The sequence below is a fragment of the Equus quagga genome, unplaced genomic scaffold (genome assembly GCF_021613505.1).
Source record: "Equus quagga isolate Etosha38 unplaced genomic scaffold, UCLA_HA_Equagga_1.0 203_RagTag, whole genome shotgun sequence".
Classification (NCBI taxonomy): Eukaryota; Metazoa; Chordata; class Mammalia; order Perissodactyla; family Equidae; genus Equus; species Equus quagga.
Genome location: NW_025798627.1, coordinates 7,881,937 through 8,006,583, shown reverse-complemented (window position 1 = coordinate 8,006,583; position 124,647 = coordinate 7,881,937). Strand labels below are relative to the sequence as shown.

Genomic DNA, 124,647 nt, shown 5'->3' with positions numbered 1-124,647 from the left:
ACACGTCTCTTCTGAGCTCCACACCCACTGTGCAGCCCTGCTTGCTTCTCCACTTGGATGTCTGGTAAGCTCTGCAAACTAGTTATGTTCAGAACCAGCTCACCATCTTCCTCCTCATACCTGCCCTTTTACTAGAAATGGCACATACCAGTAGAAGTCATCGTTGACATTGCCTTCTCACCCCCCACACCTGGTCCTCAAGCCTTGTTGATTCTTCCTCCCAAATATTTCTCAAGTCTCATCTCTTCTCGCACCATCTCTTATGCCATCCCCCCCTTTTCTCTCATTTGGAATATTGCAGGAGATTTCCAATGGCTGCCCCACTTCAGCTCTCAACTCCCTTTTAATCCATTCTCCACGCAGCAGTTTGAGTGATTTTTTTTTTTAATTCAAAGCAGATCGTGTATTTGCCAACTTAAAAATTCCTATGATGGGGGCCGGCCCGGTGGCGCAGTGGTTAAGTTTGCACGTTCCGCTTTGTCGGCCCAGGGTTCCCCAGTTCGGATCCTGGGTGCAGACATTGCACTGCTTCACAAACCATGCTGCGGCAGGCGTTCCACATGTAAAGGAGAGGAAGATAGGCATGCATGTTAGCTCAGGGCCAGTATTCCTCAGCAAAAAGAGGAGGATTGGCAGCAGATGTTAGCTCAGGGCTAATCTTCCTCAAAAACAAAACAAAACAAAATCCTATGATGGCTTTTCTTACAAAATCCAAATTTCTTAACAGAGCCCACAAAGCCCTGGTTCCCTATCACATTCTTTAAACCCTTCTTGTGCCACCCTTTCATTTCCTTACTTCAGCATTTTTGTTCTTCAAATAAGTCAAGCTCTTTCCCCAAACTCAAGGCCTTCTTACCAGCAGTTCTCCATTTGAAAAGCCCCTTGACCAACAATCCGCCTGCCCCAACTTCTTTGCTGGCTAACTCATCTTTTATGTTTTAGCCAAAATCTCAGCTTCAAGGTCGCTTCCTCAGGTAGGCATCCCTGAGGCCAGCCAAGACCAGATCTTCTTGGAATGTATAAAACCAGTTGGTTCCTTCCTGTAGGTGGAATTTGAAGCAAGCCTTGCATAGTAAGGTAACTTTGGGTAGGAAAAGGCTCTAAATAATTCCCCAGGGATATGCTTATATGAGTGTCTATTATAGTTTTTTCTCTTCCTATATCCATACACTCCTTCTTCTTGTCACATATGTACCCTCACAAAGCCAGTACTGAAGTGGTGATAGCAATGACTCTTGGTACCAAAGTAGCAGCCTTCTGTGGAAAGAGATGGGAGGCCACCAAAAAAGAGCCCTTCCCCTCCCACTCACCTGCACCCAGACGATGCTTGAGAAAAGCTGACTCCAGGAAGGGTAGATAATGTGTTACAACTATTTTTTTCTGATGCTGGAAAACTTGCACAGACACTAGCTTCAATACTGATGGGGGAATCAACATCTGCAAATAGTATGTTTCTCTTTGGCTCCCCACATCCTGATGGTCATCAAGTTCGGTGGACGCTCCCTTCCCTCTGCCTTGATCCTCCTGAGTTTTATCATCATCGACAACAGTGTACCATAGACCTTCGTCACTTCAGAACTGGAATGCTACAATAGACACCAGGTAGACTACCTCCTTCCTGTCCCTTTCCCCTCCGCTATATTTGCCAAATTAAATTCTCTAAAACACCGCATTTATATAGTCATTCCCTGCTCAAAAGCCTTGACAACTCTCATTGCATTTATGATAAACACAAACTTTGTCTGCTGGTCTGGATGCTCCACAGAACGTCCCTACCTTCCTTTCCAGCATTGTCTCCCCTTGTCCCATTACCCAACTAAACTCTGTCCCCCACTCTCCCCTCACGCTTTTAATTTTCCTGTTTCTGCCCCTTCACACATACTATTGGCAAGCATTGCACATATGAAATGGCAAGTCCTGCCTTCTACTCTGTTCATTTGTCAAATCCTTGCCCAACTTCTAAAACCAAGCCCAAATCCTGTAGTCTCCTTCTGGAACCACCTCAACCTGTGGTAATCAATCTGGTCTCTGATATTATATGATATATGTCTCTGTTTATGTTGACAATCACCACACACTCCCTTATATTGTGGCTTTTGAAGCGTCCAAATCTTATCCCTCCAGGATTCTAAGTTCCTAGAAGACAAACTATATATAAGTGTGACTATTTAACATACTGACTGCTTAAAGAGCAACCAAATCAAAAATCAAACCAAACCAAAAACTAGAGATCCAGAAATGACAGACCCAGATACATGATGATGCCTTTACAGCAGTCAGCTTTGGAAGCTATATCTCTATACCAACAAATGTCAACTTTGCAAAAGACACAAACCTAGGAAAAACAGCTAACACCATGTCTGGTAGATTGTATTATTTTCAGTTATTTTCTTTCCCTTCCCACCCCTTGCCATGGTTCACTAAGGGTGGAGTGTACCTCCCCATGCACTGCCTCTGGCCTTGGCCATGTGACTTGCTCTGACTGATGGAATGTGAGATGTGATGTACACTGCAGCTGACCTGAGAGTCTGCATGTTCTGTGTGATGGGCTGGTCCTTGAGAGCTCCTGCCTTGCATGAGGAGACGTGGGCTCAAGCAGCTGCTGCTCCTCCAGCCTGAGTCCTGGATGGAGAGATGTGTGGGGTCCCCTGAACCTGCCACCTGGGGCAGAACTGCCACACCCCACCCACATGCCCATGAGTGTTTGTTGTCATTGTTGTAAGTCACTGAGATTTTTTTTTTTTTGCCACTGAAATAGCTGATTAATTCATAGACGACAGAATCAAAATTCTAAATTATCTTAACAGGCTAGAATGCTGCTGGGCTGAAACCAAATGGATAAAACTTAAAACACTAAATGCAAAGACCTGTATTGGGTCTAAAAAAAAAAAAAGAAAGCAACAAATGAGAGGGTACTCTTTGTTGCCAGGGCCCAACTTCTGAATACTTCTCAACACTGCATCTAGTTATTCACTAGCAATCAATCAGAAAGGCAGGTAAAGTGAAACTTACTATTTGCCATCCTTTAACTGGTATATATGCAAAGGAGAATCAAGGATGGTGAGGAGTCTAGAAACCACATTAGATGAGTAATTGAAAGCACTGGAGTTATTCATAAATTCACATGATGTTACAGTGGAAAGACTCTTAGAAACCCAGACCTCCTATTTGGAGCAAATATATTTTTGCTGGGAGAAAGGAAGACAGTATCATTCCTATTCTTCATTCGTCCTTCTTTTATTGCCAATCACCCAGTTGTATTTAGTTACTTACATTTTTAATAACTAGAAATATAAAGAAAACAATGCAGCCTACAAGTCAAAGCAAAAAGATATTATCAGTGACATAATTCTCATTATAAGAAATTAGGAAGGATCTCCTGGTAGATTGTTTTCAATAACAGCCACATTATTTCCTTCCCTCTATTCACACTCTTTTGCAATGTGACTCTGTAGCTACTTCCAGGAAGAGATGGGGACTATTTCCCCACTCCTTGAATCCGCACTGGCTTGTGACTTGCTTTGACCAATATTATGCAGCATACATGACACTGTCATTCTGAGCAGAGGCCTCATGGAGCCTTGCATACCCCACTCCCAGAACTCTGCCCTGCCTCCATGGCAAGTCAGACAGCCTGCTGTAGGATGAGAGCAGAGACCACAGCTGAGTCATGGAGCTGCCAGGGCTTAGGCCTCAGACGTGTGAGAGCGCCCAGGCAAATCAGACGGCCTGACCCAGAGGAGCAGAACAGCCCAGCCCACCCTAGACTCACAGGCAATGATAAATGGTTATTGTCTTATCCGCCCCCCACCCCCCCGAGTTTTGGGGGTAGTTTGGTTTGTTATGTAGCAATAGATCACTGATACAGATCTCATGGGGGGAAGCAAAGCATCCCACTACTGCATCAAAAACAAAATTCCTCAAGTGGTCCAGGCTGCTTGGCCTCCCCCGACCACCAATATTTTCCTTGCGGTGGAGGATCTCTCCTCCCCGAGTAGTGCACGACCCTGTATGTCTTTACTACATCCCCATGAACAACTTACTAACTCTGTGTTCTTACTTTACGCCCTTGGTCTGCTTCAAAACGGCAGCTCAAATCTAATGAAAAAATTCATAGTAAATGTTTAAAGACTTTCCCTCTCCTCCCTGCACCCATCCTGCAGTTAAGAGATATTGTTCTAATGTTGGTAGTCATGTTGGTGACCTAAATATCCAGTAGGAGGAATTACACTTAGTGTAAGCCATAGTTGTTCATCTGGGATATATGGAATTGAAATAAAGGATTTCTAAAATTCCCTACAGTTCTCTGGATTTTTGATATTCATATGATAGAATATCAAAGTTATGCTTTCAAAGAATGTTTAGTGACATCAGAAAATACCCACTTATAAAATTAAATTAAAATGCAGGATAGAAAACAGACAGTATTATCCTGTTCCTGTAAGAATATAGAGAAATGGAAACACTAAATGGAAATACATTCAGACAAAGAAAAAGAGAAAGAGAGGCAGGAAGGAAAATATTTGAAAATGTTAATATTTCTGGGTGGTGGTTACTTCTTTATAATTTTCTTTTTCTTTTTTGTCCAAAAATGTCCATAACGAGAACCATTACATTCGTAGTGCCAACATCCTCAGGAAGGCCTTCTGAAGTCCTGTGCTTTCAGGAGAGCAGCGCAGGGCTGCGAAGGATGGGGACACTGCGGGAGCGGCGGGCGCTCAGCTGTTTGAATGGTTTCCAGAGCAGCCGGCTGGCGCGCGGCGGGAGGGACGCGACTGCTCAGAAGAGCCGTCCCACGTGCTTTCGGGGAAATAGCCGGAGAGCGAGAAGGAGAGGGCTTGAGAGGAAACCGAAAAGCGAAAGCAGAGCAGGAGGGAGCAGTGCGCAGGCGCGGTCCGGGGCTTTCCCCGCTGGCCGCCCGCCCAGCCGGCGGTTCCTTCTTGCGGCCTCCGGGAGGGCGGGGCCCGCGCGCTCAACCCGGGGCCGGCCAGCGCCTGACCCCCGCCTTCGCTGCGGGCCAGTCCAAGGTAGCGGCTGTGCACGAGATGAACGGCGGAGGCGGGGCTGGGTGCTCTTCACTTTAGAGGGAGGGAGGGAACATTTTCTAACTGCTTAAGGTGCTGGAAACCTTACCCATCCCGCTTCCATCTTTCCTTTCTTCCGTTGGCCTGGAGACATACCTTTTTTCTCCCTCACTTCTCTGTGTACACAGTCTGCACGCTAGCTCAGATCTTAGTGGTCTTTCAAGCTCTGACCCTCACCCTGCTGGGGTTGCTGCCCTTAAACCTGAGATGAAGGTGGGGAGCTGGCTGTTTCTTTAGCTGTCATTTTGCTAGATCTGCAAAGGGGGCTTTCCTCTTTCTCCCAGGGTCTTCATGCCCCCTGTCTTCTCTCTTACGGAGATGATAAGAACGAGGCCAGAGTCCAATAGGGGTTACCGTGACCACCTCAAGGCTGATCTACGGGCAGAAATAAAAAATTACATTTTAACTTTGACTGTCATCAGGTGGCTGGAGAACAATGCAGTAGTCTTGCCCTGCAGTTAGGACATTTGGAAGCCCCAGCACAAGATACACTGTAGCTGGAAAGGGCCACCAATCAGAACTGAAGTCAGCCTTAACTTTGCCCACTCTGTACCTTTTGTCTTTAAAAACAAGCCACCCCGAGACAGAGGGGGGGCTCACCTATCAACTTGCGGGTTGAGGTGAACTTCCCCGGTTTGCAAACCTTTAAGAAAGCTTCTCTTTTCTGTAAAACTTAGCTTTGCCTTGTAAAGCTGCTCATTTTGGTTAATGGTGATTATACCAGAGGGAGTGGAGAATAGTTTAGTCACTAGACGATGATTTCAAAAGTTGGGCAGGCCCAGAGAAAATAGTTTGGGCCCAGAAAAAATAGTTTGGGCCCTGCCTATGTGGGTGACTTATTGAGTGGTTCTGGGAGGCATGGACCGGGTTTCATCAGGCTCCGTTTAGCTACTCTTAGAGGGATCTACTTAGGGTGACCTAGGGACCAACCTAGGACCTCCAGTGTGTGAGGGGACCCACCTTACTGGACCACAGCCTCTGCTCTCCTGTGAGAGTGAGCACCAGCCTCCATGGCAGCAACAAACAGGCCTGCGAGTGTACTTTACATAATTCCCACAATGCTAACAGACCTTTATTTTCCCTTGGAAGGAGAGGACAGGACCCGCTATAGAATTTTCAGGGCCTAGCACAAAATGAAAATATGGGACCCCTTATTCAAAACTTACTAAGAATTTGGAAAATGCAACAGCACAACACTAAGCTCAGCGTGGACCCTTCTGAGAGCTCCGCCCTGTGGGACTACACAGGCTGCACAAGTCTGCAGGCTGCTGAAGTCCCCGTAGGGGAGTTTGGGGGAGGGGAAATTTCTTCTGTAGAAACCTTGTTACATATTTACTTAAAAGAAATGAAAACTTAGATATAATGAAGCAACAAATTATACCACCACCCCTTCCTAGGGCACTTCCAATAAAACCCAAAGACTTCAGCTTTCCCTCTCGAGCCCTGCATGATGAGGTCTTGCTTCCCCGTTAGCCACCTTGTCCTGCTCTCTCCAGGCTTCACTATGCTCTCCTCATGGCCTCTTTCTGCTACTCAAATACTCCAAGCTTTTACCAGCCTGGGGCCTATGCATATACTGTTCTTGGAGGATGCTGTTTTCCTGGCTGTGTTCATGGACTTGCTCCTTCTCATTCTTTAGGTCTTGGCTCGGATACTATCTCCTCTGAAAGACCTTCACTCATCACTTCTCCTAGTTGCTCTATATAACATTTATAGTCTTCATGGCACTTAGTAAAGCTATTATTTGCTTTCATCTCTCCTCACAACAGGAGAGACTTTGTGCTGTGTTACAGCTTCTGTCTCATCCCGGGTTCCACAAGTGAATTAAACCTCATGCCCCGAGGCATCTGTGATGAATTACCTTCTCTCTCATAGATTTAGAATGGCCCGAGGTACCGTCCTTGGGAGAACTGAGACAATAGTTCTGTGTCTTGTGGTTCAGATGGGAAGCCCTGATTGAGCAAGGCCACACCTGATACAGAGTAATCCTCAATAATATATTTGGAATGAGTGAATACCATCACTGACCAACACTGGGAACAGGAATCAGAGGTTAATTCAACCATTCAGACCTCAGCACCGCCTCTAGGCCTATTAAGCTAGAATTGAGGGGGAGGAGAATAAAGAGTATGGGGCATTCTGAAACTCCTCCCTAAAGCATTTTATTGGGAGCGCCACTCCCCCACACCCCTCCCACCTCTCTGGGTCTAGATCGCATCTAGGGTTCTCCCCATGGGAGGGAGTTGCTGAGGTGTCTATGTGGATGACTGTCAAGCCTAATGTAAGAGAGTGTTGTGTAGGACTTTTACCAGGGGCAGGAGTGTAATGAAGGGGGAGTTAAGGGGAAATTTCAGAACACTTGGTTCGTCTGCGGGTGGGCTGATGTCTGGGATGTTTCGCACACATGAGCTACCTAAAGGAAAGTTAGAGTGAGCTAATAATCAAACTATAATTCCAGAGCATTGCTACAGAGTCTGGAATTAAGAGTGAGGTAAAGTACATGGGAAGTCCTATGTTGTTTGAGCAATGGCAACCTTCTTTTGGGTAATCAGTCTGAAGTATGATACAGGGGACTGTCCCATGACTTTAGAGTTTGAAGGCATCATAAAGGGAATTCTAGCTTAGTCTTGCAGGCAGACCAAGGAGCAAAGGAAAGAAAGGAACTAATTACTGTCTTCTATGTGTTCAAATACCAGAGCATTACCAAATATTAAGGGGCAGATTGTGCTAGATTCTAGGGATGCGACTGTGAACAGAGCCTTCTTGGTCCCTGTACATACGGAGCTTGCTTAGAGTCTAATGAAGGAGACACATGACATGCGAATTTCCCACAAAGGTGATAAGAACTGTGCTGGGGGAGTTAGAGGATATGGGGGAGGCATGCTGTGACCTGAGCCATACATGTGTGCACGTGTTTGTGTGTGTAGGGGGGGGTGGGGGGGGGCAGGAAGGCTTTCCAGAGCCTGAAGGATGTGTGGACGTTATCCAGGTGAGAGGGGAGAGGGGATATGGTTGGAGAATTGAGGGCGGTGAGAGCGAGTATGGGTCATCAAAGCAACTGAAAGTAGTTCAGTCAGTCTTGTATGTGTGTGTATTGGGAGGATGAGAAGCCATTGTTGGGGAGAAGGGATGAGAGAGGAGATGAGAGACTAGTTGAAGACTAAGAAGAGACTACATAATGTGTGACTTTGGAAAGGTCTGTTGAGAACTATGGTCTTCATCCAGAGCTGGGATTCTTAACTATTTTTGTGCTATGGACCTCTTTGGCAGTCTGATGAAACCTATGAACTCCTTCAAAGAATAATGTTTTTAGCTGAATAAAATAAAATACATAAGATTAAAAAGGAAACCAGTTACACTGCAATGCAGATACAAAATATTAAAACCAGCTTTGTGACACAGTAATATAAGTGCTTCTTTATTAATGGCATTAAATGAAATAAGATCTAGCAGTCAGTCTGATGAATGCAATTTCAAAATTGTGGTTAGCATAAGCAATGTTTTGAGATAATGGTAACAACTGTAATGTGACAAAAATGGGGTGTAGGTTATGGTTTGTTGCCTTTATTCCTAACTGAAGGAAATTCTAAGTTTCAGTTAGAAATTTGTGGAAATAAAACTCTTAAGTTTTGCCATCCAAATTCATGAACCTCCAGAATTCTGTCCATACTCTCCAGGTAAGACCTAATCCAGAGCATCATGAACCATACAAAGAGTTTAGGGAGTGAAATTATCTAGTTTATTTTAAATAGAGCTCTGTGTCTACATAGGAAGTGGCATGGAATGGTTTATTGTATCTACTGTAAGGATGTTGCCGAGAATGTCCATCATCGTGTTTTTATAGTGTCTTCTTTGTGAGGTCTCTCGTGGAAATGTTCTGCGTCTTACAGTGGTGGTTGCATAACTGTATGGGTTTGTCCGAAAAGGGTGAATTTTACTGTATGTAAATTATACTTCAATAAGTCAGACTTTAAAAAATGCTATCGGTCAAATTAATTCAATGCTCACAGTGAATTTGAAAAAAGAAAAAGACTCTATGTCAGAAATTGGAGCATGTACACACAGAGGCCAGTTTGCTAAGTCTGGAATGCAATTATCTGCTGTGAGAGCACAGTGCTGGGATGGTTTGACCCTAATTCTGTTCCTTCTACCACAGGTAGCGCATGGATCTCCTGAACCACGAGAGGGAAAGAAAACTCCCTTGGGTTTGCCAGAGTTACGCTCATGTTCTATGGTTCTTTGGGGAACCTTCCTTGCTGCCTGAAGACTGAGGAAATCCACTGGCAGCTGCCTTCCTTTGTCATTTATTCCATATAAGGCATTGATATTCAGTACAATTGGTCAAAGTGATTCTTTATGTTAAACAGAATTTGAAAAGGGCTTAGCAAAATGGATGTCTGTTATTGGTCTGGGATGGGTGAGGGGAGAAGTGAAATATGATTAATATTTCGAAAATCTACGTTTTGTTTCATTAAATGCTACTTATTTGCTACAAGTTGGCAGAAAAAATATATTCTGGGATAGAGAGGATGAGACAGGATGGAATCACTCTAAGGGAGAAGGCAGGTTATATAAAAACCTCTTTTTCTCTGAACTCTTTTTCATCAAACGTTAGCCTCTCTGTTTGTCTTGCCTGGGGGATGGGAGATGGGTGGAAGAAATTAGAAAGGAGTCCTCATCTCCCAGACAGAGGGGACTGCCATCTCTGACTCTGCAATCAGGGCTCACCTTGGACACCAGCCTAAGGATTTTTCTGCAGTAGGTCACGGCAGATGCCTCGGTATTGTGACTTCCTTACCTGGCTCAGCAGCTTCCTTAGGGCCTCGCAGACATTAGAGAGCTCCCCAGGTCCTAGGCATTAGGGATCTCACACTATTACAAAGCACGGCAGCTGGGCAATGGCACCACTAAGTATTCAGTCAGGGCAAGGCAAGGATCATATTATCACCTAAACCACCACCCCTCCCTCATCACCAGAGAAAACTGAAGGGATGGAACTTCTCATCCTAAACTCCTGTCCCCAGGCTCAGGTTGGATTCATGCAACCAGAGAGTATTACTGCTGGAAAGAACCATAGGGCCTACCTAGTCCAACCTCTTCTAGAGATGAAGAACATGCAACACAGGGATGAAATCACTCGCCGCCAAGGCCCGTGTGGTTATTATCTTCCCAGTCCTCACTTTATGAGATTTTTACCCATGTATCTGCTTTCAATGCCCATAATATCAGTGTGATTTGGCCACGATACCACCAGGAATGACTCCGGATCCCTCCCTCTAATAAGAGGTGTCCCTGGCAGTGGTACCAGCAGCCTTGAACCCCGAAGTTGGGATCACATTGACATGGCAATCAAGAGGCTTCATAATTCACTCCTGGAAATCCTGTGAATTGCCATTGTTGATGCCCCCTCATTACTTCCATCTTGTGTCTAGCGTGATGACTCTTACCTCCTAGAACTTAGGACACTGGCTTATTTGGCTTTTCCTTCAGGCATTCCTGCTGGTTTTTGAGTAATGTAGGTATAACTTTGTTATTCCTGATCTATTCTGAAATCTTAACGCTTAAACCTTCTAGAGCCAAAATCGTAAGTAACACATGAGAAACAAAATCAGAAATGAAACCAATAAATACAAACAAGTCTTTTGTTAATATTATATTAACACTAATTTTTTAAAGTGTCTTATCTTGCAAGTTTATCTGAAGCTTTGGTTTTAACATTTCAGTCACAACACACCCAATTGGGAGTGTCATGCCAGTGAGAGCAGACCTTCAGACTTCAACCGTTTCCTGGAAATCCGTATATACAAAGATGAAGAATAAGAGATGACTGTTGGCAAAGATCAGTCCTTAAAGTTTTCCATTTGCTTCCATTTTTTGAGTGTCAAGAGGTCATCCTGTCATTCGGCAGAATATGGAGACTTCATCTAAAATTGAAAAATGAAAATGAACTTTGAGGAAACTTTTGTTTTGCTAATAAATCACTATTTCTTAGGTAAACATCCTCTTTTCTACTCAATACTCTATAATCTTTCTACCAATTAACCATTAAGTATTCGCAAAAGTAATTGGGGTTGATCAGTCTGAAAGAAAACGCACATTTTAAGTAGATGAAAATTGTTTTAAGGCCTATTCATCCCACCAAAAATGTAATGAGAAATGGGTGCAAAATCTAGCAAAAGTTCTCCTCTAATCTGTCAAATGATTTAAGGACAACTAACATTGGAATAAGCTGTCAGAGGGGAGTATGGATTTTCCATCCCTGGAAATCTTCAAGAGAAGGATGAAAACCACTTGAATTATAGCCAGATAGAAATCTCCTGGGGCTCAGGGTCCCTCCAAGATTCTATTATTCTGATGTATGTTTATCCTTATATAAATTTGGAGCTATTAACACCTTGATGGTATTGGGGAATAAAAACAGAATGCATCCTAAATCACATTATTGCATTTAAAATTATAACGCAGTTCTCAGAAGAGTAGTATTATGCTGCTATTGATTGTTATTCATACACAACTTGAAGAGGTTCCCAGGACTAGAAATGCAGGTAACAATTAATCAAGAAAAATTGGAATTTGTGGTGCTTGAACTGCTAAAATAAATATTAAACTAGGCTTATAAATATTGACTAATATGTGTTGTCTGCTAAAGTAGGAAGAATGGTGGGGAGTGCTGGGGCCAATGGTGGAAGTAGGGACGGTGTATTGGGCTACAGGAATATTTTGCCCTCTGGTGGCTTTTGATGGAAAGAACTGAAAGCAGTTCAGGTAAGTGAAGGTGTCTGCTTTCGATGTTTGTAATGTCAGCAACACACGGGACCATACAGATATCCCTTGCGTTGTATTTATTAACTTGTTCCAACAAATGTGTTTTCTCTCTGCCCAGGCAGAATGTCAGCCCCTTTGATTCACACACCACCTTCAAGGTCATTAGAAATGTCCTTGACCAGCAATGGAGAAGAAAGAGAAGGTACCGCAGTTTCGATGGTCGTGGGACTCAGGTTTTCTCTCAGCACTGCGTATACGCTTGGAGACATGGGAAGAAGGTCTGATGGAGACTGTGGCTCAGTGGAATCGCTTCGGCTTAAAGAGAGAACAAGGTAAATTGCGAAAAGGATTAACAATTGATAGGTTGTGGTGACTTACTATGTCAGGAACTCATTTCTACAGCTTCATCTATTTGTGATGCTGAGATCCCTAATTTATCATTTGCCATCAGAGCATTCAGCCTACTCTGGAATATGTGGCTTATGGAAGGGCCACTTTATTATTCCAGTCATGATAGACGATGGTGTGTCCTGAAGACTAGCTTTATACGTTAGAGGAAATGGGGCATTGAGCAGTAAAACTCTTTATTCTCAGTTATATGTACCCTGCAATACCCTTAAATTTCCTACAGGAAAGCTTTTTTTTTGATAAATTCAATAATATTTTACATGTGACTAAGATTACTTACATTGTTGAGATGGGGATAAAAACAGAAGGAACATAACCTTTGTCTCCTCTTTCTGTTGGTCTTGAAACTAGAAAAGATAGGCACGATGTTGGGGAAAAATGTTATCAATATTATTGATAAAATGAGAAAAAACTTTAGAAAAATATAAGTAATGCTAAAAAGAAGAGAAATAATATAATTGTTTAGTGATTCACAAAATTTTTTAGTTGAATAGATGAAACAGTATTTTAGATGAGCATAAAATATGCAAGAAGAGAAAAATAAATCTCTTGGTGGGCCTAATCCGACTTTACATATTAATGTCTCTAAAATGCATGAGAAAAATTAGGAATCAACTTTATTACCTGTCTTTTATGTTACGTTTAAGTTAATCATAAGGACTGATTTATTCATGTATTGGGGGATATATAGTAAGTCAGTTATTTTCATTAAAACTGACACCAATCATAATCTTATAATTACACATATTTTTGAAGCACAGACATCAGTGTTACTAAAAGGACTACTGTACTATAGTATCAGTAATGTGCCAACCTCATCTTGGAAACAGTCCCCAAATTTCTCTAATAAACTATGTTGACCTTGTGCTTGGTCCAATTGTAATTTTTCAACTGTAATTTGTTATTTCAAGTGGTCAGATGTAAAGACACTTAAAAGCCACCTTTTTTGCTGTTGTTTTTTGTTTGCTTGTTTTAGAGGGGGGCGAGGTAGGGTGGCAGCAACTCACCATCTGTGAGTGACAACTGTAGGACATTCCACAAGGCGGGGCTTATAGTTTAGTTGCAATAGATGAACATTTTAATGGATTGTATTTACTTTTATTAAAAAAATAGAATGGTGCACTTATATTACAATTATTTGGCTAATTTCATGAATGTTCTTCCACATATTCGACAAATATTTACTAAAAGCCTATTTTGGCCAAGTATTATTTTAAGCCCTTGGGATACAACCAGGGAAGACAGGCATGTGAAGACTTGTTACTGGTAGGCTAGGAGGTGGGGGATGTTGCACAGACCCCCTTGTCTCCTGTTTGGCAAATGAATAATACTGTCTGAGTTGTGAGACTACAATAAGGTAAAAAATATAAAGCTTATAAACCCTGGGCTTCTTTTGCAAAACATAGATTGCCTAACTTTTAACAGCTTTCTAATCATTACCTCCTGTTTCTTTTCCTTTCTTCCAGTTATAGAAGTGAAGTCAGAACCATGCCCATTTTAGGAAAGAGAAAACCAAAACTCTACAAGTGACTGTGAGAGGCCCCTGGTGATGCCTACTGATTCCTGAGGGCTCTGCTGGAGTCAGACAGCCCCAGCCCCCTTCTCAGGAACTGCTGACACATCACTTCATTTCTAAGGTTTTGACCTCCACATACCCCTTAGATCTTATAATGGTGACAGTCAAGGTAAAAAGAGGAACTTCATTTACTTTACTGCAATATGAAGTTATTTTCCTAAGTCTCGAAACAGAAAGCCAACAGAAAGCACCTAACCTTCGCACGGCTGGGAGCTGTAGTGTTTACCGAAGGCTTTGTCTTTGGGAATGTCAGGATATAGGTACTTCAGAGGGTTTTCAGGAATGTTTTCAGCCATAATAACCTTGTAGTCTCGAAGGATGTCAGCAAACGGCAAAGCAGACAAGCGGCCTTTATTGTAGGGCTCTACAGAGTGGAATCTCACTTCTCCTGGAGAAACAGAAAGTAGGGTAGTATTCAGTTTCCTGCAGGCATTCTCTGTGGCAATTCTTCCTGCCCACATTATTTATGTCACTGATTATAAAACAATGTCAGCCCTTCCCTGCAGTCTGGACAGCACAGACTGCCATGTGATAGAGGCCGCCCACAGGCTGAGAGAAGCTCATGGTACCTTCTTCTGGGACAACTGTAACAACTACTGTTCAAACCTACTGACCACGTGAAAAGCAGAAGCACACACCACACACTTCAGAACACTGAAATACCAATAACCAAACTCAATACTAACTTTACATGAATAAACAAGAGTGAGCATGTACCATTTTCAGAATGGTCCACCCAGGTGAAAGTTATTCCTCCAAGGTGGCTTTCACTGAATCTTAACAAAAAGGTTCCAGGCATTTTATCCTTTAGCAAGAGCCGTTCCTTCTCTTTGCTAACAAAGCCCATGACATACCTAAAAACAGAACAATGCATAGTTTTATCTGATCAAAGATTGTAATTTACCACATTTGCATGTATTTCATTCACAAAGAACAGACCTAAATTTGTTTTGAATCTAATCAAATGTCAATGGTGCCTGAAACACTCTTAGACAGATTAAATAGCAATACTCTATGAAGAATGTAAGAAACTGCAAGTATTTTCCCCCATGACACTAAACATGCTTAAAAAGAGAAGAAAAGAAACAGAAAGAAAAAAAACCAACAGCATAAAAACAAGAACCCAAAGAACTCATGTGGAAAATAGAGCCTGTAACTCACCCATCAATCCAAAGAGGAAGAATGTGTTTCTTGATCAGATCCAATATTGCTTCAAGCCATGTCCAAAAGGTAAATGATTTACCAGGTAAGTGTTCCTATCGGAATAAACAAACATGTAGGACAATGATGATTTTAACAGCCATGTTGACATAATTCAAGTTCTTTTCTTTAAACGAGACAACACTTTAGAGTTTCTTTTTAAAATAACCTTCTCCAGGAAATCATCAAAATCCCAGATGATGATATGGAGGCTTAAAAAGGAGCACTATTAAAACAAAACAAAACAAAATATCTAAATGATGTTTCCCTTCCCCTGTTTGTACCTTGCAGAACTTGGCCCAGGTGAGATGACCATCACTGTAGCTAGATTGGACTAAAATGAAAGAAAAGAATGAGATTTTTATTAAATAATTAGACTCTTCAATTTGGTGTTTAATTTAGATTCTTCCCTCCCCCCTTCTTTCAAGCATTTCTTAATCCACTCCATGAGTGGATAGGATACAAGTTGTCAGAGGATGAGGAAGAGGCCACTCCAGTAGCAAGAATAATGTGGGATAAGGTGTAGTGGACATGAACATGGGTTATACAGGGGACAGTAAGAGCAGCCTAATTGAATAAACATTGTAAAATAAATTTGTGGGAGTTAGATGTAGCCAGATTACCAGAAGTCTGGACTATTACCATGAAAGAATGGCCTAGAGATCCATTAGGCAATAAGGAGCCATTGACTGTTTTGACCCAGGGCAGTGAAAAGATACAAGAGTTTCTAACTTTTAAAGGAAATTATACTCAGAAGAATAATTTGATAAAGATCTGAAAGGATATGGCTGCTATCTCTACTACATATTTAAAAGCTTTATTTACTCATTAACAAATATTTATTGAATGCCTACCATTGTGGTTTATGAATTAAATAAGGATCAAAAAGGATATTTACCTTAAGTAAATTTTGTAACATTCCTCGAAGACCTGATTTATTTAAATGCCTATGAATCATAGGACAGTAGGTACAAGTGGCAAATCAGCATCACTTGTAAGTCAGACTTAACCAAATTACACACGATTCCACTAATCTGCTCAAATGCATCTTTGGCCCCATTTTAACTAGAAACATAAACAAATTGAATTTTAACTTTTTTGGTGTGAAACATGTTCACCTCAGACATCAAAATTTTGATATCTTTTTAAAATTCTTTTAGAAGAAGCTTATGTTACAGTCACTACATGGAGTACCAATGAATCTACTTCGCAAACTTTAGAAATATCAGTCAAAACTGAACTTTTCTTGATATGAAGCATTAAGTATTACTTGGATGGTTTTTAGTTTCTCTCAAATTTCCTAGTCCTGGAATCAGCTATTTTCCAATTGGTTAATGACCCTTGTGATAGTAATATGAAAGATCAAGTCACCATTAAGGCTTCACATTACATTCAGTGGAAATGGCACAAGAACACCCTAGAGCTGGAATGTGGAATGCAAAGGAAGGGGCTTTAGAACTGGACAGGCCTGGCCCGCATCTTGGCTCTGCTGTGCACTAGTCATGCAGCCATGGCAAGCCACTTAACCTCTAAACTTGAGTATCCTCATCTATAAAATGAATAGAATAATGAGTTATCCTCATGATTCTGCCTTAAAGAAATTTGTGAGAAAGATAATATAGCATTTAACCTTGTGCCTGGCAATATAGTAGGCACTCAATAAATTGTGATGATCGTTATTATTATTAAAATTAGTAATAATACCCTGGTTCCTTAAAACACTTGAGTATCAAAAACAGGGGCAAGTCCTCCATATCTACCAGCTCTCACCTGTAAGCTTTTCTGCCAACATATTGAGTTGATCTGAGTTAAGGCCACGCCCCACATATGATGAAAACTGCCAGCTCATCACTTCCAGGAGTTGACTCAAAGTCGCAGATGGAGGATTATTAAAGAAAACCAAGTTCTGAAATAGAGTTGTAATGATGACCATATTTATTAATCACATTGAACACACTGTAATTCAATATATAGGATTCCTAATTTAAACTCTTTAGGCCAACCTAAGTTAACAATACAGAATATTGTCTCATCTCTGTTGTGCTTAATTACTACTAATTTTGTCTTTTCCTAAAGAGTTCCTTGTTCCTTGAGCCCAATATTATATACAGCTCTATCTTATCCTTAAAAGAATCATTGGGCATCTCTTTAACTTTCCCCGGATGATGGACTATCGTCAACTCATACAAGTACTTAACACTGTCCAACAAATAATTGGACAGATACTCTTTTCTGAATAAGATTAATTTTAAATGAAACATATCGTGTTATTTATTTGGTTTATCATGGGTTGGTACAAGTTATACCTTGACCAGAAGAAGCATCCCAAAACACAAAACCAGTTAAGTCCCAGGCCGAGGAATGTGACCCTACAATATGAATCCAGATTGACCTGGGACTCCTGTTTTATGGATAGTATAGTAGTCTTTTCTTATTCTGTTCTAGATGAGAGAGTCTTCTGTATGGTCAGCCACAAATAAGATTGTTTGTACCAGAAACTGGGTCAACAATAGCGGAACAGAAGACTTTGTCTCAGATTACTGGAAAGCAAAAGGTGTGAAAGCCAAGAAAGATGTTCAAAGAAGAGCAGGAGGGGAAGCATTGAGAATCTAGAGCAGCACGGTGGGAAGGCCTGTGGCAAACATGGATGAAGCTGGGCAGCAAGAAAAGGAACCAATTCAAAGGATTTCAGAAGGTACACATAAAAGAGGACACAGCATACAACAAGGAGTGGGAGATAGGAAGGGGAGGAAAGGAGAGAAAGAATTTGTAGAGAGACAGTTTTTCTCGAACCTGAGAATTGTGTCTGCATAAATGACCAAAAAGCATAGAATATAATCAAGGTCTAGGAGCTTAAGTTTTGAGGCAGAATAGAATTAAGAAGAGAAACCAGAGTTAGTTGTTATGCTGGACTCTGTAAGTAGGCTATGCATCTATGTTTTAAGAGCTGTGTATGATCTACATCTCCAGACTCCTCATCCAGGAGCAGAGCAGAATCTGGGAGGGTTAGTGTGACAGCTTGGGTGGCTTGCTTATAGAAGAAGGATGCTGAAGAAAGCTAAGTGCGCAGCACTGCACTCTGAGGCTGGAGGAGAGAGAAGTAGCCCATCTTCCTTCCATCCTGGAGTTGGATGAAAAGCTCTGAACATGTGCAGCTCCTGATGGGGAAGGACGTTTAATCTCAGGAGTGCTGGCTGTTCTTGGCTTTAAAGACCAGATGACTTATCTACTGAGTTCTGTTCTCACTGCAGGCTGAGAGGAAGTGAGGCACAGCACACCCCATGCAGCCTTCCTTTCTGCAGTTAATCTGCTCAGATGCCAGGGTACCAGAGTATGAGAAGGAGCTGAGTCATTTTCCAGGGGGTTTCCTTATTAGGGACATTAAATAAAAGGGTAAGAACTTAGAACTGACTCACTATGTCTCTGTTCTTATTGCTAGGCCCTCAGGTAAAATAATTTTTCCCTTTGGAGGGAACATTTGCTTTGCATGAAGAAGAAATGTTATTTACATCTGACCTATTTTCTCTAGACCTTGGCGATTTCCAGGATAACGCTGAGGTTCTGTAAGAGGGAACAAGGGGAAGTGCTGACTCATCTTTTTTGCCACTCCCTTCTCTGGTCATTTTTTTTAAGAAGAGCATCTATTCTCTGCTTGCTTTGTAACTTGAGGCCAATTTTTGATCAATGTCTCAAATAACCACCAGATGGCATTAAAACTCAATTTGAGCCTAGCATGGATTAAATCTATAATCAAATGGATTAAATCTACAATCAACTGTCAATAATCAAATGGATTAAATCTATAATCAACTCAAAAATGTATACAGTCAGAATATAGTTAGGCAAGATTGATGAATATTCCAGCCACTTCTTTGGTTGGAAACCAATTCTCTACCTTTATAGAAGAGCCTGTGTGGAGAAGATGTAGCTAGAAGTAGTTGAGGGGGTAAATACAGCAGTCAGACATCAAACTCCCTGACAAGAAGTCTCCCCACAACCCAGTTAACAGAGCCACAGGATGACCCTAGGACTCTCTGTGATGCACACAGTTGGGAGCTGACCAGACCCTCAGAAGTAACAAATACCTGTCCGTCACTTTTTCTCTCTCTCTCAGGGTCGAAGTACATCAGAACATATTACTTTAAATATGACAAGAGAGAGGAATCATACAACTAACTTGGAATTATATATATCTTTCAATGAAGATGGGTTTTGTTAATAAAATAAGTCAAATAGAATTAAAGGAGGAGAAATAGGAATAGAGACACTACCTGGGAATCATTGGTTGACACATTGTACCAAATGATGGATGCCCAAGCATTAGGTAACTGACTGACATTGGAAATCATCACCACAGGCAAGGAGCTGGTCTGGTTTAAACAAACAAACAAACAAACAAAGCATACTTATTACAGGTAGTCGCAATTTATATTGATTTTACACTTGACCCTCTCCCCTAAAGGACCATCTCAAGCCAACCCTACTCCTCCAATCCTGGTGTCTACAGTGTCCTTATCACTGAAATGACTTGTGAAGACACTGGAACTTTCTGAGTATATATGAGTCAAGGAGGAAAGAAGCTATAAAAACAGGAGTCCTTTCAGAGTGCTCAGTCAGCTTCTCCAATATCTTCTCTGACGTTGTGTAAATATTTATACTTTCATATATCACTATATTCCTTAAAATGAAACTAGTTAGAACTGGAATTAATTCAGCAACTGTTACTTTGTTACATTAAATGTTATATTAAAAACTCTAATTTTAAATTTCTCTCTGGAGTGGATCAACATATTCAAATTATGATCTAACATCTAACTAATGTCAGTACCAGACATGGGAATTTTAATTGTAGAAGATGGAAAGTAAGCAATTTTGGAATACAAAGCATTACGGGAGATAAGAGCCGCCTGGTCTGTTGTTATAGAACTCGGCTTGGTACTATTGGTACTGCAGTTTGCCTTATAGAATAAACAGGCTTTCACACACTAGTCTGGGGACAACTTACATTAGTCTCTCCTCGATAACAGAGGTTGGACTGCTGTAGACAGGGAATTACCCCATTGAGTTACTTAATAGCTCATGGAAACAGAAATTCAGGAGAAAGAGATGAGGTAGGAATCTGTGGAAGCTTTTGTAAACAGGTTTGCATTCATTAAAATAAAAGAGCAAAGGCAGAACTCTAAAACAACACATCCCACAAATAGGATCATATTCAGGGTGTGTAAAATTGTGTTTGTTCATTCATGCACTCATCCATTCATTTATTCCACAAATGTTGAGCATCTGTCACATGCCAGGTATTGTGCTGGGCACTGGTAATGGAGGGGCAAATGAGGCATGATGTCCTGCCTTCACGGAGCTCATACTCAATCATGCTCAATTTAATCCCCAAAGTTTTATTATTCGTTCTTTGGGCTTAATGGCTTTTATAAGATGATCAAAACAATGTACTGTAGTCATCCTATCATTGTCTAAAGCTTCCTTCTAATGGCTTTTTATGTACAAGTTAAATGTTTGAAAATATATCACTACATGACATGGTTCAAGAATATTTGTTCTTCTTTGGGCTTTCCGCTGAGTATCCATGACTCAAGAAATCCCAGAAAACAAACAAGCAAACAAATATACAACCTGGATAACAAATTATTCAATATATATTGAATTCATAATGCCCGTGAGACTTTAATTTAGAAAATCAATATGTCAAATATTCACTAGTCAACATATACTGTTCTGGTTAAATATAAATAGTAAAGCAAAAATAATGCATAAGGAATGTACTAAAACCTAGAAAAGACTGCGTGTTCATCTACAAATGCTGACCAATTCTGGAAAATGTTCTTAGTAAATAGTGGATATTCCTTGAAACACCTACCTCCAAATCTATGGTCAGGCCGTAAAGGCAGATCTGTGTCTCAAAGGTTATGGAATGAAGCTCTTCAGTCACCATGTGGCAGCCCTAAGGGAAAAAGAAATCAACTGTTGTCTTACAAATGCATACTTGCTAACTATTACTAGGCCTGCTTCTACAAAAATTAACAAGTTCTTAAAGTAAACGCCCCCAAACATTCCCTATTATGGAACATTCCCTCTTATTTTAAAAGTTATTTAGAATATATACAGAGTCTGAGAAATCTTCGTTTCCACAAATAAAATTATTTTAAGCCTCCAAAACAATATAATTTCTGACTTTTAAGATTCCAGCATATTTTCATCAGCTGAAATTCAGACAAATAACATTCTTTATTTTTAATTTTTGGAAATTAGTCCTTTTGACTTACTAACCATTAATAGAAACAAGCCATATGTGTGCAGATATAACAGAACGAGTCAGTGTCATAATGAATTTGTTTAAAAAGAAAGCAAGATTTCCTTCTGGTTAAACATGGTAGGTGGGAAACATGGATTTTCCTCTGCTCCCTCCAGAAATGTCAACAAAGTGACAGCTAGAGTTTTATTTACTTTCCAATAAAGTCAAACCGTAATCTGGATCTGAGTGAGAGGTAGGGGAGTGTGGAGTGAGGGTGGCAATAAGGGGCAGTGTGTCTCAGACCCAGGAATTAGAAGCATTGAGCCCACCGAGGCTGGAGAGTGAAGCGGACTGAACAGGAGGAGCAGTTAGAAGCCCCAGCCCGTGCAGTGAGGTCCCCACCCCTCCGGGACCATGGCAGGGGACAGTAGGTTTACTCTCTGGAGCGGATGAACCAGAGGAACTATAAAGAGGCTCTCTGCACTGTGGATCCAAGGCCAAGCCGAAGGCAGGGGTGAGGTGCTGTGCTGAAGAGAGAAAGATCCTATAACAGTCAATGGGAAACCCGTGCCCCTTTCTCTGTTTGACATCTCCAGAAAAGATGTCTGGGAAGTGGACCAGACCAAGGCAGACAACTTAAGATACTGCCTTTGGGGGTCCCCCAATGAGACAGCCAGGTCTTAATAATCACCCTTCAGTTTGCAATTCCCACCACGCACACAGAACCTCTTGTTTTTTAGTGCCTTTCTCTTAAACATAAACAGCAAGCTAAAGATCATCAAACATTTGACAAAGCCTCTCACTTGAAATACAGATACAAAAATCAACAGCAAAAAACTCGGAGAAAAGAGATAATACAAAAAGCAAATGAAAAGTTAAAAAAAAACTATAATAAGAAAACATACATCAGGCTCAGCTTTACACATCAGCTCAACAAATAAATGGCATGAGAAAGAACAAATCAACCAATTGTAATGCGGGAACATTGCATGGATACTGATTTGCACAAACCAACTGTAAAAGGGTCTTTTGAGACAGTGGAGAAATTTGAACAAGTAATGGAATTTTATTAAGGAAAGATTTTTAAGAAATTGTTATGTTTGCTTTTTGTGATAAGTGTATTGTGGTTAGGTTTTTAAAAACTTGTCTTCCAGATAAGAGATCCTACAAAAGCACCAATGAATAAGACGGTCTACTACCTGGAATTTAAGAACTCTAGACAACATGTGTATGTGTGGGAAAATAGATGAAATACGCAAAATGTTAATCATTGTTGAAGCTGGGTGATGTATAAATGAGGGATCATTGTATTTCCCCTTCTACTTTTGTATCTATCTGTGTATATATATTTTGTTCATTAAAAAGTTCTGAATGATATTTAAAACACCTTATTAATATTTTTACAGATGTAACAAATATATTACATGAGTGAAACAAGAATAGGATGCTATCAAAAGGAACATTCAGAAAATAATAATGAACAACTAAAAATATAATAAGAGAAATAGACAAGTCAGTAGAAGGACTGGAAGTAGGATGGAGGAAATGTCCCAGAAAGTAAAGCAAAAAAACAAAGCAATAAAAAGTAATACAGAAAAGATAACAAATAAAGAATTAATTCACAAACTCTAACAACAAAATTACAGAAGTTCCTGAAAGAGAACAGAGAAAATGGAGTGGAGGAAATGACAGCATAATCCAATGGTAACTCTTCTACACTGCTGATGGAAATTGCTACAATCACCTCAGAGAATAATTTCTAAATATCTAATAAACTAGAAGATGCACATCCCAAATTCTTGTCATATATAGATAGGCCAAAGAATTTCTTGCACTCATGTAAAAAAAGACATGTAGGAAAATTTTAATTGGAGAAGAATGTTTACAGCAGCGTTGTTTAGAATGCTAAAATTGTTCAGCAATAGAATAGCTAAATATATTGTGTGTATTTACAGGGTAAAAAACTACATAGCAGTTGAAATTAGTGATCTAGAACTACATGAATTACAAGGAATTTGTACGAATTATAAAGAATTACAAAGAATTTCTGGAATCTACTGGAAGAGTCTCTCTAATAAAAAAGAGACAGTAAATAAGGAAAAGGAGGACATGAACCCAGCCAGGAGAAAGGGGAGGGACTCCCTAAGATGATGGTGAAAGGAAGTTTCAAAAAAAACCTCAAAACAGAAAACAATTGTGCAACGGGATCAGAGAGCAACCCTCCCAGATTGGGGCAAGAGACAGACGGTTCCTAGAGGGATGTTGCCAAAAAAAAATCCTCAGATTTACATGTTTGCCCATTTTACTAAGAGTTTTCTAGTTCTGGAGGAAAGTTTGAGGCTACATTAGTGACAGATAGATAAAATACATTGATCAAATTTTAAAAATTGAGGCAACTAATAAATCCAGCGAAAACTAAAAATAATACAAGAATGGCAATACAATAACACTATGCTATATAGCTCAGCTGTTAACAATTTTTATATAATCACAGTAATATAAACATTGAACATATTGATTAAACCAAATATGTTATACAAGGACATTGTGAAGATGGGGGAAATGTATATGTATATAGAGCTGGTATAAGAGAGCCATAGCTTAATCTTTCATAGAAAGAATTCAGAAGTTAAATGTATAAAATTTAAAAAAATCAAGAAATATCAATATTAGCCTGATATTTACAGCTCAAAAAGTGATCACCTCTTGGAGGTGGGTCTGGAGTGGGACAGAAATTGCTCTTTTTCTCTGATGAAATCTTACAGCACCTTGCTATGTGCCCAGTACCAGCAGCACTGTCATTATCTAAAAGCTTGTTAGAAAAAAGGAATCTCTGGCCCCATCTCAGGCCCACTGAATCAGATTTTGCATTTTAACAAGAACCCTGGGTGGAATTTGTGAGGTGATTATTCTCACTGTGGTATATGCATATTGTGTTTAGTCTCAAAGTGAGGTGGAAAATTTGGAGATTGTATAGAATGCTTAAATAATTAAAAAAATAAGCCCTGTGGGAACATGTGAACACAAGTGGAATTATCTAGAATAGAAAAGTCTGGGTGGGGTTGGGGGTGGCAGAGTTGGCTCCAGGAGAAAGAGAGATCTAATATGTGTTAACAACGGCTCAGAATCCATTTGTATTACATTTGAAAAAATAAAAATAGTTCTAATATGATGATATAAGTAACAAGTACATGAGGAAGACTTTATTGATAATGAGGAGTGTTTAACTTAGAATTTGTTACTGGGAAGAAAGTAGAGAATTAAAATCTCTGCTCTCTCCCTTGGGCTGGATCATGAAGTACCTCACATTGCCTGATGGTGGTGAGATTCGCTACAGTGGGATTGCTTCTTACTGGGTTAGTAGAAAGTCATCTTAATGAAAATGCCCTCAGACCACCCCTTAAATTACTCCCAGGACATCCAACACACCAAACGGCCAGTCATCCCCGTCTCCCCTATGTTGAAATGAATAAATAAATTGCTGTTTCTTTGGTTCAGCATGAGATGAAGCAGTTGGCTTGTGTTTAGGCACCAAGTTGAACAAAAAACACATTTTTTAAACAAAAGAAGAGCTCAGTGCCCTATCGGGTGCTTACACTATGCATAGCACTGAGACAAATGAAGAATTCACAATTTCACGTTCACTACTGGGTGCCTTTCACATTCTCACTGAATTCAATGGCAGACACGATGATACAAGCCTGTGTAGAACATCTGAGAGGCCGGAGGGAAGTGCACAGATGGAGACCCACATACCATATGTCTAAATATTTAACCATTATAAATCAAATTAACAAACTGTTAAAATGTGCTCTAGCCTCCTGCCTTGACATCTAAGCTTTCAGATGACCTAATTGGCCGGGTTTTAAGTCCTCAAAGTCCCACTGGAACATACTGGCCTGGGGAGAGCATGGCCATCCTGAACCATTGCCCACCCACCTCTCTTCCACCTCTGTGAGAGGCTCAAATGACCAGTGTGGCTCCCAGCCTCTGCTTGTGTGCAGAAATGTTTGCACTGATGGTGCCATCTGTGCCTGGGAGAGTAGACCTGGAGAAGAGGCCCACATGGGTCCTGGAAGTAGGCTTGAGGTCTTCTGCGGACCCGGACTCTGGGTGAGCACATTGCCTTGACACCACAGACATCTTTCTCTGTAGAGAGGCCCACAGCTGGAGGACAACCAAAGGGAGCCTTTTGAGTATGTGATCCCATCCGTCCCCCATTCTAGCCTCTATTGTTTAACTTATATGATTAAATGTAAATCTAATATGATCATTCATTATGGGTAATTTCCTCAGATCTTTGAGTTATGGCACCTGTGTGTTTACCATTCAAAGTGTGAGAATCCAGGACTCCACAGACAGAGCAATGATGCTCAGGGTTGTCCATTAACTTTGGAAAAAGATTTGTGCTTTAGATATTACTGTACTGAACTGGAATGTGGATGGCGAGAGGTTTACTCAGTGATTAAAACTAATTTCCAACATTTATTTAAAACCTCTGACACAACTGTGAGGCACATTTAGAACGAAATCCAGGAAGGAAGCTGACATATAATACACCTAACTGGAGAAAAGCATTTCTGACAAAAGGAAGCATCGTTAATTTTCAGAGCTTGCATGGCCATCAATCATAGTCTTTATTACTTTATCAGGGTAGTCCAAGCCAAGACACTATTCAATTTCACATTCCCAGGGTCCATTCCTTACAAACTGGGGAAATATCATAGATAACACGCACCATTAATGTCTGTATTAAAAACCATTCTCATCATCTGAGATGATTATGGATTTACAAATATCCACATTTATGATATTTATCTTATATGGCATTGAGTATTATAACTGGATTGACTATATTGTGCTGCTAAAGAAAAGTATCCATTGGATAATCTGCTAAGAAACTGGAAAACTGGCTGAACAACTTGACCAGGGCTCCACATGGAAAAAATACACAACCTAATGAAAAGTAGATATAGCTGTTACTAGGTTCTTTTTTGTGTCCTCTGCTCAGGGCCTAATAGTACACCTTGGAAACCTAGAATCTGTTAACAAATGGCTATGGCTTTTGACTTGAAAGGAAACTTCTGCTAAGAAAACATGGGTAAGGATGATTTTCATCTAAATTTCTTGCTTGTCTCTTTACAAGCGATAATCTATGATAATGTTGCACGTGGAAAGCTATGTGGAATAGAAAACAATTACAATAACCCATTCACTTAATGAATATTTATTGAGTACCTATCATGTGCAAGACACTGCATTAGATGCTGGGAAACAAGGATAAGAGGGGAAAGAATGGTACAATCACATGTGAGAAGACCTCACTCACAGAATCATAGGAAACAAATGTAAAATGACAACTAATTCTCAGCCCATAAAACAAAGGGACTGCACGGAGGGTGTTGCATAAAAAGCCTACGTTTGTAGTGTTACTCTTGCACCGATGTCTGTCTTTAAAAAGTATTGCAACTACTTAAAATAGTTCAGAAGAAAATCAACTTCCTGTGAAAATGCTTGGGCTGGTTGGCGTGTGACTAGCGTATCCGTGTTGAAAACGCTGAACCTTGAAAGAACATCTGTTTGGCTATTTTGTTAAATGAAACTCAAGCCACCCAAGCTTTACTAATAGCTTCTTTGTGCTTCATGACTTTCCACTGCATAAACAAAATTACCTAACACTTCAGTCTGTGGCTAAAACTGTCATTTATCAGTTAAAGCCCACCGACAGAGCAATCTCGAGAGACTGCAATTCCAGCTTCCCCGTTCAAACAGTCTCCACATTTCAACAGTTCCTCTCTAGCCAGCCTCCTGCCAGATAAGGACCCCCGGGAAAGGTTGCTTCCTGGGGATGTTTATTTTCCAGGGACAGTCTGATGCTTCAAAGTTTCGCCACTTGCTGGGTGCTGCAATCATTTCTTCATGGTGACTCTTCCAAGAAAAGAACAACGGTGCGAGAAAGAGGCAGTACTTACTAACCCTGATTTTATAACAGCATGTCTGCAGATTCCGCAAAAGGTGTTGTGAACTTCCAAAACAAATTCTTAAAATGAAATTCATTTAAAAAAATGTGAAGACCACACACTAGGTTGCACTTTTGAGGATTATAGAATCCTAGGAAAAGGAGATTCAGAGATTGTCTAGTCCAATGGTTTTCAAATGTCTTTTAACCTCAGAACATATTCTTGAAAGGAAATTTCCCACCTGGGTTCCAATTTGGAAAATGCATAGAATAGAGCAGTTTTGACTGAAACAGGGGTGGGGGACCCAGAGCTCAAACCCATAATCCAAAGATGGCTCTGAAGTCACCTCTTATGTCTTTCCGGGTCTTCTGGGAACAGCATGAGTCCAGTGCAACTTCCTCCCTTCACCCAATCCTACAGCTGGGAGTCCCTGCACATCCTGACACGTCTTCTCTTCTTGGATAATCTCAAACAGCCATGAGGTGCCGAAATTCTAAGGAGGTTTAGAGTGGCGACCTTAGGGAAACTATCATTCATGACATCTTGGTATGTTCTCGATCATTTAGTAAGTATCTAATCCAAGTTCTCACAAACACAAGAGCAGAAGTGAGGGACCCAAAGGTGTGTGTGTGTGTGTTTGTGTGTGTGTGTATGATGGGGATGGGAGTCAGTAAGGTGGTGGTAAGAACCCATGTTATCCCATAAAAGGGGCATGCGTACATAGTGCTCTGAGGTTCCAGGGACCGCCAGCCAGAAGAGGGATGTGATCAGGGGCCCCTGAAAGGGAACATCTCCAGCCAAGCACTTTGGCGGATGGGCAGAGAAGGATAAGGATCAGCAGTCTGTCCTAGTCAGGTCCCCACCTGTGTAAACACTGCCCTTTACAGACGGGGCAGCCTGGAGCGCTGATCAGGAAGAGCCGTAGCAGACACCTGCCCGGCACAGCGCAGTTGATTCTCACACGCACCATCTATCGCATTTGGTCCTCCCAACAACCCTGTGAAGCACGGGCTAACTTGATAACCCATTTTACAGGTGAGGAAATGGGGGTTAGTGAGGTGAAGTGGCTTGTGCAAGGTCAGCTGCCTGTAAGAGGCAGAGCCCAACAAGGTGCTATTTCCACCACCCCATGATGCAGGCAGGAGCTAAGGGAGGGGTCGATAACATTTTCTGAAGAAGCGTTACTTTAAATTCCTTCCAAACTTTGTAAGGATTCTGGTGGGAGGTAGCTGTGTGGTTTCTGAGCGGGTGGGTAAAGTGAGGACAGCAGCAGCAGCGGGAGCGGAGAGGAGAGGCTGAGAAGCTACCGCAAACCTGCAGAGATCTCCCTCACAGGAATCCCAGCAAATGGAAGGGCGTGATGAGATAAAGGGGTGCACGGGGCCAAAGAGGAGTGCCAACCAACGCGGCTCCTCCCAGGAAGGTTTTATGATCCCAGAGGCAGCATGGCATAGTGGTCAAGAGCATGGACACGGGAGCCGGACAGCCATGGTTTGAATTTTGACCCAACCACTCTGTGCCTCAAGTTCCCTAACTGAAATAAGTATGACACTAATAGTATCTACTTCAGAGCATTGTCCCAAGAGTTACATAAATGTCAGTGAAGCTGTTAGTGCCCAGTATACAATAAATGCCACACGAGGATTTGTTAAAAAAAAATTCTTATCAGGCTGTGAACTCCTGCCACAGGTGCCCAGAGATAAGAAACAGCAACTTTTTGAAATTTGAAAATGGAGTTATGACATCCTAGCTTGCTGTTTTCCTGAAACTTTGGTTACGACAGTTCCTGGCCCCAGGACTTTATGAAGCCACCTCATCGCCAGATCCCCCCAGCTCTTCCCTGACTTTCTTTCCATCACCCCTACTGTCTGGCCAAGCTCCTGATTGCTTGGCTTGTGTTCATGAGCCCACTTCACATATCCTGGGACTTCTCAATTGTTCCTATAGCACATAAAACAATGTCCAAGTCTATGGTCTGTTTTAAATGTACCTACAGTCATATCAAAATTCTATCAATAGGGGGAGCTCAAAAATAGCTTAAAATAAAATTATCCTGATTTAGCAAACTTGAAAAAAAGAGAAAAATAAAATCATTCTGATATGATTATATGATTTTGTTATTAACAAACAAGAGGAAATGAATTCAAAGTAATACAAGTAGGCAGTGTTAATAAGACATCGGTTAGGGTATTTTTACAGAAGAAGATGATTTACTTAGATTTCCATCTCTAGGGAAATCCAAGTAAAGATTTTGATTTTACATTCATAAAGATGACCATGTGCTGAAAAGCTGAGCTATTTAGATTTACTCCCGTTTGATTTGTTTTACTTAAGAAAAGTTCAGAAGCATTGTGCTCAGTCTATTCAGACATAGTAAATACTATTCAGGGATGTCACGCTGAATGAAATGTTTGCCACTCTGGCTAAAATTCCAGTGAGATGGTGAAATGGGCTTTTATTTATAATATGCTAATGTTTCCATTAGGAAATCTGGAAAACCTTTATGGAATTCTATAAGGTGGGAGAATATCTCCCACTTATTTGGTTTACCAGAGTATTCTTAACCGCTGCGCCACCGGGCCAGCCCCTTACTAGAGTATTCTTAAACTCAAAAGCTGTGCTCATGCGATATCTTGGGCTGAAGAGACCTGCTGGCAGCTCCACCCTAAGCCAAAGTCCTACCCTGGGAGGAGGGCTTAGGTCGTCTCTGGTGGGGCTGTGGTATTTGGCAAATGATCTTTAAGACACAATTAAAGGAATGAAGAATTCTTGGGAGGGAAAATGTAGGGCATTAAACTTGTTGTGATGGATCTTGGTGGGTTTTGGGGTGGGCTGGACTGATTGTAGTTGAATGCTGGACTTACAAAGGGCTTTTTCCTTTCAAATAACTCAGAGAGCTTTCTCCTAGGAGCTATGACTTCAAAGCCAGGAGATTGGATCCATACCAACCACACCAGAAATAAGCCTCACCGCTTTACAACTGCATCAGGCAGGCGGTTAACACACACAGCATCTCTGAGCAGGGAGCACTGGCATTACCACCCTGATCTCTGAGGGAAAACGTGCAATATTTCTCTATCAGATCATTTGTGAAGAACTGCATTTTCAGTCACTGTCAGAGCATGAACTCAAACGTAGGTTCTCTAATTCCAAATTTGCAGAGCATAGCCATATGCCCTGGGATCTAGGCCAACCAAAGACACGATCTCCAAGGTCACTTCCAACCCAGGATTTGACACCCTCTCATTTATCGACTCAAATGCGAACACTCAAACAGCATCAGTTTATTCTTTTAATCAGCTCATTCAGTGAAATATAAACCTTAGATATGAGAGCAAGGTAATTGATACCGTAAAGTAAAAGGACTGTTTTTCACTTCTGATTTTCACATAATGTGTCCTGATGTTTGAGACTTACTTATTATCCGTGGAAAATGAGTGATTTTAAGATATTTCATAATAGTAGAGGACTAACTAAAGAAATTATGGCACAATGCAACCACTTTAAAACATTCTCCAAGAGTATTTAAGGTTATGGAAAGCTGTTCACCTTATATTGCTAGCTGAAAAAAAAGCAGGTTATGAAACAATATGTATGTATATATTTTAAAGTAATATATACATAGATAAAAGTCTAGAATCATGTCCACCAAATGTTAATAGTCGTTTTCTTAGGAGGCTGTTATAACATGCAATTCCTATTTTCTCCTTTTTAAAACAAAATTTCTTATACTGTCTGCAAATATCAAGCTTCACATTCATTATCAGAGAAACATGAATTTGACTTTATATAAAAATGTAAAGGGCAGTTTAAGAGTTTTGTAAAACCAAGATGTTAGAGGATTATTTCCTACACAATTTCTCTTGGAGAAAACATTTCCTACCTCATTTCCTTTGTTTCCGGTGCTGGACTTCATTTCCTTGGGTTGCTTGTAAAAGAAAACAACAGTGTTTAGATGGAGAAGCATTATCAGCTATATAGCAGGTTGGCCGAACCTATTGTAGTGTTTTTCTTGGTCATAATTTTGACTTCTAACTCACTGAAACCTGACAAGCTGCCCAGATTCAACAGAAAGGAGCTTCTGGTTTCCCCTCGTGGGATGCTGCTTCAGGAACTTTCAATATGACAAGGGAGCAAGTGGGCATATCATGAAGACTGTGTTTTCTAGCCAACATTTTGGAAAGAGGAAATCACGCTGGGATGTTTTAGAATCTTGTATCTGGAAAGTGCCATCTGAGCTAAGCCATGATGAGGCCCAATGCCTGCGAAACCAAGTCTAGCACAGAGGACTGGATGGCAGTGTGCCACACGGCACAGTGAGCTACTAAACGGCATTAGAGCAGAAGGAGACTTGCTGACCCCAAAATGTTCATGATGTCGATCACTCAATGGGAAAAAAAGCTGGGAAACAAATTAGTGTGTAAAATCTGATCCCACTTTAAAAAAAACTGTATTAGAAAAAAGAATGAAAACATAAAAATAAGAATGTTAATAGTGTTACCTCAAAGTGGTGAGATAATAGGTACTTTTAAAATTTTGCTTCTCTGATTTCCTATATTTGCTTTTGTATTAAAAAGTGATTAAAGTTATTATGCGAAATGATAATATTTGTAAAAATGCTCTGCAACTACAAGAGCCCTGTAAGGCTAAGGTTTTACCATCACATAGACTACTGCTGCTGGAATAAAGACCTAAGCACTTTCGGCATGTTCCTTGCTTGTCCTTTCTTTTCCACATGACTTATTCGGGCGATAGTCATCTCTAAGTTAAGGACCTCTTATTGCTTCACTTATTACCAAACATTGCCCATTACTGAAAGTTCCTTAAGGATAGGAATTGAACCTAAGCAAAAAGAGTGCTAGTTATAAGGCTGTATAATACATGACTCCTCATCACATTTTATTTATTTAGCAGCCTCACACGGGAGGGATTCAGTTAAAAAGAAATGTACTCTTCAATATTGAAGACCAAACAAACAAAAAAATAAAATAAAAGAGTATAAATTTGTGTTTGCAGATATCTTTCTGTTAACTTAAATTTTATCTTTTAGAAAGACCTTTTGAGGCTGATTCACTGTTGCCCCAACATTCAGGTGAGACGCTTCCTAAATGCTAATAAACCAGATGAGTGACATGTTTCTGGGAAGAAAAGCAGTAGAGTCTTTGGGAATCTAAAAACTGCGCAAAGAATTAGAAAGAAAGCAGGAAGAGAACTCTAGGTTAAGAGGAAGTGGTAAAAACAAGAAACAACAGGATGAGGCTGGGTCAGAAACTTTCTAGACATGCTAAGGCAAACTGTGTGCAGCTGTCACACCCAGGAACAGCCTATATCCCCAAGCTAATCCTCTCAAAATGAAAGCGCCTTTAGCTAGGCATGTTATTGGGTGTCACTTCTTGGGGAGATTTAAAAAATGAAACCAAGAATGCCTATCCATTATAAGACGAATTATCTTTGTCATTATCATCAAGGTATATCCACCAATGACTACATATATCTAGGTACTATGTCACCATTGTTAAGAACTCAGACTCTCTGAGTTAAGGTTCAGTGTTCTTTCTACCATTTTTAATTCCTCGATGATGCATGGTTTATTTCTAAATATGGCCCTTAATCTCACATAAGGAACATTAAAGAATAAAATATATTGAATTATAAGACCTACTAATAAAGATGTGCCTGACTTGGGGGAAAAAAAAACTTGTGTAATTTCACTGCCAAACTCACCAAATGGCGAAATTCTACTGAGAGACTCCCATTGGAAGATTCTTCAATGGACATGGCTTTGACATGAGTGCCACAAAGAACAAATCTTCGATTGCTAGAGAGAAAAATCTTAGTTATTTACATGGTCTCAGGTAAAATATATTTATGAGAATAGCAAAAAAATTCTAAAGTAAATGTCTTACCTTAGAGTTGAAACATTCCTGTAAAACCAAGAAGATTCTTTAAAATGAGATATTTAATAGATCTAGTAAAAACTTTCTATAATACTTCAGAGGATAATACGTAAAATTTCATTTCAAGTCTTTATAGTAAGATTTTTTTAAGTAAGTCTTCACTGGAGTTATGTTAAATGTTTCAACTTCCAAGTCAAATATTTGAAGTCCATTGATACGTAACGTTAGAGAAATAAATGTAAAAGGTTGAAATTATTCTATAAAATAAGGACAATTCTTTTTAAAAAGTCTTACATTTTCATGTTTCAAAATGAAATTAGAAACTTACTTGTCAATTGATGCTTTCACCTTTACCTGATAGTTTAGTTCCGGTAATTTTATTAGTAGTCTGGAAAGACACATAAAGAATCAATGATAAAAATTAAAAGTTCTAAAAGCCTTTCTATATTTAAAGATTTAAATATACTTATGGTATGCACATATAAATCAAACATATTATCTCCAGTTACATATCAGTGTGTTTTAAAAATGTCTAATTCCTCTTTAGTTTGCCATGTCACTAATATTGACATCAGCCACTTAATATCACACTGACACACTTGGAAAGTGTTTCCATATTGCTCAGTGGATGTGTGTTGGATAATACGTTGGTTGGGTCAGAAAAATAGCTATATATTTTGGCTAAAGCCCAAACTTGGCTTAGATGTATAATACAAGAAAAATTCTTTGTAAATCTATTACTATGGCTCATTTTTATTCTCGTACTATAAAAAAAACATTTTGTAAGCTTAGTAAAACTAAATGTTTTGGTGATAACTGTTATGTAGCGAAACACTGAGAAAGTCTAGGCCTCTGAAAGAATATGGAAAATTCCAGTTCAAATGCATTTGCAATCTTTAAACACACTATATTTAAGTAACAGCAAAAATGTTGATCGCTGAAAAAGATCTAACTTCAAACAAACAAGAGATTAAAGGTCAGAATAACGATTTTTTTTTCTTTTTTTTTAAAGATTTTATTTTTTTCCTTTTTCTCCCCAAAGCCCCCCAAGTACATAGTTGTATATTCTTCGTTGTGGGTCCTTCTAATTGTGGCATGCGGGATGCTGCCTCAGTGTGGTTTGATGAGCAGTGCCATGTCCGTGCCCAGGATTTGAACCAACGAAACACTGGGCCGCCTGCAGCAGAGTGCACGAATGTAACCATTCGGCCACGGGGCCAGCCCCAGAATAACGATTTTTCTAATTCTCCTTTTTCTGAAGACAGCTCCTCCTTCATTCTTTGGCTTCCCCAACTCCTCAGAGCTGTACCCTCTGATTTTCCCTCTCTGTGGGTGCAGTCCAGTATCAAAGATACTCATTCACTCACTCATTATTCATTCATTTACTCACACACTCATCTCAAACCTCACTCATTCACTCAGCTTGTACTGAACTCCTCATATGTTCCCAGGATGGCTCCAGTGCTGGAGAACTAATGGAGTGATTTGGGGAAGGGACAAGTGTGGACATGGCTGTACATAAGAAGTCCAGCTAAATAGATGGAATGTAGAGTACGGTGATAAGCAACTGATAGGTATTAAAGGAATATAATCATAGACAACATACAGTCCAAACAAAAGGGTGGGTAGAATGTAGCCACGGTCCCTTAAAAGTCCCAGGATTGGTTTCAGGGTTTGGAATATAAGTGTGCAGTTGTTGGGAGTGGGGGGTGAGGAGGTTGTATGAAATAAGGCAAGATGTTTTCCCTCTCTGCCTTCCTCTCTCTCCTACTTAGTGAAGGATCTGATTCACTCTAAGATGCTGATGACTAAAGGGAGTCCTTTGAAACAGGAGGATGGAATGCCTTGGTAGAGAAGTGTTGTAGGGAAAATCTTGAATACTAAGTAAAGGATCATCTATCAAGACAGTGGGGAAGAGGGTACAGAGAAGAAGGATAGGAACCCAACAGGCAGGCAGAGGAGGAGAGCAAAACACCCAAACCAGGGACTAGTGGTCCATGCCTATGGCAATGAGTTCAAACAACATCCAAAGTGGTGCCTGTTCAGGGACCTCTTCCACTTAGAACTCTGCTGAGCAATCCCTACTCCTCTCCCTTTCTGTCCCAGAGAGCATCTTAGACTTAGCACATCATCTATGGGAATGTGGCAAGGAAAAGGAGGCTGTCCACCCCCCCATACCCTATTTCTCTTTATTGTTACTGTCTTCTGGATTATACAGAGATATGGAGATGAGGAATGAACAACTTTGAAAATAATGAAATTTTAAAAGGGAATCTGGCCTCTGCAATTTGTTTTTGAGTCTTAAGTCTTGGTGAAAAATTCACGCAAAGGAACTTACTAGAAATTTCTATTAGGGTTTTTGAAATGCAAACTGGAAACATATGTCTTCCCTTTAAAAACGGAGTTCCAATAGTGATTGGTGATCAGGGACCCTATCATGGGAACCTAAATCACTGTCTGCCATGGCATCACCAACTCTCAGGCTGGTCTGAAAGTTCACCTTTCCAGAGGTGACCTAGTGGCTAGGAATTTAAAGCATTAGGACCTTGCAGATTGAGGCATGATGAAAACCTTTGAATGTTCAAACTCAAATTCATTGTTTTAAGTGCCATTATGAAAAATTTATAAATGTTTTTGTTGCTTATGCTAAGGGAAAGGATCAAATACACAGATAAGCCATAATAACACAAAAGCCTTGTGTCTTTTTTTTTTTTTTGCTGAGGAAGATTTACCCTGAGCTAACATCCATGCCAATCTTCCTCTATGTTTTAGTTTGTGAGCCACCAGCACAGCATAGCTGCTAATAGAGCAGTGTAGGTCTGTACCCAGGAACTGAACCCAGGCTGCCAAAGTGAGTGTGCTGAACTTAACTGCTAGGCCACTGGGGCTGGCCCAAGCCTTGTGTCTTTAAATAAGGTACATAGTCAGGATATACTTAAAATTGTGATGGTGAGAGTTTTCATGGAAAAAACAATTAGCCAGTTATTGGGTAATCACAGCAGAAGAACATGCCACTATATTCCTGGAAAGGTTATTCAAAGCCTTCTAGAATCTGTCCCCAATCTATCTTTTCATTCTCTCTCTTCCTGCTCCACACTATTACAAAACAGACCCAGCAAGCCATCATTTCTGAGTCTCACTCTCCTACAGTTCTCCTCCCTTCTCCTCTCTGCTCCCTTCTCAAGGCCCTTCCTCACAGTGACCACTAGGTATTCTCCAGTCTCTCCAGTCTTCTCTCCAATCAACCTTTTCAGCAATTAATCCCATGATGTTCCATCTTGTGATTCCATGCTTTCTTGCTAATATCTCTCATAGTCTCATCTTCACTGTAATACTCCTGACAAGCAGGCCTCATCTTAACACTTCTGTGGCCATTTACTATAGCTTAGTGCTGGGCATGCAGGAGGCTCTCAATAAAGAAAGTCAAATGAAAGAGATTGGCCTTAATTATGCAATGGCTGTGGCTCCATAAGAATATAAAATGATAGCACACATTCTGCCTACCTTAGTTTTACAGTGAACTGAATGAGGGTTTTAAGTACCATCGGCCTCTGAGGGTGGGTTGGCATGCATGGCTGCCGTTCAACCACAAATGAGCTAGATTAAAAGGAAATAAAGCATGTCATTCGAAAACAATGAAAATATCAACAGGCTGAAAACCACAGAGGAACAGGATGCTGTCCTCTTATAAAGTCCAAGTTTTCCACACTTAGAAGCCATTCTAACTCCCATTAGGCTCACATCTTTCCAATGAATTCTCGTCAATAATTATCATGAGATGGAAAAATGCTTAAAGATTGTCCCTAAGTAACAACAGTAAATATTTCTTAATTGTTATACTTGAGTCAAGAATAAAAGCTCCAGTCTACTGATATCATAACTAAACATAAGGTAGAAAGTTAATTTCATGCCATTTTAAAACTAAATATTAGGATTTCTGGCAAATACTAGTATTTTTTTTCTTTAGATGAGCTTATAAACATAGATATGTTCCACCATTCATTTCTTAGATATGCACTTAAGAACAAATCCTTGAAATCTTCTTTCCTAAAATGTGAAAATTGAACTTTAGGTGGGTAGTGTGACTTGACTAGTGGAAAACCAAATCAGTTGGTGGGAGAAGTGTTGATGAATAAATAGTGAAGAGTAGAAATGTTTCTGGAACTCTCTGGAGCTTTAGTCTCTTCACCTTGAGGCTCATTGATTGACACTTCTCTACCACTCCTTCAACTCAACCCCCAAACCCCAGCCAGGGTGTCCTTCCAGCTCCACGGGACTGAGGATGCCATGAGGCATTTAAATGGATAACACTCCACTTACTTCTTGAAAAGGTTGTAGATTAAGAAAGTGACTCTTTCTAGCAGATGTGCTCTTTGCATTGGGATGGGGTCGCCCTCATATGTCATTTTGGTGGACTGTTCCTCTAATTTCTCCAGTTGCCTTCTGAGTTGGAACAAACTTTCTGCCAACAGTGTAAAGCTATTGAATAGCAAGTGAAAATGCAGTTTTTCCAGTTAATTACCGTTTTATCTATTAATCATATTTAGCAAATATTAAATGATTAAATAATTATTAAATTAAACTAATCACGATTCCATTTAAGATTAGTGATAGTTCTTTGTGTTTATTTTCCCAATCCACTTTTTTCTCTAAGATGCATGATATAGGTTAAATGTTTTTAATAATTTCTAATTTATACCTTCAGTTATAGACAAAAAATCATTTATAAAATTTTCAACATCTGGAGCAACATCTGGAACCTTTGTTTAAAAGTCCATTAAATACATATGTTAAGAACATGGCACTCACTAAATGGCAAAGAAAGAGCACATTTAAAACATCAAAAATATGTGATATAATGAATGTTATGTGTAAGAACGCTGAAGAAAAAAACCAATATGAGACTGACCCCTTGCCCACTCCCCTTGCCCCCAGAAATAGGTATTTTTTTACAACTCTTCAGTATTAGCCAAAAATTATCAATGGCTTTCTCTGGAGAAAGGTATCTGCTTGGAGTTTTACTCACTACGTGATGAGCTCATCTCAGAAATGGGGGTGAACTCTTGGTCCAGAAGTCTGGGAGGGAGATTGAAGTGGACACTGAAGGGGCCTCCAGCTACAGAGGAGGCAGAGATCTCGACAGACTTGGTATGTCCATCTGGCTCTGACAGCAGCTCTTTGTGTTTAAAGTTTATTCCTCACATAACACTGCTGAAAGAACTGTCAGACCCCCGCTGAATTTGGTAAGAGGACCATTATCTGCTATGTTCTTTATAACTCCCTTTGTCGTTTATCTTGTTTTCATGACAACAGAGTAGCGAGGTTAGAGAATCAAAGTTATCTCCCCAAGGAAAACCAATACATTTTAAAATGAACCCAATTTCCTCCTTTTCTTGAGAAATAGGCCTGGCGGGACAGAGCTTTCAGTGCATACTTCCATTGCACCGAATCGTGCTCTTTGAAAACAATTTCGGATTTCAACGGAACATTTTACTCTTTTTCATTCTATTTTCTAGTTGTTCTTTCAATCAGAAAGTTTTATTTTGCATTTATGTAGAGGAATATCTTATCAACATTTTTTTCTTCTAATACAGAGGATAGTATCCACATGTGATTGCATGTACGCATGCAGAGCCAGAGGATGAGATGTTGAATTCACCATTTGAGATTCTTCATTTAAATACAAAATCAAATCACTTCGTTGAAAACTCAAAACTAATGTTTAACTCTGACATCTTAATACACAGGTTTAAAAACCGAGATATCTTTTTTCAAGCTTTTGAAGCTAATGTTTCTTTATATCCTTAAAGAATGTATATTTACTGCTGGTTTCAAAAGTTCATTTGAATCTTTTAAGATTGATAAATGAGAAAATTACACAATTCTTATGCATTCTAGTAGATTTCTATCAATGCTTTATTTTGCTCCACAAAGTGATAAAAATTAAGAACATTTATACAATTACATCTATTTGTTTTTATGTGTAGAGTTCCCAGCTGCTAATGAACCATCAATAAGTCGAATGAATTGACTGTCTGGTCTGAACCTGCATTCTCTGGCTGAGTGACTCTAACTTTTGTACTTCCTGTGGTTTTCACTAGAAACTAAAGTCAATTCCTTTTACCAGTTTTGAAGCTGGTCGAGCCCGTTGTGGAGTGGACCTCCTATGCAGGCTATTTGCTGTCGCCTCTTCCAGTCTTGCAGCTCTTCTATCAGCATGTTATTCATTAACAAGTCCGTTTCGTTGACTATTTGTGTCATCTTGCTGAGGGCTTCCTAAAAAGAAAGGTGACTACTGAAGCGATTTTCATGAGACACAACCAAAGTCGGTCATAAGTCAACCTATCAAGCAATTTGTCTGACTTGGGAGAGGAAGGCTTGGTTAAAATTTTGACCAACTATTTTACCAAATACTACCTTCTATTTGCCATAGCACTGCCTTTTCAAACAGTTAAACCACTACAATTAAAGAGCGTCGTGAAGAAGGATGACCACAGTTTAACATTCTCATAATATCTCATCATATCTTTCAGTATAAATAGGTTGAATTTGTAACTCCTGTGACATTATTGAATCTTGTAGTCATAGAGCCATATACCTACCTTTTAAAAAGACATTTATAAATTTAATTTATATTGTGATAAATATATTCATGTACTTATTTTAAAATGTACTGACTAAAAATTGAGCCTTTCTGTCTTAGTTTTTATTAGTTATTATCTGGGTTTTGGGGAGCAGAGTGGAGAAATATAACTTTCAAAGGCCTACAGATTAGAAGATGTGAATTGCTACTCTGGCTTTGCCACAAGCTATGTGAATTTGGATAAACTATCTAAGTTTGCTGGAACTTGGTCTTCTGACCTATACTATCACGTGAATGGACTGATCTATTTCCAAGGCTCCTTCTCTCCTTAAAAATCTTATTTCTAAAGTAGAATAAAATGGTGTGCATAAAATGTATAGCATAGATTAATTATGCATAAAAGCATTAAGTTTATCTTGAACTAATTATTTGCACATATAAAATATGATATATAACTGTTTAAGTTTATAATTAAAGTAAAAATAAATTTTACATTTATTTGTGCTCACACAAATTCCTGCACAGAAAATTGAGTGGAATTTTTAGAAATGAACTATTGATTTATCAGTGACTGATTAAAATTTCAATTGAATTTATTTTCAAAGAGAAGTAGAAAATTGAATGGAGCTATTTCCCCTTTTTTCGAATATTTCATTGAGCCAGAAAAAAGTTCTTCCTCTCCTTCGGAGGAGGTTAGACTGAATATGTTTAGTCATCAATGAACTATCATTTAACTAGGAAATTACTTAGCACAATGTCATTTTTCAGAGCAGAAACTGGAACACAATTTTTTTAATAAAATTTTAGTAGTCACCAAGGGTATACACGTGTGGTAGAACTCATCTCAGCATATTAAGTACAGTAACTAAAACAGTCATGTCTGAAACAGTGGCAAATAAAATTGGGTAAAATGTTCACCTTGAAATTAACGGTAGCTACCGTAAGTGTACCCCGTAACCAACATAAGAAGACTTTAGAGAGGTCCGGCTGTTAAACTTAGGAAGAGGAGCGTGGCCAACACCATGAGACTCTGCCCAGAAACACTGCAGTTCATTCATTCAGATAAAATCCAAGAGCTTGATTCTTTTCAGTAGGACTAGTTGTAGGAAAAGGAGAAAACAGGCAGAAGGCCAAATTAAAGTTCTTCACTAACCTTTCTCTTAAAGTCGAGGCTGTTAAGCATTTCTTGCAGAGTTAAAACTTCCTGATTCATCAGGGCGCTGTTCTTGTCACCCTGATCTGCACAGGAAAAGAGATCAGATTAGGAGTCCTCTCCAAGGAAAAGCTCTCTGTCTTGTAAGCCGCCATCCTAAGATCCTAGGATGCAAGAGCCTAAATGAGGCCCTTAAGCCTCTGTCTGCTCATTTTGGCAGGAAAGATTACATCCAAGCATGCCAGAGAGGAGCTCTCTACCTTACAGACCTTGAGGGAAGACCATTCTTCATACCGAGTTACTTTTGAGGGTAGCAGGGAGGCTGGGAGTAGGGAGAGAGGAGATAATAAAGTTTTTGTGATGGATTCCATGTTAGGTACCTCTACACTGATAATAACCCTGGTTGGTTGGCATAAGTAGGAAAGGAAAGGGGCCTCCCTTTGGGTCCATGATTAAATCACATTTGACTCCTTCTGGTGCCTTTACCCACTGCTCCCTGCCCCACCGTATACCCAGGAATTATGGGCAACTGCCTGGGAAACTAATAAAGATTAAATGCTTCGCTTTCCCTTTTCCTTTGCAAAATGGGCTAGCCTCACAGTAAAACTAGAAGAAGTGGGAAAGAGCTGCAAATCAAGGAAAATATCTGACAGAAAAAAAAAGCCAAAATGATTCATCTTCTTAAATGGGAATGTGCAATAAACACTGTATTGTTTAATTTTAACATTAAACTTTATTGGTACACGGCAAGTGATTGTTTACACCAACCACTTATATCTATGAGAAACAAAGGTTGGGAATGCTGATCTGACTGGTGTGATGGCGAGAAAGAGGCCCCAGAACAACATTGTGCCAAATTTCTCAACAAAATAGCACCAGTCTCTGGGAAGTCATTCTTGGTTGTATTAATTCACAGATTCGCCAACTCCTAGATCTACATGAAGCAAAAAAATCCTGCTTATATAGCATTTTATCAACTCAAAACTTCATTAGCTAGTACTTTCCAGTTTTCACTGGCAAGAATATAATTTATTTCCCATGTATCTTTCATTTCATTTAAAACATTTCATTTCACTTAAAACCAACAAAATAAATACTTGATTTAAATGATAAAATGATCATTTTTATTCTTCATAATGCTCATGAAGCACTGAAAGATAGTAAGTTCAAAAGAATCTTACTGTTTAATGTATTTCATTATGTTATAATTCTTAAAATTGGTAGTTCACATATGTAATTGGGGATGAGACTGCTTTCAATGAACTGTAATGTTTGATTAAATTTGCAGTTGCTCTAAACATATTTAGAATCACGGACCCCTTCGATGATCTGATGAAACCCACGGTTGTGCCATTTCTTCCAAAGGGAAAAGATGTACATACAAAAAATCAAGAATATTTTGAATAAACTTTCATGGGAGTCAAGACACCCTGAAGATGCCAAAACATGTCACCCTTCATCTATGCCAGGAAAAACAAGTTTTCTAATATCCTCTCTCTTAAATCTTAGATGAAAAGTTAAGCATTTGATCACAATCATCCATACTTCCTTCCAGATAAATTTTAAGCTAACATTTCAATAGTTAAAGATAATTCTGTAAACGAAAAATTTATATCCAATTTGTTTTAAAAATTATTTAAAAATAATTTTAGAATTACAAAAGAGTTGCAAAAATAATAGAAAATTCCATTATATACTTCATGCAACTTCCTCTAATGTCTTATATTTATAATTATCAAAACCAGTAAACTAATATTGGTACAATCCTATTAACTAATCTAGGCTTGATTAGAATTTCTCAAGTTGTCCCACAAATTGGAACTCACTCTAAATGATCAATCCATTATTACTTGTAAATCTTAGACCTTGTAAATATTCTTTTTCCTTCCTTTTCTTAAAAAATGCCTAATTGTAAGCAACCTCAATGTTTAACCACGAAAAGATAGTCAAATAAATTGCAATGTCTTTACATTTTGGCATACATGAAATTATTGAAATTTTTTTTGAAGATTTTTTATAATAAAGGGAAATACGTAAAAATAAAACTTTAATTTAAAATGCAATACATAAAACTATGTACAGGATGATCTCAATTTTTTGAAAAAATAGATATGTATATTTGAACATATACGAAAAAAGCTGGAAGGAAATACAACAGTTTGACAGTGTTCATCTGTACGTAGTGAAATTTCATGTGATCTTTAATTTTTAATGCTTTTGTCTATTTTCCACTGAGTCACATTTCTACTTTATGATTTAAAAAAATTATATTAAAAAACTCGCCAAGGGATGACATTAGTAATTTCCTGATCATATTAGGCAATTATCGTACTTTTCTTAGTTGTGATAATGATATTTTGATTCTATGGTAGAATGTTCTTAGTTTTTGGAGATGCATGCCGAAGTAAGGGTGATTTCTCAAGAGCCTTATAATTTACTTTGAGTTGGTGAGTAAAAAATATATATTTATACGGAGAGAAAAGGAGGGAGCAAAATAAATACTCCTCTCCTGCACCCTCCCTTCAAAAAAAACCCACTTCGCTTAGAGCAGTAGACCAATTTACCAGTTCTGTCAGTAAAGAAGACAGCCTGGTCATGTTCCCTTCACCTCCCTGTGTGGACTCATAGGCAAAACAGAGACTTACCCATCGTCTGAATTGTTTTATACCTGTAGTCAAATTCATCTTGCAGGTCTTCTAAATATTTGGTGTCTTGTTCTGTCATCTTTTTACAAAAGAAAACATATTCTGTTGTTACAATTAAGCATGTCGATGAAACAACATATTGGTATTTCAAATTACACTGTTGCTTCCAGTCTAGACACGGAACCTCTATTTCTGAAGAGCTAACTCTGTGAAAGCTGAATAATGTGGAAGAACCAGATTGAACTTGCTCTTCCAACTATTTTCTCTTCCTGATTGATTGGAAATCTTCCAGCATCTTGCCTCTCATGTCTCAATTAGCTCCAAATGATGCTACTAATTTAACTGTTTTTACCTGAGACTATGGAGACTAAGTTTTCCTTTTTAGTTCTATATGATTCTGTAGTAATGTACCAATTAACTTTTCCCTTAGTCTCCATTCTAATCGGCTGCAGTTTATGACAACTTGGTCTAAATTTTTTTCTCTCTACTTCTTAGAAACAAGAATCTATGTTTCCTCTGTGTCTTCCATCTTCAAGATTTTTATTTTACTCTTCTCCAAACTTGGTGATGTTTTTCTGCTCAGACTTAACAGGTAATAATTGTCAAGATCCGGGCTAAGGCTTTTCATATATTATCTCATGTAGTCCTCACAACTATCTTATGAAGGTGACTATCCTCACTTTTACAGATGAAGAAGCGGAGGCTTAGAGATGCGAAGTAACTTACTTGCCCAAGGCCACAGAGCTTCCCAGCGATGGAGTTTGGTGGGGAAGCCTAGCAGTCTGACTTCGACTCCCTCCTTTTACTACAGTTAGACATACTTTCCTTCCTTGATCTCAGACTACTTATCTTTCTTAGAAAATTGAACTTTCTGCTGCCTACTTATTCCAAGAAGTCTCTAAGGAAACAAACATCTATGCCAATACCCTTCACAAATTCTAAATTTTAATCACCTAAATTATTGGTTAAGAAAAGTATCAAATTTTGGGCAAGAGAGTCTGAATCTGTATCCCAACTCTACAACTCACTAGCTGTAGGAACTTGGGCAAATGTCTTGGCACTTCAGCTCCTCCGTCTGTCAAAAGGGGTGAGGAAGGATGGGGGTGGGAGGAGAAGGAGAAAGGAGGGTAATAACAGCATCTACTGATGGAGGTGTAAGAATCTCATGAATTAAATTACTTAACGCAAAGCCTGACCAGGCACATGTTTAACAAGCACGAGCTACGATAGCTATTCTCATTCCTATTTGTTTTCTCTGTAATCCTCTAAAATGACTTTCTCGATGTTTATAAACCTTAAAAAAGAAACAAAGTGGTAGCTATTGACTACACGGTATATTGTCTACTGATTCAATAATAACGACTACCAGTTTCGAGAAAATCTGTTCTGTGCCTAAATCTTACATACATTATCCTTTCAGAAACCCGCAAAGTAAAATATTTCCATTTTTCGTATGAGGAAACTGAAGTTGAAAGTCATATGCTCAAGCTGGATTCCAGTCCAGTCTAGTTCAGCGTTAAAGTGTTTGCTCTTTCTCTTCACTACACCCCAACACCTCTTGGAGCATTTCACTTAAATGTTACATTTCCAAAGAAGAAAGACTTGTGGCATGCAATGATCTACGAAAAGGTAAGGAGCACACACACACACGAGAAAATATAATAAAATTATCTATGATCATTTTAAAGCAGAAATACACAGGAGTCTCATCTTTTGATCTCAAAATTAAAAGTTAAAAGAAGGCACTATCTTGCAGAATCTTCTAATGAAAAGTGTATTGAACTAATGTCATTAAACTCTGAAAAGGCAATGATAGAGTAAATAGCTAAAGACTTTCAGATATTGTAGTCAGTAATTGTAAAATGTCAAAATACCCAGCAATAATCTTCAAGAGCTCTCTTGATGGCCTGAGAATCCTTATAGCAGTGCCACATTCCAAAGCACTCCAAGAGAAACTGAGGTTATGATCCTAGAAGGAGCTCATAGGCATGACCTGCACCACAGAGTTAACCCTACCTTGAGGCAAGGAGTCTGTCCTTTTGTACTCTGCTGTCACTCGGTCACTGTCTGTAGGCAACTGTGGGCTCTGGAAATAGCTCTCCAGAGAAGCCATTAGCCAACACTCACAGCCCCTGGAGATGGGGGTACAGGCCTGACAAAGGGATCTGGTTGGGGCTCCAAAAGGCGGGCCTCTGCTGCATCATACTTCTCAGGAATTACAAAAGGAATTTGTGCTGGATGCAAAAATCATGCGTACTTGCTCAATGTGTTTAAATATTCCTACTATAATAAAATAAGCATCTCCTGACCTTACATGCTTGTAGACTCAGTGGAGCCGTTGGTTTTAAGATTATAATGTGCCAGGGCATTTTGACCTACCTAAGTTGGTCTGAGAACCTGATTCTTTCTGGCAATAGAGTAAGCAGATAGTTTTGCACGCTCGTCACTTGCTATGGAGGATCATTAAATCGGAAGTCTGAAGATTAACTCTTAGAAGTATTGTCATTTAAACCCTCTGTCTATTACTCAGACAAGATATGGTGCAGTTTACCTTTAAACATCTATAGTTTATTTAATTTTATGGAATTATTAGTTTTGTAAAGGACAAGGAAATGAATGCTATGTAAGTTTTGGAAAGGAAAATTAGCATTCTATTTTACACACAAATTGGAGAAAGTCTCATTTAAGAAATTTTCTCTAATCAATGAAATTGATAAATCTCTAGCCAGACTAATCAGAGAAAAACCCGACATTTACCAGTATCAAGTGAGAGAGGTGCTATCACTACAGATTCTTTAGATATTCAAAAGATAATAAAAGAATATTATGAACAACTTTGTTCCAATAAAGACAACTTGGATGAAATGGACAAATTTCTTGAAAAATACAAATGACCAAAGCTCATTTAAGAAGACATAGATAATGCAAATAGCCCTATGTCAAAGAAATTGAAATTGACCTTAAAAGGCTAGCCCAAAAGAAATCTTTGCTAATATGAACGTAGTGTGTGAGAGATATTTGTCTTATTAACAGATTGCCCTAAGATTTCTGTATGCACTAACTTTTGGCACGTAGGAAAAAGGTACACAGTTAGTTGTATGCGGCAATAGCTAGGCTTCCTAGGGATCTATAAGGTCACTCACCTGCACACTATTTTTAATGGCAGTCACTTTGTGCTCCACGTTCCTCTGTCTTTCTGAAACTGAAGAACTTTGTAAGGATTTCTCCAGAGGTCCCTGAAAAAAGAATGCCTTGAAATTTCAATAATGCTGATAAAACCAGTTTATGATGAATGTAGTATACGTAGCATATACTTTGAACAGAGGTTTGGATCAATATGATATGAAATCCTCCACAGCCATTAAAACTCATGATGTGGAAAAACATTTAATGATGTGTAAGTCGTGTTAAATTGTTAAGAAATAGAACAGATTATAAAAGCACCACATGTTTATGATCTCTGTTGCTTATATATGTATATATGTTTATAAATATATGGATATATGTCTTGACATGTAAACTCAAGCACATATGATTGGAAGAACACACACATCAAAATCTTATCAGTGTGTTATCTTTGAATAGTGAAATTACAGAAGATTTTATGGTTTAAAATTTTATTTTGTAATTTTATATAACTGACATATTACTTTTGAAATTCTATAAAACTAATATATGTAATTTAAAAATTAGTATAGTGTAACTACATTAAGTTGACTTAAATCAGAATTAGGGATGTTGAATCTGCCAGAATAAAATTTTTGTACTAGAACAAAGGGAGTTTACTAAAGAATACGTAAAAATGTTAGCTTGATTAAATAGAAAGGTTAACCAGCTTCTCCAAGCACCATTGCTTGGCCACTTAAGTAATCTGACACTGAGTGTACTGCTTAGATATAAAGCTACATTGACATCTAGAGATGAGAGAGAAGCCAGCAACTCCTTGACCTTACAGTTGGGTGAGGAGCTATGGTTAGAAAAGCTGATGACTTCACTAAGATACACAGAAAATCAGTGGTGGAACCTCAAGTGGAACCTGTGTCTTTGACTATTGATCAAGTGTTCTTTCAGCTACACCAGATTCCTCAGATTGTAAAGATTTTATACAATGCCCTCTCTCTCTCTAATTTTGGCCTCCATTATTTGTTTATCTACCTGAAATTTGCAAATCAGTGCTTCTTTTGTGGTAGTATGTGGTACTGGCAGATTATTTGCAGAGTGACTTTGACGAGCATTTATCAAAAAATGAAAATTTCTAATTTAACTGATATCTGACATTTGAAGGGAACAATACGCACACACACACACTAAATGACTAGACATAAAAGGGATACAAAAAGGATGGCTGAGAATATATATGAGAATATAATATATTACTAATAGCCTCTTAATTTTACCCAAAAAGCACTGAATCAAACTATATTTACTTTAGAAACTTACTATACATTAGATCTTAAATTAAATAAAAATACCATGCTTTTTATTCATCTAAAAATAAGAATAGTAAATTGTTAAAACTCCGTACTTCTTCAAAAACAACCATAACCTGACAATAACTAAACCTGAGAAATTTTAATAGTGAAAAAAGACACTTTTCTTGGACTTCCAAAAATAAATATTGTAATGTGATTTACTAAATTATGGAGAATATCATTCGGAAAGTTGATTACTTACACACTCTTTTCTTTTTATAAGGATTAATTAAAAAGTATTCCTTAAGGATCTCATTGATTCCTCTACTTGTCTTTGATGGAAGCTCTGAATTTATTTAGAATAGTGGGATAAAATACAATCTAAAATATGGAAGGGTGAAGTACACTCAAGCAATCAACAAGCAAGTATTTACGGAGTTTCTGTAAGACACAATTCCTACTTGTGGAGTATTTTGGACTTGTGGGTAGGAAATCAGGAGCTACTGAAGGGTTTTGAACAACCCTGAGGAGAAGTGTGCTGAGAGAAGTGCAGTTCAAATGGTAGTTATGAATTCAGCTAAGAGGTGGTTACTATATTCCTAAACGGACATTGTAAGACCGTGGACCAGAGTGTGGTCAGTGAAAATAGAAAAGAAGGTGTGATTAGGATTCTAGAAACATACTGTGGAAAGACTGGTGACTATCTCAATAAAGAGGCAGAGAAAAGGAGATACTCAAAGATGATCCCAAGACCTTGATTCCAAGTGACTGGAAGGATGGTGGTATTACTAATAGGTAGAAGCTGGTTTGAAAGAAGATAAGAATTTCTGTTTCAGAAAAATTGAGTTCAAGGCGATAACAAGGTAAGTTCAGAAAATATTACCTGAATGGGCATGTTGGCTGCAGCCAATATTCTTCTCTCTTCCCTTAAACAATTTGAAATAACTACAGCTACATGCATTGGATTTCCATGAAATTTTCCCTGAAAAAAGTGAGCAGAAACAACATAAAAGCTTAAATATACACATCCTAAGGAAACATCACTACCTGCAATCAAAAATAATCTCCCAGTAAACATGTGAAATTATTTGGGATTTGTTCCAACAATCTATTATAAAGCCACAGAAACTTACATTGTGAACATAGACTCCTATGCGGCATACTGCTCTGTTTTCAAAAATCATTTTTAATAGTTAAAAATAGTTCCTGAGCCCCTTGTAGGAAAGACTCTGCATACACACTCAGGGGCATCTGTTTACTTAGGCTGAGGATAGTTTTTAGGTAAAAGAATTACTTCTCTGCAAATTACTATGAACCAGCGTGGTCCCAGCTGTTGTCTTGTTACCCCTGTGCTCCATGCATGCTTAAAGTCTTTCTTTTGGTCCTCATTTGGTGTAGTTCACATGGAGTAGCTCATAATTATATCGATATACTAGAGTGAAACTCTATTACACATTTCAGCAACAATATTTTTATGACATCTAAACACATACATCTTTTATTACCAATGCTAATGGTGCAGATATTGTAAATTGGCAGCCTGGGGGCCTAATGCAAAGGTATATTGTGTCAGTTAAAATATTGCAATACCTTCAGGGGGAGCATGTACTACCCACAGTTGTCATAGTGTCCACCACTGAGTGACCCAGGCACTCATTGACCTTACGTGCCAGGACCCTGGAGGTATCTGCCTTTTCTTGGTTTACAGGACTAATTTTTGTGTGTGTGAGGAAGACTGGCCCTGCGCTAACATCTGTGCCAATCTTCCTCTATTTTATGTGTGGGATGCCACCACAGCATGGCTTGACGAGTGGTGCTAGGTCCACGCCCGGAATCTGAATCTGTGAACCCTGGGTCGCCAAAGCTGAGCACCTGACCTTAACTACTATGCCACCTGGCCAGCCCCTCCAGGACTAATTTGAATGACATCATCATTTTTAGCGTTAAACTTCTTTGTTACAAGACTTTTTCCAAGGCAGGCTTAACAGGAAGCACAATAAATATAGACAAATGCATTTATTTAGTTTCTCTCTACCCTCCTCTCTGAAGGAGGTGCTAATTATCCATGAAATGTTTTGCCAAAAGGTCAGTAGCAGAAAAAATAAAATAATAATTCATAAAGTGGAAAATTAACAATTAATCAAAAGTAGATTAAACAGACTGGTAAACCAAAGGGTCTTTCTAGGAAAAAAAATGGTGTTATTGGCTGTAAATGTTTTTATGGCCTTGACTGCTACCACAATTTTATTAGCAAATTCATGTTAATTAGCACTTTTATTTGTAAAACTATGATAAATGCCAAGTATCTGAGTTCCTGTTCTTCCATATTCTATAGCTTTCAAAACTCTTTTCCTCGCCCTTAAATCAGAAAACTCCAAAAGAAAAAAACAAAAGTGGATTGAGAGAAACTCATGAGGTAAAGAAATTTAAGTGACCCTATTTGTTAAGCAGGGTTACCAAATTTCTGATTTCTGCATGCTGACAATTTCAGATTCTCCCTAGTTAGAATTTGTTCCTGTTACTTTTCCTATCTGTTGGTTTTTTCCATATACCTTCCCTTCAACTCTTCAAGAAAAGCTATGTTTCCTCATTTTGCCTTTAATTTATTTTTAAAATATTCCATTGATAAAAATAAAGGGCTTCTTCTAGGGCTAATTTGGAGGCTCTATTACTTACGTAAACTTGAAACTCTTCCCATTTAGGTTCAGGAGTTCCTCTAAGGCCCCAAGAATCATCATTATTTGTCTTTGTTTTTCTCGCTGTTACAGGAGTCATTCGTTGTTGATCATGTAGATACTTTCAACATTTCTCAGCTCCATTGTGTACACTTTTTCATTTTCTTTCTCATTTGAACTTGTTTTACCTTCCCTTTCAGATTCAGTTCCCCTCCATGTCTTGTAAGGTTAAATTATTCATTTTTTCTCTTTTGTTCAGAGCCAAGAATCACCATTGTTTTCATCCAGGCTATCTTTTCACTTTCCTTTTGCATTTTTCCTACCTTTGTCTCTCACTTAAATGTATGAGATAAAAACGTCTTTTGGAAAATTGATCACTATGGATTCAAAGCCAAATTAGCACTTTTTATTTGCCAAAGATGTACTCACATCCACCTTTCCATAGTTACCATCTCTATGGACCTCAAAAAAAAAGGCAACAATGAAAAACAAAAACAAAAAGACAAAACAAAAATACCCCTAAGTGTGCATTGGTGGGAGGAAGGAAGAGAAAGCCACAGAAGGAGAAGCTGCCCATTTTCTATAGCGTGTCCATCCTCTTTTGTATAGGTATTGCACTTGTCTTCTACTGTGTGGCCTGTCTTTTCACTGTCTCATAGTGTCAGTGAATAGAAATTTTTAATTTTAATGAAGACAAATTTATCAATTCTTCTTTTTATGGTTAGTTATTTTTATGACTTAAGAAATCTTTCCCTAATCTGCAATCACAGAGCTTTTTCTCCTATACTCTCTTTTTAAGTCTTTATAGTTTTGCCTTAGTTGTAATTCACTTGAAGCTTGTTAATAATGAAAGGCCCCTTTCACTTTTTTCTATATGGATACTCAGTTGCAACAATATTTATTGAACATTCTATTCTTTCACCTCCGCTCTGTTGGGCCAATTCTGTCACAAATCAAGTGTCCATATGTGGACGGGTTTGCTTCTGGGCCCCATTACATCTTATGGTTCTGTCTATCTCTGTTTTACCAACAGACTGTCTTAATTACTAGAGCTTTATAATAAGTTTTGATGTCAAATAGAATAGGTTTTCTTTGCATTTCCATATAAATTTTAGAATCCCCTGTCCAGCCACGCTCATACACACAACCATGTTAAGAAATTTGAATGACACGTTTAATCTTTAGATACATTTGAGAGTCTTGGCATCTTTATAATTGTGTTCTAATCCACTTATTTAGGTGTTCTTTAAAGTCTGTCTGTTAAGCTTTATAATTTTCCAGAGATTTTACACATTTTTGTTAGGTTTATCTTTACGTAGTTGGTATTTTTGATAATGGAATTAACAGTATCTTTCCTTCCCAGTTGTTTTTGCTGGTATGTAGAAATACATTTGACTTTTATGTATTGATTTTGAATCCAGCAACTTTGCTAACTTTTATTAATTCCAATAACGTATTTGTAATATCTCATCAATTCTAAATATTTATCTGTAGATTCTTTTGGATATTCTGCAAACACAAATCATATCTTGTGTGAATATTGCTAAAACTTTTCTGCCTTTTCAATCATCTAATTTCCATCAGGATTTCACCTTCATCCTAAGACTTATTTAGAAATGTATTGGTTAATTTCCAAACATAGGAATTTTCAACTTATCCTTTTTTTTTTTTAACTGATTTTTAAAATACATTTTAAAATTCTGATCAGAACAGATGTTCTGAATGACTTCAATCACTTAAAATTTGTTGAGACTTGCTTTGTGGCCCAGTTCATGGATCTTTTGAAAATGTTCCAGGTGAGCCTGTCAAGAATGTGAATTCTGCAGTTGTTGGGGACAAATGTCTTACACAGGTTCATTAACTCTACCTTGCTAAGTGTTTTGTTCGAATTTCTACACCCTTGCTAATTTTGTTGCCTGATTAATTTTATCAATTATTGAAAAAGGTATGTTAAAATCTGCTTTGTGAATTTTTCTCTTGGTGATTCTGTCGTACACATTCAGATTTTTATTTACTACTAGTGAGTCAAATCGTTCATTGCTATGAACTGATCTTTATCTCTAATGATGATTTTTGCCTTGAAGCAAAAATATAAACTGACATAATGCTTTTTATCACTTAGAATTTTTATTTTATCCCTATTGAGAAAACTCTTTTGATTTAGTTCAACATATTTATAGATATTTGAAATCACATATCAGTACTGTGCATTTATAACAGAGTAAACATATGTGAAACAAATTGGTTAGTAGATTCCTAAAATTTCCTCACATATTTGGAATTCAACTTTTCTGAAACTCTTTTAAAATTAGATCCGTCAGCATCAAAACTTTTTTATAAAATAATGTCCTCTGGGCCATCAAGAATGTTAGTGAACCTCTTTTCTTTAAAGTGTGCACAACTATTGTCTCCATTATGCAAGTTTTGATGCTGACGCTTTCTTGATCTTACCAGAAATTCTCAATAGAAAGCTTTTAGACAAGAACCAGAACTTACCTTCCTTCTGCAAATGGTCTTTAAATGCTTGGTTGACTGAAGCATTGAGGGACTGTAGTGGCCTAGTCATGCCATCATGGTTAACAATTATATCACTATATTTTTAGGTGAAATTATTACAGTCATGTGTCACTTAATGCCTGGGATGCATTCTTAGAAATACATCAGGCAATTTCATTGTTGTGCAAACATCAGAGAGTGTACTTACACAAGCCTAGATGGTATGTGTAGCCAACTATATACCTAGGCCATATGACACTAATCTTATGGGAGCACCATTATATATGCAGTCTGTTGTTGACCAAAACATTACTATGCAGTGCATGAACTGTATTTCACTATTCAGATATGTGCCCGTAAAATCACTGAGAACTAGAATACATAGTAGGGTCCCAGATGTCTATACCAGAAGACTTCTAACCTGTCCTCTATTAGCTCAACCATCCACACTACTTTGGTTCACTTCCAATAACATCTTTGAAGAAGTTCTTAGACATTGTTTTACAGTTTAGATTAAATATGGCACTAACTTTAGCAATTGGCAGTTAGGGATAAGATTACAGTGATTCACTGCTTTTCATACTTTTGATCATAGTAAAGATCCTATTGCACTGACAGTGTAATCTTAAGTCTTGTCAAAGAAAGTCAACCCCTCTTCCCCAGCATTACCTGTTTGATTAAACACATATTTTAATTTTCCCTCAATGGCATGATGCTGGAAGTTAAGTGCATTCACTTCAAAATTAGCAGGAAGTTTCTGATAAACGGATATTGTATACCTTAATGATAATCCTATGCAATGCATGATTCATTTGCTCCAGCCTCCTATTGTGCTGAGATTTCATTCATCTATTGTGAGGAATTTGGCAATTTCTCTTGCCACTCTTGCTTTGTATATGATAGGCAATCCTTTTGCATGAATCTCAGTAATGAAACATAATACAGCTTCTACTTCTGGGCATCTTTATGCCACCCTGTAAAACACTTTATTGTTGCTTTCCAAGAAAATATGGAATTTAGAGTCATCCATCAAGTGACAAATAGTTTGCTTAACAAATATCAAATTTATACCCTGCTGATTTGTTCCCATCCCATTCTGCATATGTGATAATTATTTAATTCTAAATCACAGTGTTATATTGATGACACTTTAAACAGCAATTAAACTCAACATGTATTGTACCAACAGTGCACATAATTCAACTGAAGTCATAACAACACGAATAGCTATAACCCAAATTCACAGCACAGGAAATGACAGAAACACTGTGATTGCTACCTGACAACAGCAATTAAGAGATACTATTGATTATAAGATGCATTTTGATTTCAGAGATGTTAAAATGCAGAAAAAAGGCATCTTAGAATCAATGAACATGCTGTTTTATTCTTTTGCTACTTTATGCTAAATTCCTTGTCTTTCCTTCACTTCCTCTTCGACTGCCCTTCCATCTAATTTCTCCATTTGACTAGTCACTAAAGAGTGACTAGTTCATCTGCTCTTTTTCTCCCAAATGGTTCAAGGAGCACCAGAGGCAGAGATAAAGGATGTAAGAAGGCTTGCTCAAAATAATCTCCTAAATTCAAGTGTCACAGAATCTAAGATTTCAAGAACTAGGCATTCACTCCTTTGAGTTCTTTCCCCAAGGATCTCCTTTAAAATGCAAACACATAAGGGAGAGTTAACACTATACTTAATTAATTTTCTCTCCATTGTGAAGGATTTATCATATGTTGTTCTCTGGTTGCAGTGACCTAGCAACAGCAAGATGAGAGTGTTGGGTCCCAAGTCAAATAAAAGAAGTTTGTGGAAAGCCTTGAAAGAGGGAGGCAATAGTAACCAAAGAGGCTATAGGATTCTGAAGAAACATGTACCCAACTGTCTGAGCTCGGGTTCCTCTAGAAGCTAATCCTGAGACAAGGATTCCACTGCAAGAAGTGTAATTGGGAATTGATCCCAAAACACACTTATGGGAGTGGTAAGTGAGACAAGGAAGAGAAGGCATCCAGTAAAGGGTGCGCTATCAAGCCACTGGCTAAGATGGGCTGGCAGCCCAGTGAAGAACATGTGACTAAGAGTTATCTGCCCAAGGGCTTTGGGAACTGGAGTATTTTTACACCAGCTCTTGTCACCATTAGCCCTGAAGCAAAAAGCTGCAGATACTGGCATGTACAAGTCCACATGATTGAACTAAAATGGTGAGACCAAACCATTTCTGCTATACCAGTTCTTCTCCTAACCTCAGTTTGAAAAATTTTTCACTTCTCTTTTTTTTTTAACTACTATGTTGCACTCAAATGTTGATATTTTTTCCTTTATGGTATCTCTGGGACATAAAGCAGTTGTCTCCAATTACAGAGTAAAATGTGTTCATTCACATTTTTATTGCCAATCTGCAATCTACTATTCACTTCTGATTGCCAACTGGCTCTCTCTCCTTTTATCATCCTAAAAGCTGCTGTTAAATCGTTTCTATCCTTGCCCCCTACCTGTGTCAAACACGCTGGCCAGTCTCTCCAAAACAACATGCTCTCAGCTTCAGTCTCATTATTTCCTTCTTTTTGTTCTTAGCACACAATTTTTCTTAACGGCTTCTACCTGATATCTCCTCACTAGAATCATAAGCATTTGTCTACAGTGAAAAAGCCCCCACTGTATTGAAGAAGAGCTGATCTAGTTGTCCTAAGGCTGATTCAGATGTAGAATGGTCAGTCAGATTTAAAAAGCAACGATCTTTTATGGTAATTAAAACAACAATGAATACTACACGTGTTTTAGGAACGCTAAAATCCAAAAGACTGACAACACCAAATGCTGGTGAGGGTGCAGGATAATGGGAAGTTTCAAACGGTACAGCCACTTTGAAGTACAGTTTGACAGGTTCTTACAAAGCCAAAACTACGCTTTCCATACAATACAGCAATCATGCTCCTAGGTATTTATCCAAATGAATTAAAAATTTATGTCCACACAAAAACCAGCATACAAATCTTTATAGCAACTTTCTTTATAATCATTAAAACTTGGGAGCAACCAGGATGTCCTTCAACAAGTGAATGGTAAATAAACTGTGGTACATCTATATGGTGAAATATTATTCAGTGATAAAAACAGATGAGATATCAAGCCACACAAAGACATGGAGGAAAAACATATTGCTAAGTGAAAGAAGTCAGTCAGAAAAGGCCACATACTGTAAGGCGAAACTATGGAGACAGTACAAAGATCAGTGGTTGTCAGGGATTGGGGGGGAGGAAGGGAAGGGGAGGATGAAGAGGTGGAGCACAGAGGATTTCAGGGTAACGAGACTATTCTGTGTGAAACTGTAGTGGTGGACACGTGACGTTATGCATTTGTTAAAACCCACAGAATGTAACACACCAAGAGTGAAGCCTAATGCAAATTACGGACTTTATTGAATAATAATGTATTGTTGGTTCATCAATTGTAACAAATGTACCACATTAATGCAAGATGTTCATAATAGAGGAAACTCTCAGGCAGGCGTGGGGAGAGGCTAAGGGAGTCTATGGGAACTCTCTGTACTTTCCACTCAATTTTCTGTAAACTAAGACTGCTCTGAAAAATCAAGCCTATTTGTTTTCGTCCTACTGAAGCCACGGTTCCCACATCCTTATGCTATTCCTTTCACCAGGAATGAACAAATTCAGATGTACAGAGTTGCCCGGTCCTCTTATTCAGCAAGCTTTAAATTCTGTCATCACCACAAAGATTTTCTTGATAAAAGAGAAATGAGGTATAGACTCTCCATGGATAGACATGATTAATGCCCTATTTCTATTTATGCTAATAATACTTACATCTTAAAACTAACAAAAAATTAGCAGCAGGTATATACAGCTTTTCCTGGCTGATTTTTTAAATTAAAAGAAAATACTTAAAGGCATCAGGTATGTCTTCTATAAATTCTGAGTATGTTTCCTGCACCATGTTCTATGTCTGTGAAGGCTTAAGTTGGCCTAGACAATTGCTCTGTGAAGCAGCCAGAGAACTCTCTCTATAAAGTCAGGGGACCTGAGTTTGTGGCTGTTACTAGCTGTGACTAGGCAAGTCACTTCTTAACCTTCATGACTTCAATTGTCCTATTAGTCTTTTGGGATAAGAATACTTGTCATTCATCATAGAGTCATTGTGAAGAGGCTGGCAGACAATTGAGAAAGAGCTTTGTAACTTGTAAAGCACTCTATAAATATAAGGAGTTTTCTATGTCGCCTCATGGGCGCATTAGGGGAGTTTAAAGCTCATAAATGGTAAATCAACAAAAACCAAAGATATTATTTCCTATTAGTTTCACAGAAATGATCAAAACTGATATAAAGCCAATAAGGACTGAGTTAGGTTCCAGGAAATATATTTACATGAATATAAAAGAAACTCCAGAAAAAGAAAGGCTGTATTTGGGGTTTTCAAAACATTAGACAGTAGGGACTTTCCTGGCATTTCTTTAGGACTAACTCACACATGCATACAAATACACTAAAAACTGCTTTGAATAAAATATTAACTCACACAAGCTAGCAACTAGAAATAATGATACAGTGCTCTCACCTGAGCACAATTCATATAATCTTCGGAAGAAAATAATTAATGCCACACTTTCTATGTGTAGAAAAAAGCCTGGGAAGGAACTCGTCAAACTCTGAAGATCATCCTTGGGGAAACAGGGTGGGAGGGGGTGGTTATTTCACTTTTACCTCAATTCTTTGGTATCGTGAATATTTTTTTTTTATAATTAAGCCTGTGTTACTTTTATGATTAAAACTAAACAAGAAGTGATAAATTACACATATATACTCCATATCATATCTTTCTCTTTGCTTAATTTAGGCAGAGTTTTTTGTAAAAGATGAATGTGGGCTTTGAAAATTTGTCATTCAGGTGAAAAGAGAAAAAAAAGAGAATTGGAGCCCCATCAGACCATTAAGGTGACTAAAATTCAATACTCTTGGGGAATTCACTGTCTTGTAATTAAGAGATCAATGAATTGCTTAATTCAAAGTGACAGGAAGAGAACAAGGTAGATGCTAACTCAGTTATCATTTACCTGCTTGAACATAACAAGCACAGAACTTGCTGTTCACTGAATCCCTATTATAGGAAGGCACTTCATAAGCTTTGTTTTTAATGCTGACAATAGACTGCAAGGTACATAATAGGAAGCCCAGGGGTTGTGTCATTTGTGAAAAGTCATGGAACTCAGAAGTTAAGGAGAAAGAACTCTTCAAGTCCAGGTGTATCTCATTCTACAAACTATGACCTTTCCAAATTACAACTGCTGTTTAAAAAATGCATTCCTTCTTTATTGAACCCTTGAGCCATGGCTGTGTGCAATTTTATTTTCCCTGGAAATTATTTTATAATATTTTCTATGATAAATCTGTTCAAGGACTAACCATTCTTTATGGAACCTCAAGATAGCCCCAGTGGTTAAACAGACAAACCGACAGACACTGACCATGTGTTTGATTACAAAATTATTAAGTCACTTTTCCTCAGGTGACCTAGATCTTAATACCTCTGGCAGTCATACTTGCTGTTGGTACAGGCAATCTGCCATGGGTCCTGAGCGATCCTGCATGATCTTGCTGGGTATGCCAATGTTGCACGGCCCTGACCATTCTTCACTCGTGTCATTTTTCAGGGTTGTGTTAGCAGCCAGTAACCTTACGTGATGAGGTAACATCTCCCCCCAGCTAAAGAGCAGACTTGCTTCCTCTAGCTATAAAAGCACCCAATTCCTCAAGTTCAGTGTTCCTCTCCTGTAACACAACCCACTGAGCGGGCAGAAAACCATTATGGGCCCACTATGTCACCCCGGTAGGACTTGGGGGACATGGGGAATCAAATGCATATGGGCATGAAGCTCTGACTGCTGCTTTTGCTATGAATAATAAAGTGTTTGTCTCTGATCTAGAAATTTCATGTCTTTTTCTAGCACCCATGAAACAATAACAAGCTCACTTGTTAGCTTGAAAGGAAGGTAAAATCCAAGACTCTGCACACTTCTTGATACCTACTTGTGTTGTAAAACTTACCACATAGCATTTCCATTACTTATTTCTATGTCTGATTCCCCATTGAGACTCTGCATCTTTCACAAACGTGGATTGGTCTTCTTCAAGACTAATCTTGAAGTAGCTGTCACCTTATAGGAGCCTCATAAACACTTGGTGAATGATCAAATGAGAGGATGAATAAATTACAGTAATCCCCTCCTGAGATAAAAATAGAAAAAGCATATGAGTCAATCTCTGTGTTGGTAAAGACCTCCATCTTTAAATCCTTCTGGAGTTTTTATCAGTCCCTTGTTCCTAGTAGCCAGGAAGATATGAAACTAGAGTCTTGAGATTAGTTGGAAAAGACAGCAAGGTATGGAATACTCCTAGAGATGGCAACTCTGCTTCTCAAAGGCCTGAGGGGATGCTCACCATGGTTGACCAGTATCATTGGTGAGGCTGCCTTCGGGAGACTTGAAGCATGAAGGTTGGCCCCTCAGTGGGGACATGCTCTGAGTCTCCTGCTCTCTGTATGTAGGACACATCCTTTACTGATGGTAAAGGAATCGGTGGCCTTTGCGTATGCTTGGTAGGATCCTTTAGTCCCTCTTTCACCCTTACTCACATGATAACAAGGATGCATCATGCTCATAATTAAAGCGTGTTTAGACAAGAGTATAAAGAAAATAGGATATTAAATGTAAATATTGGTAAAGAAGGCATACACACATTTCTCTTGTTGATTATATAATTATGTATCTAGAAAAAAATCTAATTAAAAATTAGAAAAATTAAAAATTAGAAAAAATCTAATTAAAAATTCTGGAATGAATAAACAAGATGACATTTTTTTACAGTGGCAATAACTATCTACAACTGAAAATGGGGGAAAATATTGCATTCAGAATAATAAAAAATAATTTTTAAAACAGGAATAAATTTAACAAGAAAGGTACAAGTCTTATACGAATTAAACTGGGGTCACGTTGAAGACTTTAAATAAGATTTGAGAGGGCATAAAACATAATATAGAATAAACATAACATAGAATTCTAGCATGTGGAACTTACTGTCATAAAAATGTTAATCATACCAAAATAAATACGTATGTTTAATGCAGTTGAAGTTAGACTCCCAAGAGTTGCTTTTGGAGGGTTTGGGTTGAAGGAAAGAGTCAGTAAAGTTCATATGGAAGAAATGCTACACAATAGTTAGGAAAATTCCAAAGGCTAATTAATTTTTCTGAGCTTGAAATATGTTAGGGAATTTTCTAAGTGTTTTATGTTTTGCTTCATTTAATATGCACAACAATTGTTTGCAAGAAATAGTATCATAACAACTTTACAGATAGGTAGACTGAGGTAGAGAGATGTTAAGTAACTTGAAGAGTCAATTTGACTCCAGAGCTTGTGGGTTTTTCGTGTGTGTGTGGGAGATTGGCCCTGAGCTAACATCTGCTGCCAATCTTTCTCTTTTTGCTTGAGGAAGATTGTCCCTGAGCCAACAGCGGTGCCAGTCTACCTCTATTTTGTATGTGGGATGCCCTCACAGCATGGCTTGATGAGCGGTGTGTAGGCTGGTGCCTGGGATCTGAACCTGCAAACCCTGGGCCACCAAAGCAGAGTGCGTGAACTTAACCACTACGCCACTGAGCTGGCCCCAAGAGTGTGTGCTTTCAACCAATTAACCACTAGTCACGGTCTCCAAGTTGAGAGGAGGAGGACTTGCCATACGAGATATTAAAATATGCTGTAAAGTATACTACATTTATAAAGCATGACATATTATAAAATATACATTATAATCAAGAGTATTGACATATAACTAGATTAGCAGAGCATAACAGAGTGGTAGAAAATTATCACGTAAGGAAATTAACATATGAAAAGGTGGTATTTCAGTTCAGTCAGAAAAAAATGATTGTTTAAAAAATTTTACTGGTATAACTATCAATCCAGAAGATAAAGCTAGATTTCCACATACAGAATTCTATGTAGACTAAAGACTTAAATTTTTTAAAATGTTAGAATAAAATTTAGGAAAACGTGCATAATCTAAGGGTTAGGAGACTTTACCCCCAGAAACTATACAAAAAAGATAAATTTTTCACTACATTTAAATATTTTTTTGTATGGAAAAAGATGTCATAAAGCCAAAAAGACACATGATAAATTGAGGAAAATATTAGTAACTCACATGGAAGTGTTATTTACCATGAAAGATATTTTTTAAAAGTATTATTTTTAATACATAAAGAACTCTTTAAAATTGATAAGAGAAAGCCCAACAGAAGAAAGTGAATGGGAAATTGACAACAGAGCACATCCAAATAACTAATAAATGTGAGAAAGGATGCACAGTCTCACAGATAGTCAGAGAAAAGCAAATTCAAAGTAAAAAGAGAGATATTATTTCCCAACAATCAGGCAGGCAAAATTAGAAAGGGAGATAAATGCCAATGGAGATATGGGGAAGAGGTCCTCACACACTTTGCTGATGGAAATGTGAATTTTGCAACCTATTTGGAAAGCAATCTAACAATATCTACTAAAATTTGAAATACTTATATCTTTGACTAGTAAGTCCATTTCTAGGAATCTACTCCATAAAAATAAGAGCACCACAGCCCACAAGAATTCACGTACAAGGTTGTTTGTTACAACACTGTTTACAGTAGAGAAAAACTGGAGGTGAAGTGCTTACTTATCTAACGGGAATGTCTCAACAAATTGTGGCACATCCGCTCCATGGACCGTTCTCTACCATTAAAATCAAGAGATTTCTGTGATGCAAAATTTGGAAAGTAGAGAAATGAGTAATAAAACTTCATTTTGTAAAGGACAAAATCTTGACTTCCCCATTTATAAAATTCCATAAACACACACATAATACGCATGAGGATAAATTGTACATTTCCCCATTTTATGGAAGTAATCAGATACAGGTATGGAAAAGTGCACAATGGTTGTTAACACTGATGTCTTTGGGGGTGATGGTGTGGATGGAGGTAAGAGAAAAAGGAGTTTGTAATAAAAAATCAGCATGTGTAATATCTAGTTTATGGTAAATTATATGTAAGAGTTTATGCAGTAAAAGCATGAAAAGATACTGACCAAAATTTTAATGGTGGTTATCTTATTTCGGTGGAATTTCAGGGGATTTTCAGTTTCTTCTCAGACTTTTCATTATCGTTTGAATTTTTACAAAGATTTGTGTTATTTAAGCAATCGGAAAAAAATTAAAAGGCTATTTTTACCATGACAAAAATTCCATCAGTAAAAACTTTTATTAATTTACATATTGTGCGAAAATTAGGACTCCTAAAGAAAGAAGTGGAAAAATCATTCCAATCCGAAGAAGAAAAACCATTCTCTGAAGATGGTTGACATTTATGAAGTAACCCTCAAAGCGTCCCTGTACATTTTCCATTGACCAAATATCTGAAATCTATTTGAACTCTAGTGGAAGTATTAATACCATCCGCTAGTGAGAGAAATGGAAACTAAGGGATTGCTATTAGCTCATAAATAATGGAAAGTGAGTGCCCAAATGACCTATTACTCACCACGAACATGAGGCCAGGTCCCAGAGCCAGGTCTAAAACTGTGAATCCTAATGTTGGTTTATAGACACCCAGAATGACACTTCATAGTGGTCTTTAGGCTGGCCTAAAATACAAGTCACACTAACATATTTATATTAAATGTGACTTTTTCTCTCACAGCTGCTCTAGAAAAGATGCTAACTGGGTGAAATTTGTCCCACAGGTGCCACAGCCTTTTAAACTGACCAGCTCTGGCTTCCATGACTACTTTCAGCTTCCATCAAAATGTATGTATCTCATTCCCTCCGTTCCTTGCTCATTTAGAGCTAATTAATCAGATGTAGTTAGCTCTTTCTCCTATCATCTTGGATGAAGAATCCTATTAAGCTGTATGGATTTATATACTGTCTTACCTCAGGGCCTTGATCACTTGGCATACTGAGCCAGCTGCATTTGTACAAGGCCTTTGTGGAGACATGTTTACCCAGAAGAATGCACTGGAAAGTCCTCAGGATTTGAGGTCAGAAGTCAGGGTTTTACCCCAGCCCCGCTATTAGCTATGACATTAAAAAAAAAAAAAGCCACTTTACCTCTCTGAGCCTTGATTTCCTCCCCTATTAAATCTGTACCCTGCCTTTTTCTCCTAAGTTGTGAGAATCAAGTGGGATGTTCCTAAGATCCCAGTCAATCATTAAACAAAGGTCAATTATGTTTTTCTCTGGTTGCAGAGGCAAAAATCTCCTTTGAAGAAAAATTTTAAAACGCAAAAATCACTAAGAAAATAAGTCACTCATAATCACAAGATCTTGAGATAACTGATGTTAACACTTTAATGCTGCGCCCATTTAGCTTATTTTCTGTGTATACACTAAAATATATTTACACACACTTTAAAAAATAATAATTCAGAGCACACTCTATATATCATTGTGTATCTGCTCTTCCATTTAATTGATAATTAAATTACAGTGTTATTAAAACATCTACAATATCACTTTTAATAGCTGTTTAATGGTTATTTTAGCCCGAGTCTGATTTGTTTAGTGAATTATCCACTGTTGGCATTTAGATTATTTAGAATTGTTCACTGTTAAAACGCTGTGCTATATTCTTGGTTAGAACAACCTCTTTAAATTATAGTATTTAGATCTTGTTCATTTATGTTTTTGCCTACTTGATATGTCAGAAAATGAGAAAAGAGTGTTAAAGTGTCCCACCACTACTTGATTCCTCTCATTTCTTTTTGTAGTATAATTTTTATTTTATATGTTGATTCAATATTATTTGGTGCATATTGATCCATGAATGCTATGTGTTCATTTGAAATTTTCTCTTACAGTAATACAATACTCATCCTGATTATTGCCTTTTTGACTGGAATTTGACACCGTCTAACAACCTCCATAACCGTCATGAGGATTAAAGGAGATGTTATGTGTCCTTAGTACTAAATAAATGTCAGCTACTATATCTCATTTCTATTTTATTATTATGTTATTATAACATATTATATTGTGACCATCCCTACTTTTTCTCTGCATTTGTCTGCTATATCTTCGCCCAACCTTTTACTTTTAACTCTTCTAATACCTTATTTTAGGGGTTGCTTGTAAACAGCATGTCATTGAATTTTCTGTTTTGATTCTCAGTGAGAATCTTCTTATTTTTAACACAAGAGCTTAATCCACTTGCATTCATTGCCATATTTAACATATTTGCTTTTACTTTGTGACCTAGCTTTCTATTTCCTCTGCCTGTCTTTTGCTTGTCCTTCTTTTTTTCCACCTTACCCACTGTCTTAGAAGATGTACATACAGTTTTACAAGCTGATAGCAATTATCATTGAACTTATCAATAGTATTTTTGCACCCAGTGGTCCACAATCTTGGTTTCTCAACAACCACTTGGTGGACAACCTCACATTCACTACATACTCATCTCACTGGGAACTGCTGCTTTGATACAATGGACTCTGGGTTATGTACAATTTCCAGTTGTACCATCTCTAATTCTGCCATTTTCACTTGTACCAATTACAAGACATCATGGCTGCATGACACTGCCACGTAAGCCTCATTTTTAGTGTCTGGAGTGAAAGTTAAGCTTTTGAAATTGCCATGTCAAAATAAGGAATTTAGCATGCTTCCATTAACTCTCAAATCTACGTCCAAATGGTTTGTCAACCCAGGAAATCATTCTTCTAGAATATATTTTCAATTGTTATTTTTGTTCCATTTGTTCGAGTCTCTTCACCAATTACATGTGTGTTGGCGCTTCTGTCTCTTATTTCCATAGACCATTTTCCTGCACTTCACTACATTTTGTGCTTCAAATATGCCTCCCACATCACCTATTTATTCTCCATGGTATGCATTCTATCTTTTCCTATGTCTAACATGGATTTAATTCTACTCCTGTTTCTCTTTTGCCCTCCTTAGGATCCCTTCCTATCTTAGTTATCATCTCCCTTTTTTCATATTATCCACTTGAATTTTTCACTTGAACCTATTTGCCTTGTTTTAGATTTTGGCTCCTATTGAATACACATGATTTCCTGAAAAATTCTTCATATTGTGGAGTAGATCATTTTCAGAAGTATGCTGTTCTCCTGATACAGCAAGGTGAGCTTGCCAGTCTCTTTTATGCATATTTTTTCACAAGTCCCAGGCATGTATCTTTAGGCAATGTTCATTAGAAGATTGTGGGATTGATTTTCTTGATTTGATCTTATTAGTCTGATCCTGATAGAGATTTCACTCATGTTCTGGCATTTAACTGTCTGGTCATTCTAGGTTTTAATGTTATATGAGTTTGTCTTCGTGTCATCTTATGTATTTTATCTAAATGTTTGGACACCAAAGTTTGTTACCAAAGTCAAAGGCATGATTTCCAGGCATTACGGTAGACTGAAAAAGCATATTTTTAGGGATGTGCTAAAATTTAAACCTCTTATCAGAGTCCTGAATAGAAAAAATAGTCTTATTTCTCATACTCATAGGGTAGGTCCTATTTCAAGCTGAAGCATAATTTTATTTTAAAATATAGTAGTCACTATTTTTACCATATTAGTCTCATTGACATGTTATATATCTTTAATTTCTATTAATCTGTATTTTAACTTGAAAGAAATGCTCAGACATTGGGACATCTATAGTTTTTACCTAACTTGCCTACATCTCTCATCACCCCAGCCTTTAAAATATATGCAGTTTCATTTGCACACTTCTGATGAGCAACCAAGATTTGAGACTATGAGTAATGGGTTGCTAAGTTTTCTAGGTTATCAAGCCTTTGTGATAACTTTTTGATGTAATATACTAAAGGGACAACCATATAATCTCCACTTTGTGAAAAAATACATCTATCTATCTATAATACATCTTAAAATACAAAAAGAAATATACTAAGGTATCAACAGTGATTGAAATCTGGATGGTACAATTATGGATAATTATTTTCTTCTTTTTGTCTTCCTCCATTTTCTCAATTTCCTATAATTAATATACATTACTTGTACAAATAAAGAAAAACCCCACTCTGTTCTAACTGAACAAAGCTTTGATGATAAAGGAAGTAAACCAATGAGTTACGTTTTTCCAAGGTTCAGTTCCAGCTAACATTTGATTTCTGGGAAAGGATGAGAGTTTATTGTAGGCACAAAATTTAGAATTAGTGACCATTTCTTATTTGGTTACAAAAAAAATGACACTCAAAATAGGCATATTTGAAGAAGATTTTGCCGTGTAGACTAATGCTGTGTTTTCTAGACTTGGGGATTTCATGGACCAGAAAACAGTAGAAGTTTGGGGGACTGAAATAAAGTTGTCAACCTGTAATTTTGCCAAATAAATATATATTAAAGAAAGCTCCACAACCACCACCATGTACATCATCATCATTTCATAAAAGACAGAACATTTCTATTCCAGATGATTGGAAAGGATATATATTGCCATAGAATAAAGAACCATCCTTTAAAAGGAATAAATTTGACCTTGCAAAAACTTTCTCTGTTGTTCTTTTCTTATTTTGCTATTGGCTGGTGAAGACTTTATTAAGGCTGGGCCCCAGCTGGTGCTTGAGGCCCCTGGACCAGCTTGGTTCTCTGGTCATTGGACAGAGAAGGCCCATCTTATCTGGCTCCCTAGAGACAGAGTGACTGTTGGTATAGGGGCAGGTGTTTGAGAAGGAAAGGCAAAATTGGACTTCATTATTTTCAGGGAGAAGACGTGCTATACCCCAAGTTTTTTAGATTCATCTCAAGTTCTGTTGATAAAAACATACATAAAAGATGTTTAAATCCCCATATAATCAATAACAGGCCATGGGAAAATAGTTTTCAAAAGCAACATTGCTATGGATAACTAGCCAGCAGCCAAACCCTCACCCCACATCTCCCACTACCATCCTTGTTTATCCTGGCTTATCACTATCTTTTTCTAACTCAGCTCCCTCCCTTTGCTCTTGCCTCATCAAAAGTTTATTCTCAACATGGCAGCCAGAGTGAGCTTGTTAAAATCTCAGCTGGATCACGCCACTCCTCTGCTAAAACCTTCCAATGGTTTCTCATTTCAAAATAAAAGTCAAAGTCTTTACAGTGTCCTACCCAAGCCAAAGTCAGGAATGGATGGCACATACATTATGCACCATATTCACGCTGATGTGTTCTTTTTAAAAAGAAGATGGTCCATACAACTACCAACTCGTCTCTCCTAGTTGATTATGAACACATTGGATTGTTGACATAACATTGTCTTTCAGATGAAAAATATAATCCATCTCCATTGTATAAAATATGTAAAACACAGAAAAAGCATACATAGAAAAATAAAATCATCCCTAATTTTACCCACTAAAGATAAACATCAGTAACATTTTTATGTTATTTCCTTCCAGGTTTTTAAAATTATTTTTTCTTAATATATATAGTATAATATAAAATTAAGATACAAGTTTGCATTCCATAGTTTTCACTTAGTAAAAAATGCATCAAGATTATTTTTCCATGTCGTTAAATAGCCTTCAAAAACATGATGTTAAATAAGTGTATGCTACTGAATTATCTGGCTGAGCCATCATTTATGGAACTATTTCCTGTTATGGATATTTGGGTTGTCCCTGATTTCTAAATATAGTATTTAATTATCCTTGTCAATGGATATTAACAGAAAGTAAATGACTCCTAACTCCTGGAGTGGGATAGTGTTGGCATCAGCACAGGGAGCTTGCGATGGTCTGAGATTGTGGGTGGATCACTAGGATTGCTGTGTGGACGGCAGGAGAAAGAGCAGGAGAAAGATCTTCATTGGCTTTTCTGTTACTGAGGGATTTTGGTCAGGTCATTAAGGGCTCAGTTGAATCATCAGTAACATTAAGAGTTAGATTAAATGGTGTTAGAATTCCAGCTCCCCGAATTTTTGTTTTGCTATCAACCTGTCTCAAGACAAAAATAATGAGCCATCCATCAGAACACAGATATTATGAAAGAACTTGTAACCCTTGGGGTCTCATTTGTGCTTTTGTTGCTTTGTGGGCAGATAAATCACTTGGTACTGGGAACTCTTCCAACTTGGCAGGGCAAGAGACAAATCAAAACACACGCTGAATTCTGTTAAGTTTCATGGTTTAGTGGCTGCTTAGGAAAAAAAATTAAAACGTGTTCGATTTGAGAAGCTTTCTGAAAAACAAATGTGTATGAGTCAGCAAGTCATTTTAGGAAAAGTAAACATTTATCCTTGAGGGGCTGAGCTAGACTGCATCCCCGTGATGGCCTTCCTGTGCCCAGCATTCAAATTAGGCCAGATCCCATAGGAATATGACAATATGTGGAGATTTGTTTTTATGAGGGAGTATTCCTAGAATCCTCTAGGTGAGAGAGAGACTGTAAAGCAAACTGCACAAGGATGTTGCTACATGAAGAGGTGACATGTTCAGTGCTTGGTGATACACCCAGAGAGCCCCTCAAGTGATCCTGACTTGATATTGATACGTGTACCCATTGAATTCAAGTATTTCTACACATTTAACATCATCAGTAGAAACTTGTGGTTGCACGAAATAAATACAGGTGTTTTTAATGCAGTGTCCACTGGGGTCAGTAAGATAAAAAAAATGTTTAAAAATCTTCAGAGATTGGCCTTCTCACTCTGTGAGGTTTTTGGTGTGACAGTTGTCTTTTTATCCGCAGGGTCAAACCTAGTGTGTTGACCTCAATATGCACTGAAAGCATGTTTATGGGTTGAAACCCATCAGATCATCCTCACTTTTTCTTTATAATTTTCCTGCCTGTTACCAATCTTAAAGAAACATGTCATTTACACTCAGCTCTAGATATGATCATATTTATAAAATAACATTTATCAAGGGCTTCCTGAGTGCCAGGCACCGTGCTAAGCTCTTTATATGAATTAGGTCATCTCGTCGTCATAACAGCCCAACGCCAATAGGCACAGCACTATTACTCTCTGTATTTCACAGGGAAGATAAGGATGGGGAGATGCGGAGCGATTAAGTAACTTGCCAAAAGTTATGTAGCTAGTAAATCAGATCCAGGATTCAACCCAGGTAGCCTGATTCATGAACGCATGTGCACTTAAACATAACGTTATTACTTTAAAATTCTATTTCCGCTTTTTGGTTTTGATGTGGTGTTTTTTTTTAAGGTCAGTGTGTGTGGCTTCAGTTTACCCAGGCTAAGTGAAAACATTCAAGGCATAATTTCTTTGTTTTTCATAGTTTCAATCGGGATGCTTACGATCCCTTCCTGCTACTCTCCTGCACGGTCACAGGAAGAGAATCTCAACGATAGCTCTCGTTTTTCAGCGAGTATTTATTATGTGCGGAAGTCCCAAATTTTCTATAGGCTGACAGGCCCAAATTTCTCTAGAATGTTCCTTACTTGATTAATGCCCACATTTAACAAAAAGGTGTAATTTCCATGATCTCTAAAAACTATTGTTGCAATTTATGAAGCATAGCAAGGATAAAGTAAAGAGATTATCCATTGTTTAACTTATAGAGACATAACAGAAAATAAGGGAAATTGTTTAGAAAGAACATGTAACTATAAATGTAATGAGAGTGACAGTGTTGTTCTAGATGAATATCCTTTTGGAAACATACTTTTTCACTTACACGCGATGATGCTTTGAGACACGGATTCAGAAACTGACTTTGGAGTGTTCAGGACAAATAAGTCAAATATGAAATGAAGAGGAAGAGGCGGTGGGGGAGGAAAAGGGACAGGTGAAATATTGCTTATCTTACTTCAGTTCGTGCGTGCAAGTTACACTAAGCTAAGCAGATGAATTTTTCTTACTTAAAAAAGGAAACCTTTTGGTCAACATCAGCAAAATGGAGTGATGAATAAGTTAAAAAGAGAAAACAAGTTTGTGCCCTGGGACCATGTCTGTGGTCGGACCTGACAGGTTTAAACCAGCTGAAAGGTCACAGCCAAAACAAGCACTATTTACTATGGAAACTCCCCTAAAATTCTAGAACTCTGGGTACGTGCCCTTAAAAATAGGATAGAGATTCACTAACAAAATCATTTTTCTTAATTGAATTTTCCATGTCTACTAAACTACCTGAAAAATAAAACTGTGTGCGTGAGAAATCTTTTTCCATTTGGCAAAAACAGAAACCTCTTGGTTTCTAATGGAAAAATCACAGAATATTAGCTCTATTTACTTTCCTATTTATCAAAGACACTCTCCACCTATCTGTTCACACACTGACAAGTATTAGCAAGGCAATAGTGTGCTTCTGCTACTGAGAAAAGGAGCGTTTTGAGAGGCTTATTCAGCGATGGTGCACCTGGTGCGCACTGAGTACTTTCGCTGATTTCTGTGGTTCTCACGGTCCCCCTGGCAGACAGGGGGAATAATCCCCATTTTACAGATAAAGAGCCCAGGTGAAGGGAAATTCTATTAGTTTTGCTGGAAATTCTTTCAGCTTTGTATAGAAACATAAAATATGATTAAATATTTCGAAAGAGGAGGGAAGCCAGAATGATGTTTTCCATTTGTATAGCTAAGAAGAGGAGGCATTCATTCAACAAAGATCTAGCAAACACTTTCTATGTGTTAAGTCTTGTGTTCAGTTTGGCTGTCTCACTTTAATCTCATTTGCTCTTCTTCCAAACAGTTCAGTAAGATAGATACCATGAATCACTAGTTCACAGATAGGACAACTGAGCATTCTCCAAGAGGAGTGGCTTCCCCGGGGTCAATTACCTTGTTAGAGGCTGACCCAGAACACAAACCAGGTTTCAGTGCCCCTCTAGAAGTCTTTCTACAACAGCAGAGGGAGAAATTTGAACGCATTAATCATTCTTCCTTGATTTTCAAGTTGCACTGGATTCCTTTTATTTCAGCAATTCTTAAAATGTTTTTAAGAACATTTTACTTCTCAGTCCTATTTCCCATGTCCCACTCCATCTCTGAACACAACCCCACTGTTGGTTTTATGTGGTCATTTAGAGTTTGACTCTGGCTTTCTTTTTTGGCCTCCCACTTCTGTGAGGGAACGGTGAGCAGGAGAGAGTAGAGATGAGTGAGGCCCAGTGCACACAGCGCATCCATACTTCTCGCAGGACAAACCGTCAGTGGAAAATGGCCTGACTGCCGACCCAGAAACATTGTCCAAGCAAACCTACGGATGTTGGAAAAAAAACTCACCATTTTCTCTTTCTACCTGAACATGGTCAAGTTTCTAAGCATTAAAAGTCTCACAAGGGTCTCTTGATGGACTCCCCTTGGAACCTTATTCGGGCTTCTCACAATGGCAGAGTACTTGGTTTACTAATCACCAGCTTTGAGGGTGTGTCAACATGCTAGCTATGCTAAAAGGACCTTGATAAGCTGTTACATTTCCCAGGGGGCCCCATTCACAGAAAAAGGCCACAATAAGCAAAGCCCTGGTTTCCAATATGAGCTGTCACCTCCCACCCAGGATCCAACGACCAACTGCACCATCAACAAGGCTTTGTGGCAAACGCCAGCCGTGTGACAGCCTCAGTCCCCCAGGGAGACATTCCTTCATGCCTCTCATGGGAACAAGGCCACAGAACAATGGCTCCCATTCCTCAGTCTGCACAACCATGGATTTTGTTTGATGCAAGTGTTAGAAAAAGAAAGACCTCCTTTGGGCTACTTAACAAATGTTCCAGTGCCAGCTGTGTCACTGGCTCTGTGATAGATGTTGGGAAGAAAGTGCTATATGAAAAGTGCTAAAACAGGAATGGGTGAAAGAAGCCCATGTGTTCCCTGGGAGCCTAAATAGGTCTCTTGGGAGGGGCAGGGAGAGAGAAATACCATTTATAAATATCTTCTAGGTCCCGTGCACGCTCAAATGGCTTCTTGCTTAAAGTCCAGTGCAGCCCTTCAAGAGAGCCGTTGTTCTTATTTTACAAACACAGAAACTGAGGCTCAGGAAAGCCAGATCCCAGCCTATCTGACATCCATGGGTGTTTCTACCACATCATCTGCAGCCAGGTGTCATATTGATTTCAATCTGCAAGTCTGAAAAAAAGAGTCATCCACATTTCTTTAAAGTGTTCTTCCATGGTATAAATGTATCTAACACAGGAGAATTTGTTGGCCACCTACAGCTCTACCACAAAAGAAAAGATGTCCGAATTCAAGTGACACAACTGAAGCACTGTATCACGGAGTGAGTTTCTACAGTTTATAGTACATTTCTGCACTCTATAGTTTATAGTACATTCTACAGCTTATAGATGTATTAATCCACATTGGATTAACTTAATTTTAAACATAATATTTCAAATGTAGAACTTTACATATAGAATTAAAAATATAGATTTTTATATGCATGTGTGCAAGGTAAAATTTCAAAATTAACTTCTGATTTTAAAATCTGGAGTGATATTACATCTAGGATACAATTATCCAGCCTGTCCTCTCTCCTAACTTCCTATCTCATTCTTTTTTTTTTTTTGCTGAGGAAGATTAGCCCTGAGCTAACATCTGCGCCAATCTTCCTCTACTTTATATGTGGGTTGCAGCCACAGCATGGCTGACAAGTGGTGTAGGTCCACACCTGGGATCCAAACCCACGAACCTGGCCTTCTGAAGCAGACAGCGCTGAACTTAACCACTGTGCCACAGGGCTGGCCATTCTCATTCTTTTTCAATTTAGACATCCACTTACTATTTCAGGGAAACATGATGTTAAATATTAAAATAAATATAAATTAAGGAACAGAATACTACCAAGTTTAAGAATCTGATTTGCTTTTTTACTTCTTGTATATTCCAAAGTATGGAGAATTGTTAAAAGTTATCATAATAAACATGTTACAGTACATCCATACAATGGAATACTACTCAGCAACAAAAAGCAGTGAACTATTGATACATGCAAAAATATGGATAAATCTCAAAATAATTATATTGAGCGAAAGAAGCCAGTTAAAAAGGAGTGCATAATGTATGGTTCTATTTATATCAAAAGTCTAGAACATACACTGATCTTTAGTAAGCAAAAACAGATCAGCGGTTGCCAGGGCAGGGAGGGGCAGGAGGTAGAGATGACAAAGGGGCTTTTAGGGGTGGTGGCTATGTTCATTGTCTTGATTGTGGTAATGGTTTCAGAGATGGATACTTATGTCAAAACTCATTAAATTGTACACTTTAAGTATGTTTATTGTATGTTATTGTACCAAACAAAGTTGTCAAAATGATCATAAACCATATTTTTTCAGAGAAATATAAAGACAAAATTTGGGGAAATTACCTACATGTGTATAATATTTTGGGCACAGGCTCTAGATTCAGAAAAACTGAGATTGTGTCTTAGTTCTCTCACCTCCTAGCTATGTGACCTTCGTAAGCCTCAGTTCTATCATCTGTAAAATGGGGGAAATAAGTCACTCCCTCCCAATGAGCTCATGAAGATAGCACAGTGGACCCCACACACATTAAGAACACACCATTATTCTAAGATGCATATATGCATATGTATAAATAGGAAGGGATAGATGTATGCATGTGTATTTCTTACGCAAAGCAGATAATGTGGCACAATCTATGTAGAGCACAGGATAGTGATGAACCCAAAAGAAGCAATGAATTAACCTACGAAAAATGAAACTTTTGTTATTACTGTTATTACTTTCCCAAACACCATCTTATTTTTAACAACGACATGAGGGAAGTCTTATTATTACCCCCTTTCTGCACCTAAGAAAACTGAAGCAGAGGGAGCGGAGAGTCAACCCGCTAAGGAGTGGTGGAACTGGAAGTGGAACATAGACGCTTCGGCTTCAGGTCTAGGGTTCTCTGGACAAACCATAGGAGGAAAATCCAAGGTCATTTCTCCATAGTAGTTAATAACTATTCTGTGACTCAGATTAAATACAGTTTCTAGTCCTATAGTAGAGCAAATATTAAGGAGAAGAATCTCTCTGCCCTGCACCCCTCTGCCAGTTCACTGTGCTCTCTCAAGTGAAGGGCATTCCAATAGTTCTCAGTTGCTCTGGATCATCTTCCCACAACTCAAATGCATGGGCCTAGGATGCCCACAAATCGCTTGGTCTAGGCTTCTATGTCTCCCCCTCCCACATTGCCTTCCTGCCTCCAAGCCTTTGCATACATGGTTTTGTCCGCCCATGACACCTGCCCACACCTCTGTGCCACATCACAGCTCTGCCAGAGCTGGGAGGCGTTACTGATGCCACTCATTCATTCATTCATTTGTTCATTCACTCCACAAATTGTATCGACCAATTGTATTGCCAGGCACTGATTCGGGTGTTGAGAAAACCACACCAAACAAGCATCACCTCCTCCATCTTTCCCTTCTCTGCCTCTGACCTTCTCTCTTTGCACCTATATTGTAGTGGTTTCTCTACCCTTGAGAGCTATGGCAGGGGCATGGTACAGGGCTTGAGACATGGGAGACAAACTCTTATTCCAAATCTACTAATTTAAGAGAAGGGAAAGTATTGAATTTGATATAATAAAATATTTGATGTAAATAATGCTCAAGCCAAACTTGAATAAGGCTGAATTGGTTTAAGAACCTTTAGGAAACTAGCCTCACAGGGAGATGCAGGAAGGCAACTAGGTGCCCCTAGGGCAAACTTTTGCCTTTTGTTGTCATTTGGAACAGGGATTAAATAGGTTAAAGACAAAATTTAGATGGTGCTTCAAATTGGAGTTTCAGCAAAAGGATGAGGGAAATAGTATAGAGGAAAAATAATTATTGAAAATCTGAGAACATTTTAAATTTACTTAAAAGCAACTTTTCCACAAAGGAAGTTCTCGCAGGAGCAGCAGAGAATGTTTTATAAATGTTATAGGTTTTTAAAATAGAGAAAGTGATTTACATAGAGAAAATGTTTTCATACATATCATTTTGGGGCATGCCTCTCCCTTCTGCTCAAAACTACCACAGACAGGAGGTTCTCCTAGAGTTTATAACTGATCAAAGCTGAGGTCTAAAATACTCTATTTCTTAAGAAAGCTGTGGTCTGAGCAAAGGTGTGATATACAGGAAGCTGCTGTGATAATCTAGTCCGGGTCATGACTGTTTTACAACTTAAGCAGCTTTTAGACTAAGTGTATCCCACAGAATTGTACTAGAGACTAGGGATTAATTAGCAATGAAAGTAATGAAAGCCTCAAGTCTTAAGTGTTGTTGTATTCAATGCTAAGATACTGGTATAATTTTTAAAGCTGAACAAGGCATAAATCTTAGGAAAACTTACAGCCTGAAATCTTATCAAAGTCATGATAATGTTCCTTTCTCTAAAAAAGAATGTTCCTTTCTCCAAAAAAGAACTTTGGTGGCTATTTGTTGCATGCCTATTCATTATTTCTAAGATCCCTTCCACATCTGAAATGTTACTTTTCTAAGATGTTTATGCATACAGTATAATAACCAGATAATGTAGTGCACTCTGCGTAAAGAGTAGATAGTGGGGGAAGCAAAAGAAGAGACAAGCATCAGAGAAGAAGCATGTAAGAATAGTTTCTCTCTTACTGTTCTATTCTCACCTCCTCCAGAAAGTTTAACAGGAAGTCACAACTCTCAGTTGCATAATTCGTGTTTTCCATTCCCTGCCTATTTTTCAGCTGAGCATTTATTAGAAACATGAAGTTGGTTCTAGTGAGAACATCATCACGACACAAGTTATTACATGTGACGTCACTTTGGTCTGCAATCAAAGCACTTGGGCTCTCCCACCAAAATACTTCACCTGCCACAGGGTCAGTGCTGTTGAATGTGCCCCTGAAGGGATACAGAGACTGGGGGATTCCTTTAGAACAAGGGGACAGCAAATATAAGAATGGAAGAGGACGGACTTCTGCTTCCACTTCAGTTAAGCAGCCACATAGTGCTTTGCTGGGTCAGTGGGAAGGTATATTCCCACCATCATTGACAAAATTTCATATGCCTTGGTTTCTGTGCTGTCGTTATTGCTACTGTTATTTTTTTGTTCTCAGGAATGGTATGCTGATGTACATTAGTTAGTGTGCCTCAAAAAGTAAATTTGTTGATTTTTCTCCTCTATAATTCATACCTTGATTTTGTCTCTTTACAACAAGCACAGAAGTGTGTTACTTTTATAAACAGAAAAAAAATTAGTTATCTTTTTATCCATTCCACCAACACTTATGGAGCATGTGCTTTATGCCGGAGATTGTGCTGGGTATTGGAGAGGCAAAGTTGAACGAAATACAACTCCACCGCCAGGTTAATTCATCAAAAATCAGCTCACCAAGAGCACATCTGTCAAAGTGATTCTTGGCTGTTTGCCCTCAAAACTCGCAATCTAAGAGAAAACATAGATATGTAAGCAGCCATGAGATGCCTGCTTCATTAGTTGTGTGAACGAAGCCATTGTTCAAAGCTCAGAGAAGAAAATAATTCTTCTTCTGGGTTAGGGATCAATTCAGTGAGAAAGTGTGATTTGATCTGGGCTCTGAAGGAGTCAGATTCAGTCTGTGTTGTGTCTTTTAGTTTTTCTTCATGACTTCAAGCAAGATGACGGAAAGGGTTTATTTTTCAAAGGCCAGTTTGAACTCTAGACTTTGTCCAAACTAAGCACAAGGGAGGTTTTCCTCTTACTTAGGTGCTTTCCCATAATCTCACAGAATTCTTAAAACTCTTTGAACACGGTCTCCTCACCCACACACGACTCAGTGAAGCCAAAAAGGCAACTCCATTCTCCCAGCTCCTGGTCTGTTGGTGAAGCCATTTCCTAGTTACGCATATTCAGGCCTGTAGTTGGACAGGCCCACAAGTTCTGACTTCAGCAATGCACTTCAACTGCCTCTGGAGTAGCTGTTTGTACACTGGGCTCTCCTTTCTTCTAAGGAGTGCACTCCTAGCTGGTGGTCATGTCTTGCCTCATGATGTCAGTCAGATTCATAAACAACACCAACCCAAGTGGTCAAGAAACTGGATGTGTTTCAGCTGAGGAAAGGCCAGGGCTCACAAGCAGATAGGAAACTAAAGAAAACCAAGGCAGCTGTTCATCCATATGATGACTTAATGTGACTTACAATAAAGCAACCTAGGCAGTCTCGCACTGGGACACACAGCTTCACAAGAGGGGTCCCCATTTGTCCCTCTGCCTGGTGCATTTCTGCAGGGCATAACCTGCCAACCATGCTTCAAGACCTCGAAAGCTCTACTGTTTTGAAAATACCTGCACTGGTTTTGTGCTTGATGCTACTTTATCAGACTCCCCAAAAGCCTATGGGCCACTTCTATTGTGTCTCATTAGGTCCTCATTCATCTGTGCACAGCTGGACAGAATGCTGCTCCCACTGAAGCAAAAGCTTATAGCTCTGTGTTTTCAATGAGACTCCTAGGCTGCCTTTGGTATTTTGGGGTCTGGGCTGGTACATGACCAGTCCTCAGAAATATTGACTTCCAACCAATGCATAGACAGTGAAGAAGTTCTTAATAAATTAGGTGTTGTCTTGTGTATGTACACCAAGAATATGGTAATCAATATACATCAATCCTTGGGGGTCCAAAAACGTACTTTGATTCTACATGCTAGGTCCTTTGTTGCCTATTCAATAGGGCTATATGAAAAGGACAGATAAGATCGTGTCCGTTATATAGTACTGCTCAATTCTCGCAGGAGTAAGGGATTAGTTTAATGGGACTAAGGAACCTATGCTCATGGAAAAAACTGAATGCTGTGGGATTGTCAGAAAAAACTGCATTGGCTTGGAATGTACTCTGTTCATAACATAAAATACTTTTGTAAGGGCCATAACTGACAGGGTGGAAACCTTGATGGCTCCCTTCCATTGTTTCCACTCCCAATGTGAAGCAAAGATCACAGGTCCCCTTTGTCCACTGGTGTTGACAAGATGGAAACAGTTTGATAATGCAGTGCCTTCAGACCTAGGATTTGGTACCACCTTCTCTGTAGGATTATACAGCCCACTATGTACATTCCAACCTGGACTCGTGCCCTCGACAGCTGGTCTGGTTGCTATACAATTACTTTGCAATTTAAAGTTTAGATAAAGAAGAACCGGCTTAGTCATAATAAAAAATAGCCTAATGAAAATTGAGAAATGTTATTTCAGGTTAGAAAGAAACACCCCTGAGCAGTCCAGAAAATTATCTTCTAACAAAATAAGTGCAGGTTTACAATAAATTAGAATAAATAGCCTCATAGAATTAGAGAGGTTTTTTAAAGCACATTGCATTCAATTTAGACAAAGGTGACATATTTGGGGAACGGTCCATGATGCCTAACTTTCTCTGTTAAAGCAGGACACATGGAAGCTACTCACAGACTCAGCTCCAGTGTAATTTCTTGCAATGACTTACTTAATTTCCGTCTGCTTTGGTAGCTTATACACACCATGAGGGCAGTATCCCCAACATCAGCAGTGCTCCTGGCAGAGCGCCTCTTCAATACATACTTGTTGAATGAATGAATGACTGAAAGTAAATTTACTCAGACAAGCTTCTCACAAATGACAAGAAATTTGAGGAAGACAGTAAATAAATCTTTGGGAATCCATCACTTCCACTAGAAAAGCAACTTATATACCCCCTCCTTTTCAAGTGGCAAAGAATAATCAAATATCTGTGAGATCTACACATGATTTTTTTACATTACCTTGGGCAATGACTCTCAATCACAGCAACATATGATGATCACCTGAGGAGCTCTAGAAAAAATCCCAATTCAGACAGAATCTCTAGGCTGGGGTTGAGCCTGGCTAATTTTTAAATGCATCTCTGATGATTCTAATGAGCAAACAATGTTGGGAACACTGACCAAGGGGCACTCTTTCCCAAACCTGTCTGATCCTAAGAATCACCACAGTTGCTCAGCCACAATCAGCCCTGACTGGTCTCAGGTTTTTAATCTTTGCCAGTTTATAAGGTAAAAAGTGACTCTGTTTTGTTTTGACAGAGAAGCACTCGGTTCTAATTCTTAACGGCTGTCTGACTCCAAATTTCACCTTATATTGAGTTGCCATTGCTTCTAATTTCATGTTAACACAAAAGTAATTTATTGCAGGATTATTTTCCAGGCTATCTTGGGGCATTTCTTCTTGTCCTGAAATAATATTTCTACAACTGTCATTAGACTATACCTGCATTACTGTAAGTCCATTTTCACCTATCTAAAGTAATTGCAGCATGTGGTTAAGTGTCAGGATGAGCTTTTTGGATGCTAAGCGCTGTGAGAGTGCAGAGCAGGGAGAAATTGATGTGACTTTCAATGCCACGTGGAGAAGTCTTGGGCTAGAAGTTGATGGATGGTAGGGGGAAAGGGGAACTGCGTCCTGGCAGAGGGCACAGCAGGTCATGAGGAAAGGGTCATTCTAGGAACATGAAACACCCGCATCCTAAATCCACCATTGCCCATTTTCCTTCTGGTGCTCCTGCCTCGGTGCATCTCTCCTTTGTACACTTTCTGAATCCTACCTCTCCTATCCGTATTCCCAAACTCCATCCTCCGTCTGATCAATTAGACTTGGAAGTGGGGAGCTAGAAGTCTCCATTTTTAACAAGTTCCCCAAGTGATTTTTCTAATGAAACACTAACTTAGGGGGATGAATCTGTCTACACTCTTCAAGAGGAAGATAGATGAGACAGAATGTCCCTGAAAGAGAACCAAATGCAACAATCGAGTGCTTCTGTTGAAATAAATCAGACATACCATTTTTCATTTATCAAACTGGCAAAGATGAAAACACTTTGCCCCACTCAGTGCTGATGATGGAATGAGCTTTTACGCACTGCTGGTGGGAATGTGAATTGGTACGTTACTAAAGGGCAATTTGGCAATTCTTATCAAAAGGCTTAACATTTTTCATACCCTTTGACACAGTAATTCCACTTTTAGAAATTTTTCCTAAGGCTCTGGTCTCAACCTTGGCAATTTATCAGAATCACTTGTGAAACTTTTATGAACTACAGATTTCTGGGCCTCAGTTCCTGGATTCTGATTCTGTAGATTTGGGGCAAGGTCTAGGAATCTGAAATTTGAAAATACTGATGTAATTTGGGCTTATGTTTTTAAACTTCAAGCAATAAAAAAGTTAAAATTTGGTAAGAGCCCCCCACTCTACTTTCTCTCCTCACTCCCTGTGGGTGATCACACTGGACATATCGTTCTGTATTTTCTCACTCAGTAATATATTTATAATCATCCTTCCATTTCAGTATATTCAGATCTAATATTTTAATAGGTGTATGGCACACATGGAAATAATTCAATTTATTTAACCATTGTGGACATTTAAAGATGGACATTTGAGATTATTTTCACATTTTTGTTATCATAAATAAGAAAAACAATGAAGATTCTTGTATCAACATCTTCTCTTTACCTATGTGAGAATATCTGTAGGATAAATATCCAGGAATGGAATGGTTGAGTCATATTAAACTTTGATATTGACAAATTGCTTTCCAAGATGGTCTTACCAAATGTGGTAGACATACCTAACTGTCCACGAAAATTCCTGCTTCCTCTCTGATAGGCTGCAGTAAGTCCTTGGAAGTGGGAAGTGGCAGCCTATCCAGAGATTACATTTCCTAGCATTCCTTGTATGGTGCTGGAGCCAGGTAACTAGTTCTTGCTAATGGAATGCAGATAAAGTGTGCCCTTCTAAGCTAACAACAATCTCAGATGTGGCTGTGACTTCATGCTCTTTCTCTTTCTCTATCTCCTGTCTGTCTGCAAAGACATCCACACCCCTTTGGAATAGCCCAGGCACACTATGGAAGGAACTTGGATCCCTGACTTGCAATGAAAAGGAAAGCCACTCACATATCTGCAGAATAACCAACATTAGACTGTTACGTGCATGATAAGTAAAATCCTATTGTCAGATTGTTTATTTAATACAGCAACTAGTATTATCTTCATTAACATATCAGTTTACACTCATGTCAACAGTGAGTATCTGCATTAAAAAGAACAATTCCATGAGCCATTTTGATGCATGGAGTTAAGACCCACTGTCCTAACAGAATAATCATAAATATGAATGAACTTTAAATAATAGGTATGTGTGCTTCACTTATTTATGTTGGTGAAAAACTGGAAAAAGTAATAAACATCTAGTTAGCAGGTGAATTCAAATGATGATGAAAAAGAATATTTAATGGCATGGAATGCCATTCCATGGTTGGTTCATTATTTGAGTGAATGTATTAAGCTTAGGAAGGAGGTTATAAAACAATATCAATTTTTAAAATAAGTTAAAAAATATATAGGAGTAACAATACTGGCAGGAAATATACTATAATGTTAACAGTGGTTATCAGTTAAAGATAAGATTACAGATAATTTTTTTCTTTTTACTTATCTATGTTTTCTAAACTTTCCTCACTAGGTATATATCACTTCTGTAATCAGAAATAAAATTCTTTAAAAATCAGTAGCTATGATATTAAACTACATTAGCAAAAAGATATAATCTACAGGAACTCAGAGATAAACCATCTACACGGCTCTGGATTCGTGTGGTTTGAGCCTCAATAACTTACAAAAGTTGGCTAACTCTGAGAGGAGACCTGAAACCAAAGCGGTTTATATGCTTATTAAAAGGCCTTACTCAGAGCAGTTTACCAACAAGTACACGTTTATTAATTGATTAGCAAGGTTGGAGATTAGGACCTATATGTGGAGCTAAAAAGAGCTGTAGACACAGGAAATTAATAGTCCCCAAAATACAGTTTCTATCTTCTAATGCATGGAGAACTATTTTTTAAAAATGAGAACCAGATGTTCTTCCATTCACTGATAAGTTCTTTTGTTCACTGATAAGTGAATGATGGGAAAATGGGTTGAATTTACAGCAGAGTGACAAAAGATGGCATTTCCTGATGACCATGTTGGTAAGGCTTCGGAAAGGCTACGAAGTCTGCTCATGTTCCCTAGAGATTTTAAATAACAGGAAACAGACTGAGATGATTCAGCTGTGGTTTTAAAAACCAAAGGATGGGACACCCTGGGAGGCCCTTCTTTGCCCTTTGATTTCTTGCTCATATGAGAATGTAGGAGAGGATGATGAGTGGTGTTAGATACAATCATAACACTTAAAAATGATAATTATTGCACTTAAAAATGACAAACAAAATTTAAATGTAAGGTTTTAAATTTCATTGTCCTTATAAAGATATACTGGAGTAAAAATTGGAGACTAAACACCCATTTCTAGAGGAATGGATAAATTATAGAACCACCATGAGATATGAAAGACCTACATAAGAATGCTGTAAAACATTGCTGAGAGAAATTAAAGACTTAAATGGATGTTTCATGTGGTTAACAGAGGCTGGGGGATAGGAAAGGGGAGAAGTTGGTCAAAAGGTACAAAGTTGCAGTCATATAGGATGAATAAGCCTAGAGATCTAAGGTGTAGCGTGATGGCTACAGTTAATAATACTGTATTGAATACTAGAAATTTGCTAAGAGAGTAGATTTCAGGTGGTCTTATCAGACACACAAAAAATGGTAATTGTGAGGAGATGATATGTTAATTAGCTTGACTAGTAATCATTTCATTATGCACATGTATATCAAATCATTATTCTATACACTTTAAATATATACAATTTTTAAAAAATATATAAAATAGGTAAAATAAAACAACTAGATTGCATTTTTGTATTCCATCTGGTAATCTCTGCTTTGGAGAATAAAAGAAAAGGTAATACTTTCAACTTATTTTATAAGGTTGGTTATGACATTGATATTAAAACCAGACAAGGACTGTAAAAGAAAAGGATATGTTTTCAAGTAGATGCAAAATCCTATGTAAAATATTAGCAAATCATTCTACAGTACATAAAAATCAGTTTACCTCAGGAGTGTACCAATGGTTCAAGATAAGAAAATCTATACAACTTAAGTATGGATTAAAAGAGATAGGTATATAATTATCTTAATACATGCACACAAATCATTTGACGAAATGCAATATTCATCAAGATTTCTAAAAATCTCTGTAAACCAGGATTATAAGGGAATTTCCTTAACACCATAAGCCAATAGCAAGCATTATCTTACTAAAACATTTCACCTGCTATGACTGCTTCACTTCAATATTGTAGTGCAATTCACAACTAATAAGAGAAGAAAAAGAAATAAGAAGCATAAACTTGGAAGGGAACAACCAAACCTCTCCTTATTTGCAGAAGATATGATTGTCTAGAGAAAATAAAAGAGAGTCTGCACAAAGTTAGAATCAATAAGAGAGTTTAGGAAGATTTGTATTCAAACATCAGCAGTATTCCCAGGGACTAGCAATAATCAGATAGAAAGTGTAATGGAAAAAAACGATACCACTTAAAATATCAATAAAATGTAAAAAAATATACATATGGATAAATCTAAGGAAACATATGCTATAACTTTATGGGGAAAGCTTAAAAATAACACTGAAGAACATAGAAAAAGACCTGAATAAATGTAGTGACATACCATGTTCATTGATGGAAAGATTCATTATCATAAAGATATCATCTTCTCAAATTAATATGTAAATTTGATTCCGATAAAAATACCAACAGAAATTTTCATAAAATGTAAAATACTAATCTTAAAATTTATATGGAAGAAAAAAGGACCAAAAATAACCCAGAAAATGTTGAAGAACAAAATGGGAAGTTTGGCCCTATCGAATATCATGATTTATCATAAAGCTATAGCAATTAAGAGTGTGATATTGGTACAGGAGAATAGACAAACAGATCAATGAAACATGATAGCAAAATCTAAAAACAGACCAATACATATAGGAAAAATGGACACATTACAAATTAGTGGGGATACAATGGATTATTCAATAAATGGTGCTGGAATAATTGGTTATTTATGTAGAAAATAAAACAAAATTATATCCCTAATCTACACAAAGAAAACCTTGTTAAGCCATAAACATGATGAGTTGCTCAATTTGAAGAGTAATCAGAGAAATTCAATTTATAGCAGTAATGATCTATCCATTTTACAACTATAAGTAAGTAAAAATGAAAGTGCGGAAACAATGACAAGCATTGATAAGAAGGTTCTAAAACCAGAACTCTCATACACTGCTGACCAAAAAATTAGTTGATTAAACTGCTTTTGAGAGTCATGTGGTAATATCTACTAATGTAGACAAGGTTCACATGCCAGCTAGTTCCCTTCTAGGTGTACCCTACAGCAGTGTTTTTAAAACTGCAGGCTATGACCCATTAACAGATGACGCAATCAATTCAGTGGGCGATGAAAAGAAGGAAAGAGGAAAGGTGGGGAGGGAAGAAAGGGGGAAAAATAACAGAATGTAACACAGGTTGGAAAGTGTAGTCAATGATACTGATTTTAAAAAAATGAATGTTTCATGTTGATGTATTGGAAGACTCAATATTATTAAGATGTCAATTTTTCCCAAAATGATCTATAGATTCAATGCAATTCCAATGAAAATCCCAGAAGGTTTATTTGTGGAAATTAACAAACTAGTATTAACATTTATATGAAAATTCAATAGATGGAGAAAAATCAAAACAATTTTGAAGAAGAACATGGTTTCTGGACTTTTACTGCCATATATCCGGACTTATTGTAAATGAAGAGTAATTAGCCGAAATGTGGTATTGGTGCAGGGAGAGACTAACAGACTAACATACCAGAGACCCACATGAATACAAGTCGCCTGATTCACGACAAAATGCCACTGCAGTGCAATGAAGAAGGGATGCTCATTTAAATAAATCATTGGGGGTCAACTGGGAATCCATATGGAAAAAGACTACCTTGACTTCTACTTCACGACAGACACAAAAATCAATTCTGTACAGATCTTAGTCCTAAATGCGAAAAGTTAAAACAAAAAAGGTCTCTGAAGAAATCTAGAATGTTTTAATGATCTAGGGCAAGCAAAGATTTCTTAAACAGAACATGAAGAGCAGTAACAATAAAAAAAAGATTGAAAAATTGGACTTCATCAAAATTAAGAGCTTTTGTTTATCAAAAGATACTATTTAGAGGAGACTGACAAGGCAAGCCACAATGTGGGAGAAGGTATTTGTATAGTTGTATCTGACAAACGATTCATTCAGCATAGATAAAGAACCACAAATCAATAAAACAAAGAGAGAGAAAACAACTTTAAAATGGGCAAAACAGCAATCACTTAAAAAAGAGGATATTGAAAGGGCCACCCAGCATTCGATTCTCAATAAAATTAATCATTAGGAGAATGCAAATTAAAATTACAGCGAAATACCACTATACACACACTAAAATGACTAAAATGAAAAATGACTGACAATAGCATGTGTTGATGAGGAAACAGAGCAACTGAACTCTCACATACTTCTGTGGCAGTGTACATTAGTACAGCCACTGTGGAAAGCTGTGTGGCAGCATCTCCTAAACCCGAACATCTAAATGCCTATGACCCAATTCTACCTCAGGGAATATACTCAAAAGAAGTGAATGTGTATACCTACTAAAAGATGCAAACAAGAAGACTTATAACAGTTATATTCGTAATGTGCAAAAACTCGAAATAGTCTAAGTTTCCATCCCCAGAAGAATGAACGAATAAGTTGTGGTATATTCATACAGTGGAATACTAACCTGTAATAAAAAAAAAAAAAACACTACAGCTACAAATAACAAAATGGATAAACCTTGTTACGTAGAGTGAAAAAAGTCTAACCCTAAAAAATAGTTCTGTAAAGTTTCATTCATATGAACTCCAAAATAGCCAAAACAAATCTGCAATGATAGAATAGTTATCTTCGTGAGGGATGTTGACTGAGAGAAGCACGAGAGAGCTTTGTGGGTGCAACAAACATTCTGTATCTTGATCTGGTGGTAGTTACATGGATGTTCATTAAAAAATAATCCACTGAGCTATATAAGTAAGATTTGTGTGCTTTATTATATGTATATTATGTATCAAAAAGTTTTTAAAAACGTGATGCACTTTGTTCTAAGTGCATTGTAGAAAAATGTGACACAATATGTGACCCCAATCCACATCTTTTTCAGTTTGACTATATGACCTCCTCATGAAAGGAGAGTAGGCAGAGCAGAGGGATGAGGAGGCCCTCCTATGCGATCTCTAGGTGGCCCTAACAGTCACTTGCTCATGGCACTGTGTTTTACTGTGTGAGGAACTTCGAAATCTTTTGTACTCTTGGAATCCAAAGAGTCAGAGCTCTTGACTTAGCTCCTGGGGAGTTGGTGTTGGCTCAGAAAGACCACCTCTCCCTTCCCAGGTGAAGGCTAGTCTAGGACATTTGTCTTTAGCTTCCTTTCACTTCAGTCCTTGATCCTCTCCAGAGTTAGCACATTTTCTCTTGGCTTCCAGATGCTTAGTCTCCTTCCTTCCCCTGAAAAAGAGCTTTCCCAGCGCTTCCTGCTTCTGGTCCCATCCAACCTGACCTTCTCACACATGAGCCATACACTCTAAAAACACTTCTTCCCAAAGCCAATTGCCTCCATCCTTAGAAACTGCTGATTTCACAAGAAAATCTTATGATCTAAATTGTGCTTATGGACGCTAAGTGGCATTTGCGATAATGACATGACATTTGTTCCATCTAGTTAGGGATACTCATTGCAATAAAGCAGTAGTCACATTTTCAATGTCAGCTCAACTCTTCATTTATTAAACAAGACACCGAGCTCCTGCTATGTGCTAGGCTCTGCGTTAAGCACTGGGGATGCAAAGATGAATGTGCCCAGGGAGCTCACAGTCTTGTGGAAGAGACAGGTAGCTTTCCATTAACTTCCTACTGCACTTCACTTAGAATTTATCAAACTCTTCTTGTTATCGCACTTCCTTCCCTAAACCTAATCTTCATTATGCATCAATATCCACGTAATAACCCAAACTAAAACCCTCAGTCGTCTATTTCTCACACACTTCATTTCTATGCACTCGTTACATGTCAGTTCTTATACCAAATTATTTCACAACTCCAGCAGTTTTTCATCCCCACTGTCACTGCCTAGCTCACATCTTACTTCCTTTTCCTTGAACTATTGCTGTAACGACCAAACAGGTCTCCGTGCCTCCATTTTCACCTGCCATGCTATCCTCCACACTGTTGCCATGAAGTCTCTATTTCTATCTCTACCTCTTCCTCTGGGAAGACTTTTTATTGTTCAGCAAAAGAATCTAAAGGAGAAGATATGGTGAGCTGATGGTGTGCTAAGCTACAGAGAACCATGAGATTAACTTTTTCCAAAATAAATCCTTACAGAGATGATGTAAGTCCTGAAAAACTGGTACGTATGAAAGGCAGCTAGATTTTTCTTTAAAAGTTTGATATGCTGCTGCTTGTTTTGTCGTTCCCATATCTTTCTACTGAAGCAGAGATCACAGATTAAATGATAGAAAATAGGGTTCTTGACTCCATAGAGACACAGAAGGGTCTTCTCAGTTTTGGGGCACCAATGTGGTTCTTGGCTGCCTGGACCACCTTAGCGTCTCATTGTGCACTTAGGAGCCCAGTCAGCAGCTAGGAGTGGGATTGCCATGTTCTTGACCAAAGTAGCCAATCAAAGGATTATGGTAACAGAGTGCTGAAGATCAACCATGTAAGTGTTCTTGGTTCTGGATCCTCATTTTTGGAAGGAAGTAGTCAGGAAAGATAGGTGTCAACTGAGCATCCTTTGTCCCTTCAGGTCATCTCTGGAGAAAGCAGTATAATGAAATCCTGAAGGGTTCCTGGTGACCTGGTGAGAAAATCAGCTTCTTCCCCAAATTTTGAACTTCTCATTGACAAATTACAATGAATGCCTTTAAAATGATTTGGACCAATTAAACGAATCATTCAATGCCTATGAACTAAATTTAGTTATCTACCAAGTTTAGAAATCTGCTTGATCATTACTCTCCCACACCGCAACTTTAAAACTAAACATAAATTGGTTTCTAATTGACTTGGATTATATTGACATACTTGTTCACAAATAGATTTATTTATTTTTGCTCTTATTTTTACACTTCTATTAAACTTACTTTTATAAAAATGTCTCAAGCAGCAAATGTTAAGGTAACAAGTCTTACAAACTATCTTGGTTTTGATTATGGATCTCTTTGGAAAGTTTCCAGATCACAGTGGATTTAGAGCCATGTAGCCAGCTTTCCTATGGGTCTTCATCTCCATGTGATAAGGACAACTAAAATAGGAAACTATTTTGCTAAAAAACTGTTGGCAGAATGACACAGTTCTCCTACTTTTAAAGTGAATCTCTGCCCAATTTTTTCTTCACAGCCATCATGCCACTCCCAGCAAATGAAACCAATGGACAGCAAAAGTCAATATTTGCCTCTGAACATCTTCATATCCTCTTTCTCAGCTGGCATCTGTGTCTCCCCATCCACCTTCCCAATGGCGAGATTAGTCATGACACTAGACGCTGCAGAAATCTAACCTTCTTCTTGGCCATGGCTGCTCTCTCCAGGGTTGGCAGCACCTCTGAAAGCTTCTGTTGTGGTCTGTCAGATCAGTAGATTCACAGGCCTCATCAATCTGTTGCAGTTTCCATGACAGCTCCCGGACAGATTGTGTGGGCTTCATATTTTCCAAAACCAAGAGCTGACTTCACTTTTCATTCATATGAATAGTTTAATTTCTTTCCATTGGTACATTATAGATAGTTTTTTGTGTTAGGGAAGATGAAATTTATCCAATCTCTGGCTCAGTTCTCTAAATTCAGATGATTTGAGGAGAAGGAGAATAGGCGTTGGAAAGAGGAAAGAAATCTTTCAGTCTTAGGAGAATTCTCCAACATTCCTTTGCCTACAGCAGACAAGGAGTTGCTCTTCCTAGACAGAAAATTTTCTCTGGGTATGTTTTCAATAAAAACATATATTCATGTCACACTCTGGCTTAAAAACCTTTGGTGGCTCCCCATTGCCAAAGTCCAAACTGCATAGCATGGCATTCAAGGTCTTCACACAACCCTCTTTTACTGCTTGAAATGCTGGGCTTGTTTGTGGGACAGGCATTCTCTTGTCATGTTCATGCTCTTGTTTTTCCCTCTGTGCATGATTCCCTTTCCCCCCTTCTCCTCTTCAGAGCTTGTGAATCATCCTTTTAGAAACAGCTCAAATGTTCTCAACTCCGTCAATTAGGATTGCAGATACCTTGACCATGGTGTTACCACACCACAACATAAATATTTATTTGCACTTCTGTCTGCATTCTAGATTGCAAACTCTTTGAACGTCAGAATTTTATCTATGTCCTTTTCACCCTGTATTTTCAGCAATCGATAGCCTGATGTTACAAATATACCTGATGAAATCAATATTAAATCAACAAATCTCTATGGGGTAGGTACCCAGTATTACCCCAATGCAAATTATATGAGCTCTACTTTAAGACATCCAAGCTACCATTTGGAACAAAAAATAGTGTACTATACACAAAGTAATTATTGCGTAAGGAAGCTTCAGATTCTGGCATAAACTTCAAAGAGACTCAGAATTCAGGGAAAGGACAACATTATAGACTCGAGTCATAAACTATTAGAGAAGACTTAATAAGGAGGGAGAGCAATCCAGGCAGGCTTGGACTAAGATAAAGGCTGGAGGAATATGCACAAAATGATTCATGAATGAAATTTTAGGCGAGTGGGGTCTGGAGTTGCTCACATTGGATTTCCAGTTAGTGTGATGTGCGCAGACAAGGAATTGCGATGCACACCATCCGCCTTCTGTTAGCCACCCCAAATTATGCAGCAAACAAAATCCTGACAACGAATTCACATTTCATCTTAAACGGCGCGACATGCAGGTCTTTAAGCTTAAGAAACGTGAGCATTGTGATATTGGCACCAGACAGTTATCTCAGAGGGAAACAGATTTGGGGTGTGTGTGCTGGGGACTTGGGGAGGTAACCGTGGAGTGAATGACAAACTGGCTGCCGCCCATGTGCAGCAAAAGGACCTGAAAGATTGAACCCTCCATTCAGCTCTTTCAGAGTTAACACAAAGTGGCTACCCCAGGTTCTTTCAAGTCATAGGTTGAGTCACCTCTTCGCTTCTCTGTGTGTGTGGTGTACAAGGGGAAGGAAGAGGAGTGAACTGAGAAAGTAGCATGAATTAGAGGATAAGATCTGGCAGATTCAGAGCAGCTCAGTAGCTAAAGCAACTCTTTTTCTCCCTTGGTATTGCAAAAATGTGTTTCTAATCTTCCCTCTTGTCATGTTAAAAATGTCACTTCACCTGATACTCAGAACCAATAGGATTTTTGCAGACTGGGCAAGAAGGAACCCCACCTTTGCTCAACTTTCGAGGAGCTTGCAGCTCTGACACGTATTTTTGTTCAGGCAAACCCAAATGACCTCTGAGAAAGAGGTGGTAGTGGTGCAGAGAACAGAACACGTGAGGTGTGGGTTACACTTGCATGCGCCCCTCAGCCACCAAGTTTAAAACTCTCACTAATAGAGTCTTTACCTGGTCAGTGAAAAATGCTCCGTAGGTGGTAGGATTACTAACCACAGAGTTAAAAACGCTAAACACGGTCTTCTAATTGATGGAAATTTTTTTTCTGTTATCAGACAAGATTGCTGATGTCTGCTACCTGTTACTTCCCTAACACTAGTTTTTTTGAGGAATAGCCAATTTCTTATGTATTCTATATCTTATGTACTCTATATTCACTTGTTGTGGCGGTACTTTTGAAATTTTACCATGCATGCTTAACATCTGTATCTACTTTCCTTTAGTAGTTCCTTCCATGAGGCTATCTTTGTGGTAAACTTTCACCTTTGTTCAATAGTTTAGCTGGGTAGAGATACTGTTTTTCAGTTTTGTGAAGAAATTATTCTACTCCTCTCTCTTATTACTATTTTAAATTTGGATCTCAGTTTATCTCCCATTTCTGTGTAAGTAATACAGTTGGCCTCCATATCCATGGGTTTCATTGTACTATGCCATTTTATACACTAGACTTGAGCATTCATGGATTTTGGTATCTGTGGGGGTTCCTGGAACCAATCCCCTGAGAATACCAAGGGACGATTGTATATCTGTTCTCTCTTGCTACTTTTAGGACCTTTTCTTTCTTTCTGGTGTCCTGCAGTTTCTTTTTATTTATCATGTTGAAGACCTGTATTTCTGGAATCTAAGAACATATGACGACCACTGTGCCAGCTCCAACTTACAGTTCTGTTTTATAGTTAAATATTTTTCTTGACTATATAAAATTTCCCTTAATTCGTGATAAGCTTATCTATGCATTTAAAAGTCTATTATATTTCATCTAGCATTTCTATGTATTTCAGTGGGACAATTTTTAAGTTTATCTAGCTAAAAATAGAAGTCAAAAGTAGAATTACAGACTATTTAGATATGAACAATGAGAGCACTATATATTAATGTACATAAAAAGTAACTCTCAATAATGCATAGATCTAAATTCATTTATAAGACACGAAGAAAGGCAGAAAATACTTAAAATGTTTACTTATGTCATTAGATGTTAGAAGTTAGAAAAAGAACCAAAAGTTAAAGGAATACACCACCAGATTGCATGATATATGACCATAACAAGTGTGGGCAAGGATATGGACCCAGAACCCTTACTCTACTGGAGAGTAAAAAACAATTTTGGTATTATCTAGTAGAATACGCCACGATTCAGCAATTCCACTCTTAGTTATATATCCTAACGAAGTCCATGTGCATGTGCACAAGGAGCACATGCAGAAATGTTCAGACCAATATTGCTTGAAATAGCAAAGAAATACTGGAAATAACCCAAGTATCCATCAACAGTAAAACGTATCAACTGTGATACAGTCACACAACGGAATACTATGTAGGAATGAAAATGAACAAACTACTGCTATGCACATCAAATGGATGAATCTCAGGAACCATGTGAAGTGAAGAAAACAAGCTGTGAAGAATAAATAAAGTGTGATCCATTTATGTGAGGTTTGGTAACTTGCAAACCTAGATACTATATTGTCTAGGGATGCCAGTATCTGCGGTAAAACTGTAAGAAAAAGGAAGAGACTGATAAATGCAAAGTTTAGATTAGTGGTTACTCTGGGTGGGGACAGAGCAGAGTGGAGTTAGAGAGGGGGCACAGGAGGCTGGGTATAAAACATCAGCAGCAGCCTGCACTCCAGCCTTCCTTCTGCATATATATGTATACATGTGTGGAATGACACTCATCAAATATTAATATGTTTATATGTAGGCAGTAGATTTTGGATTATTTCATTTTTCTTTGCATTTTTTTCTGTAGTGCTTCAATTTTTCATTGTGAACATGCACTATTTTAATTTTCTTAAAGTTATTTTATCTGAGGGAGAAAGAAAGGAAGGTTGTTATAGACTGAATGTTTGTGTCTCTCCAAATTCATATGTTGAAATCTGAACCCCTAATGTGATGATATTAGGAGGTGGAGTCTCTGGGAGGTGATTAGGTCATAAGGGCAGAGCCTTCATCAATGGGATTAGTGTCCTTATAAAAGAGACCCTAGAGAGCTCCCTCCCCCTTCCACAATGTGATGTTGCAGTGAAAAGAGAGTCATCTAGGATCCAGGAAGCTGAATCAGACACCAAATCTGCCAGCACCTTGATCCTGGACTTCCCAGCCTCCAGAACTCTGAGAAATAGATGTCTCTTACTTAAAATCCACCCAATCACATTGCATTTTTGTTACAGCAGCCCAAACAGATGAAGACACAGAGAGGAAGGTGAATGAGGAAAAGAGATTTGCAACAGAAAGTTCAAGAACAAAGATCCAGCAAGCAAGCTCATATTGGGTTGAAAACTCATGCCCACACAAAAATCTGCACGTGAATGTTAATATCAGCATTATTTTAATTGGCAAAAATGAACAAACAAACTGTAGCATATCCATACAAGGGAATATCATTCAGCAATAAAGAGAAATGAGCTATTAAGCTACAAAAAGACTTGGAGGAAACTTAAAAGCACATTACTGAGTGAAAAAAGCCAATGTGAAAAGCCTACACACTGTATGATTCCAACTATATGACATTCTGGAAAAGGCAAAACTACAGAAACAGTAAAGAGACTGGTGGTTGCCAGCAGTTTGGAGGAGAGAGAGGGACAGATGAACTGGTAGGGCAGAGGAGATTTTCAGGGCAGTGAAACTGAAATGGTGGATACGTGATATTACACATCTTTCAAAACCCATAGAATTGTACAGTACAAAGAGTAAATTCTAATGTAATCTTGGGTTTTAAGTTAATAATAATGTATCACAATAGGTTCACCAATCATCACAAATGTACCACACCAATGCAAGATGTTAATAATAGGGGAAACTGGGAGAGGCAAGTGGAGAGGGAGTATATGGGAACTTTCTGCACTTTCTGCTCAATTTTTCTGTGAGCCTAGAACTGCTCTGAAAAATAGATTCTCTTGGTTTAAAAAAAAAAAGTCCAAGAACAGGGCAAAGTATTCTTGAAATATCTGGGGCAGATTTTTTTTTTAAGCAAATCCTAACATAGCCCTTACCACGTGCTTTACAATTTGTCAATGCTCCTAACATCCCTATGGGGTAGGTACCAGTGTGATTCTGCTCACACTGCTGAGGAGACTGAAGCCAGAGAGTGTAAATATCTTTCCCTGGGCCACACAGCAAGTAAGTCACAGAGCCAGGGTTCAACCTGATGCAGTCCTTGCTTCTGGTCTTGACCTAAGGCTGCCTCCCCTTGAAGGGCTTAAGGCCAGCTGGACATCAGCATTCACGGCTTCCCACCTTGGGGCTTGCTGGTAGTCCTGGTCAGTGGTTTTGTTTAATTTGTCTTTTATAACAAGTAGTTATAAATAGCAAATTAGAATATTGAAACTGGAAACCTCAGTTGCTCTGTAAAGAACTGAAATAAATCTACCTTATATCTGCTTAGTTCCTCTGGTACTTTATTATTTGCTTTTTTTTTTGCTATAGTAGTTAAAATGGATTGTATTTAAAGTCCCAGAGGATGAAAATGTTGAAACTAAATAAGCATAGTATCAATAGTTTTTTGACAGCCGGTCATTTCTTTTTTCTTCTTCTTCTTGGGGAAGGGGCATCTTGTTTTACCATAAAAACTTGTCTTAAGCCTCAATAAATTTAAGAAGATTAAAACCATATCAAGCATCTTTTCCAACCATAATGCTATGAAGCTAGAAATTAACTACAAGGAAAAAGATGGGAAACTGACAAATAGGTGGAGACTAAACATCATACTACTGAACAATCAATGGATTATTGAATAAATTAAAGGAGAAATCAAAAAATATGTGGAGACAAATGAAAATGAAAATATACCATATCAACTCATATGGGATGCTGCAAAGGCAGTCCTAAGAGGGAAATTCATAGCACTACAGGCCCACCTTAATAAACAAGAAAAATTTCAAATAACCAATCTTAAACTACACTTAACAGAACTGGAAAAAGAACAAACAAAGCCCAAAGTCATCAGAAGGAGGGAAATAATAAAAATTAGAGCAGAAATAAATGAAATTGAAACAAACAAACAAACAAAAAACAATAGAAAGGATCAATGAAACTAAGAGCTGGTTCTTTGAGAAGATAAACAAAATTGACAAATCCTTAGCCAGACTCACTGAAAAGAGAGAAGTCTCAAAGAAATAAAATTAGAAATGAAGGAGGAGAAATTACAATGTATACCACGGAAACACAAAAGATTATAAGAGAATACTATGAAAAGCTATATGCCAACAAACTGGACAATCCAGAAGAAATGGATAAATTCTTAGAGTCATTCAACCTCCTAAAAGTGAATCAAGAAGAAACAGAGAATCCGAATAGACCAATCACAAGTAAAGAGGTTGAAACAGTAATTAAAAACCTCTCAAAAAATAAAAGTCCAGGACCAGTTGGCTTCTCTGGAGAATTCTACCAAACATTCAAAGAAAATTTAATACCTATCCTTCTCAAACTATTCCAAAAATATTGAAGAAGATGGAACATTTCCTAACACATCTTACGAGGCCAACATCACCCTGATCCCAAAGCCAGATAAGGACAACACAAAGAAGGAAAATTAGAGGCCAATATCGCTGATGAACATAGACGCAAAAATCCTCAACAAAATTAGGCAAACTGAGAACAAGACTATATTAAAAGGACCATATATATACCATGATCACGTGGGATTTATACCAGGGACTCACAGATGGTTCAACATCTGCAAATCAATCAATGTGATACACCACATTAACAAAACGAGGAATAAAAACCACATCTCAATAGGCACAGAGAAAGCATTTGACAAGATCCAACATCCATTTATGATAAAAACTTTGATAAAAACTTTCAATAAAATGGGTATAGAAGGAAAGTACCTCAACATAATAAAGGCCTTATATGACAAATCCACAGCCAACATGGTATTCAACAGGGAAAAACTGAAAGCCATTCCTCTGAGAACAGGAACAAGACAAGGGTGCCCACTCTCACCACTTGTATTCAATACAGTACTGGAGGTTTTGGTCAGAGCAGTTAGGCAAGAAAAAGAAATAAAAGGAATCCAAATTGGCAATGAAGAAGTGAAACTCTTGCTATTTGCAGACAACATGACTTTATATATAGAAAACCCTAAAGAATCCATCAGAAAACTATTAGAAATAATCAGCAACTACGGCAAAGTTGCAGGGTACAAAATCAACTTACAAAAATCAGTTGTATTTTTATACTCTAACAACGAACTAACAGAAGGAGAACTCAAGAACACAATCTCATTTACAATTGCAACAAAAAGAATAAATAAAATATCTAGGAATAAATTTAACCAAGGAGGTGGAAGACCTATACAATGAGAACTATAAGATGTTATCGAAAGAAATTGATGATGACATAAAGAAATGGAAAGATATTCCATGCACATGGCTTAGAAGAATAAACATAGTTAAAATGTCCATACTACCCAAAGCAATCTACAGATTCAATGCAACCCCAATCAGAATACCAATGACATTCTTCATGGAAATAGAATAAAGAATCCTAAAATTCATATGGGGCAATGAAAGACTCCAAATAGCTAAAGCAATCCTGAGAAAAAAGAACAAAGCTGGAGGCATCACAATCCCTGACTTCAAAATATACTAGAAAGCCACAGTAATAAAAACAGCATGGTACTGGTACAAAGTCAGACACACAGATCAACAGAACAGAATTAAAAGCCCAGAAATAAAACCACACATCTATGGACAGCTGATCTCTGACAAAGGAGTTAAGAACATACAACGGAGAAAGGAAAGTCTCTTCAGTAAATGGTGTTGGGAAAACTGGACAACCACTTGCAAAAAAATGAAAGTAGAGCATTATCTTTCACCATACACAAAAATCAGCTTATAATGTATTAAAAACTTGAAGATAAGACGTGAAACCATAAAACTCCTAAAAGAAAATATAGGCAGTACACTCTTTGACATTGATCTTAGAAGGATCTTTCTAATACCGCGTCTACTCGGGCAAGGGAAACAAAAGAAAAATAAATAAATGGGACTTCATCAGACTAAATACCTACTGCAAGACAAAGGAAACCAGGAACAAAACAAAAAGACAACCCACCAACTGGGAGAAAATATTTGCAAATCATATATCTGACAAGAGGTTAATCTCCAAAATATATTAAGAACTCACACAAATCAACAACAACAAAAAAACAATCAAAAAATGGGCAGAGGAGGGGGCCGACCTGGTGGGGCAGCAGTTGGGTGCTCATGTTCCACTTCTTAGCAGCCCCGGGTTTACCGGTTTGGATCCCAGGTGTGGACATGGCACCATTTGGCAAGCCATGCTTTGGTAGGCGTCCCACGTATAGCGTAGAGGAAGATGGGCACCGATGTTAGCTCAGGGCCAGGCTTCCTCAGCAAAAAAGGGAGGATTGGCAGTAGTTAGCTCAGAGCTAATCTTCCTCAAAAAAAAAAAAAAATGGGCAGAGGATATGAATAGACATTTTTCCAAGGAAGATATATAGAAGGGCAACAGACACATGAAAAGATGTTCAACATCACTAGTCATCCGGGAAATGCAAATCAAAACTACAGTGAGCTATCACCTACACCTGTTAGAATGGCTATAATCACCAAGACAAAAAATCGCTAATGTTGGAGAGGATGTGGAGAGAAGGGAACCCTCATAGACCACTGGTGCAGCCACTATGGAAAACAGTATGGAGACTTCTCAAAAAGCTAAAAATAGAAATACCATATGACCAAGCTATCCCATTACTGGATATTTATCAAGAATTCAAAGAGACTTATGCACCCTTATGTTCATTGCGGCATTATTCACAATAGCCAAGATGTGGAAGCAACCCAAGTGCCCATTGGCTGATGAATGGATAAAGAAGATGTTGTATATATATATACTATGGAATACTACTCAGCCATAAAAAGAAAAAATCGTCCTATTTGCAACAAGATGGATGGATCTTGAGGGTATGATGTTAAGCGAACTAAGCCAGACAGAGAATGACAAACACCTCATGATTTCACTCATGTGGAAGATAAACAAACACATAGACAAAGAGAACAGATTAGTGGTTACTAGAGGGGAAGGGGCTTGGGGAGTGGGCATAAGGGGTAAAGGGGCACTTATGTATGGTGACGGACTAATAAAAATGTACAACTGAAATTTCACAATGTTATAAACTATTATGACCTCAGTAAAAAGAAGTAAAAACAAAACCATGGGAATATGATAGATTAAAAAGAAACATAAAATGCAGGTTTGTTTAGATGTAAAACCATAGTTGACGATGTTCTTTATTGCTATTTTCTATTGTGTTATGAATTAATACAAATATCCAATAAGTATAGTTTATAAAATGAAGAAAAGAGCAAGTGTTTTTGTCCATTCAAAATATCTTAACCAACCAGTTTCTTGAGTTCCTCATTTGTAGAAGACCCACACTGGGTACCGGAGGCAGGAGGGGGCTTGCAAAAGGAGGTCAGGCTTTTCCCTTCAGGGAGCCTCAGGCCTGCTCGGACACGTCCAACCCAGAGGAGATGCTGGTTATCTCGTAACCAGTGCTCCGTGAAGGATGAGAACAAGGCTAGAGCATATGTGAAGGTTTCCTTGCTGCACTGGGACCTCCACTGGTCCTCCAGGGATGGGTGGGAGCTCGACTGAAGGAAGAGGGACCACGGAGCATTCCTGGCCATAAGACAGTCACGGATAAAGGCTCAGAGTCATTCAAGAGTGAGCTTGGTGTGTTTGGGAACAAGGACTAGATCTGTTTTTATGCGACAGGGATGTTGAGCTTGGAGCAGTTTGTTGGGAAAGACCTAGAGAGGCAAGATGCTGGAGGGCCAGTGACATAAGCAGAAGAGTCACTGTGTGTTTGAGCTGAAATGTCACTGGGAGTTACTGCGGGTTCTTGAGCTCCCTCACAATCTTATCCCCACCGGGAAAAAAGATGGGCTGAACGCTTACCCTCGTTTATACTGAGAAGATCCCCCTATTTTCTCTGCCAACAACAAGCACCATTTATTGAAAGTCTATTTTTTGCCAGAATAAAAACTCTTCCTTACAATCCAAAAAGGTAAATAATAATCATTCTCATTTACACGAAAAGATATGGGAATTCAGAGAGATTAAGGGACTTGCCCAAGGCCACATTATTGAGAGTCAGAATTTCTAAAGACCATGCCATCATTCATTTTACCCATCTGTGTCCTTCTAGCAAAGTGACCTGGAGAACTTTTTCTGTAGGATCTTTAGGTTAGGGGTCAGTAAACTTTCCTGTAAAGGGCCAGATAAGCATGCTTCATACACACACACAATACACACACACACATTTTTATTTTAGACTTTGGGGGCCATACACTCTCTGTCACAGCTACTCAACTGTGCCATCACAATGCAAAAGCAGCCACATTCAATACATAAACGAATGAGCATGGCTATGTTCCACCAAAATACAGACATTTGAATTTCACATAATTTTCACGTCACAAACTTTTCAAATGTATTTTATTTTTATTCTTTTTCAACCATTAAAAATGTAAAAACCATTCTTAGTCATGGGCCATACAAAAAAAGGCAGTGACCACCTTGGACTTGTGGGTAGCAGTATGCCAACCCCTGTTTGAGGTTTATTGATTAGGGCACTAAGCTAATGAAGCCAAGGTTAAATGTCTTATCTCTGTAAGAGACAGTTTGCTTTATGCTGTGAAAAATCCTGTTTTGTTGGCAACAAGCTATTTTCCTACCCTGGCCAAGTGTCTTGCAAATTCGTAGGGTATTACAAGGGCAAAGATGGCTCAGTGCAATCTAAACAACAACAGGAAAAAAATTAATATGTATGTTCCTCTCACACATAGTTAGTAACTTCAAGGACATATCTATTATAGTCTAGGTAAAATATTCTAAAAATGTATGCATTGTAAGGCTGGGATTCTAAGAATGCCTCACTGACAAATGGCATATGCACTTTTCAGGTTATCTAATATGCTGTATAGGCACCCAGTGAATATGACAGCAGTCCATCTTCAGAGTTTGTGCTGCTAGCACCTCTGGGCTTAGCTCCATATTAGCCTGCCCTTAATTCTTTAGATCCCTATTTCACTCCCTTCATTCACTTATCCCTGTAATCAACGAATATTACACATCTTCCACGTGTCTAGCCTTGTGTGGGCACTGGGAATTCAAAGCTGAGTACCAAAGTCCTTGCCTCAAGTAAGCCACATTTTGGGGGAGAAGACAAACACATAGAAACGACACTAATGCAGAATGTACTAAATGCCATGGTACAGATCTGTCGCAGGAGTTGTGCTAACACAGAGAGATGGGCTTTGCCTGGGTGAACCTCTGGAATAGGGCACCAGAGTGCAGCAAAGAACGCTTTGGAAAGAGGTGAGATTGGAACCCAATCCGGAAGGATGCAAACAACCATGATGCTTCTGTCTAGGAATGAGAAGAGTACTAACTCTAAATCCTTAGGTAAGAGCCAAAGGCAAGGAAGGACTGGGGATAGCCATGAAACTCTTATCTTTCAAATCTCCATCCCAGCGCTGTCAGATTTGATCATAACTAGTAAACAGTCACAAGCAAATTACACTTATACTCCCACTTGCAGTGTATTTTAGATTCAAAATTTCATGAAAAACAAACATCGGATAATGAAATAAAATTGAGCACAAAATGTAAAATGGTAAGAGAATTCAGACTTTTCCCTCTTAAATCCGCTTTGAAAATAAGATGAGGGTACATATTTGATCTTTTTCTTTCTTTTTTTTTTTTTTACTGAATTTAAGACTCATAAATCCAAATATTTTGAAAGAGTAGAACGCATTCTCACCTGAAGGACTTTCCTAATTCTTTTTAGATTGTGTATCAAGAGCAGGTTTTTCTCTTTGGAAACTCGACCTAACTGTTCATCCAGTTGTATTAATAAGTTTTGAAGAAGAATTGTTGCCATGGTTTCATTGTTAGAAGCCGCCTCCCTAAAAAACAAAAGTGTCATTACACAGCAGGAAACAATTTAGTAGAATGTCTACTCTTTTTACCATACTAATTTTAAAGTCATAAATCTATTCCACAGTGATAAGCATTTCAAGGTTTTTAAAAATTAAATTGTACACCTGAAAGTATGCTCAACATCACTAATCATTAGGAAAACGCAAATCAAAACATGGGCTACCTCTTCACACCTATTAGGATGGCTATTAGCAACAACACTGATAACAAGTGTTGGTGAGGATGTGGAGAAACTGGGACCCTTGTGCATTGCTGGTGGGAGTGGAAAATGGTACAGCCACTGTGGTAATCTGGATTTCCTCAAAATATAATCAGAAATACATACAGCACTTCCACTTCTGGGTAGATACTCAAAAGATTGAAAGCAAGGACTTGGACAGATATTTGCACACCAACATCCATATCAGCTTTATTCACAATAGCTAAAAGGTGGGAACAACTTAAATATTTACTGATGAATGAATAAACAAAATGTGGTATGTACGTACAAAAGAATATTATTTGGCCTTAAAAAGGAAGGAAATTCTGATACACGCTACATGAACAAACCTTCGAAAAGATATCTTAAGTGAAGTGTCAGCCACAAAATGACAAATATTGCCTGATGTATGAAGTACCCAGAGTAGTCAAATTCATAGAGACAGAAAATAGAATGCTGGTTGCCAGGGGCTGGGGAGAAAGAATGACAGGTTAGTGTTTAATGAGTATAGAGTTCTAGTTTGAGAAGATGAAAAAGTTCTGGAGATGGATGATAGTGAAGGTTCCACAACAATGTAACTATACTTAATGCCACTAAACTGTATGCCTACAGATGGTCAAAATGATAAATTTTAGGTGCCAGCCCAGTGGCGTAGTGGTTAAGTTCACGTGCTCTGCTTTGGTGGCCATGGGTTCACTGGTTGAGATCCCAGGTGTGGACCTATGCACTGCTTATCAAGCCATGCTGTGCCAGTGTCCCACATATATAACAGAGGAAGATGGGCACAGATTTTAGCTCAGGGCCAATCTTCCTCAGCAAAAGAGGAGGATTGGCAACGGGTGTTAGCTCAGGGCTAGTCTTCCTCAAAAAAAAGGATATATTTTATCACAATAAAAAAGTTAGATGACTGTTTAAAGCAAAAAAAAATTTTTTAATTGTACAAGGTGAATAGAGCTCTGTTTGCATGTTTGTAAAACATACTGAGAAAAAATATTTATTTACAGAGTCTCTCATAGAGAATTGATATAAACAATAGATTGACTTCTTGGCTTTTTAATATTTAGAAAACAGAAAAAACCAAAGCACTAAAACCATCAAGTTTTCATCTACAAGGGATGAAACCAGAAAGGACCACGATTCTTCTCCTTTGAGGAAGCTTTCCAAATCCTTGAAGAAGATTCTTTACCGGAAAAGAATGCATCTATGAAGTCAAAAGTGGCCCACTGAATCAATTCATGTGGACAGAGCATAAAGCATTTGTTCATTAACCTCTAGGAAAAACGCAGTCTTGTTTAATCTTACCAGTCTTGATTTTCAATCCACTGGGCCAAGAGATGTCGAATTTCCATAGGAAAGTTGTCATCGTAGAATTGATCTACTTGCTCCAAAAATTTGATTTCTAACTGTTGGACCTGATTCCACTGAGACATGCTATAAAAGAAGAGGTAAAATTAGAGTTCAAAAATAATGTTAATTAATGACTGTGATATATGTTTTCCTTTTTTTTCTCAGATTTCAAACAGGCAATGTTGTCCATTAGTTAACTAACTGGAGAAAAATTTCTCTACTAATAGTCACCCAATTAAAGGAAACAGAAAAGAGAAAAATGCTTTCAATCCAAAGATAAAGCAATTCTCCGCTTCTTCCTAAGTCATCCCTAGTGAAGGAAGCAGGATTCTTTCTCTGCCCCTAAACCACTCCTCCTTTGCTCTCACAGGAACTCCTGTTTCCTCTTCTCCAGAAAGCTTTCACTCCCCCTCAACCCCCTTCACCCCACCCCCACCTGTCTACACAAAGTTGTGTTCTCAAGGCTCCTTTCCTATGCCCTGCTCCCTCTAGACTAGACTTTGAGCAACTTGAAGGCAAATAACACACTCAACTATACCTCCTAAGACCCTTGAAGACTTTATTTGTGAGGAACACCCAATAAAAGCTTCTTTTATATGGACCTGCCCAATGCTTTTTTCTTTATTTCAGATTTGTCTCGTCTGTCTAGTCTGATTTGGTCTTAGCTTTATGAGGAGTTTCCTGTATGTTCTTCGTGGGCTCTACTTCTTTAGTTCAGAATATCTCTAAACCAATAAACATTTCTAGTTCCCTCTGTGAAGACCCACTATGGCTGGGCAAAGCTTTTAAGGTCTACTTTGAACTAGTCTCTGATGTGTATCTGACGGTGGTTAAACCCTCAGTTACTTAAGGAGGAAGAAACCACACTTGATACATATTTGGCAGCCTGTCATAAAACAAAACTGCGTGTTTCCCCCCACAGAACCCCACTCTGGCCAATTTAGAAGCTTTAGACATATTTCCTAATTCAGGGAAATTAATATGACGTCTCCTCAAGGTTACAGTATTTTACTTTTCCCAAAGTCAAATTTTTTATTGTTTTGTCAGCAATTCTAGCTCAAAGAAAAACTTTTACATGATTAATCCCCATAGTATTTCAATCTCCCTCAGAAGTCAGTAAAGATTTCCTATCGCTTACAGAACATCATGATAACGAAGTTCATATATTTCATCCGCATACTCCTCAGGTTTCAAATGGACTATTTTGGGGTAACTTTTCCCTCATCTGAATGTATAGAAGAAGATTATTGTCAATGTTTTGCTAAAAAAAAGCAACTGGGAAAAGAAAGACTGTTTCATTTTCATATCATTTTATAGTCCTGAAGACCTTTACACATACCATCCTAGGCATATTGTGAGTCCTTGGTATGTGCGTGTGAAGTGAAGAATGAGTGGCCCTCCTGAGGTTTTGTGAATAGGGCAGGTGGACAGTATTACCTAACTCTAAAAACGAAAAAAAAATCTGAGGAACAAATAGGCGAAATGACTCCTGCCCAAGATGTGAAGCCTAAGGCTCGACCTGAGGCCTCCTGACGCCAGATGCAGTTGTTTTCCCAGATGCTGGGTGTATATATATTCCACACAAAACTGGCACATTTGTGCCCATGCTGCTATTGGCATTGTCTTACTATATCCTATCAATTTATTCTTGTTAATGACAAGAGAGAACATGAGCCAAAAATAGCTTTACAGTTACAATTGCTACTATGTGTTGTTAAATCCTTGCGACAATTTGGATGCAAACCTGTTTGCTAACTAAGAGGCAGCTGGACTGCACCCATCTGAAAGTTAGATAGATGACTACAAGGAGAGGAGTCCATCTTCCAGAGAGTTGAACTCAAGTCTGAAAAAGGGAACGAGACGGTATATAGTCCTAGGATATTCCTCTCTGTTGCAGCCTCTAGAAATGTCTTTAGACATCCAGCAGTACGCTTCCTTGCTTTCACTCTCTAGCGGTTAATTCTCCCATCCCAAGAAAACTACAGCACACTTTTTTCGAAAACGGAGCGCCTGACTGACTATTCTCTTTGAATGCCTGGCCCTAGAAGATCTATATAAAAGGGCGTTTTGTCCCACTGTCTGGGAGCTAACGGTGCCGCGCTGGCTCTGTGACTCGTGGAGCTTGTATAGGAAATGGCCTGCCCTAAACCATCGCTCGCTCTCATCAAAGCCACAATCACCGGCTGCCCTCGCTGCGGGCTTTTTTCTGAAACCCAGGCGTGCAATCTAACGTCAGACATCATAGCTCAGGGAAGCTAAGAAAGTGAAGAGGGGCTCACTTTCAGCACTTCGCGAGGACACACCTCCGCAGCAGCCACTAGCGTCCCACCCACCGTTCAGATTCCCCGGGCAGAGCGCGAGTCTCCGCCGAGAGACCTGCGCCAGAGCGCATCTTGAATCATGGAGTCCGACGCTTCTTTTTGAAATTGCCCATCCTCAAACAAGTTAAAAAGAAGGAACTGTCAAAACACCGAGAGAAAAGCACAGCCTCAACAGCATCCTGCATAAGCATTTCCTGGCCGGTGCTCTGCCGGAGAAGCAACACGAAGTTGTGGTCTGCCTACTTACCCGGTTCTCTCAGCCCAGGGCCCAGGCGGCGCTCAAGTCCAAAGGCAGAATCGCCCTTCACAGTCCCCAGGACAATGCCGCTGACGCCATCGTCAGTAGGGGATTTGCATTTCTCCTCCCACTTGAGGCTTTCCTGTGCGTCAGTGTCAGAGTCTCTGGGACTTTACTTGGGTCGGTTCCCACCCACTCTCTATTCTAGAAATGCTAAAGAGCAGAAACAGGCCGAAGCCCCTTTGCAGGGCGCCCTCTCCTCTCGTGCCCACCCGCCAACTGCAGGTGGCCCAAGGAGGTCGGGAGGAGGTGGGCGGGTCGGGGCTGCACGCGTTAGTTTTCTGCAGGGGTTTCCCCAGAGGTTCTGAGAGGCCCCTGCACACTTACTTGCCTGCAGCTAAATTCCCGGCTTCCTCCTTCAGACTCCACTCACCACAGCGAGCCAGCCCCTGGAATGGAAGGGGTGGGTAGCCAGGATAAAAACACCCAACTCATAGACCCCACTGCGGTCCGATTCCAGCAGGGTCTGCTCAAAGGGAGGAAGCCAACTTCAGCCAAAGGTTCAGGCTAGGTCCTGGGCGGGCCGCTGAAGCCTGTCCTTACTGGCCCAGCATCCTCCTTCCCTCCCCAGTAGCCCTGTACCTGGTTGCTAAGGTATGCTCCTCTCCCTTTGTGACATGGGCCTGTTCTAGAATCCCCAAGCGGGAGGGAGCCTTGGTCTCATGTGGTTCTGACTCCTCTTTCCTATTTGAAGGGACTGAGGCCCAGAGTGACTCAGTGAGGAGCTGAGGAGCCTGGATAAGAGTCCTGGTTTCTCAGCTCCCTCCTTAGTGGCCTTTTCATTTTATCTCCTCAGAGCTAGATGTTAACCCCCTGGTACACAGTAGGAGCTCCATAAATATTCAAGAAAATAAAGTCAAAAATAAAGGGAGTTCGACAGAAAGAGGTAGACAGAATGACTCAATCTGCGTATGCACATGCCTAGAGCAATAAACCACAACGAAAGCCTGCTTCCCCACTGTCCTGACCAGCCACCACAGAGCTGCCCCTTGGCACACTCCTCCTCTCGCAGGTGGCATTATTATCCTAGGCTTGCATTTACCACCCTCTGCCTCCCTCACAAAAAATAAGTCAATCAACCCCAAAGTCACTCTGACATCCCTCCAGATTCACTGGTCTGACTGGCCTGGTCCTGGCTGCTCGCCCATCGGGCACTTTCTGAGAGCTGACACCACTCTGTCTCCACGTGAAGACTGTGTCTAATTCAGACTATTCCATAAGCTACGGGGAAAAGTCCAATTTTCTTCTGAGGAAGTGGTCACTGCCTATAGGAAAAAGTCCAAGTTCTTGGCACTCAAAGTTCTGCACAATTTGGTCCTAACATATCCAGGAAACTTCTGTTCCCTGCAGGAGCCCATGATCTGACGCAGACCCGTCTCCTCTGCTCCCTGAATTAACCTCTCGTATGTTACTGTTGATGCTCCCCTCATCTGCAATTTCCTCCCCCAACTTGTCTGCTTATTGAAATCCTGTCCTTCTCGGGGAAGACTTCACCGATGGCCCCAACCACAGCAACTTTTCCCTGCTCTGAATTCCCATCAGACTTCCCGTCCAAACTAGTGCTGTCCGAGAGAAAGAAAATGCAAGCCACGTGTGTTTACATTTTCTAGCAGCCATATTAAAGGAGGAAAAGGAGCAAATGAAATTAATTTCAATACTATCAATCACCCAATATAAACAGAATATTGACATTTCAGCATAAAATCAATATAAGAAGTTATTAATGAGATACTTCGCATTCCTCAGTTCGTGTTAAATCTCTGAAATCTGGTGTGTATTTGGCACTTTCAAGACATCTCAGTTTGGACTAGCCACATTTCAAGGGTTTAAAAGCCACAAGTGGCTAGTGGCTACCCTATTGGACAGCAGCGACCCAGACCACTCGCTTAGCAGTTTTCTCTTTCTGCCTTGTAGTGTTAGTCTCACAGCTTTTGCACGTCTTTATCATCATTGGGGTCAACTGCTGAGTGCCTGCTATGCAAGCAGACACTTTGTCCCCTTCTTCCTTTGAAGAACTTCACCTTGGGTCTCCCCCAACGGTTCTCAAACTGTTTGGTCTCATGACACATTTATAGTCTTAAAAATTGTTGACAACCCCAGAGAATTTTTGCATATTACTACCCTGTATTAAATTTGTATTTACTGTACTAAAAAATCAAAGCTGAGAAAAAAATTAAAATATGTGCTCTTGTAAAGTTACAATCCTAAACCCACTATGTGTTAAAATAAACATCTTTTATGAAAAACAAAGTATATTTTCCAACACAAAAGAAAAATAGTGAGAAGAGTGGCATTGATTTACATTTTTGAAAATCTCTTTAATGTCTGGCTTGAGAGAGGACAGCTGGATTCTTACATCTGCTTCTGTCATTGACCTGTTGCAAAATATTATTTTAATTGAAGTATTTGAAGAAAATCTAGATTCACGTGGATATGTAATTGGAAAAGGGAAGAGCATTTTAATAACCTTTCAGATAATGCGGATATCCTTCTTTGATACCACATCAAAACTCAACAAGTGGTGGTTTGTTAAAGGTTGTTTACACTGTAGAATATGAAACCGTATCAGCAAACTTTACACGTACTGTTACCAAATCGTTGGTATGGTAAATATCATACAAGATACAAAATCAATACAAAATACCTTGTATTTTGAGTGAAACTTTTATACATGCATGGTTTCGTGATATCACATATTGGTCATTTGGAAAATATTGGTCCACTGAATTATGCAGATCTTGCAAATGCTGACACACTTCATCATACAATATGAAAAACATCACATTAGTTAATATCACCACTGATCTCATTAGAAAAGTATGTCACGTATTAGGAAATTGTTAAGCTCATAGTGAGGATACAAGTTTTCCAAATTCTAATTTTGTTTGAAAGCTCTGGTTTCATCATTAGGACCGAATATTGCCAGTTGTTTTCCTTGAAGTGACGGGCTCACTTTGTTCATTTTCAGGAAAATGTCTTCCAGATACCCAAGCCTGAATAATCATAGTTTGTCAGTCGTGCTTTCAAGTAAAAATGGTGTTCTGTGAAAAAAAGTGGCCATTGCCATGGGCAACTCAATCACACAAGTGCTTTTCCTTGAGATGTTCATCATACGTTAATATGTGTACTGCCCATTTAATCACACGGAATATTAGGAAAACATGTATCAAGGGCTGAGATTTAAGAAGATTAATTTTCCTGCTTCATTGAAAACATTCTTAAGTCAAACTGGCATTTAAAAAGTTTTAAGTGTGCGGTGGTGAAGAATACAACAACTGCTAGGGTAACTTGGCCTCACCGCCTTGGCTTATGTTAAGGCACCAACATTACCCACCGTTGCTTTGGTACCACCAATGCAAACGTCAACAGAATGACAAAGCAAAACAGTATTTTATAAAAATAATTTTAACTTTTCAGACTCTCTGAAAAGGTCTTGGGGACCACCCCCAGGTATCCACAGACACCACCCTGGAAATCTCTGCTCTGTCCACCGTAATCAGTTTACCCAGATCTATGTATCATGAGGGACTCTCCACCCCAATGAACACTTTTTTTCTTGGTTAAACCATCTCCCTTAAACCGCTGTCTCCTTTCCTATTTCACACACTGAGTCAGGCTTCCAAGAAAGGCTATCTCTATGTCCACTTTGCTTCTCTCTCTTAGAATCAAGTCTAAATAGCCAGGTCCCCAATTTCTTGGCCCTACACTGGCCTTTGCCTCACCGGTCCCTCAGAGCTATAAGAAAAAAAGAAAAAGAAATGAAAAAAATCCAAAGCAAAACAAACAGAAACACCATACGGTGAAATCCCCATAAAGTTTCCCAAACTCAAAGGCCACCACAGACACCTCTCCCCCCTATTAATAATCCCCAATTTCCCTGGTTATAAGCCCTACTCCTAATTTTGTGGGCCTCATCTTCAGAGGAAATTCTCAGATTATAGACTTTTAGAAAAATAGATTCTAGTTTTGATTTTGCCACTTTTAAGCTACCTAACCTCTCTGAGCCCCAAACTCCTTGTGAAAATGGGGATGTTATACTCCACATGAAATTGCTGAGAAGATTCAAAGATCTAATGTAAGGAATGAAATAAGTGGAAATGCTCAACAATAGCTATCATTCATAGAGTAATAATAACCACGTTTGAGGAACGTTGGAGGTTTCTAGGTTAACCCGCGGCCGTCCCTCCCTGCTCACGGTACAGATGGGGTTTCAAATGGACATGGAGAGAAGTCAAGTGAGCTGGGCAGGTTCCCACCTGTAAGTCAGAGGCGGGGAGGATTCAGAAGCAGTTCTTCTGACTGTGCTTTTCCCACCGTGTTAAGTAGAGCTGCTTATTTTGGAGGCGGTCAGAGAGGAGGAGAGCAGGAGCTCGCTCTTCCTGCTGCAGGTCGGAGGCCAGCTCCACCTTCTCCCAATTCTTGTTCAAAGACTGTAAGCATTGTTGGTTTTCATTTTGTGATAGCACCTTACCTCTCTCATCCAAGCTTCCCCTCTTATGTGTCCCAAGGGAACTGAGTGAGTTGTAGTTGGATGCTGGACAGACAGAACACATATGTACGCAAGATACATTGAATTCTGTGGTAGCATAGGCCGGTACCAAATGAGAGGGAGAGCAAGGATTATGGGGCAAGACAGTCCGCTGTGGGTCTTACCAGCTCATCTGTGTGCACGTCTTTCAAGCTCCATCAGACTAGGGACAATGTCTTGTTCAAAGGACTTGATGTCTTGTTAGTGTTCTCAAGTCCAGTTCCCAGTGACAGTGCTCCCTCTACTGCCACCTCAGAAGCATTGCAGTTTACAAAGCAGCGTTCTTTCCAACAACAGCGCCTTTTCAGCTCTAACTCCCTGCCAGACGAGGTGCTGAGGACTTTGCACGCATTGTTTGACCTAATCCTCACGAGACGCCCTAGGACTGAGTATCATTCTGATCTCCCATCGACAGAGAGAAGACCAGGTGTGATGAGGCCAGGGGACCTGGTCAATGCTAATCAGCTCATGAGGGGGAGATCCAGGGCTCACGCTCAGCACCGTGTGACTCCAGAAACAACGTTTGTAACCGTTGGCTTTACTAAAAATCTTATTTACTCTTATAAGAAAAGCAATAAATTGCTCAAAGAACTATGGAAGAAGTAAGTTTAAGGATCTAAACACAAATTCCAAAATAGGGAGGCTCATTGCATAGTCTATTGGGTGGAGATGATATATATATTCGGATTCTCCAGCTTTTGCCTGGAGCATATGGACAATTAGCAATACATATATTTAAAAGTCCTCGATGTATCATGATGGTAGACACACTGCCAACAGAGTTCCAAAACATTTAGCAAATTATGTGGTTCTACAGCATCTTGTTTATACTGTACATAAGGTGACTGTTTCTGCTGAGCCACAAATTAGAAAATGAGGTTTGACAGCAGGCTAGTGAGTTGTAGACTCTTCCAAAAAAAAATTTTTGTCTGGTCAGTTAAATAGCCCTTAACCTCCCTATTCTATTTTATATATTTTTCATATGTTGCTCTCTCTCTTTGAACTGAGTATTTAAAGGCTCAGAACTAAGTGATATTGTTCTTTGTGTTTCAGTCTTCAGCTCAGCGCCTGGCATAGAACAGGTATTCAAGAAATGTTTGCTGGGGTTGGCCCCGAGGCTGAGTGGTTAAGTTTGCGTGCTCCACTTCGGCAGCCTAGGGTTCGCTGGTTTTGATCCTGGGCGCAGATCTACACACCGCTCATGAAGACAGGCTGTGGCAGCATCCCGCATAGAAGAACTAGAATGACTTACAACTGGGATATACAACTATGTACGGGGGCTTTGGGGAGAGAAAAAAAGAAAGGAAGAAATATTTACTGAACAAGGGGAAGAGCTGGTGGATGGCTCCATCACAGTCTGTCCTGAGAAAGGCTCTTTCTGGTGACTTGCCTTGTCCAGGCCCTTCATTCCCACTAAGGTTGTCACTATGCTTGACAATTATAATAATATTTCACATTTATAGGTTTCTCGTAGTTATGATAATCATATAAATAGATATAATGATTTAATGTCTCTCATTTCTATCCAAACACCGAAGTGAGGCCAGAGAAGGTTAGCTTTCAACTTCTCTCTCTCCTTTTCTCTCTCTCATTCTCTCTTTCTCTCAAATATTTTAGGGAGAGAATTATCTTTGCTTAGGAGAAGACCTTGGTTAAGCTGTTTGGGGTAGTAGGAGAAAGTGAAAAAGATAGCTAAAGGACTCCATTTAAAGACATAAATAGAAATTGGGAGAGTGGAGCAGATAGGAGAGAAAAGAAGAAAGGAAGCAAAAGAGAAAGATACAAAGGCAGTTGAAGAAGGGGAGCAAATGGGGAAAAGAGAAGAAAACATGGCACAAACTTGTCCCAAAGAGTGGGTCGGTGAAAAGTTTCTAGTGGTGGAGTCTAATGACCCATGTCTAATGATCTGTATCAAGTTATTTTTTGTCTCTGTTGCATACCTCCTCCACCCTCCCAGGCTTCATGAATGGCCAATACAGTTTTTTTTGTGGTAATATTGAAGGAAATAAAAGAAAAGAATATTAAAAAGGATTGTGGTATATCTTTCCATTTATTTACATCTCTGATTTCTTTCATTCATGTTTTGTATACAAATGCTACACATTTGTCTTATATTTGTGCCAAATTACTTCTTTTTTTTGGTCAATAATAAATTTTTTTTGGTGAGGAAGATTGGCCCTGAGCTAACATCTGTGCTAATCTTCCTGTATTTTGTATGTGGGGTGCTGCCACAGGATGGCTTGATGAGCAGTGCCATGTCCGTGCCCAGAATCCAAACCCACGAACCCTGGGCCGTCAAAGCAGAATGTGTGAACTTAACCACTATGTCACTGGGCCAGCCCTATAAACGGTATTTCTTTATTTTGAATTCTAGCCGTTCATTGCAATTAACTTTTGTAGATTGACATCGTATTCGGTGACTTTGCTAAACTCCCCTATGAGTTCCAGCAGGTATTTTGTAAATTCATGATGATTGTCTGCATTCACAATCATATCATCTGTGAATAAGGACTTCTATTTCTTCCTTTCTAATCTGGAGGCCTGCTATTTCTTTTTCTTACCTTATTATGCCAGTAGGACCTCCAGTGCAATGTTGAACAGGAGTGATGAGAGAGAACATCCTTGCCTCGTTCCTGATCTTGGGAGGAAGGCATTCAGTCTCCCATCAAGTATAATGTTAGCTGTCAGTTTTTCATACATACTGTTTATGAGATTAAGGAAGTTCATTTTTATTCCTAGTATTTTTTTGAGAATTGTTATCATAAATGAGTATGGAATTTTGTCAAATATGGGTTGTTGGGGTTTTTTGCATCTGTTGATGTGACCATATGTTTTTTTCTTGCTTAGTCTGTTAATGTGTTGAATTACATTGATTTTCAAATGTTAAATTAGTCTTGCATTCCTGGAATAAATCCCATTTGTTTGCAATGTAGATTCTTTTGTATATATTGCTGGATTTAATTTGCTGTTGTTTTAAAGGGATTTTCAGCATCTCTTTTCTTGAGAGATATTGGTCTGGAGCTGTCTCTTCTTGTAACCTCTGTGTTTGATTTTGTTATTAGAGTAACGCTGGTCTCAGAATGGGCTGAGAAGTGTCTCCTCCTCTTTGATTTTCTGGAAGGGATTTGAAAGAATTGGTGTTATTTCTTCCTTAAACATTAGAAAGAATTCACCAGTGATGCTATCTCTGCCTGGAGTTTTGTTAGTGGGACATTTTTAAACTAAAAATTCAATTTTTTATTAGACGTGGGGCTATTCTGGCTACCAGTTTGCTCTTGAGTGAGCCTTGATAGTTTGTATCATTTGAAGAGTTTATCCATTTCACTTAAGTTGTTATATTTATAGGCATAAAGTTGTTCATAATATTCTCTTTTTATTCTTTTAGTATCTGTAGAGTCTGCAGTAATGTCACCTCTCTTAGTCCTATATTGGTAACTTGTGTTTTCTCTCTTTTTTTCGAGGACAATATGACTGGTGAGTTTATCGTTTTTATTGATTTTCTCAAAGAAAAAGTTTTGGCGTCATTGATTATCTCTATTGTTTTTCTGCTATTTCATTGATTTTTGCTCTTGCTTTTATTGTATCCTTTCTTCTGTTTACTTGGTTTCAGTTTGCTTTTCTTTCTCATGTGTCTTAAGGTGGAAGCTTAAGTCATCAACTGGACCTTTCTTCTTTTCTAATATAATCACGCATATGTTTCTCCTTTACCACTGTTTTAGCTGCATCCCACAAATTTTGATACACTGTATTTTAATTTTCATTCACTCTGTTCAAAATACTTTCTAATTTCACTTACGATTCCTTTATGATTCCTTCTTTGACATATAGGGTTTTTTTTTTAGAAGTGTGTCATTTAGTTTCCAAATATATGGAGATTTTCCAGATAGCTTTCTGTTATCCATTGTGGTTAGAAAATATACTTTTTTATTATTTGAATTATTTTATATTTATTGATTCTTGTTTTATGGCACAGAATATGATCTATCTTGGTCAATGTCGAGAATGTACTTAAAAGAATGTGCTCTCTTCTGCTGTTGAGTGGAGTGTTCTAGCAATATCAATTAGAGCAAGTCGGTTGATAGTATTGTTCAAATCTTCTATATATTCTTGATTTTCTGCCTATTTATTCAATCTACTATCATCAGAGGAGTATTGAAATCTTCAGCTATAATTCTGGACTTGTCTGCTTCTCCTTCCAGTTCTGTCACTTTTTCTTTCATGTATTTCGAAGCTCTACTATTAAGTGCAGAAAGATTTAGGATTTTTTTGTCCTCTTGGTGATTTCCGCCTTCATCATTATGAAATGACCCTCATCTGTAATAATATTTTTTGCTCTAAAGTGCATTTTGTCTTATATCTATATAGCCACTTCTGCTTTCTTTGATTCATATTAGCATGGCTTATCATTTTCCTGATATTTTAGTTTTAATATATTTATTCATATTTGAAGTGGATTTCTTGCAAGTAGCATGTAACTGGGTCTTGCATTTTTTATCCAGTTTGACAATTTCTGCCTTTTTCGTGTATTACGAGCTTTCTCCACTCTTGCTGTTGAGAATATGAGCTCTGCCTAGCCCGGTGTGAGCTGCAGGAATTCTTCTTCCTGCTCCTTTTTAGTGGTCCCCCCCCCAACTTTGGGAGGTTCCTTCAGGCACATGTGTTCATCAGTTCTCAGCTACAGAATCAAGGGGCGCCTTCCGCAGTCTTGTCTCTGGTGTCTGCCTTGGCCTCCCCAAACTCTCAACTCCATCTCCTCATCTCAGGGAGACTGCCAGGCTCTGTTTGAGTTCCCTCTTGCTGTGCTGCAGCCTGGAAGCTTTCTCCAGAAAACCAGAGGGGCAATCACAAAGGTGGCCTCATTTCCTGACTTCTCTCAGGGGTCATTCTCTCACACTTTCTGTTCACCAAGGTCTGAAAACCATTGTTATGTATATTTGTCTGGATTTTTTAAAAAGTTGTTTAAGGTAGGAGGGTAAATCCACCTCTGGAAGGGTTGCCGGATTTAGCAAAACAAAACAAAACAAGACTCTCAGTTAAATGTGAATGTCAGAGCAACAACAGATACTTTTTTAGAATATGTGTGACCCACGCTTACAATACATCTGAAATTCAGATTTAATGGGGCTTCTTAGATCTTCTTTGACAACTTTAATCCCTGTTAATCTATTGTGTCCAAAGCAGAAGTCCCCAGAGGCTCTCTTAGGTGCTGGAGCTGGATACCTGTTTGGAAATCCATTCAGTTCAGTGTGAAATATTTACTGAGGTCCTACACTATGCTCATCACAACGGCGGGAATGACTTAGGGAGGAATCTCCTTGAGGAGATATCAAAATGGCAGAGAAGACAAAATAAGCATAGGAGACTAGTAAGTGCTCAGTTGGACTACAATACTAAGCATAAATGCCACAGGAATTCAGAAGAGTTAAAGACCAAAATGAGCTGAAGTAGGCAGAAAATCCGGGAGACGTGGTTGACACAAAAAAGTGAAGGACGAAAGAACTTCATCTTTCATATGCGGGCAGGTGGAAAGACAAGGACGCTCAGCCTGCCTAAAGAAGGTAGGACACTGATGCAGGACTAAGATTGGCATCCTTCTGGACAGCGAGGAAAATAACCGAACAAAAGATGCTATGGGAGAGTTACTATAAACAAGATTAGTTGGGACCAGAGCCGCTGAGCTAGTTGTCCAGTTTGCTCACTGCACAAGGGTGACTGAGTGGGAGCATGAGTAAGGACTGAAATCTAAACTGCTCCAATTCCCAAGATATGAGCCTCAGTGCAGGGCCGCATCCAATCCGAGGAAGGGATGATTTTTCTCATTCTACGGTGATGTGTGGGACACCTGAGGTCCTGGGTGGGAGCTTCAGTATCTTCCTTCTGAGCCATCACAGTATAATTACTTCTGTACCTCTGACCCACATTCCTCAGTGCCAGAGTCACTCTGGGGAGAGGTGGGTGGGATGTTAGGAGGTGCATGTCTCTGAGCCACGAGCCTTTCTTTACTGGGCTACTGTGGAGAAACCCGTGGAAAGGGACAGAATGAAATCTGGCTTTATGGTTGAGGAAGCAAAGTAGGTGAGTGAGATGAAGCAGACAGGGCTTCAGACGAATGTTTTGATAGAAGCCCTCCGACGTTCAGTGCCAGCACCCAGTGGTCTGTATATTAACGGAAACCCATTCAATGACAAATGGTCCTAAATCCAGCCCTGTGAACACAAAGGCCTCCTGGGGCAGGCAGAAAGTGGGCTCGTGGGGAACCTGTCTAACAGACACCTGACAATCCTTTCTCTTGAAAATCTTTCAGGAGAAGCTGCAAATTTGAATTTTTAAGGAAAAGTCTCCTGAATTTCAATTGTTGGCATAATTCAAAATATTTAACTACGTCCCTGCTCTTCCTCCCCCAACAAAACACAGTGTCGACTGACCCTGTTCTAACCCAATAATACACATCTGTAGGTGTGAATGCTACTACTGTGGCTTCTCTGTTCTAAAGCCATAATTCCCATCTCGAATCCTTCTACACAATATCTACATTATCTACTGGGAATCCCCAAGAAAGGGAGAGAAAGGGAAGAGGAGAACCAAGGCAAATATTACCCTATTTAGCAAGATGGATGGATGCAAGTATTTTGGAAGACAAACTGAAACAGCTACTTTCTCTCTTCTTCTCAGTCCTCAGTTTGATCCTCTTAAAAGAATGAGGCAACCGGATGCAGACCTAACTGGGTGGAGCACTGGTAGTTTCATGTTTAGGTTCATCACCAAAACTGCAGACTGGGATCAGATCTTCACCAGCTCGGAGCTCCTTGCTACAACCGATAATGACAATGATAATGATAATAATAATAACAACCACCCATAACAAATACTTGATTTGTGTAAAAAACATGTCATTACCATGAAATTACCATGGACTATGCTGTCCAAAACCAGAACTAAAGGAAACTAACTAACTTAGATGCTTCCAAGGAAGTTGTACCTATGTCCATAGCTCAATTGGATGTGAAAACGATGAACTAAATATTAAAAATGAAGGATTCTTCTCTTCTTTCTCTTAACTGACTTCACAAATATTCGCTGATGCCTTGCAATGTCTCATCTGTTTGGCTACTGCCTACATTGCTCTTTCTGTGTGAATTACCAACTTCTTTCTTAGTTTTATGCTATGTGAGAAAAATGGGAGAAAAGTCTAACACAAGTAGGACACAGTTTTTAATGGAAGAGTGCTATTTTAAGGGCAGTCAGTCCTAGTACATAAATCTTTCAATGTTGGTCAAGTTCTAAGCCAATTTGAAGACTAGAACACGAAGCAGGCACCAGGGGGCACCACTCGCACAGAAAAACCAACTCACAGAGCAACTACAAATGGAGGCAGAGTCTGAGTGTATCTATGAGAGAGTTCTTTTCACATTTAAATAAGGTGAGAATTAATCTGTGACTGTATAATGGCCTTGTCCCTGAGACATCACAGGGTCTACAGAATTAATAAACTAGACTCACTGACCTGCTGTATGGCTGTGGCAAATGCAATGAATAGTACTTTTTACCAGGACGGATGTCGGGGGAAGGAGAGGGGATGTGAACAATACTTAGGTCAAAGGATTGTGGGAATTTATTCTTGGCTTTGCTTAACCTGAATACCTGAGTGGTGATGTTATCAGAGTTACACCTAGGAGAGATTTGAGCCAGGAATTTGGTCAGTTTAGATAAAATCTTTATTTGGACTTTATTTATTTAGGTTTGTCAAGTTTACACAGAGTGGTAATGCCAAGAGATCAAAGATCTCTTGCCTCTCCATAACATTTACCAACCGCCCCTTAAAAACCATTGTCTAAGTAAGATGGTATACTTGCTTTGCAAATGCACCTTCAAGACAAGTCCCTTGGCTGCCCCTGTCAAATAAGTTGCCACTCTTAAGTCCTGTCTTTAAGGAAATTCTTGAGCCACTACTGCTTGTTGGTTGATTGGTTGGTTGGTTGGTTGGTTTTTCCAGAGAATTTTCTCTAATAATCCAATTCACTTCTCATATAGAGGGAAAGCCTCTGCATTCGCTTCCTCATTGTTGCAAGAAGTGGAAAAATCCACAAGGAAATTATAAAGGCAGTAGTCATCTTTATCAAGTGCTACTATGACATAAAAGATTTTAATAAAAATCACATTCATTCTCAGAAATGCTAAGATCTGTGGTAATGTACCAAAGAGCTGTCTATTCAAAGTCCCTTTTAAATGGTGTTCAGTCTGCAAATTTTCTCAGGGCAGAGAAGTTTGTCATGTTTGACCCTATCAGAAGCAGCCCATTAATCAGATGTAACATGAAACTTTGACATGATTGCATAGTGGTAACTTGTACTATAAGTGTATTGTCCTCTTGACCACACTCTGCGATACTGTCCCATTGTAAACAAGATGTCTGGCTTAACTGGGATATCCTCTAAAAATATTTAAACTAAAACAGAAGCTGACATCATTGGGGAAGGCTGTATTCCCTGTGTTTGTGTTTCTAACTTCCTATGCAATTCCCAGAGAAAGCCACTGGAGGTTGCTTAATAATGGTAACAATGGATTACATACAGTGGTTGGCAAAGGGAGAAAAAACGATTAGATCATCCAGTCAACTCATCTTCCAACAAAGGGCAGAATCCCCTGATAGGGAATCTAACACTTCATTTAAGGCAAAGGGCCAAGTGGTAAGAACTACACTGACTTCGTTGTCTTCTCTAGCAATACTGACAGAGCAGCAAGTCTGTTTTAGTTGGCTGTGCTCATGCCCTACTTAATTCTTTCAATGGGACCTTCCAACATAGTGCTGCTGTTTTCTTCCGAGATAATCAATGGAGTAAATGCTATCTAGTGGAAAGTAATTAACTCTTGTAAATGATGCCTGCGCAAACTCAAGGTCAGGTTACCACAGAGAACACCTTGACAAGACAAGGCTTAGGCGGGGGGGGGGGGGGGGGGGGGCAGTCCTCGAGAGTCTTCCTGTCTGGAGAGTCTTTCACCCTCACTGTGTACTGTATTGTGTAAACTCTGGCTCAGAAAGGGCTATTGTTCTGGGCTTATTTATTCACCTGGTTGAATTTATTCAATAGCACAGCTGAAACACTTGGTTTCTCACCCCTGGGCTTTGGTCTTTATAGTCACTAGAGAGTCTACCTTGTTCCTGGGTATATTTTCTTTTTACATTCAAATATATGGCTAATTCAAATTCTCAAAGTGGATTTTATAATATCTGGTGGTGAAAGACTAGAACTATCTAGATTGGCTGCCAGATTTTAGGCTTTGTTGTGAATAATGCAGAAATCTCCATTTAGCAGTGCTTTATTCCCCATAGTGACCAAAGCTCTTGAACTCATGATGGACCCAGGATGGCCAATCACGGCACTCAATCTCTCTGACTCTCTCTCTTTGGGATTATGAGTACTAAGGACCACATAAGCCTGGAGCTTTCAGGGGCCTCTTCCCTTGTCTATAGAAGATGTTATTGAAGAAAGCCAACACGTGTCCCCGGATCCAGTCATATCTAAAGCTCTATACCCCTGGACCTCACAATTAAACTAGAAAATAAATTGCTTTTTTCTTAAGCAACTTGGAGTTGAGTTTCTATCAGAGGCAGCCAGTTATAACCTGTTTGATAGAGGATCAAAATAGTACCATACTGTGGACTAGAATTAAGGACAGAGAGGCCCAGAAAGAGAACAAGAGATTGATGGTAGATTGTTTATAAAGAAGCTATATTCAAACTTACAAGGAGTATGATTTACTTCACAGAGAACTTGCTGAATTGGTTGAAGTTTTGCAGGGTTACATCTGTTATTCTTTAACATTTCATGGAGGACTGAGGCAGTGCCAGCACACCGGGAAAAGAGCCAACATAAAATGGTTGTGTAATAAAAGGGAAAAAGGTTTAGTTCTGAAAATTAAAGACCTGTAAGCTCAACTTTGATAGCAAGGGAAAAATCGCCACAGTGAATAATGCGAATGGAAGAAGTCATTGACTTTACGTGAACTACATCTTCCCCAGACAAATCTAATATTTTAATCTATTGACAAATGATGGTAAATTATATCTGTGTGTCAGAGCTGGGAGCAGTGGAGCAAAGTGCACAGCCAGGCTAAAGTAGCCATGACAAGACTGGGGTCTCAAGGTCAGAGTGAGGGAGGTGGAGACCAGAGCTGGGGGTATACCTGTGCCCGTGGTCTAAAACCAAGGGAATTAAGATAACACAAGCTGTTATACCATTTTCTGCCCCTTAAAAAACTGACTTTCCAAGCACAAACCTAGGAAGATTGTTTAATTTCTTTGAGACTCTTTGCCCACCATGCAGAGAGCTATGACTAGATGACTGCTTTGGGCAGTATCATTTTTTCATTCTTCATCCATTCACTCTCTCATTCACTAGACACCTACTTAATGCCTTATTGTCCAAGGCACCTGACTAGGCATAAAGAAAATTCAAATGGCGAACAGTTGGTTAAGTTTTTCCCCAATGAGAACAGCTGCATCAGGGAACATTTTGATTATGATCTAATCAGTACTGACTTTTCTATTTTAAAAAGTTATCAAAAGAACAACAGTTAAGATGTAACTAAGTCTTGATTACTTTTTTCCATTAGTTGAGATTTGGTATAAACTAGGACAAAATTTCAAAGGAAAATTAATGTCTTAAAACAGCTCTTTTAATCATGACTTGGCTTCTTTTTGACTTTTTAGGATTTAGTTTAAAGTGTCATTCCAGGTTTGTCTGTAGGTCCAAGATTTCTGACGTTTTTATTGACTACTTTACACAGTTTCAATATATTGATAACCACTGCCCTGCTCCAAGAAAAGTGTTATCTTTTATGTGCAAACTTTGTTTTTATCACGGTCAGAAGCAAAACAAAACAAGGAGAAAAGATTATTTCAGTCTTTTCACTGTTTACTTCTATTTTTACTTTCCTTATAAATTAGAAAAAAGTTATTCTTGAAAACGTTTCTATATCACTCCCACTTTCTGTGGCTTTCCACTACTGTATATGTTCTTTTGCAAAATAACTCATTAAATAAACTTCATTTAAAGCTCTCTGACAAACTTCTATATCTTAAATGAACTCTCACTTTTCACTTATGAACTTGTGTAAAACATCCAATTTGGGTACACTTTAAGCAGTTACTAAAGAATTTCCCTATACCTATATATGTACAGGTATCTACACGATGAGTCAGTGGGCGGTTTACTTATTCATTTATGAACTCAGTAAATTCCTGAGAACCAACACTGAACAATGAAAGTTAAATGTAAGTTAAAACCAGATGAGATACCAACTTGTGCAAGACATGCAAGACATGCCCCTGCCGTCAGCTTTGTTCCCAATTGCTGGAAGAGACAAGTCGTGGTATTGAACTGAAATACCTCAATACAAGGTAATTTGTGATTCATGTGAGGTAATTTGCGCAAACTAAGAAAGACTGGGTGGACAAGATGGACTCTAAAAGATGGTGAGGACTTTTAATAAGGCCCGGGAGAAAACATTGTAGGTGAAGAGAAAGGTGTGAGTAAAGGCTGAGCACACAGGAACACAGTGTGTTCATGGAAGGTAAGGTGAGGCGTGTTGGCTGGAGCAGCTTCATACTGGCAAATAGAAGTAGAGAAGACTGGTGAGTATTGATCGTGCTGTGGTGGTTTGAACGTCAGGCTCCCGAGTGTGGAGTATTTCTGTGGCCCGGTCGGCCTCCCCTAATTTCAGTTTCACCCACTCCAACCATCCTTAAAACTGCTGCCAACATGATCCTCCTGAAAGATAAGTTAACATGTTACACCTCTGTGGAAGACTTCGCAGTGGATTATAGAGGGGTGAGGGTCCTTAAGCCCACTCAAGTACAGGTGTCTGTGAGGCTATTCACAACTGAGCGCCGAGACAGACGTTCTCTCTGGCTGAGTTTGGCCTAGTGGGGTCCCCAGTGGCCCTGCCTTGTAGGCCGCTGGGTAAACAAGACCCCTCTTTAGCCCAAGCAATAGTCTCAGACACAGGTGGAGAAAGAGTACCCAGCAACCCATTATGCCATGGCACACAGGCTGAGCGATCTCTTTGGGCACTAAATGAATTCCTGGGACCTTTACCCAGTGGAACTTGATGTCATAGCCTCACTGAACTCGAATGAACCTTCGCATAACTGTGTCAAATTCACACTGTAAGTGCATTTAATTTCAGCAAAACAGCACCCATTATATTAAACCTATATTGTTAATTTGCGTTTTACAGGTTACATTTTCATTTAATTTTAATTAAAAAAATTTGTGTTGTACATGGTGGAAAGTAAGGATGGGTATATATCCTAAGAAATTTTTATCTAGTTTTATGTGTGTACTTAAGTAACATTATGATAAAAATAATTTAAGCCAAGTCTGAACATTCGTACAATTTGTAATTTTAAAAGAGTTGTTTGCATTACCCAAGTAGAGGAAAGAGCATTATCTTAAAATCACCCCTGCAAGATAGTTATTATTATCTCCATATTGTAATGAAGAGACTGAGGGTCAGAGGATTCAAGTAATTTACAAGAGGTCAAACAGCAATTAAGTGGCAAAGTTGAGATTTTAACCCAGTTCTATTTGACGCCAATTCCTTTGCACACAGATTCCAAAGTCATCTTCAGAGACATGATAGTAGAATTTGTGAATGAGAGTTCTAATACATAGAAGCAGAGAAGTAGAAGCACCTACACTCATCTCCAGTACCTATTTCTGGGCTGCATCACTTCAAAGGAGAACCACAGATTATGGTCTTAACTAAAGCATGGAACTATACAAAGACTTTTCAAACGCTCTCTCATCCGCTTAAGTCTATGATCCCTTACCCAATTTCTACTGCTCCCAAAACACCTCGATTTCGAGAGCTAAGTCGAAACAGTGAGGAATTCTTTCACATTTTGAAGGAAATGTCTTTAATAGTGGTAGGTGCTTATTTCCCCAAAAGACCAAAAGCAAACTTCAAATATCGTTCCCACTGCTGCTTTTTTCTGTCCTCACGTCTTTCAAAAACAAACAACACCTCCAAAAATCAACAAAACGTGCCTCTGGTCTGCTTGAAGTTTAAGCCAGATTTACGTTCAGTTTCCCAGGCCAAAGTGGGGGATGCCGTTAGCTGGGTTACAAGCACCTCACAGTGCTAAAGAACAATGGATCGGAGAGCTTCAAAATGAAAACCATACGTTTGGTAGGAAACAGCTCCAAGTGGTGCTTGCTAACTAGGCTTTCTGCTTCTAACACGATTTGGACAAACACAGGAAACCCCGCAGGCACGGACGGAGAGATGTTTTCCCTTGCAGGATGAAGAAGAGCAGCATCCAATGGTGTTAGGATCATCGGGATTCTGGATGCCATCGAAAGCCACAGCTCTGAGGGAGTGCTCATTTTTATGGCCTCACAGGGAGCCTTTTTCTTTCCCGGGAGTCCTCCCCAGAGGGAGAGGCTGTGTAGAATTTTGCTGAATGTAGTGAATGTCAGCACATTCCCAACTGGACCACGCGTTCCATTCTTATCGAATGAAACTGACCTTTCTGCCCTAGCATGTTCTCCTTACTCATCACTGTGATTAATCTCAAGTTCACAGTGATGCAGGTTTGTAGATGAATTGCGCAGTCCACCCCAGATGGCGAATATGTACCTCTGGAATCTCCTTGCTCTTATGGAGAGGTCACGTGCTAGCTTACAAGAATGAGGATTTTAAAAATAATGGGCTTATGCTCAAATCTGCATCCTACAAAATGCTCTGCCCAGACTAGCCTCTCCTTTCAGTTGGCAGAGATCCGCCCCTTCCTACTCATTTTCCATCTAATGCCAAGTGACTCAAGTGGGAGTCACAACCGAAATAGAAACGTTTAGCACATAATTCAACATTTTAAAGTATTTTTTTCTCATGAACCAGGATTCATGAGTGTCTTCGAATTGACGTTCAATGGGTCCCTGAATCACGTTTATCCACTAGAGATTTCCAAGTTAATTGCCCTGATACATACAACTGAGTTTCCCCTAGTGAACAAAAATCTTGTTCCATTCATAGTCACTGTCAAAGAGAGTTAAATATACAAAATAAAATCTGGTCAGAAATTGCTCTTTGCATGTGCATTTCTGCATCAGAATGATTGTCTCAACAATGATTGAACTCACATTTCCCAGCAAGCTTTGTTGGAGGCTCCAAGTGGTTCAGGACATGGAGAATGAGTTAACTCCTGTTTCCATCTTCTTCCATTTCAAGATTAATTTTTCTTACTGAGGCGTTTTCTTAGGACTCAAAGTAAAAAGGAAGGAAATTGTTCTTATGTGCATCTAGGCAGTCCAAATACCCACACGGACAAATGGCCGCTTCACCCCATCTGATCTTCTTTGCACCCCAGAACTGTCACCTCCAGAAGCTTCTGTTGAGGTTACTATGGAGCATTGGGAGAAATCTATTTAGAAGCTCTGTGGATGTAAATGTGGATGAAGACAAAACACTGAAAATCCAGGAGTAGAGTCTAGGGGCACAGAATCGTATACAGGGCTGGTCTGCCCACCCAGCAAGGCCTTGGCTCTCAAATTATTACTCTCTCATTATCTGCAATTCCCCAAATTCAGTCAATGACAGTACACTCACTGAGCGCCTCCTGTGCCCTGGGAAATCAGAGAGAGAGAACCAGAAAAGAGCTTCTTTTAAATAGAAGAGAGCCCTTTGAGGAGCTCACAGTCTAACAGGGAAGGTAGGAACTTTGTAATAAGTTAACCCTACCTGAAGGAGGTGAAAAGGCACCGCAGAGGTGATTTTTGAGCTAGGTTCTGACGGCCGAGTGCGAGATTGCCAAAAACAAAAGAGAAGGCGGAAGGCACCACATTTACAAAGGCAAGCGTCTGTCTGCTGTGGCAGGAGTGTGAGATCTGGAGGGGTAGATGTCGATGTGGCGAGGCAGGGGGTCAGATCAAGAAGGGTAGTCGCTCTGTAAACCAAAGGATGAGGTGTTGTAGCCACAGTGTTGGCGATGGACTGGGTAGGAGCATTGTAGAGGGAGAGAGACCAGATGGGAGGTTTGGTCATAGTCTCAGCAAATGCTGATGAAGCCCGGGACTAAGGCAGTGACAGCTGGATGAGAGAAAAAGCCACATTTCAAAGACGTTTTTTTGAGGTGGAATTGACAGATTGGTTGTGGATGATGAGTGAGACATCTGCAGAGGTTTCTAGTTTGGGGGACAAGGCTGATGATGGCCATTCTGAAAGAAGTTTCTCTCTCTCTCTGTCTGCTGTTTATCTCTCTTAGTCTCTCTCTTTCTCTGGCTCTCTTCTATCTTTCTGTCTACCCATGTTTTTCTCT

General features: G+C 38.8%; 1 protein-coding gene and 1 long non-coding RNA gene across 2 annotated transcripts; one reads left to right on the top strand and one right to left on the bottom strand.

Moving 5' to 3' along the window:
• Positions 1-10,870: 10,870 nt before the first annotated feature.
• LOC124233452 (signal transducer and activator of transcription 4) lies at positions 10,871-104,801 on the bottom strand. Its single transcript, XM_046650552.1, has 24 exons — positions 104,747-104,801; positions 102,134-102,262; positions 100,454-100,598; positions 48,817-48,915; positions 46,665-46,757; positions 43,522-43,600; positions 40,877-40,962; positions 39,265-39,416; positions 37,461-37,619; positions 36,645-36,737; positions 33,469-33,528; positions 33,150-33,167; positions 32,968-33,061; positions 31,127-31,171; positions 20,909-20,992; positions 19,305-19,403; positions 16,804-16,939; positions 15,318-15,367; positions 14,995-15,089; positions 14,551-14,687; positions 14,030-14,221; positions 12,538-12,604; positions 12,056-12,164; positions 10,871-11,008 (listed from the first exon to the last, which is right to left on the bottom strand). The coding sequence occupies exons 2-24, from the start codon at positions 102,259-102,261 to the stop codon at positions 10,982-10,984; spliced, it is 2,247 nt and encodes a 748-aa protein (XP_046506508.1). The 5' UTR covers position 102,262; positions 104,747-104,801; the 3' UTR covers positions 10,871-10,981.
• On the top strand, positions 10,946-13,800 carry LOC124233453 (uncharacterized). Its single transcript, XR_006887054.1, has 3 exons — positions 10,946-11,076; positions 11,968-12,181; positions 13,724-13,800. It is a non-coding gene; the product is annotated as an uncharacterized LOC124233453 (long non-coding RNA).
• Positions 104,802-124,647: the final 19,846 nt, after the last annotated feature.

What these genes read in the sequence shown, in the direction of transcription:
- LOC124233452 (XM_046650552.1), bottom strand. Translation starts at nt 102,261, where the DNA reads ATGTCTCAGTGGAATCAGGTCCAACAGTTAGAAATCAAATTTTTGGAG. An exon ending in CAGTTCACTGTAAAACTAAG is followed by an intron (nt 33,529 to 36,644) that starts GTAGGCAGAATG and finishes GTGTCTTTCCAG; the next exon opens with ACTACTAATAAAATTACCGG. An exon ending in CCGGAAACAAAGGAAATGAG is followed by an intron (nt 20,993 to 31,126) that starts GTAGGAAATGTT and finishes TTTTTCCCTTAG; the next exon opens with GGCTGCCACATGGTGACTGA.